This window comes from Piliocolobus tephrosceles, chromosome 12, assembly GCF_002776525.5.
Source record: "Piliocolobus tephrosceles isolate RC106 chromosome 12, ASM277652v3, whole genome shotgun sequence".
Classification (NCBI taxonomy): Eukaryota; Metazoa; Chordata; class Mammalia; order Primates; family Cercopithecidae; genus Piliocolobus; species Piliocolobus tephrosceles.
In genome coordinates this window covers 29114732-29258910 of record NC_045445.1, presented here as the reverse complement: position 1 = coordinate 29258910, position 144179 = coordinate 29114732, and the positions used below count along the sequence as shown (strand labels likewise).

Genomic DNA, 144179 nt, shown 5'->3' with positions numbered 1-144179 from the left:
TATATATTTTGAATATATTCTTATCGGGTGTGTCTTTTGAAAATATTTTCTTCCTATCTATAGTTTGTCTTTTCATTCTCTTGGCTTTGTCTTTTGCAGAGCATAAGTTTTTAATTTTAATGAAGTCTAGCTTATTAATTTTTTGTTTCATGGATCATGCCTTTGATGTTGTATCTAAAAAGTTGTCATCATATCCAAGGTTATCTAGTTTTTCTCATAAGTGATCTTCTAGGAGTTCTAAGCTTTACATTTTACATTTAGCTCTATGATCCATTTGAGTTAAAGTTTGTGAAGGGCACAAGGTCTGGGTCTAAATTCACCTTTTTGCGTATAGATATCCAATTGTTTCATCACCATTTGTTGAAAAGACTGTCTTTTCTTAATTGTATTGCTTTTGCTACTTTTTCAAAAATCAGGTGATTATATTTATGTGGGTCAGTTCCTGAGTTCTTTATTCTGTTCCTTTGATTTATTTGTCCATTCTTTCACTAAGACGACACTGTTTTTATTACTGTAGCTTTATAGTAAGTTTCAAAGTCGGGTAGTGTCAGACCCCTGATTGTTTTCTTCTTCAATATTGGGATTGCTATTCTAAGGTTTATATGGAAAAGCTATCAGAGTATATGACCTCCCAATGTAAACTTTAGAATAAGTTTGTCAATATCCACAAAATATCTTGATGACATTTTGACTCATATAGCATTGAATATATAGATTGAGTTGAAAAGAACTGGCATCTTGACAATATTGAGTCTTCCTACTTATGAAAATAAAATAGCTCTCAATTTTTAAGGTTCTTCTTTTATATCTTTCGTGAGATTTTTGTAGTTTTCTTCTTACAGATCTTGTACATATTTTGTTAGGTTTATATGAAGTATTTCTTTTTTAGGGATGCTAATGTAAGTGGCAATATGTTTTTAATTTCAAATTTCTCTTGTTCATTGTTTGTATGCAGAGAAGTGATTGACTTTTCTGTGTTAACCTCATATCCTGCAGCATTGCTAAAATTGATTATTAGTTCCAGGTTTTTTTATGATTCAGATTTTCTACACAGATGATCATGTTGTCTGTGAACAAAAACAATTTTATTTCTTCCATCACAATTTGTATATATTTTCTTTTCTTTTCTTGTTTTATTGTGTTAGCTATGACTTTCTGCATGATATTGAAAAGCAGTGGTAAGAGAGAAAATCCTTGTCTTATTCATTATCTTAGTTGGAAAGCTTAACGTTTCTCACCAATAAGTACGATGATAGCTGAGGATTTTTGTAGAGGTTGTTTGTAAAGTTGAGTATGTCCCCATTCCCATTTGTAGTTTGTTGAAGGCTTTTATCATTAATGGGCATTGAACTTCGTCAAATGTTTCTTCTGCATCTATACATATGATCATTTTATTTTTCTATTTCAATCTGTTGATGCTGTGTAGTAAGTTAATTGATTTTTAAATGTCAAGCTGACCTTTTATACCTGGGACAAATCCCACTTGTTTGTGGCATATGTAGTTTTACATGTTGTTAGAATCACTTCTTAGTATTTTATTGAGCCTTTCTGTATCTGTGTTTATGAGAGATATTTGTTTATAGTTTTCTTGTAATGTCTTTGTCTGATTTTAGTATTCAGTTAATTTTGACATCATAGAAAAAGGAATATTCCCTCTGCTTTCATCTTTTGAGGTAGATTGCAGAGAATTTATATATATATATATATATATATATATATATATATATATATATATATATATAATTTATATGTGTATGTAAAATGCTTGGTAGAATTCACCAGTGAACTTATCTAGGCCTGGTGCTGTTTCGAATGGTTTTTAATTATCGATTAAATTTCTTTAACAGATATAAGCCTATTCATATTGTCTTTTCTTGTTTGTGTGAGTTTTGGCAGATTGTGTCTTTCAAGGAATTGTTCCACTTTATCTAGGTAATCAAATCATAATACTCCTTTATTATCCTTTTGTTTTTCAGGAGATCTGCAGTAATGTCTCCTCTTTCATTTATAATATTTGTAATTTGTATCTTTTCTCTTAGCCTGGCTATGGGCTTATTGATGTTATTGATCTTTTCAATGAGCCAGTTTTTGATTTTGTTGATTTTCTCTGTTGATTTCCTGTTTTCAATTTCATTAATTTCTGATCTAATTTTTAATTTTTCTTTACTTCTGCATATGTTGGATTTAATTAGCTCTTCTTTTTCTAGTTTCCTATGATGGAAACATAGATGATTGGTTTTATATCTTTCTGTTTTCCTAATATATACATTCAGTGCTATAGATTTATCTATAAACACTGCTTTCACAATATCCTACAAATTTTGGCAAGTTGTATTTCCATTTTCAATTAGTTCAACTATTTTAAAATTTGTTTGAGATTTCTTCTTTGACTCATGTCTTATTTAGAAGTGCATTGTTCAGTCTCCAACATTTTGGAATTTTTCAGCTTTCATTTTGTTACTGATTTGTAATTCCAGTGTGGTCTGAGAACAGACATTACATAATTTCAATTCTTTTAAATTTGTTATGTTTTATGGCCAGAATATGGTCTATCTTGATGAATGTGTCATGTGAGCTTGAGAAGAATTTGTATTATGCTGATGTTAAATGAAGTGATTAATAGATGTCAATTATATCCTGTTCATTGATGGTGTTATTTATCATTATGAAATGCTCCTATTTATCCTTGAAAACTTTCCCTGCTCTAAAGTCTGCTGTGTCCAAAATTAAAATAGTTACCCTCTTGAGACTTGAAAAATGAGAAGAAAAAAACAGCTACTCCCACTTTCTTTTGATTAGTGTTAAAAAGGTATATCTTTCCCTCAAATTTTATTTATTTTTATTTTTTTCTGGGACTTTGTAGGACATTTGATCCCTCTATTTACTTTCTTTTTTTTTTTTTTTTTTTTTTTTGAGACGGAGTCTCGCTCTGTGGCCCAGGCTGGAGTGCAGTGGCCGGATCTCAGCTCACTGCAAGCTCCGCCTCCCGGGTTTACGCCATTCTCCTGCCTCAGCCTCCTGAGTAGCTGGGACTACAGGCACCCGCCACCTCGCCCGGCTAGTTTTTTTTTTTGTATTTTTAGTAGAGATGGGGTTTCACCGTGTTAGCCAGGATGGTCTCGAACTCCTGACCTCGTGATCCACCCGTCTCGGCCTCCCAAAGTGCTGGGATTACAGGCTTGAGCCACCGCGCCCGGCCTCCCTCTATTTACTTTCAATATAAATGTGTCTTTAATATTTAAGGTGGTTTTCTTAGAGATAATGTATAGTTGAATGTTGTTTGTGATCCACTCTGACAATCTCTTTTAATTGGTATATTTAGGCCATTGACAGTTAAGATAATTGTTGATATAGTTGGACTGATATCTGCCATATTTGTTACTGTTTTTTATTTGTTGCCCTTGTTTCCTGTTTTTGTCTTCCATAATGTTTCTGCTTTTGTGTTTTTTATTGAACATGTTATATAATTCTACTTTCTTTCCTGTATTAGCATGTAAATTCCTATGTATTTGTTTTAGTGGTTGCCTAGAGTTTGCAATATACATTTACCACTAATCCAAGTCAAACTTCAAATATCAATATCACAATTCACAGGTAGCAATAGTATCATAATAAAAAATATTTCCAATTCCTCTCTACTGTTCCTTGTGTTATTTTTGTAATTTATTTTACTTACAATAAGCGTATGTAAACATATATATCCTATATATATTGAGTACATTATTTCTATTATTATTTTGGACAAACTATCTGTTAGGTCAATTTAAACAAGGTTATTTAGCCTTCATTTATTTATTCTGTGACATTTTTCTTGCTTTATGTAGATTTGAGTTTCTGACATGTATTTTTTGTCTTTTCTCTGGAGAACTTTTAACATGTTTTGAAAGATAGGTTTACTGGCAAAGTCTCTCAGCTTTTATTTATCAAAGAAGTCTTTATTTCTCTGTCAGTTTTGAAGGATAACTGCACACCATACAAGATTCTAGGTTGATGTTTTTGTCTCTCAACATTTTGAATATTTCACTCCATTCTGATCTTGCTTGCATACTGTATTAGTACTTTCTCACACTGCTATTAAGAAATACTTGAGACTCAGTAATTTATAAAGGAAAGGTTTAATTGACTCACAGTTTTGCATTGCTGGGGAGGCCTCAGGAAACTTACAATCATGGGGTAGGGCAAAGGAGGAAAGAGTGAGTGCAAGCAGGGAAAATGCCAGATGCTCATAAAATGATCAGATTTCATGAGAACTCATTCATTATCATGAGAACTGCATGAGGGAAATCACCCCTATGATTCAGATACCTCTGCCTGGTTCTGCCCTTGACACGTGGGGATTATAGAGTTTACAATTCAAGGTGACATTTGGATGGGGACAAAGAGGCAAACCATATATCCCACCCCTGGACCCTCCCAAATCTCATATTTTGAAATCTGCTGCCTTTCTAACTGTCCCTTAAAGTCTTAATTATTTCAGGATTCACTCAAAAGTTCACAGTCCAAAGTCTCATCCAAAACAAGTCAAGTCCTCTGAAATCTAAGCAGAGGTTCCCAAACCTTGATTCTTGACTCCTGTGAACCCACAGGCCCAACACCATGTGTAATTCACCAAGGCTTGGACCTTGCCTGCTCTAGAAGTAATGGCTTGAACTCTATTTTGGCCCCCTTTAGCAACAGCTGGAATGCAGGACACCAAGTCTTGAGACTGCACAAAGGAGCAAGGCTCTGGGACCTGCCCATGAAACCATTTTTTCATCCTAGGCCTCAGGGCCTGTGATGGGAGGGGCTGCCATGAAGACCTCTGACATGTCCTGGAGACATTTTCCCCATTATCTTGGAAATTAACATTTGACTGTCATTACTTATGCAGGTTTCTGAAGCCTGTTTGAATTTCTCCTCAGTAGATGAGTTTTTTTATCACATCATCAGGCTGCAAATTTTCCAAATTTTTATGCTCTGCTTCCCTTTAAAACATAAGTTCCAATTCCAAGCCATATCTTTGTGAATCCATAAAACTAAATGCTTTTACAAGCACCCAAGCCATATCTTGAATGCTTTGCTGCTTACAAATTTCTTCCACCAGATACCCTAAATCATCTCTCTCAAGTTCAAAGTTCCACAGATCTGTAGGGCATGGACAAAATGCCACCAGCCTCTTTGCTAAAGCACAGCAAGAGTCACCTTTATTCCAGTTCCCAACAAGTTCCTCCTCTCCATCAGAGATGACCTTAGCCTGGACTCCATTGTCAGTATCACTATCAGCATTTTGGTCAAAGCCATTCAACAAGTGTCCAGGAAGTTCCAAACTTTCCCACATCTTCCTGTCTTCTTCTCAGCCTTCCAAACTGTTCCACCTTGGCCTGTTACTCAGTTCCAAATTTGCTTCTATGTTTTCAGGTATTTTTACAGCACCTAAAATTGGTACCACTTCCAATACCAATTTACTGTATTAGTCTGCTGTCACACTGCTGTAAAGAAATACGTGAGACTCAACAATTTATAAAGAAGAGAGGTTTAATTGACTCACACTTTGGCATTGCTGGGGAGGCTTCAGGAAACTTACAATCATGGCAAAAGGCAAAGGAGAAGCAGGGACCTTCTACACAGGGCAGCAAGACTGAGTGAGTGCACTTATAAAACCATCAGATCTTTTGAGAACTCACTATCATTAGAACAGCATGGGGAAAACCACACCCATGATCCAATTATCTCCACTCGATCCTGTCCTTGACACATAGGGATTATGGGGATTACAATCCAAGGTGAGACTTGGGTGAGGACACAGAACCAAACCATATCACATACTTTCTATAAAGAACTCAGGTATAATTCTTGTATCTGCTTCTCTGTAAAGTGTTTTTCCCTCTGACTCCTTTCAAGATTTTTTTTCATGATCTTCTGTACTTTTGAAATTTGGATATAATCTGCCTTGGTATAGTGATTTTTAGTATTTTATCCTGTTTTCTGTTCTCTGAGCTTCCAGCATCTGTGGTTTGATGTCTGACATTAATTTGGGGGAAATTCTCAGTCATTGCTTCAGATATTTCTTCTGTTCCTTTCTCTTTTTCTGGTATTCCTATTATTTGTATGCTATCTCTTTTGTAGTTTCACATAGTTCTTGGATAGCCTGTTGTGTTTTGTTTTTCCCTATGGTTTCGTTTTGTTTTTCAGTTTTAAAAGTTTCTATTATCATATATTCAAGTTCAGAGACTCATTCCTCAGCCACATCCAGTTTACTAATGAGCCCATCAAAACCATTCTTTATTCCTGATACAATGTCTTCATTCTGTATCATTTCTTCTTGATTATTTCATATAGTTTCCACCTCTCTGCTGATATTACTTATCTTTTCTTGCATGTTGTCTACTTTTTGCCCTAAAGCCCTTAGCATATTAATCATAGTTTAAAAAATTTCTGGTCTGATCATTGCAACTTCTCTACCAATCAAATTTTGTTACTGGCTCTGGCTCATCAAACTATTTTTTGTTTGTTTGTCTGTTTGTTTTGTCTTGTTTTGCTGTTTAGTATGTGTATTAGTCTGTTTTCATACTGCTGATAAAGACACACCTGAGACTGGGCAATTTACAAAAGAAAGAGGTTTAATGGATTCACAGTTCCACCTGGCTGGGGAGGCCTCACAATCATGGCAGAATGAAAGGCATGTCTCACATGATGGCAAATAAGGGAAGAATGACAGCCAAGTGAAAGGAGTTTTGCTTTATATAACCATCAGATCTCCTGAGACTTATTCACTACCATGATAACAGTATAACAGAAACTGCCCCCCCATGATTCAATTCTCTCCCACTGGGTCCCTCCCACAACATGAAGGAATTATGAGAGCTGCAAGTCAAGATGAGATTTGGGTGGAGACACAGCCAAACCATATGAATATGCCTTTTAATTTTTTCTTAAAAGGTGGACATGATGTAATGGGTAATAGGGAATTCTATAAATAGACCATTGGTAATGTATTTGTAAGATGTGAAGGGAGGGAAAGTGTTTTATAGTCCTGTTTTTAGGTCTTATTGTTTCAATGTTCCTGTAGCCCTGGGCTGTGAACTTCACCAGTGCTTGTCAGTTTTTCCTTTCTTAAGTGGGATAGGACGACTGGAGGGGGCAGGAGTTGTTTATTTCCCTTCCCCTAGGTGGAAAGCTAGAGGGGGCTAGAGTTTGGTGTTTCCCTTCTCTCAGGTTTGTTAGGGTCTGTTAAAACTCTGGCAGGCTAGCCTCTGGTTAAGTAATTTCTCCTGAGGGCAGGCTTTATTAAGAAGAATCTAATGTATTTCCCTCTGCCTGCTGGAAGCAGGAAGGGATTTTTCTTTGATACACACTGTGAAGATCTAGTAGAGCCCCTGGAGGTGAAACTAACCAAAGTGTGAAGGTCCCTCATGACTGGATCCTGATGAAGTTTTTATCTCTTAGGCTTGTTTACCTGAGCCTCCAGCAATGTTTTCCATTATTGTTTAGAGTTTTCTACCCTGCAGAACTTTCTGCCGTTGGGTTTCTGCTCAGTAAGTTGTGATTCTTGGTATCTACTTGTCCGTGTCTCCAATTTTTGAGGTAACAGTTCTTTGACAGATTTAAGAAGAGTTATTAATTTTTCAGTTTATTTAACTTTTAAATTTTTTTTTTAGGCCATTGTGATTTGGGGGTTTATTTACGACATCAGCTTGCATTGCCTTAACTAATACTGCTATTCAACAAATTTGTTGAAGAAATAAATGAGCTGTATAACTAAATCACCCCAAATACAATGCTATTTAGTACCTAAATATGGATGTATAACAAACCCATTGATCTTATTTCTTTTTTTTATTTATTATACTTTAAGGTCTAGGGTACATGTGCATAGCGTGCAGGTTTGTTACATATGTATACTTGTGCCATGTTGGTGTGCTGCACCCATCAACTCGTCAGCACCCATCAATTCATCATTTATATCAGGTATAACTCCCAATGCAATCATTCCCCCCTCCCCCCTCCCCATGATAGGCCCCGATGTGTGATGTTCCCCTTCCTGAGTCCAAGTGATCTCATTGTTCAGTTCCCACCTATGAGTGAGAACATGCGGTGTTTGGTTTTCTGTTCTTGTGATAGTTTGCTAAGAATGATGGTTTCCAGCTGCATCCATGTCCCTACAAAGGACGCAAACTCATCCTTTTTATTGGCTGCATAGTATTCCATGGTGTATATGTGCCACATTTTCTTAATCCAGTCTGTCACTGATGGACATTTGGGTTGATTCCAAGTCTTTGCTATTGTGAATAGTGCCGCAATAAACATACGTGTGCATGTGTCTTTGTAGTAGCATAATTTATAATCCTTTGGGTATATACCCAGTAGTGGGATGGCTGGGTCATATGGTACATCTAGTTCTAGATCCTTGAGGAATCGCCATACTGTTTTCCATAATGGTTGAACTAGTTTACAATCCCACCAACAGTGTAAAAGTGTTCCTATTTCTCCACATCCTGTCCAACACCTGTTGTTTCCTGACTTTTTCATGATTGCCATTCTAACTGGTGTGAGATGGTATCTCATTGTGATTTTGATTTGCATTTCTCTGATGGCGAGTGATGACGAGCATTTTTTCATGTGTCTGTTGGCTGTATGAATGTCTTCTTTTGAGAAGTGTCTGTTCATATCCTTTGCCCACTTTTTGATGGGGTTGTTTGCTTTTTTCTTGTATATTTGTTTGAGTTCTTTGTAGATTCTGGATATTAGCCCTTTGTCAGATGAGTAGATTGCAAAAATTTTCTCCCATTCTGTAGGTTGCCTGTTCACTCTGATGGTAGTTTCTTTTGCTGTGCAGAAGCTCTTTTAGTTTAATTAGATCCCATTTGTCAATTTTGGCTTTTGCTGCCATTGCTTTTGGTGTTTTAGACATGAAGTCCTTGCCCATGCCTATGTCCTGAATGGTACTACCTAGATTTTCTTCTAGGGTTTTGATGGTATTAGGTCTAACATTTAAGTCTCTAATCCATCTTGAATTAATCTTCATATAAGGAGTAAGGAAAGGATCCAGTTTCAGCTTTCTACTTATGGCTAGCCAATTTTCCCAGCACCATTTATTAAATAGGGAATCCTTTCCCCATTTCTTGTTTTTGTCAGGTTTGTCAAAGATCAGATGGCTTTAAATTTTTTTATTTTTTGAGACTGAGTCTCGCTGTCACCTAGGTTGGAATGCAGTGTCATGATCTTGGCTCACTGCAACTTCTGCCTACTCGGTTCAAACAATTCCCCTGCCTCAGCTTCCTGAGCACCTGGGACTACAGGTGCCTGCCATCATGCCCAGCTAATTTTTGTATTTTCAGTAGAGATGGGGTTTCACCATGTTGGCCAGGCTGGTCTCCAACTCCTGACCTCAAGTAATCGGCCCACCTTGGCCTCTCAAACCGCTGGAATTACAGGCCTGAGCCACTGCGCACAGCCTGTTTAACTTTTTACTTGTTAAAATGGAGTGAAGACTTCCAAATTTCTTACATTTCCAACAGGAAACTGGAAGTCCTGGAGACATCATTTTCATATCTGACATTTGCTTCCAATAGACAAAGCAGAATATCTCCATCAAATTTATCGGAGACAAAATAGGTGCTTCTTGTTGCAAATTCTACTGCCATTATTGCAAGTGTGAGTTAGTTATTCAGGTGGTTGCTAGTTATTATGTGGATTATTTTTAAAGTACATTTGGCCTACTCTTGTTCTCAACCTTTCTTGCCCTTCCACCTTCTGTGATAGGATGATTCAGCAAGAAGGTCTTCACTAAATTCTGGCACCATGTTCTCATACTTCCCAGCCTCCAGAATCATGAATGAGCTTTTATTGCTTATATATGTCTGTGGTATTCTCTTATGGCAGCAAAAAATGAACCAAGACAAAACTGGCATTGAGAAGTAGGGCTTCTGTTATAATAAATATCTGTAAATGTGGAAGCAGCTTTGGAACTAAGTCATGAACAGAGGCTGGAAGAATTTGGGGGAACAGGCTAGAAAATGCATAGGTTGCTGTGAATGGAGTGCTAAGGGCAATTCTGGTGAGAGCTCAGAAGAGAGAGCACTGTAGGAAAGTGTGAAATCTCTTGGAGATTACTTAAGTCGTTGTCATCAGAATATTGCTAGAAATATGAACAGTAATGATCATTCTGATGAGGTATCAGGTGGAAATGAAGAACGAGGTATTGGAAACTGGAGGAAAGGCGATCCTTCTTACAACAGCTTGCCCAAGGGCTTTATAAAAGGTGGAATTTAAGAGTAATGGACTAGAATATCTGGCGGAAGAAATTTTTAAGCAAAATATTTAAAAAGATGTGTGGCCATTTTAACCACATATAGGAAGCTATAAATAGAGAAAAATTACTTAAAGATGAAACTTATAATTAAAAGAGAATTAAAATGAAAAGATTTAGAAAATTCTCAGCCTAGTCATGTAAGAAATGAAAAGACACATTTAGAAGAACAAACCAAGGGTGTGGCCAAGCAACCCTTTGCTAAAGAGACTACTAAAGATAGAAGACAACCAGGTGCTATTTATCAAGACAATGGTAGAAAGACCCTGAAAGCATTTCAGAGATCTTTGTGTAGGCTGCTCCTCCCATTATAGTTTCAGAACAGGGCTGTGAATCAGGGCAAGGTATCCAGAAAGTGGCCCATGGGACTTCAGCATGCACTGCTTAAGACCACCTCATGATTCTGCTCCCCACATTCTGGCACACTGCTTCTTGGTCACCTCACCTGTGGCTAAAGCAGGCCCAGGTGCACCTTGTGTTGTTGCTCTGGAGGGTGAAAGTGGTGTTGATGGCCGTGGCAGCCACTGCCATGATGCTGGCTGCAATTGGGGAGGCACAACTTGGACTGCACACTCCATGGAGCTGGCAGGAGCTAGGAACAGGCAGAAGCCCAGCCCCCTTCCAAGTTGGAGAAGAAGGAGCTTCACCATCCCTGGTGCAGCTGCAGCCTCACAGCAGCAGCTGTGCACTCAGGCCTCTCTGCCTTCTTGGGGGCCCATGAAACCCTGCTGCCCCTGCAGGCTCAGAAGTGCCTGCTCCTGCTGCATGGTCTCTCCCCACTTGTGGAACCCACTTTGATTTCAGAGCAAAGTTGTGGCCAAGCCTGGCTGCTGTCACCACCCAGCTGGGTGTGTGTACACTTGGGGCAGCACTGACATACCAGCCCCCTGCTGCCTTGGCCCTCTTTAGACTTTAGGTGCCAATGAGCACAGTTGGGAGGATGGTGGGGGTGGTAAAGGTGTCTCTGGGCAGGCCTTCAGGCATCCCTCAGCATGAAGAGCCTGGGCACTGTGCACACCATGGACAGCAGGTTAGTGGTGACAGGAAGAAGGCTCCTGGGCAGAAAGGGGTGGGTCCCTAGTGAAACTCCAACTTCAGGCCTGGGACAGCCTAATACCTGGGGGCCAGGTTACCAGTTTTGAGGACTGGAGCGAGAACTTATGGTGCTTTTTCTGGCCAGCCCATGGCTATTCATGGACCAATCAGCACACACTTCTTCCTCTTTGAAGTCCATAAAAACCCTGGACTCAGGCAGACTCAGGCAGATGACAGGACCACCTGCCTGTGGAGAGGAGCTACCCACTGTGGGTTTCCTCTCTGCTGAGAGCTAAACAAACATCTGGATGACCTGCCTGTGCAGAGGCGCTACCAACTGTGGTTCTGTGGTTCTCCTCTCTGCTGAGAGCTGAACACTCTTCAGGATGACCTGCCTGGTGAGAGGAGGTACCTATTGCAGGTCAGCCCTGAGCTGTTTTGTCACTCAGTAAAGCACCTCTTCACCTTGCTCACCCTCCACTTGTCTGCATATCTCATTTTTCCTGGATGCATGACAAGAACTCAGGGCCTGCTGTATAGCAGAGCTGAAAGAGCCGTAACACAAACAGGGCTGAAATTCACCCCTTGCTCACCACGTTGAGGGTGACAAGAAGGAGAGAAGACAGAAGGAGACAAGAGCTGCGGCCCTTCAGGAAGCCCAGACCTAGGAGCTCCCCAAGCCAGGGCTGTGATAGTCTCTTTGGGGATCTGTGGTTCCTGGCATCTCCAAGCTTCTGGGTGCCACTGTGTTCCTTGGTGCCAGCTGTGGAAGCTACTTGCGGTACACCTGATCCAGCTGCAGCCTTGCAGGGAGCTGGTGCCTGTGCCAGCACCTGGAGCTTCCCACCCCACTGTAACTGGCATGCCTTTCTGTGTGAAGTGGCTGGACCCTACGCTCACTCACTCACACACTTCTTGATGCTTTGCTCACCCTTGGCAGGTGTGGGATCCAGGCCGGTGTCATGAACTGAGAGTAGCCTGGCAGGCTGAGTGGGAAGAATGAGCCCAGCATGCCAGAGCAAAACTCAGGCAAAGGCACCACTGGCCACAGAGGTTTCCAGCTAGAAAAGCAACACCCCAAGGATCCCATAACAGTGTGAGCCTTGACAGTGGTCATGTGGTGCTGACTCTGCAGACACAGAATACATGAGCTATGAAGCCATGGTGACCTTCAACTAGATTTCAAAAGGTGTATTGGGCAGCATGGGGGCCCAGGAAGAAACTTGTCACAGGGGCAGAGCCACTCACTACAGAGAGGCCCCACTAAGGCAGTGCCTAGTAAAGCTCTGAAAATGAGGCCACTTCAGAGAGTCCCTACTAAAGTAATGCCTAGTAGAGCTGTTGGAGTAAGTCCACCATCAAGACCCCAGAACCATAGTTACCAGAGTGCAATACCAGCCTGAGAGCTGCTGGCATGCAACTCCAACCCAAGGGATCTGAAGCATGAACTGAGCCCAGAAAAGCCATAGGGGCAGGGCTTCCAGAGACCTTGGGGGCTCAACCTCTACCCCAATGTGCCCAGGATGCTGAACATGGAGTAAAATGAAGTTATTCTCCTGCTTTAAGACCTAATGTTGTTTTCTCTGTTGAGTTTTGGACTTACTTGGGACCAGTTACCCTTTTCTTCTTGCTTATTTCTCCGTTTTGGAATGGGAATGTCTAGCCTATGACAGTCCCACCATTGTGTATTAGAAGCAGATGATCTGTTTTGATTTCATAGAGTCACAACTGGAGAGAAATTTGCCTCAGTGTGAATCATACCTTGTGTTCATGCATATCTTATTTAGATGAGACTCTGGACTTTGAACTTTTGAGTTGATGCTGGAATGAGTTAAGGCTCTTGGGCTATTGGGGTGGAGTTAATGCATTTTCATATGAGAAAGATATGCACTTTAGGGGCCAGAGGTAAAATGCTATGGTCTGATTGTGTCTCCCAATGTTGATGTGTTGGAAACTCAATCCCCAATGCAATAGTTTTAGGAGGTGGGACATTCAAGAGGTAATTAGGTCATGAGGAAATGGGTTTGTTATTGTGAGTGGGCAGTTATACAAATGAGTTTGGCCCTCTCTTATTCTTTCACTCCTACCCTCCCACCTTCTGCCATGAGATGATGAAGCATGAAGGCCTTCACCAGACGTCAGTGTCATACTCTTGGACTTGCTAGTCTCCAGAACCATGAGCCAAATAAACTTCTTTTCCCTATCTTTTTTTAAAGACAGTCTGACTGTTGCCCAGGCTGGAGTGCAGTGGCATAATCATAGCTCACTGCAGCCTTGAACTCCTGGGCTCAAACAATCCTTCCATCTCAGCCTCCTGAGTAACGGAGATTATGGGCACACACCACCATGCCTGAATAATTTATTTATTTTTTACTTTTTTTTGTAGAGATGGGGTCTTACTTTGCTTCTCCAGGCTGGTCTCTCAAACTCCTGGCTTTAAGTAATACCCTTGCTTTGGCCTTCTAAAGTGCTGGGATTTACAGGCATGAGTCATCATGCCTGGTATAAACTTCTAATGTTTATAAATTAGTCAGGCTGTGGAATTCTGTTATAGCAGTACAAAACAGAGCAAGACAAAACCAAAATGAGGGTCGATGTCATATTTCTGAAAGTCTACGCCATGCTCCTCAAAGCATTCATATAATAATTAAATGCTGGTAGCATTTGTCTCTGTAGACAAATATTTTTGGTTCTATTATTAGACAATAACAACTATAAAATCCCATATTTTCAATTTACATTTGAGTCCAAGAAGATGAGCACTAAATTTAGGGCTCAATTGCAACTAAATCAACCTTAAACTCTTAGCAAAATTCAATTTTTACTAAGAAATGGCATTTGATTTTTACATATGCTTTAATATTTGTCAATTTATATAATTTTAATGAATGGTGATACTGTCAATTTAAAATAAGCAAAAATATATATCTTTTAATAATTTCAGATTTTTTATTTTTTTAATTTAAGTACTGGGACACATGTGCAGAATGTGCTGGTTTGCTACATAGGTATACATATGCCATGGTGATTTGCTGCATCCTATCAACCCATCATCTAGATTTTAAGTAAAAATAGTATGCAGATAAGAATGTAGAAAATATAATTAGAATTTGGAAAAATTATAAATGAAAATATAAATGTTTATTTTCAAGTGCTTTTGCTCATATTTAAAAATTCAGTATTTGAAATTTAAAGGTCTCTACTTATTTCAGAGTTATTCCAAAATAACTAGGAATGTTGTGGTTCTAGTAATTTTTTTTTTTTTTTTTTTTTTTGACTAGCAGGACAAATGTCTAAAGAAGGGTTAAGCTTATTTGTTGATGTGGAATTATCAGTAATGTGTTTAGGGTGGAAATGTATTTCAATTTTTTGGTGCCTTTCCTTGAAAACTATGGAGTCTTCAGAGGCGTTTTCCCTAAGGGTCATACCATGTATCTATCTTAACGGGAAAAGAACTTTATAACTAAGTACTTCTGATGCCTAAGGAATTAGTACCCTTATACTAGTACCTTTCTATAAGGTTTAATTTTCCATTTCACAGTAACCAGTTTTCTGTCATATGGGGAACAAATGCAGGGTCATTATTTCTTTTAGATTTGAGACAATTATCTGTACTATTTAAGTAAAAAGTAAACTGTGCTCCAGAGTGACTGTCAATATTGACTAAATTGACAGAACAATTACTCAACTTTATATTTCATTTGCCTTTGTACACATAGCCACAAATCAACTGGCTCAGTTAACTTATTCTGAGGAATTAATTTCCTTTGAAAAGCTAACTTTTTAGCACTGTAAAATTTAATAATAAAGTAGAAATCTTCACAGTGGGCAAACTTTGAAAATAAGTATACAATTAAATCTGGTACTCAGATACTTGATATAAATTATGGTTGTATTCCTTTTAACCATTGCAATGACTCAAGCAGATTTATTCATTCAACAAGCATTCATTGAGACCTAATATGTGCTTTTCACAGTGCTAGATCTGGGGATACAATATAAAATATCATGTGTCAGCCTTCAACAAATTCATAGTCCAGTGGGAAAATCAGACACAGAAAGAGATAATTATACAACAATATGGTAAGTGCAGTGATGAGGTTGCATAAAATAGTGTTTCAAGAAAGTTAATGTAGTGGCACCATGTAAAGTGCACTTGAGTTAAGAATATCACATTAGTAATATAAAGTAAGTATTATTACTATTTCTTTTTTATGTATAAGGAAAGTACAGAGGCTCAGAGAGATTCAGTCATAGCCTGGGATCACTGAGCTTACACATTCATGTGTTTATTCATTGATACATTTGTTCATCAGAAACGATTCTGTAAGCCACGAACAGAGCAGTGATCAAACCAAACTGGATCCTTTCCTTATAGATCTATAAGACATTCAAAAGTGCTCTGAGAATTCAGAGAAGAAGAAGATAATACTACTTATTTGAAATTTTAGAAGGTGCAATTATACATTAAGAGGCAGAGCTAACAGGCTGGGCTCATCCCACTTGTCTGAAAGGTACTTCTTCTATGTTCTGCCAGCCAGGCTATGGAGTATGGGGTGGGCTTTCATGATGTTTATACATATATGGGCCTGCAGCATTTACTGAATTATATTGTCTGAGTGGAATTTAAAATACATCATGGCTGTATAAACAGTGTGATGAATAATATTAAAAAGCTAATTCTAATTAAAATTCTAGGGGTAACTAATTAGCATATGAAATGTCTTTATCTGAAGCAACACTTGGGGCTAATTAGCAGGTGAGGTATCTTAAATGAATACATCAACTTAGGGTTGGCCATTTCGCACAGGAATGTTAAAAATATTTTTTGATTGGAAAAAAATAACAGTGTTTTAGATATGTGATTGTCTGTGAATAGTACAAGAGGACCAACCTCATTGGTATGAATAAGGTGTTGGAAATCTGCAAGCCCAATCAGAAGTCTTGTGTCATAGGTACAAAAGTCCAGGACTGAAACTTACTGGTCTTGCATATTCTCTTCATTGAAAATCTTGCCCCTTGATAAGACGACACGCTTCCACGTTCTGCCATTTAGGTGAAAGAATATAATTGCATTTGTTTTAAAGTAAGCTTTTTATGCAAGGTGGACTTAAGGATAGAAAGAGGGGCCTATTTTATTTATAAACAGGTCGTGAAGAAATGTGAGTACCTTTGTTGAAATTTAATTTGATGATTGTTTTCTCCTCACAGCCAGGTTTTTAGGGTTAAGGACAGGTAGCCTCTATTTGATTTTTAATTACTGGTGAATACTAATTTTTATCAGAAAGACATGACATTCACAGAATCATGAAAATAGCTGAAGCCCGTTTGTTGTGGTGAAGAATTCATTGCCAACTGGGAACCAGAATCCACAATTCCCCAAATATCAAAGAAAAAAACAAACAACCCCATCAAAAAGTGGGCAAAGTATATGAACAGACATTTCTCAAAAGAAGACATTCATACAGACAACAGACACATGAAAAAATGCTCATCATCACTGGCCATCAGAGAAATGCAAATCAAAACCACAATGAGATACCACCTTACACCACTTAGAATGGCAATCATTAAAAAGTCAGGAAACAACAGGTGCTGGAGAGGATGTGGAGAAATAGGAACACTTTTACACTGTTGGTGGGATTGTAAACTAGTTCAACCATTATGGAAAACAGTATGGCGATTCCTCAAGGATCTAGATCTAGATGTACTATATGACCCAGCCATCCCACTACTGGGTATATACCCAAAGGATTATAAATCATGGTGCTATAAAGACACATGCACACGTATGTTTATTGCGGCACTATTCACAATAGCAAAGTCTTGGAATCAACCCAAATGTCCATCTGTGACAGACTGGATTAAGAAAATGTGGCACATATACACCATGGAATATTATGCAGCCATAAAAAAGGATGAGTTTGCGTCCTTTGTAGGGACATGGATGCAGCTGGAAACCATCATTCTTAGCAAACTATCACAAGAAGAGAAAACCAAACACCGCATGTTCTCACTCATAGGTGGGAACTGAACAATGAGCTCACTTGGATTCGGGAAGGGGAACATCACACACTGGGGCCTATCATGGGGAGGGGGGAGGGGGGAGGGGGGAGGGATTGCATTGGGAGTTATACCTGATATAAATGACGAATTGATGGGTGCTGACAAGTTGATGGGTGCAGCACACCAACATGGCACAAGTATACATATGTAACAAACCTGTACGTTATGCACATGTACCCTAGAACTTAAAGTATAACAATAAAAAAAAAAAAAAAAAAAACTATCCATGATAAGAATGTTCGCGGTCAGTGGGAAGGAAGGAATTTATGTTCTTGAGGAAGATTAGTCAGCTAATGGGCATATGGTTTCTATCCTCTAGAGAAAGTTAGGACAGAGCAAGAATACTTTGCCTTTATTCCTGAATGCTTCACAAAGATGGTAAGGGTTCATTATTCCAATCAGTCAATACTTACTCTTTTCTTATTATTCAATCTTGATTACATACTGAAATTGACTTTATAGGGACCCCTGTCTTAGTCCATTTTGTATTGCTATAATAGAATACCTCAAATTAGGTATTTTTTTCATCAATGAAAATATTTTTTAAAACTTTTTATAGAGACATGGTCTCACAATGTTGCCCAGGCTAGTCTTGGACTCCTGACCTCAAGCCATCTTCCTGCCTCAGCCTCCCAAAGTATTTGGATTACAGGCATGAGCTAACTGCACCCAGCCATGTAATTTGTAAATGATAAAAGTGTATTTGACTTGTGGTTCTGGAAGATGGAGAGTCCATGGCACCAACATCTGGTGAGGGCCTTCCTGCTGCATCATCCCATGGTGGAAGGTGGAAGAGCAAGAGAGCATGAGAGCAAAAGAGCAAGAGGGAGCTAAACTCACTTTTGTTATAAGCCCAATCTAGAGATAAAGGAACTCATTTCTATGATAATAACAATCATCCATTTATGAGGGTGGAACCCTTATGACCTAATCACCTCTTATTAGTTCCCACCTCCCACCACTGTTACTTTGGAGATTAAGTTTCCAACATATGAAGTTTGGTGAACACATTCAAACCATACCAGACCTCTAACTTCTAACTGGCTGTAGATCTTGATGAAGACATTTCACAGCATCACACTCAGTTTAACTAGTGGTTCCCAAATTTCTCTCTCCTATTATTTGTTTTGCAATTTAACCTTTTCTTTTTACATCACAGTTCTGGAAGTTGTATAACCCTAGACTCAGGCTAATAAGTAATTGTGACACTGCTTTAACATACATAACCATTATTTCAATCAGGAAGTTACCTTTCCCTTCAGTCTATCTGAGGAATAGCCCTGGCTGCTCATTACTTCCTCCTTATGCTAGTCTCATCACTTTTCGGAGGATTTTATCAAAGAGATTATAAACAGACAACACTTGATGACTAGTTGAATATTGGGAGTCATTTTGAAAGAGCAGTTAAATATAGTGCCTAGGCTTCAAACCTAGGATTCCTGATGCATATTAGTACCATTAATAAAAATGAAACTGGAAATAGGACCTGGCACAGCAGTCATCTAGAGTAAGTGAGACTGTATCTTATAGATATTATTTGCAAGTTACTGGACTAGAAGTGAGAACAAACTTCCTGCAAACATACTGCTTAATGGGTTCAGGAATTAAGGCTGTCAAAATTAACATTACTTTACTATTTCAGGAAATTATTGCCTAGGAAAATAAAGTTGAATAAAGGTTTTTATCTGAACAATAAGCTGATCAGTTAGCTGCCATTCTCAAGGCAAGTAGTTACTCATCAGGGTAAATATCACCATTCTCAGGATGGTAGATCACTCAATGGGCAAACTGCTTGCTAATCAAATGATTACTCATCAGGACAGTTCAAAATTCTTGCTTTGCTGCGTTCACCAATCTAAAAATGTGTGTTACAACTTTTTTTCAATTCCAGGCAGATCCCTTCTTTGAAAGACCTTCCTTAAGACAAAACCCAAAACTGTATAAATATCTGCCCTTTCCCTTCCCCTTCCAAGACACTACTAAAAGTCTATCAAGGTGGTGTTTTCTCTTAATACAACACAGAATACATTCCACTTTGTCAGATCAACAAGATATTTTGGTGGTCTTTTTAGGGGTCAGCAGTCATAGATGTGATAATTAAAGCTATGAAAATAGATTAGTTTTTTAGGAATACATATAGCATGAGAATATAAAATGGCCTAGGAGAATGCACACAAAAAGCGAAAGGAAGAAGATGAGCCAAAGAAGACTATATAAAAAAAGAGAAAAACAGGATATTATTATAATTTAGAGCTAAGAAATGAGAGAGAACTTCTTTATTGGTAGGGTGATCATAATCATCATGCATGAAAGGTTTAGAATAATGAGAATTAAAAGGAGACTACAAAATTTGTTTCAAAGAAGTTTAGGAAACTTCAAAGAGAACAGTTAGGCATGGAGTGGATCTTTGGTTATTAAATGTGGCCAATGGGTCTATACTAAATCTAAAAGAATTTAACTGAGAAAAGAAAGTGAAAATACATTATCATAGTTGAAAGAATCCCCTAAATCAAATTTGGCTTACTGAAGCTTCCATTGGACTGGAGATATTCAAGTAGTAGAGAAATGATGTAATGGTCCAAATGATTTAAACCAGACTTCAGCAAATTTTTTTCTGTAAATGGCCCTTCTGTTTCTGTCACAACTACTCAACTTTGCCATCATAAAGCCAAGGAGGTAGCTAATACATAAATGAGTGTGGGAGGATGTGTTCCAATAGCACTTTATTTAAAAATCAGTTGGCAGACTAGGTTTGACACATGGACTGCAGTTTAAAGACCACTGATTTAGACTAAGAAAGTGTCATGAAACAAAAGAAGTCTTTTGCAATCCAGATAGTCAAGATAGTTGTCGATATTAAATACATTAACTGGACTTGAGCAACTATTCACAGTGTTTATAAAGAATGCCTGAAATTGCAGCTTCTGAAGACAGCTCTTCATTTTTCCCTAAAGAAAAATATTACAGAGCTGAAGCTGGCATATGATCTGTATGCATCTTGATCACCATACTGGATTATCCTACACAGAAATAAATAAGTCTTTGTGTGACGCCACATTTTGCATAAAATTTATGCTTCCTAAATTAATAGCTTTTGTCAACTTAGAATTTTAATCAATGCATGCTACTTTGTTATTCAAATCTCCTGAAAACTAGAATAGAAAAAATTAAGATAGTTAATACAAATTAACAAGATACTTAAGTTAATCCATTGAGTACTTCCACATACACGTTTAGACTTAAATAATATTAGTGCCCTAAAAGAAGTTTGGATAGTGTTATTCTCAATAGGGAAATAAATGAGGGAAAAAAGATATTGCAATAGGTGTGGCTTGGGAAGCTCAACTATAGAAGTTTTAAAAACTTACTTTGTAATGCATTTTAACTTTAATTATCTATGAATCACACACGTTTCATAAACTAGATGCTTGCAAATAATGTGTTTTGGGGGTCAATATTATTGTCAAAGTGGAACTAAATAGTGATATTTAGTAGTAAAGTTATAACAAAGTACCATATGCATTATAAACTAAATAACGAATCTATTTTTAAGATTAAGAAGTCTACAAAAGGTGAGGTGTCTATGTAGCTTTTTTATGTTTATTTAATCATGTTTAATCATGAACATGCACAAACATAGCATTGTATGTGCATTTTATTTACTATAGATTACACTGTTTTGATTATTTAATCACTTTCCCTTTTCTTTAAATTTTATTTTAAATTGATGCATAATAATTATACATATTCAATGGGCACAATGTGATATTTCAATACATGTATACACTGCATAATGATCAAATCAGGATAATTAGCATATCCATAATCTCAAACATTATTTCGACTTAGAATTAAGAAAAAACAAAACTTAAAATGTACTACATTGTAGCATATAGGCCAAGTGCTTTATATTGCAACATTATATTTTGTTTTCACAACAAATCTTATAAATATTATTATTATTGTCATACTACAGGTAAGAAAAGTAAAGCACAAAATGATTATTAAACTTTGTAATAGTAATGGAGTTCATAAACGGCAGAACTGGGACTTGACACAGTTCTATCTGACTTGGGATCCCAATCACTTAACTACCCTAATATTTCATCTCTCAAGAAAACTATTAGAGGTAGTGCTAGGAAGTGCAAAAATATAACTCATTAAGTAGTAAGTGTCTAGTATGTGCCAGGTTCTAGTCCCACACTGGATATGCCAGATTTCCTATGGAAGATGATTTTATTTTTTTTTTGACAGAGTCTCCTTGTGCCACCCAGGTTGGAATGCAGTGACATGAACATGACTCACTGCAGCCTCAACCTCCTGGGTTCGAGCGATCTTCCCATCTCAACCTCCCAAGTAGCTGGGACCACAGGTGCACGCCACCACAGTTTGAGTAATTTTTACATTTTATTATTGTTACTTTTATTTTTTTTTTTCTATTAAATAGAAATGGGGTCTCACTATGTTGCCCAGGCTGATCTTGAACTCCTGGCCTCAAGCGATCCTCCTGCCTCAGCCTCCCAAAGTGCTGGGATTATAGGTGTAAGCCACTGCACCCGGCCTGTATCTTTTTTTTTTTTTTGGGGGGGGGGGGGGGTTTGGAATTATTTTACCATTCAATAAAAGTTAAAATATGATTAAATATATAAACACTGAACATTTCAAGATCCTTTTGTGAATATAAGTTATTAATATAAAGTGCTTTACCTCAAACTTATCACCAGCTGAGTGATTTCAACAGGACAGCATGGGATAGATCAGAAATACCTGAGAAGTCCTTCTTTGTGAACTAGACTGTGAATTCTTTATGAGAAGGAGGACTAGGATGTTCCTCACCTTTGTATCTGTAATGTCAAATGCAAGTCCTATCACAAAACAGAAAATGCTAGATGTCCGGGGGAACCAGTCTCTGTCCAGTCACTTACCATTTTTGTAGCCTTGGGCCAATATATCTTGTTTTATTATTTGTAAATTATGGTTTTCCGCCAGGTAATTGTAAAATCTGAAAAAAATATATATATTTTTTTCTGTTATGAAGCTTTCCATCTAATGTGTGGAAGACAGAAACATAATAATACTTACCCTGTCTTGCTCACAGAATTGGTGTAAAGGTCAAATGACATACTCTACATATATTGTACATCATAAAATTCTCCACAAAAATTAGTATTTTAATTTTGATCATGTATGATAATTTTATCTCAATTATTCTTCAATTATTGCTGTTGGCTATTCAGAGTTTCTATGATATGTTATGAAATGCTCACAAATATAAAGTTGTTGTCATCCATCTATTAGTCTGGATTATATTGGTTGCAAGAGAAATCCAACTCCCACTAGCTTAAGAGGGAGAAGTGAATATATTAAATGCATATAGAGCAGCTCTCCTAATCAAAAAAGGAAAAAAAAAGAAAAAAGCTGTAAGAACAGGGCAGCTATAGGAATCTCAAGTATGCAAAATACGATTTCAATCCCATGGGTCTGTTTTTTTTTTCTCCCTTTCTCCCTCTTCTACCCACTGTTGGTTGCTTTCAGTGTTAGTTTCTTCCTTTCAGTCTTCTCCACTTTGTGGAGAAAATGGCCTCTGACACCCATAGAGTCATATTCTTATAGTTCCTTGACATCCCTACAATTCCATCACCAGAGGGAAGAGAGACACTTCCCTACCACATTCAGCTGAATAATCCTGAGGAAGACCTCAGATCAGTCTGGCTTGTTCATCCGTCGGCCAATCAGTGGGATCACACAGCTGGGTTGCTATGATGGTCTCAGCCTAGGTCACAGGCTCACTTCTTTTTATAAGATATGGGGCTGGGAGAATATCCTGAGCATGACAGAAACAGTAACTACCACAATGCCATAGCTTCATTTGCTTAATGCTATATCTATTACAATACAAATTTATTGATAAGATAGCAAAGATCCTCTCTGTTTCTCTTATTCTATGGTAATATTTGCAAGCTGAGTGGGCTACATAATTTGCAAGGCCTAGTAAAAAATGAAAATATGAGACTCCTTGTTCAAAAAGAAGAAAAATGTGTAGTTTGGGGTATTAAAATATAAATCTTTTTTAAAAAAACATTTCTTTTTTTTTTATTATTATACTTTAAGTTCTAGGGTACATGTGCATAACGTGCAGGTTTGTTACATATGTATACATGTGCCATGTTGGTGTGCTGCACCCATCAACTCGTCAGCACCCATCAATTAAAAAAATATTTCATTACTTATAAACTTAATGGGGTAGATACATGAATAACAAGATGAACTTAATGCAAAGAAAATAATATTTTGGTGTAATAATTTTATATAATATAATAAATAATCTTATTTATTTATTAATTGAGACAGGGTCTTGCTCTGTCACCCAGGCTGGAGTGCAGTGGTCTGATCTCAGCTTACTGCAACCTCTGCCTCCCAGGCTCAAGTGACCCTCCTACCTCAGCAACTTAAGCAGCTGGGACTACAGGTGTGTGCTGCCATGCTGGGCTACTTTTTCTATTTTTTCTAGAGACAGGGTTTCACCACATTGCTCAGGCTGATCTCAAGCTCCTGGGCTTAAGCAATCAGCCCGCCTTGGCCTCCCAAAGTACTGGAATTACAGGTGTGAGCCATCGCGCCCAGGCGGTTGTACTTTATTAATATAACATCTTGATCCATCATAAGATTTTTCTGGCTCACTTTTCTGTATACTTATTTATTAAGTCATCAAAATATATACTTTTAGCCACTTAACTTTCAATTGCTGTAACTGAAAGTGGTATCAGTTGTTCTTGGCAAATACAATAATGCAAATAATTTTTGATAATTTTTAAGTTTTTAGAAGGATCTTTCTGCTGATACAACTGTTAAGATTATTACATAGGCTATAATAATATTGAGATGATTTCTGATAAATTAGGTCTAAATATAAATTTTAGTACATGTAGAATTTATATTTCTTGCAGAACAATTTTTCTAAAAAGATTTAACTCTTCATTCAAATCAGTTTCATTTAAGTCTAAATTTAATTGTAAATATAAATTTATATGATGGAATTTTAATGTTTCTTCTGACATTTTCTGTAATTTGAGAAGGTGGTAGAAGAAACTGAAAGTGGTTACATGATTTATATCCAATTTAAAATGCCTGTTTATGCATTCTATTGCTATATATTTAATTACAAAGAAAAACAATTTTAAATTTTTCTCCCTTATTAATAATTGATTAATGTAAATCCTCTAATAAAAATCGTGTTCTTTAAATGTAATTGCTATTACTAAGTCCGTGGATATTCACTCCTTAATGTTGCAACAGTTTTCAAATTTAGAAATTCCATACACTTTAAAGAATTCTAATAATTTGTTGATATGTTTTATTGCAATGTCCATGTGTTTATTTTTGTTTTGTGATAATTCACTGGCAATGTTTACTGACTAAGCTCTGACAGTTCCCGCCCAGAGTTAGTATTTATACAGATGCTGCAGGGATGGGATGCGAGAACACGCAAGCCTATTTCCCATCTTGAGTCCCAACATTTCCCTTATATGGAACCCCTCCTTTTTCCCAGTGTGCAGCTATTCCTACCACCACTGATATTTCTACTGCTGCTGCAACCACCAGAGCTCCCTATCTGGACTCAGGTCATGGCCTGAGATTACTCCCCTAGGTCCCTGCAGAACCCTAACCTGTCCCAGGCCAGTGTATGTGTCTCAGGCAGCCAAGCTAACTTCTCAGCACTCACTATGCTCCTGGGTCTGAACTTGTGGTGTGTATGCTGCCACAAGGCATACCTTCTCTTCTCATGTGCATATTCCATTGTTCTATTGGAATTCACTTTCAAAAAACAAGGTCAAAGGCCAAATTATTAAGAATTTCATGAGGTGAAAGTAGTGTATGAAGTTAAGTGTGGGGCCCCTCCCAAGATCAGGCCCCATTTTCTCTACAGGTCTCATGCCCATTTTAAAAAAGGAAACTGCATCACAATAAAATTTTAGGAGCTCTACTGAGAGAACACAATGGGGAAGCTGTCATAGGATGGGTATAGACGTAAAGCAAAGAAAACATTTGATTGGTTACAGTTATACAGTTGTTACTATATTTGGTTTATCATGTTGAGAAGTCCCAAGTTGTATAATTATAAATCTGTTGGTTGCTTCTGATTGATTGAGCTTAAGTTTTTCTTTATTATAGGCATTTTAAATGAAGAGCTCAAGTTGAGCTTTTCTTATGTTTTCAAATCCAGCAAGATTGGGGTCACTTATGAAGCCTAACTTGCTTTGTCTACTCAATGATTCTTCAGGTCTCATCTCCATTTAAATTTACTTTAACACTCATAAAGCCTGTCTTGCGTGTGAGATGTGCTCACTTGAAAAACTGGTTCTTGTTTATTTTCTGAAGAACAAGTAGCTTCTCCAAAGTGCTTGAGAAATCCTTGATTTGATTTTGACTTATATAAGCATGTATCACACAAGTACACACACACACACACACACACTCTCTCTCTCTCTCTATCCGCCTACCTGAAAAAAAAAGTTGTGAAAGAATACTTAAACTTACTGCGTGACATGCACTTTTGTTTTTTAAAAATGCTGGTCCTTACCCACTAAAGGAATATATATATACACACACACATATACATACATGTATATATGTATATATTTTTTTTGAGACGGAGTCTCACTTTGTTGCCAGACTGGAGTACAGTGGTACGATCTTGGCTCACTGCAACCTCTGCCTCCCGGGTCAAGCGATTCTCCTGCCTCAGCCTCCTGAGTAGCTGGATCGTGTGCCACCACGCCCAGCTAATTTTTGTCTTTTTAGTAGAGACCAACGCATCCTGGTTTCTCTAGGACTTTCTTGACTTTAGCACCATAAATCCTGTGCCTCAGGAATCCCTTTAGTTCCAGGAAAAGCAGGAGGAGTGGTCACCCTACCTCCATGTCTTTATTCTAACCTTACAAATCCCCTTTTTTGTTTTAACTTCTTTTCAAATTCTGGCTTGAAGGTGTGACTTAAGAAGTCATTCTCCTCCAAGAAAATGTTTCTGACACTTCCAGGTAGAGGTAAGTGCCTTTTCCTCTCTGCTCCATTACAACATTCCGGGTATCATTTTACAGAATTTATCAAATTGTGTTTTAATTGTCTGCTTATTTTGTTGTTTGTCTTATTAGATAAGAGCTCCTTGGGGCAGGAAGTGCGTTTTCTTGTCTGTTTCCTTAGTGCCAAACATAGTGCTGGATATCTAATGAGTAATCAATAACATTTGTTGAAAAGATAACTGAAGCACTGGATTTAAAACTGCTCTTTGTCATGAAGATGGCAAAGGTGAACTAAGCATCAGTGGCCGATTATCCTTCACCTTCTTGGAAAATCAGATCGGATAATGTCAGCTTCCTTCAGAAACAGTAAACAAATTGACTTACTCTGTAAATGTTAAGAGTGAGTTCAACCTGTTCCTTATTTACTAGGTTCTTTATGTCACCCTAACTTTATTTTACTAAACAGGATATATTTTCTTTAAAACGGAAAGTAAAGTCATTACAGACAAAAAATAATGCTGCTTTCTTTCATTTTGATAACAGATTCGGTATCCCTGGACATAGTTGTAGAACTGTAATGTTACTGAAAACTCAACACTATAATGTGCATATAACACACTTAAGACTTTTAAAAAACCATGTTGGTGTCACTGTGAGTTAAGTTTAAAAATGAAGATAGGAGATTAAAGTTTGGTTTTAGACTCAATAAAAGTAAAATAAAGTTTTGTTTCAAAATTACCTATCTAATGCTGACATAAGGCTGATGGATGGAATCAGTTTATCTAGTGTGACAAAAATATCCTGGTTGAAAGGCTTTGATTTTCATGAAGGAAAGGAAATTGTGAAGGTCTTGGTTTACCCCAAGAAATTCAGCTTTGTGCACTGAAATGTATAATTACATAGATTATGAATTTTGTTTCATGACTGACCATAAAATTAGTATTGTAGACTTCAACATTGTTACAAGTTATACTGTTGAAAAATTAAAAAAATATGTTAGGTGAGGAACTATTTGTACAATTCTGATTCATTATGCACATTTGCAGTGACCAACTTCTCTTAAATATTTTCGTTGTTATACCTTAAGTCACTTCCTACTGGACTATTGCAATGACTTCTGATGCTAACTATCTGGAGTTAAGCAAAACCTCACCAGTTAAGGGCATAATCATCAACAAGACTGCTCTTACATCACATATCATTCACCAGCTCAGAGTTTCCCAGGCCACTCATACTCCTAACCAATGGGCTACAAATTCATGGTTTTCTACTATTCCCTCAGTTCCATAATTCACAAGAATGACTCAAAGAACTCAGAAAAGCATTATAATCATAATTACAGTTTTATAATAGCAAAAAGAATACAAATCAAGGCTAACTAAGACCATCTAAAAGAAGAGTAGCAAATATTGAAGTCTGAAAAGGTCCCAACTGTGAAGCTTCCAGTGTCTTCTCCGAGTAAGTCAGGACATATTGATGTGTAACAATATGTACAAAGCATCGCTAACCAGGAAAGTGCATCTGAGCTTCAGTGTCCAGACTTCTTGGAATTTCGTTATATAGGCATGATTGATTGAATTATTGACCACATGGTGACATAATACATTCTCCAACCCTAATCCCTCCCTAGAGGTCACATGGCTCAAAGTTCCAATTGTCTAACCATATGGACAGTCTTTCTGGCAAGGTCAACTCCCATCCTGTACTATCTTCTTTGCTTAAAGTATCTAGGAGTCCATAGTGAGTTCACCTCACTAACATAAACTACTAAGGGTCACCATGAATAATGAAGACACTCTTATCCTTGGGAAATTGCAAGAATTTAGAAACTACCTTCCAGGAACGGAGCACAAAGGTCAGCCAAATTCTTCATTATACTACAACTGTCATTGACAAATTGGAAAGTATTAAGATTTCTTATGTGTGTACAAGGCTAATATTCTTTATCTGTGGAGCACACTCCTTATTTTATATATTTTAAACAGAGTACACCAAGAGGACAACATTTTATTCATACATGGTTGCAACAATATTTTGATCTATTTTCTTGATTTCAGGTCAAGGAATAAAGATTTAGGCCACTAAAGCTTAATTCTGTATTAGTGTCCTTGTTTTATTGGACAACTTTTAGAAAAGCAAAAGCAAAATAGTTCCCTGTGTGCTTCACATTGTTCCATCTTTGTAATACCAAACTCTTGCCATACCTATGGAATATGCAACTGCTGAAATTGGATAGTTTTAGTGTTCTACTTTTTCCCTTTTATTGTCCCACCTTTTCTTCTTGCAAGGGTATTTATTTCCTCTGTTTATTTCATACCTTAATGGTTAATCTCAGATCCTCTGTAGCCAGACTCTCTAGGTTCAAATTCTTGGTCTTCTACTCATTAGTTGCATGACTGGTCAAATTACTTGGCTTTTCTATGTCTCAATTTTTTTCATCTATAAAACAAGGATAATAGTAATATTTACCTCATAGGGTTTTAGTAAAAATCCAATAAATAATACATGTAAAATACACAAAAAAGTTTTTGCAAAGTAGGTACTCAATAAATATTAGCAATTATACATTCAATTTGAGCATAATGGATATTTTGGTATTTTAAGGACAACCACCCCTCTATATAACTAAAAGTTTCATTTGAAACCAGCTAATCTAAACTTTCTTTACTTTCTTCTTTTTATACATTTCCGTCCTTTACTCTTTATATTAGTAATAATGTTTGTATTTTTTTTCTTTCAATTGTGAATGTAGGCAACCAACCTCAGATAGTTTATAAATAAAGAAACTGAAGACCAAGGGAGGCAAAATGACTTGCTTAAGGTCACACAGTGTGTGGCATAATTGAGATTGAGATTGGAATCCTTATTTCATGTTTCCAAGCCCATTGCTCTTTTCACCACATTGTACTGCATCAAGGTGACTGCAGTTTATATTTTCAAAGGTAATATCCCTCAGAATGCTGGGAAAGAAAGACTGAAAAGGCCTCATATGCTGAACAAAACTCAAGCTAGAAGTACTTTCACTGAGAATACCGAAAAGAGCATACCTCAGTTTCTCCAAATGTGAGTTTATGTGCAAAAGTTTGTGAAGAGAGTTTCTGTACATATTTCATGGTGAATATATTTTTATATTTTTATTTATGTTTTGCTTTGTTCCCCAAATTGACTCCTCTTTTCTTAAGAATATTTTCATTTTTTCTTTTGCTTTGGCTGTTGACAGATTTATTTTCAATTCAGTACAGCTCACTGAATTGCAAAGGAAAATAGCTAGTGTGAAAGTGTTACAGTACACCCACATAGACCTTCCACCTGGTTGCCTTATCCTTCCAAACAGGCATCACCACAAAGTAAGCCATGTTGCTCAAAAACAATGATGAAAGAAGAATGGTGACAGTCTGCTGAACTATTCTAATTCAAGTCTATCTTGAATGGTTTTCATGGCTGTTGTGATAAGGGCAAACCTGATCTTGTGATGAACAAGTCAGCACTTTTAAAGTAGATTCTGTGGAATGTAACTCCTTCTTAAATACTAATAAGTATTCCACAAAAATAAGTGGCAATTTTGGGGGGGCAAATACTCTTGGAAAAGCCTGAGTTTAGAAGGCTGTTTTTTTGTTTGCTTTATTTTTTGTTTTTGTTTTGTTTTGTTTCTTGACTTCTCTGAACCTTTAACAGGCTTTGAAACACATCTTCAGGAACGCTTTGGGAAACACTATATTAAGATTTTGTTAGTGCAGGGGTTCTTAACATAGAGTATAAATTTTTTTAACTGCAAAAAATTTCAGTTAAAACATTTTTTACCAAGGTAATTGTAGATTCACATGCAGTTGTAAGATACGTTGAAGTCCTGTGTACCCTTTACTCAGTTTATCCCAATGGTAATATCTTGCAAAACTATAGTACAATATCATAGCCCGGACATTAACATTTGCACAATCTATTATTCCTATTCATCTTTCTCCAGTTTTATACTTATATGAATGTGTCTTTGTGTGTGTGTCTGTATAGGTAAGTTTTATACAATTTTATTATATACATACTTTCACATATCTGGAGTCTATGACTTTTTATGGGGAAGTGGACACCTTTCTATGAAAATCAGTGGAGATTAGGAATAACAATGAGACCTTGGAATCTTAAAGGACGAGTAGCCGAGTGGTGGAGACAGCTTGGCATGGGTATTCCAAGCAAGGAGGGCCTCTGGAGCAAAGGTATTTATATTAATGGTGAGAAAACACAAGTAAAGTTGCTGGAGCATGGAGTGCAAGACAGGAAGTAGCACGAATTTAGATGAAAAAATTTGGTAGACATTATGTTGTCAGGGCTTTGCATACAAATGAAATTCAATTTTATCCTAAAGTCACTGGGGAGGCAGGGATAGGGTTAAAGTAGTGGAATTAACATGCTCGTTTTCATTTGTCTCAAGTCACTGGTGGTGTGGTTTGAAGTGGGTAAAACCAAAGGCAGGGAGATAGAAATAAAGATACAGGAAATTTGTGAAGGTAAGTTAAATAAACTAGGCTTATTTCTTCTGGAGAATGAATGGCTAAGGGATGACTTAGTCACAGTTTTCCAACATAAAGTTTATAATATGAAAGATTTTTTTCTAGTCTCTGATCATCAAAAAAAAAAAAAAAAAAAAAAAAAAAAAAAAAAAAAAAAAAAAAAAGGAAAAGAGGAAAGAAAATGATAAAAATGGAGAAGTTTAAGCTGGTTACCAAGCAAACTCTCCTAATCACTAGGATGATAAGTGGTATATTTAAAATCTTTATCTCCAGAGATTTTCACGAGGAGAATGATAGTGGTTGCATTACCACAGATAGATAACAACTTAACAAATGTCAGAGAGGTATGGATGTAAGGCTGCTGAGATTAATTAGTTAGTTAATTTTCTTTTTAACGTGACAAGATTGTCATGAGAGATAATTTCTTTTAAAAATCTGATGGCTTAACTATTATCATATGAAGGCTAGATTCAGATTGAGGGCTGCCACTTTCCTCAATCTGTGGTTTACTCATTCACTTGGTTTTAGGAAGGGGTCTGAACAAGTTAGGTGCTCCTATGAAACCCAGTTGTGCCTTGTCTTTCTTTGAGAAGGTGATCAACCAAGTAACATATATTTAATGACAATTTACTAAGTGCTGGGTAAAATACAAAGAGATTTAATGTGTAGTTTATGCTCTCTAGGAGTTGACCATTTACTTTAGGAATATAGAACATATGGATAGGTAACTAACAATATAAGAGATAATGTAAATTCAAACATAACTTGCGATTAGTCCATAAACTCCTGTTGAGTTATATTAACTTATAAACTACATTTAAAAATCAGTGTGTTACTGGAAGTTTCCCTAATGATGTCATTTCTGAGAAACTCAGGTCAACAGAAATGAATGCATTTTAGAATGGACAGTTAAACCTGACATACCTAGTTCTGCTATGTTAAAGGGTAAAAGGGTTAGAAATGAATAACAATGCCACAAATTTTATTTGAAAATTGAAGAATTAAATTAACATTTATTCCAAACATTATTCAGTTTGAGCACAAAAGGTTTATAGATTCATCAGAACAAAGATGTTCTAGAATATGTAATACCTACAATGTGTTTACTCTTCTAAAATAAGCATTTATAATTGTTTACATGTATGCGAGCTAAGAGGCAGTGTAGAGTGGTGGAAAGCGTAATGGACTGAGAATTAATCTTTTCCTTTAATTTTACTTCTGCCCCTAATTAGTTCTATGATTCTCCTGATTAAAATGCTGTTGTAGTAATAGCCATCTATTTTTTCCCAAGGCATAACAAACTGGATAAAGTCACCATTACTCTAAGCCTAAGAAAAATATTGAAATTTGCAAGCCAATTAAATGGAAAAAAATGATAAATGCAAAATAACACTGATGAATGGCCTAAAGACAAATGCCTAAATTAAATTCAGCTACCAGAAATGTTTGACATGATAGGTAATATGGCACTTGGAAGAGCATAAGTTTTATTATTATATGACAAATTTGAGGGAGAAGACCATAATAATAGGTAAAATTTTGATTCCCCTTTCGCTCAGGAAGCAGGGCTTTAGCAGTGCGATACATAAACCTCTTAGATATCACAATTTCATAAAAGGCTCAGAAAAAGGAGGAGGAAAGGGAAAGGGATAAAAAACATTTATTGAGTACTTATTATTTGTGGAAACCTTTACAATCCATTTTCACATGTACTATATTCTATGAATAAAATTATATAAACCAGTGTTTCCCAAACTTGTCAGGTCTTTATATTCATTTGAGACAATTGTTAAAAATGCAAATTCTCTGCCCTCAGCCTCTCTCCTGAATGATAGTTTCCAAAGGAGACAGACTGATAATCTATATTTGTTTGCATGTGTCTTAGGGGATTCTCACGATTAGGCAATTTTAGGAAATACTACAGTAGACTCTTAAAAGTAACAAAGTACATATCTAGAGACAGATATTCTCAATATTGCAAATACTACTACAATCACTATAGTTTCCCATGTACAAGTTCTACTTTGCTGGTTAAGAACCATCACTTTCTTGCATCTTCCCACTTTCTTTTCATTGCCATCACAAGCACTAGCAGTCGGATCTTTCGGGGTAATTATTTTTTCCATGAAAAAAACCCATACGTTTTATGACTTCTGAGGGAGGTCCTAAGCACAGGAGGAAAAGGGAACTATGAAGACACACTGATGCTAGGCATGCACTTCTCTGAGTAGACAAGTAACAAAAATGGGCATCTCACAGGTATAAATGCTGAGACTAATCTTATTTTTCATAAATCTATAATATGTTTGCTAAATATATGCTGACTGAAACTAGATGGAAAAATGAGTCTATAATACATCTGCCAAATCTTTAAAGGAGTGAAATGTTAAGTTGAAAGTGGTAAACCAGAGGAAAAGTCATTCTCTGTAAGATTTCTAACTTTCTGTAATGCAAAGAGATGAATTCAATCAGGGACTCTGTGGGACCACTTTTAACATTTCCCTGACTCAAATGAATTGGAAGATGTGTCATACTGATAAAAGAATGTGAGTTTTTAAAGGTGAGTGGGCAGGAAAGTCGTGAGTAAGATTTAGAGTAGGATACAGCATGCATTTGAGGAAAATAATCTCAATTATGCTCATAGGCTAATGGGTCTCTAGTTTATCAGTTTATCTAGCTTACATCTATAAAGAGGAGCTGTGAGTCTATCTAAATTTGCGTCTCTGGGGACCCAAGTACTATATTTCACAGCCACTTGTGATATTTTCTTTATAGCATTTGTCATGCATGCTGTATGCTTTTTGTTTATTATCTATGTCCACCTCTTTCATCTTTAAAACAAGATGCAAACTCCATGAGAGTAGGGACCATGTTTTTGGTTATCTTTGTTTGTTGTACTATATTATTTTTATTTATTAAATATTTAGTGAGTTTCTGATTGCCATAAAGACATCAACTTAGCATGCTACTCTAGTCAAAGGGTCAAAAAGTAATGAGCATAATGGTGGTGTATATTAACGTAAAAAATACAATATTCTACTTTGTATACTAAATTAGGGATTTACTCGCATATCTAGAAGATGTGTTTGAACTGGAGAAGAACTAAACTTAACAAGGAACAAGTGACAAGGATAATTAAGGAGAAAGATCTTCAAGAGTAGACTATAAAGAGCAGGATTGGCAGGGCGTGGTGGTTCACACCTATAATTCCAGCACTTTGGGAGGCAGAGGTGATTGGATCACACAGTCAGTAGATTGAGACCATCCTAGCTAACACGATGAAATCCCATCTGTACTAAAAAATACAAAAAATTAGCTGGGCGTGGTGACACATACCTGTAGTCCTATTTACTCAGGAGGCTGACGCAGGAGAATCACTTGAACCCGGGAGGCGGAAGTTGCGGTGAACCGAGATTGCACCACTGTTGCCTGGGCAACAGAGCAAGACTCCATCTCAAAATAAAATAAAAATAAAAAAAAGTAGGATTATTTTATCTGAGAAGATGGAAAATGAAGGCTAGACATTATAAAAGAGGAAAGAGTTTAGAGTTGTTCATCAAATCTGCATGTAATAACCAGGAGTTACCTTTCATGTTCCTGCATTCAATACACACGCATTGTGTAACAGGTACTGTGCTAAATGCTAGAGATACAAAGAAGAACAAGATAGAATAGACTAGTTTATAGAATAGTAGGAAATGGCCTTATGTGCAGATATCAAGAATGCTTCCTAGGTAAGATGACACCTAAACTGAATATTTAATTATTATTAGAAGTTAGCCAGGTAAAGAGTGTTTGAAACCAGGCAGAGAAGACAGCAGAAACAAAGCCAATTGCATGAGAAACAAGAAGACGTGTGAGGGATTATAAGCAATTTGGCATTCGGTTTGAATGTAGCATTTGATAAGGGAGTAGATAAAAATTAGATTGGTAAGGCCAACAGGGAAAATTGTGAAGTGCTTAAATAAGACATTAAGGGTGTTATAATACTCTAGGCAAATGCTGATAGTTTCTTTGAGTAGTGATAGTACAGCTGTTAAAGTAATAAAAAAAAAAGGAATATAAAGGAGGACATTGCCACTAATTGGATATAGGGACAGGGAAAGAGAGAGAGGAGGCTATATGACTTTAAAATTTCTAGTTTTGGTAATTGGGTGGATGATGGCAACAGACAATGCATCCTTACAGGAACAGGATAGGATGTGATATGGGATGTAAAGATGAATTCAGTTTGTGCCATTAAGGTTCCTGTGAGTCATTTGAGGAATTCAGCATATAGTTTAGTACAAGTCTTAAGCCTGAATGAGAGACATAGGTTAGAGATATAGGTGTAGGAGTTATCAGCATATAGGTAACATTTGAGAACTTGAGCATAAATTTGATCACGTGGAAAAAGGTGTAAAGTGAGACGATCAGAGGAACAACACTGACTCTGGGGAACATCACTATTTATTGAGCAAATATGAGAATGAGGAGCTCATAAAAAAAAAAAAAAAAAAAAAAAAAACCCGAAAAAGAATGGTTGGAGATATGCTATGTTAACTAGAGGAGTTTGATTTCCTGGAGTTCAAAAGTGAAGAAGTTTAAAAAAGAGAGAGTGATTATCAGTACCATATTCAATCAGAAGATCCAGATTGAAAATAATCTCCCTTGGATCTTACAATTAAGAAGCAGTTTGCAACCTTCGTGAGATCAAACAAGGTAGAGCAATGTGTATAGGATCCAGAATCCAGGAAATTGAGGATTGAGTGGGATACTAAGATAATAATATTTAGGATAAATAGAAGGATGTTCTCTCCCTTTCTTTTACAAACAGCAGACAGAGGAGTACAAGAATTTCTAACTTCTAAAACAAGATACAAATTGAAAAAACTCATTTTTTAGATAATTTTGTGAGTTGCAGATCTATAATATTTGTTATTAAAAAGGTTATTTGTGAGAATATTATTAACTTGTGAAATTGATAGATGGCAAAGGAATTTTTTATGTTTTTAATCATAACATATACCTGTAGGACCATTTGTAATGTAGTCTTTGTTGATACCAAATGGATTAATATCACTCATAATTTGTGCTACTGACATACAACTACAGGGGCAGGGATGGCCCCTGTATGCATCTTAATTTTTTGTGTATGCATCTTAATTTTTTGTGTATGCATCTTAATTTTTTGTGTATGCATCTCAATTTTTTGCCAAATTAAAACACAATCTGGGAAGGGTAATCCAATATCTCTAGCTCTCTGACAATTAATAATGAGAGAAAAACAGCAGAACAACAGAAGGGGTGGAATAAAAAAAGCTCTTCTTGGAAATACAACACAGCAAGCTTGCCACTACAAATATTACCGATGATAACTGAAATAGGTGACTCAAAAGCAATAGTATTGTATTACAGTGATTTAAAATTAAGTGTAATGCTCATTACAAATACAAGGTCAGTTCTTGTGGAAGAACATAATGGAGGTGTATTGCTTTAGTAGAATGTTGGCAGTACTACAGCATGTAACCAAACTTTTATTTTTTGTACAATTGCTACCACAGGCATACCTTGTTTTATTGTACTTTACTTTACTGTACTTCACAGATACTGTGAGTTTTTTCTTTTTCTTTTTCATGAATTCAGGATTTGTGGCAACTCTGCATCAAGCAAGTCTATCAGTGTTAGTTTTCAAACATTATGCGTTCACTTAATGTCTCTATGTCACATTTTGGTCATTTTCACAATAGTTCAAAATTTTTCATTATTATTTGATCTGTTATGGTGACCAGTGATCTTTCATGTTACTATTTAGATTGTTTTAAGACACCACAAACTGCACCCACATAAGAAGGCAAACTGAATTGATAAAGGATGTTTGGATTCTGACTGCTCCACTTACTAGCCATTGCTCCTTCTCTTTTCCTCTCCTGAGGTCTCTCTGTTCCGTAATAGAGAGGCCAATTAATAAATGACAATGGTCTCTAGGTGTTTTAGTGAAAGGAATATTTGCACATCTCTCACTTTAAATCAAAAGCTAAAAATGATTAAGCTTAGTGAGGAAGGTATGTCGAAAACTGAGATAGGCTGAAAGCTGGCCTTTTGCACCAAACAGATAGTCAAGTTGAGAATAGAAATGAAAAGTTCTTGAAGGAAATTAAAAGTGTTACTCCAGTGAGCACATGAATGATAAGAAAGCAACACAGCCTCATTATTGATCTGGAGAAAGTTTCAGTGGCATGGATAGAAAATCAAACCAGTCATGACATTCCCCTCAGCCACAGCCTAATCCAGAGCAAGGCCCTAACTTTATTCAATTCCATGAAGGCTGAGAAAGGTGAAGAAGCTGCAGAAGAAGTGTTTGAAGCTAGCAGAGGTTGGTTCATGAGTTTTACGGAAAGAAGTCATCTCCATAACATAAAAGTGCAAGGTGAAGCATAAAGTGTTGATGTAGAAGCTGTAGCAAGTTAGCCAGAAGATGTAGGTAAGATCATTGATGAAAGTGGCCACACTAAACAGATTTTCAATGTAGACAAAATCTTATATTGGAAAAGGATGCCATCTAGGACTTCCATAGCTGGAGAGAAGCAGTCACTGCCTGGCTTTAAAGTTTCAAAGGATAGGCCAACTTTCTTGTTAGGGGCTCATGCAGCTGATGACTTCGAATTGAAGCCAATGCTCATTTACCATTCTGAAAATCCTAGGTCCCTTAATAATTATGCTAAATCTACTCTGCCTATGCTCTATAGATGGAACAACAAAGCTTGAATGGAAGCACATCCGTTTACAACATGTTTTACCAAATATTTTAAGTCCACTGTTGAGATCTACTTCTCAGAAAAAAAGATTCCTTTCAAAATATTACTGCTCCTTGACAATGCACCAGATTATCCAAGGACCCTGATGGAGATGTACAAGGAAGTGAATGTTGTTTTCATGCCCACGGACACAACATCCATTCTGCAGTCCATGGATCAAGGAGTAATTTTTACTTTTACATCTTATTTAAGAAATACATATTGTAAGGCTATAGCTGCCATAGTGATTCCTCTGATGGGTCAGATCTAAGCCAATTGAAAACCTTCTGGAAAGTATTCACAATTCTAGAATTACATTGGTTATTTATGGGAGGAGGTAAAAATACCAACATTATCAGGAGTTTGGTATAAGTGGATTCCAACACTTATGAATGAATTTATGGTGTTCAAGACCTCAGTGGAGGAAGTAACTGCAGATGTGGTGGAAACAGAAGAGAATTAGAATTACAGGTGGACCCTAAAGATGTGACTGAATTGCTGCAATTTCATGATAAGACTTTAATGGATGAAAAACTATTTCTTATGCACGAGCAAAGGAAGTGGTTTCTTGACATGGAAACTACTTGTGAAGAAGTTGTGAACATTGTTGAAATGACAACAAAGGATTTAGAATATTATACAAACTTAGTTGATAAAGCAGCAGCAAGGTTAAAGAGGATTGACTCCAATTTTGAAAGAAATTCTACCGTGGGTAAATGCTATGAAAAATCACTGTATGCTACAGAGAAATCTTTCATGAAAGGAAAAGTCAATTCATGTAGCAAACTTTATTACTGTCTATTTTAAGAAATTTCCCTAGGCACCCCACCCTTCAGCCACCACCACCCTGATCTGTTAGCCACCATCATCAGTGCTGAGGCAATACCATTCACTGGCAAAAAGGGTATTACTCACTGAAGGCTCAGATGATTGTTAGCATTTTATTTTTTAGCAATAAGCATTTTTTATTAGGGTATATACATTGCTTTATACAATGCTATTGCATGCTTAATAGACTACAGCATATTATAAACATAACTTTTATATGCACAGGGCAACAAAAAATTTGTGTAATTTGCTTTATTGTGATATTCACTTTATTTTAGTGGTCTGGAACCAGACCCACAGTATCTCTGAGGTATACTTCTATTTGTAATTTCAGCTATTTTGAAGGGCCTTCAAACAAATGAAAACTGTTACAAATAACATCATATATTTGATCCTCTCTGAAATTATAGTGATTACCTTGATCAGTCTAGGTCAAGGAAGTAAACCTGTGACTTTGTGAATCATGACATAGAGTCGTCTCATAAGGTAGATGTACCTTAGTACGGATACCCCATTCCAAGGTATGCTCCTCAGTTCCATAAGTAAGATGCTCAATTTGGTCAGATACTTAAACAATACCAGTCTCTCAGAGAGTAGCTTACAGCAGTTTAATACAAAAGGGATCAATATATAAATCTGAGTGTTGTCTTGTTTTTCTTTTTCAATAAACATAACTGTCAAAAAGACTGCAGCACGTAGGATAATGATCACTGAGTTTCCTCCATAATTATAAGTTATACTGGAACATACAATTATCAAGAGACATAGGTCAACATGTAATGAGAAAAACTGGGATTTTGCTCGAGTGATTTTCATAGATATTTGTCATGAAATTTTTGTGGCTTAATGCGTCTATCACTACAGGGATAGATCTGGCTAGAGGACTGGAATGTTCTTATCCATTGGCTAGAACATCTTCTATGTTGGAAAGGTTCGTAATATCAGTTTCAATTTGTACTCTCTGATTCCTGTTTTCTATGTTTCAAATTGATCACTCCTCTTCATTTGACTCATTTTTTAGATACATTTGGGCTACCTAACAGGTTATAGGCAAGTTTTGCTCTTTTTGGCTTTGGATTAAAAGACATATTTGTTCAGTATAAGTTTTGCACATGTATTATCATGTCTACAGTATGTTGATTCTGTTAGCTTGAGTCTCAGAGTTATGAGGAAATGTGCCATTCTGGCTGTAGAGTTTAATCTTAAGATCATGGATTTTGATCAGGTTTTAATTCTGGCTTCCTAGAATTAAAACACTAGCTGTGGGTCCTTGTAAATGTTATTTCACTCTCTTAAGCCCCAATTTACTTATTTCAAAAATGGAAGTAATACTGCTACTTAACTCACACGGTTGTGGTGATGATTGCATAAGATGATGCATACAAAATATCCACAGGGCCTAGCACATTGTAAGCGCTAAGAAGGTATTCATTATTTATTACTGTATAAAAAACTCGGAAGAAAAACTTTTTATTAGCACCATTATTATTGCTTATAAGATGAATATGTAAAAGACTACAGAAAAGAATTGGTGAGCAACTTTAGTGTTAGTTTATAGGAAATCATTTCTACCTTCACTTAATATGCAACAATGATTAGCGCCAATTTGAAAATTAGAGCTGGCAATATTGATAACTGCTTATCTTACACCTGAGTGCCTTTTTATATGTCTAGAAAAACAGTTCTGCTCCTTATATTTATTCAACACTTGGCAAGTTGAACCATCCAAGTATGAAAATACTATTTTCAGGGAAAGCTGTTATCTGTTTATCTATATACAGTGATAAATACATTAAGTTTTTAAACATATTTCTGAGTTACATTAAATTTTTCCATTGCTAAACTAAGAAGATATTATTATTATATACAAAATCATTTACCCTCATAATTATGTCCTCCTAATATGAGTTTTAATATTTCTGTATATTCCAAATATAGAAATTATGTTTCATTTCTAATCAGAGGCAGATGATGCTTTCAGTACCGAGAAGCCAACATAGATCCTGGAAATATCACAAATGCCAGCACACACATGGTGTCTACTTGGTACAAATGCCAGCACACACATGGTGTCTACTTGGTGGTGTCAGATGTTTAGCTCTAGCAAAGAGCATCCATGGAAATAGCTGAAAAATAGAAGGCAGGTAGGTGGGGGACCAGATACCAGCTTCTAAAATCATAATGGAATGAAACCACAAGAGGCAGTTGTCCCATGAATTGAGAAATACAGTTCAACTGGATATGGCAGAACAGGGTGACCTGGTACAAATCTTGGCCAACCAGCCAATTGATAAATAATAGAGAAACATCTTTTATCAATTTTAGGTTAATTTTCCTCCTCACTGTCCTCATCTAAATCCTACCCATTGTTCAAACTCCAGTTTAAGTCTCATTTTATTTAATAGTAATATGGGTGATGACGAAAGTAGTATTAACATATATGTTCTTATTTCATCTTTGCAACAACTCTTCAAGGAAGTGGATCCTCAGAAATGTTAAGAAACTTGACAAGCTATTTGTCCAAAGTAGTATTGATGAGTTTAGGACTTGTGGAGAAAACAGTTTTTATGCAAGATTCATGTGAAAGTTTGTAGGAAGTTTTTGGCTAGGTGAGTCTCAAGTTGGAGGGGCAAAGCATGACTATACATAAAATTTTGGAAATCTTTAGAATTAATATGATAGCTTATAACAAGAGAATAGATGAGATCACACAGAGAGAGTCTCTGGAATAAGGGAGGGTGTCTGAGGTCTGAGGGATCTTAGGACAAAAGTCAGGAAGACACCGGTATTTAAAAGGTGAATGAAAGCACAGCAAGCAGCATAAAGAAACTAAGAAGGAGCAGCTAGAGGGGAAAAAAATCAGTAGAGTTTGGTGTCACAGAAGAAAAGAGAGGACTGAATTTCAAAAAGGGATTGGTTAGAAGAGTCAAAGTCTACAGAAAGGTCAAGTTAAAAGAAACTTGTACTACCGGGTGGGGAAAGAAATTTGAACATACTCATACTGTGATGGGAAGGAGCCAGTGAAGAGGAAGAGACTGAAACAGAGAAGAAAATGGAGTGCTATGAATGGATCAAACTCCCTGAGGAGATGGGAGAGGCTGGTATCCAAACCACAGGTAAAGAATTTAGTTTTAAAGTTGAGAAGAGAAAAATCCTTCCTGTTAGAGTGAATGAGGCAGGAACTATGCGGGAGGCTTCAGGACAGTATGGCTACTGAGAGGTATAAGAGAAGGAACTGAACAAACAGCAGCCTTCCTTCCCCCACATCATAACAGAAAATTTCTTCATATGGCTTTTGGTATCCTCTTGAAAGCCCTCAGAAACATCTGAGATCCAACATCTTTACTAGTATTCACTTTTCTCACACATGTTCACACACGTTTTCTCATCATTCATCAGAGCATTCCATTTCAGGATGCTGAGGAAACAAAAATATCTTACAGCCGTCTGAACTAGGTGAAGTATATAGTCCCAGAGAGACATGAGTATGGGACTTTAATCATATCCTCTGTATCCATGTCTGTAGGCACTTATTTAAAGTCATTTTGTTTTTGACAAGTTGTCTTACCCATTATCTTTATGTTTTTAAAATTTGTAACACAAATAATAGTGTATAGTCAATTAACAGTTTATGCTATTTTAAGGTAAATTTTGAATAAATAACTCAAGAACTCTCTTAAAAAGTACTTGTAACTGTCAATTGGGGTATATATATTAGGACAACTTAAATTTATACTCTGACATTACAGTCCTCAAATTTGGCCCAAATAAACTCACTACTTATATTAACTTTGCTTCAGTTTCTTCCTTTTGGGTTGACCAGGCTAAGTTCTGAAATGTCTTCTCCTTTTCACCGAATCAGTTCATGCATCCTAGTAGTGGCCTCCTGTTTTTTGATAGCTCCCTGTCTTCCCAGAACATCTTGGTCTGGCTTCCCTTCCTGCCTTATCCACTCAGCCATGGTAGTGGTGCTTTTTCTACTGTCCCTGGTTAGCCTTCACCAGTGGTTTGACTCTTGTAATCCCTCTAACAGCTGCCAGCCTCTCACTTCACTCATGTACAGGGTATACAACTGAGCCTGGTTCCCACTGTTGGCCCAATAAGGGCATCTACTCCACCAGCTTGTACCCTATTCATTTCCCTGAACTGGGAGCCTTGCAACTTTATTCTCTTCCATCTACACCTACATCCCCCTACTCTTCCAGTCCCCCAACGCCACCCAGAAGGTCTTTGAGTTCCTTTAACCCACCTTCCCTTTCAGAGCAGAAGTGTGTGTGTGTGTGTGTCTGTGTGTGTATGTACGTGTGTGTGTGTTTGGGGGTCCATTCCACTCCGGGTGTGCAAATAGCCACTCTATCATCTCCAGAAAACCTGCCCTACCCTCTCCTTCTCTGGGCGCACTGCAGTTCCCAGCTCAGCCACTTGGCGATTCTCCATTCAAGATGTGCCTTCCCAAAGGAAGCTGGTCCCAGCAGGCCTTGCGGCATGACTCAGCTTTTCTCTGTGACGTGTCGCGGAGTCGCCCATAGGGTTCGGTGTGGTGAGGGGGGCCTGCTTCTCTCTTTGTGAGAACAAGGGAGTGAGGGAGGAAGGAGGCCGAGGAGGAGGCCAGGACTGAGCAAAGACTAAAGTAAGACTGAAAGGGGAGGTGAGGGGCAGACTGGTTGGTGGCAGCAGCCTGTACCGGAAGCGCCGGCGGCAGCGGAGGGGACACACCGTGAGGCAGCTACTTTACTAGGCCGCAGCCGCCATGGCGATGAATTTTGGGGACCATGCCAGTGGTTTCCGCCACAATGATGTGATCAGGTTCATCAACAATGAAGTCCTCAGGAACGGCGGCGGCCCAGCCTTTTACGTGGCCTTCCGCTCGCGGCCGTGGAACGAGGTAGAGGACCAGCTTCGGGCCATTGTGGCCGACCCACGGGTGCCGCACGCCATCAAGAGGGCCTGCACCTGGAGCGCATTGGCTTTGAGCGTGCAAGTGGCCACGAGGCAGCGGGAGCAGCTGCTGTGCCAGGTTCGGCGGCTGCAAGGGCATGTGGAGGAGCGCCAGGCGGCCTCCTGGGCTCTAACCTCCCAGCTGCAGCAGCTGCGCCTGGAGCATGAGGAGGCGGCAACACAGCTGCACCTCACGCAGGCTGCCCTGCAGCAGGCGCTGAATGAGCGTGATGGGTTATGCGGGAGGCTGCACGAAGTTGAGAGATCCATGCAGGTCTATCCGATGCCTCAGGATTTTGTACCTGGTCCAGAAGCTGGCCAGTATGGGCCTGTGGCCGGGACTTTAAATGCAGAACAGAGTGAGGCGGTGGCCACAGAGGCACTGGGAATGCCACATTCGGAAGCCCAGATAGCAGCCCCAACAGCTATGTTTTACACACCTGAACCCCAGAGTGGCTGGGTCCAGGGCATGCAACCCCTTCTGCCAATGCAGGTGCCTCATCCAGTCCCATTCCATGTGCCTTCACCAATGGGACTGCCATACTCAACACCTCTACCACCTCAGGTAGTAATGGAATCAGCAGCAGCAGTTGCACCACAGATGCCTCCTGCGGGAATCTATCCACCTGGTCTTCGGGCCACAGTGGGGTCCCAGGAGGAGACTGCCCCTCTGTGGGACCAGAGGTGCCATGGCCAGGATGGATATCCTGAGAATTTCCAGGGGATATATCACCCAGGGGATAACAGAAGCTGCAGCCAAAAGGAAGGTTCTGAGTGTCCCCAAGGAATGACCTCCCAAGGGGACAGCAGCAGCCACAGCCTGAAGAAAGATCCAGTGATGCAACAGGGCACAGCTCCTCCAGAGTTCAGCAACAGCCACAGCCTGCAGAAAGATCAAGTGATGCCCAAGGAGATATTCCCCCTAGGGGACAGCAACAGCCACAGCCTGAAGAAAGATCCAGTTGTGCCCAAGGAGACAGTCCCCCTGGGGGATAACAACAGCCACAGCATGAAGAAAGATCCAGTGATGCCCCAGAAGATAGTCCCCCTGGGAGATAGCAGCAGCCACCACCTGAAGAAAGATGCAGTGATGCCCCAGAAGATGGTCTCCCTGGAGGACAGCAACAGCCACAGTCTGAAGAAAGGTCCAATGATGTGCCAGGAGATGGTCCCCCAGGGGGACAACAGTCATAGCCTGAAGAAAGATCCAGTGGTGCCCCAGGGCACAGCTCCCCTGACATTTAGCAGGAGGCACAGCCTGAAGAAAGAGCCAGTGATGCCCAAGGAGATGGTCCCCCTGGGAGACAGCAACAGCCATAGCCTGAAGAAAGATCCAGTGGTGCCCCAGGGCACAGCTCCCCTGATCTTAAGCAGGAGACACAGCCTGAAGAAAGAGCCAGTGATGCTCAAGGAGATGGTCTCCCTGGGGGGCAGCAACAACCAAAGCCTGAAGAAAGATTCAGTGGTGCCCCAGGGGACAGCCTCCCTGGGGTTTAGCAGGAGCCACAGCCTGAAGAAAGACTTAGTGATGTCCATGGAGATGGTCCCCCTGGGGGACAGCAACAACCATAGCCTGAAGAAAGATCCAGTGATGCCCAAGGAGATGGTCCCCCTAGGGGACAGCAACAGTCACAGCCTGAAGAAAGATCCAGTGGTGCACCAGGAGATGGTCCCCTTGGGGGACAGCAAGAGCCACAGCCTGAAGAATGATATAGTGACACCCAAGGAGATGGTCCCCCTAGGGCACAGCGACAGCCACAGCCTGAAGAAAGATCCAGTGGTGCACCAGGAGATGGTCCCCTTGGGGGACAGCAACAGCCGCAGCCTGAAGAAAGATCCAGTGGTACACCAGGAGATGGTCCCCCTGGGGGACAGCAACAGCCACAGCCTGAAGAAACATTCAGTGATTCCCCAGGGCACAGCCTTGCTGAGATTTAGCAAGAGCCACAGCCAGATGGAAGATCAGGAGATGCCCCAGGCAACCCCTCTGGAGGATAGCAAGAGCCATGGTGTGAAAAGTAGCCCATGGAAACACCAGCCTCAGGGGCAGAAGGTCAAGCAACGAAAAAGGAAAAAGGCCTCAGAATCCCAGCAACAGAAGCCTGCCTCCTGCTCCAGCCCAGTGAATTGGGCCTGCCCATGGTGTAATGCCTTGAATTTTCCACGGCACAAGGCCTGCTATAAATGCAAGAGAGTCCGTATGCCAGTTGAGAATGGCATTGACCCAGTGTAAACTCATTGATTTCAGGAAGGTAAGTAAGATAGAAGCACTCCAAAGAGAAATCAATTTCCCAGGACCCCATTCTGATAAAAAAAAAAAAAAAAAAAAAGTAACTGATTTACTTAACAGAAAATTTGAAACCAAAATTGTAGAGAAAATTAGATAAAATAATCCATTATTCTATTACCCAAATTAAGTAGTTTTTATCATTGTGAGTATACATACATATAAATATGTATGTATTTATTTTCTTATTTTATTCATTTATTTGAATAAAGAGAGACTACTTCTGAGTATAACATTCAGTCTTTAATTAGGGGATTTCTCCTAATTGCAGTCAACTTTTTCAGGTGGTAGATTCTGGTTGGCTGATACTAATTGACACCCTGGAGAAGCTGAAGTTATAAAGCCTATTTTAAATCAACCATTTTCTGTTTTTTTTTTTTTTTTCCTTAACCTCCTTTTCCTGAAAATGCTATGTATTTGGCTGGGAGCAGCCATGTGATTTTAGAGTTACAGGCTGTGTTGTATTTTAGAAACACCGCTTTTCCTTGCAAGTGCTGTCATTCCTTTTGAAACTCCTGCAGTGTTGATTTTTGCTTCTTTTTGTTGTATTAGTTTTACAGGTGAAGTCCTGTTTTTGTGTCTTAGCCCCACCAAAGTTGCTTGTTTCTGAAGAAGCTGAACCTGTGACATTAGAAGATCTGCCAAAGCCAAAAGAAGTAACACCTCAATTCTGATGGACCCACACCTCACTGAGACCCCAACTGGCTGCAGCCAAGAAGGGTGAAAGGAAGTCAGGGAAGAAGAGATAATTTGACACTCGTTAAGGGAAAAAGGAAGAAAAAAATCGTTTTTGTAGAGCTGAATTTTTTCATTGGTATGGGAATTAACTTAGAAAAGTTTGGGGAGTTGTAGTGTTAAATTCTATAGATGATAGCAACTTTGATGAATTTCACTTAATTCATTAAATGAAAGTTTAGGAAAAGAGTTTAGGGGGTTGTAGTGTTAAATTCTGTAGGTGATAGCAACTTTAATTAATTTAATTTAATTCATTAAAGAAATAGTTATTGTCTAGTACATTTTGGGAGCTAGACTTATATGTTATTATCTGGTACACACAGCATAATCTTTTATTATGAGTTTTGTTAGAAGATAGGAAAGAGCATAATTTGGCATACAAATTAGATCAGGGATGTCTTCTTTGCCTTGCATATAGCGTGACCTTGGATAAAACCAATTGAAGTAACATCCAGATCCATTTCTGTGGTTCTGGGGCCAATGCAAAAGAGACTCATGAAATGTTTTTTGTTTTGTTTTTGTTTTTTATTTTTTTTGAGAGATGAGGTCTCATTTTGTCGCCCAGGCTGGAGAGCAGTGGCATGATCATCATAGCTCACTGCAGCCTCAAACTCCTAGGCTCAAGTGATCCTCTGCTTCAACCTCCCAAGTGGCTGTGAGCCACCATGTCCAGCCCTTACGAAAGGTCTTGAGTAACCAAACTGCTCGTCTCATTGGTCTCAGGTGAGATAAATGAGCAGTGACAAAGTTTGGGAAAGTGTCCTCACGGAAATGCAGGGAGAGCTTTTCTGATTTCCTCTGCTGACTTCTTCCTTTGAGAGGGATAGTTATTTTCCTGGTTGCCTACCAGCCTGCCTGAAAGACCTGGGGTGTCTTGAAGAAAAACAGTGCTTTGGGGAGTGTTGACTACACACGCTAGCTTTCAGCCTCAGGCTGCCCCCATCCCAAGTCCCTTTACAGTCAACAGTGGATGAAGAACAAAATGGATTCCAAGGACAAACATTGGGGGTACCAGGTTATGGATGGTGTTTCTCTTGAGTTAAAAATAGAGTTAGACTGGGGCAAGCACTCTTGGGAACACCCCAGGACCCCCTCCTCTCCCTCTTTGGTGTGTTCTCTGCAGGCTTGCCCAAGGCAACTGCTGCAAGGCAAGGAAGGAGCCAGGGTGGAACCCAGGGGTGGTTGGTTAGATCTGCCTTCAGTCCAAGCTGAAGATGTCCTTGAGTTTCCCAATGAAATCCCACCCAGCTCACCAAAATCAATGTTTGTCAGGGACTTTCTGGTCCTAACTAGTAATAAAGAATGTTCATTTGACTGTTGTGCCTTCTGTGTAGTGTGTATCTCAGGGCAGGTTTGCTCAGAGGTGGCAGCTTAAATCTGCATCTGCCCTTCATCCCACTGAAGTGAAGAAAAGTTCAATCTCATTCACTATTGGAGGGCCCCTCCTCTTCTAAGGAGTTACCCAAGAATGGGGGCAAGGTACTGTGTGGACTTAGACAATGAGTTCCCCCTACACTCATTGTCTAAGTCCACATAGTACCTTGAAGGTGGGCATTTCTGCTGCTCTGGGGCCAGTGGGAGATGGAAATGTCTGCTGATGGTGGAAGCCTTGATGCCTAGGGTCCAGCCTCCTTACGTGCACCATGTAGCCATTCTCCTGTGGGTCCCTGCCTTTTTTCTGGGGTCTTTGCATAGAGTAAGGGGTGCTTAGGTATCATGAGCAGAAATCTCCTTTTCTTTCTGTTTTCTAAGTCACTCTTCTGTCAGCATAATTCTGTCAAGATGTCCAGGATTAAAGAAAACCAAATACAGGCTGAAAGCATAAACCTCCCCTAAGATAAGGCAGGGGAAAGGTCTGGACATCTTCTTGGAATGAGTATGGTGAGATAAGGGGTGAGCAACAAAAATAATCTTACCATACCAGAATTTTTTCTCGGAGATGTGACAAACAGTAAGGACTTGGTTTACCTGGGACAAGAGTACAAGAAAAGAAGGGGGTTGTCGGGGAGCAAACACCTTAACTTTTGCTGGGGAGAGGGACAGATGTTATAATATTTTGTATATCCTAATGGCCCCTGTATGTTTGGAAATATGGGTATGTCCAGGTCTTTTTTTTCCTACTGGGTCTAAATTTAGAGCTGGTATGATAGAGGAGGAAGAGTAGAAATTGTAGTGGTGGAGGAAGAGGGGAAGGATTCCAGGTGCTGCCAGTAGTGATGGTCGGAGTGGGCCTGGTGTCACGGCCTTGCAAGTACTTATGGAGGTGGTGGTGATAGATGAGGAACATGGGTATTGCTCTGAGCAAGGGAATGCAGGGGAAGTGGGAAGAGGCCTATTAGAATCTTTGAAGGCCTCAGAACAAGAGAAGCAATATTTCCTCTTACTGCTCACCCATTCCTTCACTTCTTCATACCCCGCTAGTGGAGCCTAGGCAGGAGCAGCATTGCCTTCACACTCCCATTTCCATTTCTACCCTTTAATATAAAAGCAGAATCAAAAGAAGCAGCTCGAATAAGGACATGTCCTGTGGGACATCGGTTGGCAGGGTTGAATGTGGAAAAAGCTTCTCCGCCCGCCTCGGACTCCCAAAGTGCTGGGATTACAGGTAAGAGCCACCGTGGACAGCCTAAAAAGCACTTTTTAAGGGATCTTGGAGTTTTTCCTCAAATGGCTCAACCCTGCAAGCCGGACTGTTCCTGGCACCCCTACCAGACAGCTACAGTCAATACTAGGGGTCTAAGTTCCCCTGGCTAGACTCCCCCGACCTTCCGCCTGGAAGAGGGGTGGGACCAGCAGGGAATTCTGGGGTTGACACTCATGGTCCAGGAGACTTCTGGTGCCCAGAGGGTAGAGTGGAAGTTCTGGGGGCACTCAGCCCCGCTGTGTCCTGGACAGGCTGGTCCCCATGGAAGCTCAGAAGGAAAGAGTGCAAGAGCAGATCAGGAAGGGAAACCAAGTCAGGAATGGGCCCCAGCCAGGGCTAGTGGTCCCCTCACTGCCCAACACCCAGTGGCGCTCTCAGCAGCACCCAGCAGCACTCTGTTTCATGTGGCACTGCTTGCAGAAGAGACGGTTGTCCAGGGGGTAGCAGCCTTTGTCCCTGGACTCCACAGACAGGAGGATCCTACAGTCCTCACACCTGTAGCAATTTTCATGGAAGTTTGTTCCCATGCACTTGATTTTGAAGGCATCTTTCCCATCCCAAGGAATAATGGGATTCTCACAGATGCTGCATACGGGGGCAAATCTCTTATAGAAGTCGTCCAGGCAGTACACCTCGTTTTGGCTGCCCAGGGCAAAGCTCTCATCTTCGATGCACCGGGCGCAGGTCACACACATGAAGCAGGAGGGGTGGAAGGCCTGGCCCAGGGCCCTGATGATGTGCTCCCAGACCGTCTCGCCACACTTGTCGCACTTCTCCAGCGTGTCCTGGTAGCAGGGTTCGCAGAGGGGTCGCCCATCCTGGTAGAAGTTCTGCCCAGCCAGCTGGCGGAAGCAGGTGTGCCACGTGAAGCACTGGGCATGGTACGGCCTCTTCATGGCCTCCACAGTCAGCTCCTAGGGGGACACATTTTGTGGCAGAAGGCACAGATGTCTGTGGACGACTATCTCTCAACAGGCTCTGCTGGGGGAGGCGAAAGCTCTTCCTCCCCAGGCCTGAGGGGACGGTGTCCAGGCTGGAGTGAAGGTCCTTCTGCCGGGGCCTGGGGTCGGAGTGGGGGCAGGGGCAGGTGCAGTTGCTCTAAGTCTGCAATGAGTGAGGCCCCCATTGGAACAGGAGTCTCTTCTTCAGAAGGCAGGAGCACCAGAGGGGGCGGTGGTGGGGGTGGGACGAGGTCCAGGTCAGGAGGAGGGAGTGAGCATCCTTTATTGGAGAGCTGCAGAGGTGCAGCTGGCACTGTGACTGCAGCCCTGCCAGGGGGTGCCCAGGGGCTGGGCTTCCCTTGTAAACCAGCTCTGGGTGCCTTCATGGGAACAGGAGCCTCCCAGGGGAGGCCACACCAGGCCTCACAAACCATCTGCCTCCCTTCGTCAACCACAGCTACATCACGGTGCGGGGGTGCCATGGTGATAAAGACAGACGATGCCACACTCTTCTCAGGCTTTGAGGCTATGGCTTCAGCTCCTGGTGTGGCTGGGATCCAACTCTCCTGGAAGGCCCAAAGGTCCGGAAGTTCAGGCCAGCTCCTCTTGTCAGCCCGCGCCCCGGTGGCTGTGATCCCGTACTCCCATCCATAGGATTCGACCACCTTGACTTGGTAACTGGAGGTTGCTTACTTGAACCACTGCCTCATGTGCTTCGATACAGTAATTCATGAAACCACCAACTGAAATAAAACTTAAAAATTCACTAGAAAACAATGCAGGCTCAGCATTTGACAGTCAGATAAGAGTCTTCTCAGAGAAATTCCCCTATTTCTATTACCATCTAGAAGAAAGTAATACTCGTCATATTAGTTTGCTAGGCTACCTTAACAAAGTACCACAGACTGGATGGCTTAAACAACAGAAATTTAGCCTCACAGTTCTGAAGGCTAGAAGCCCGAAAGAAAGATATTGGCAGGGTTGGTTCTTTCTGAGGGCTATGGGGCAATAATCTGTTCTAGGTCTTTCTCCTGGGCATGTGGATAGCTGTCTTGTCCCTGTGTCTCTTCACATTGTATCCTCTCTGTGTGTGTCTGCCTTTGTCCAAATTTCTGCTGTTTATAAAAAGAGCAATCATATTGGATTAGGGGCCTCCCTAGTGAGCTCATTTTAACTAATTAAATAAGGTCACATTCAGAAGTACTGGAGTTTAGATATTCAACATATGAATTTTTTTGGGGGGGGGGACACAATTCAATCCATAACACTAATAAATATAGTTTTTCTACTTAGACATCTGAATTTTAGAACAATTGAGACTATTAAAACTCTTGGAACTCTTGTGTAGTATAGGGGATAAACAGAATTTGAATCCTAGCACCGGCAATTGCTAGCTATGTGATATTAAGCAAGTTGCTTATTCTTTCTCTGCCTCAATTTCCCCATCTATAAAATGGGAATAATTATACCTACTGAATAGGGATGTTAATTCATATAAGAAAACATGCTTAGCATGTACTAGTTTCAATTTATAAAACCATTTGTATGATTATTCTTCATTACTCGGAAGTAACAGTGAAACCCAACTGATTGGCATTAAACAGGCAGTCTCTCTGAATAGTTAACAAAAAATACATACATAGGGACATATACAAATTTATAGCTTCTCACTAGTGAATGGCAAAGCTTGTTAATATCCATGATTAATTTAAAAAAACAGTATTCATTTGGCAGAGAGGAACATAGTGCTAAAGAGTCTTGAGTTTCTGTTCTATCTAGGGCAATTAACTCCATCATTATTTCCATGGTTTAACCAATTAAGTGAGTCAGTTACAGATCAGTAGGTATACATATCACCCATTGAATATACCAAAAAGCACTGCAAGATAAATCAGCTTTTTAGTTTTTATGGTAATTTCATCTCTTGGTGCTCCCTGTTTTATAAAGAAGAGAAAACGTCCTTGATTTTGGAGGAAGTGAGAATGTAGCAACACATTAATTTGATTCCAGCAGCTAAAATTTCTGTTGAATGCACTATAATTTCTTTATAATTATAAGCATTGTTGTGTGGCTAGGTTACCATGCCTTTTTTTCTGACTGATCATCTTCCTACGCTGTAATCATATTCTGAGGATCAGTCTGAAGCTAAAATAAGAGTGATTCTTATTGTTGATTTCATATAATTACTATGTGAGGGTAGTACATTGGAGCTTTTCATTATAAACACTATGGTAATTGATCATTCCAACTATTGGTTTGAATAACTTAAATGTAACCTGTAATTTCCACAACCTGAAATCAATAAGGTACATTTATTTTTAATTAAATGGATGCAAAAATAAAACCTAGGTAAAATGTGCAAATAAAAACAATAATTTAGCTTTAAGTACTGTATTGGTTATCTATTGCTGTGTAACAAATTACCAGAATTTAGCAGTTAAAGTAATGCACATTTATTATCTCATAGTTTCTGTGGGTCAGGAATCTGGGTACAGCTCAGCTGGGACCTCTGCTTTAGGGTCTCTCACAAAGCTGCACTAAAGTCGTAAGCCAGTGCTGGGAGCTCATCTGAAGTCACCACTGTGAAAGGATCCATTTCCAAGCTCACCCATGTAGTTATTGGCAGGTGTGGTAGGCAGAATAATGGTCACTGAAGATGTACGTGTCCTAATCCCTAGAAAACATGAATATGTTATTTCACATGGCAAAGAAGAATTAAGATTGCTAATCAACTAACCTTAAAATAGGGAGATTATCCTGGATAATCTGTGTTGGTGCAATGTCATCATAAGGCATATAAAAGGTGGAAGTGAGAGGCAGAAGAGCAGTGTGAGAGTCATGCGATGTGAGAAAGATATTCATACACGTATGAATGTTCTGTACTCATTTTGATAGGGGCATTGAGTTCTTAACTTACTTTGTGTCGACTGCAGGTCACATCCTGTGTTCAGTGACCCACATACCCTAACATTTTTCACTGCAGAATTAAATTGATCACAGATTTCATAGGAAAAGTAACTAAAGGACTTAAAACAAATTATAAAGATTATTACAAAATACAGAAATCTCTCCTAACCTCTTATCAGAGACACAGAAACAGAACTTTAAATTAAATAAGCTGATTCTTGAAAACCATGTACATAAAGGTCTTACATGCGTCTAAGGCCTTCAGCTCTTTTTCGTGGAGTTTATCATGACCCTGAATAGCTCAATATTTGGACATGTAGAAACAAGTCTCAACTGAGAAAAGCCACTTCTCCCCTAATTTGTTATAAGTAAAAGATTGATTTTGAGCACTGAAAGTGAAGATTATGTAATGCGATTTCTCCTCAAAAATGACAACTTGACAATGATTCAAACTGGGCATCCTTTTGTCTTTATAAGAAAAACAGCATGAATATGTTGATTTAATTTCCTCATCATAATAACGAATTACATGACCAGCTAAAACACTGTTAAAGAATTCACATATTATCATATTCCACCCCTAGGAATACTTGAATGCTTTATAGAGCTACTTTGAGCTAAGATAATATTTAAAGAACCCACAAGCATATTTTTATTTCGAAAAAAACTCACTCTATGGCCCTTTGTTATATTCCTCACTTTTCAAAGAAAGATATGACATTCTTTCCCAGATTGAAATGAGTAATTCACCTTTTGTTTTTCCTACAGTTTGCTTTTACAGGTTAAATGCTTTATGTTTGATTAAAATAATTTATGAATGTGTTTACATGTGCCTGTGTGTGCATAGGGTCTCTCATATGTGTAAAATGGAAGACAGACCAACTTTTCTGTGAAGCTTAAGGCCCTAGCTTCTCCTGGCCAGAGAAAAGGTGACCAAGTAAACGAATGAATAGTTGCTGTGGCATTTTACAAATGCACATAACATTCATTTTCTCTTCATCCTTGTTTGCACTTGTGATATTCTGTGATACATTATATGATCAAAATAGAACTAATACTGTCCACTAATAATGATGAGAAAGTGACTGAAGGAATATTTGAAAATATGATTGTCTTCTATAGCATAACAGACAACATATGATGTTGCAGGATCATTATTATTATTATTATTATTATTATTATTTTTTGAGGCAGAGTCTCGCTCCCTCACCCAGGCTGGAGTGCAGTGAGGCGATCTCGGCTCACTTCAAGCTCCGCCTCCCGGGTTCACACCATTCTCCTGCCTCAGCCTCCTGAGTAGCTGGGACTACAGGCGCCCGCCACCATGCCCTGCGAATTTTTTTGTATTTTTAGTAGAGACGAGGTTTCACCGTGTTAGCCAGGATGGCCTCGATATCCTGACCTCGTGATCCACCCATCTCGGCCTCCTGAAGTGCTGGGATTATAGGGGTGAGCCACCGCGCCTGGCCAGATTATCTCTTTTTACCTTAAAAAAATTATTTAAACGCAAATGTGCATGAAATTACCAAAATAAAAGCAATATATTGGGGCATTTGTGTTCACTTATTGCTACCATTTTCTGTTGCCTTTTGATATTTATAGCTGTGACTTTTAAACTGCACCAAACACATAGCTTCTGGAAATCATTAATTCATGCATCTGTATGTACACCATTGTGGATAAACATTTTATTCTGACGACCTAATATTTTAAAGATTAATGTTTCATGATGATTGGATGTTACGCTAGGGTTTGGTGTGCCAAACTGTGCTATGATACATTAAAGGATCCCTTACTGCCTAGATACTATATAGTCGCTTTCCCAGAAGCAGTGATAAAGGTGGTTAGAAATGTAAGAATGAACAATACTGTTGAGGACGTGATTAGTGGAACCAGTCATTTTATTTGGGATGCTTTTTTAGACTCTCTGTTTTGATAAGTGGCCTGCCAAAGCAAACAAATGACAAGAAAGAGCCTGTTCACAGGGGAATTTGTAAATAAATGACAAAAATTCAGCAGTGCTTTGGTAATTCAACTTTTTGGTGATTTACATATTGTTTTTGTTGTTTTAATGATGTATAATCTAAAGACCATCATCTTATTAGGGGTGGTCCTAATGGGATTTTTCTTTGTAATCAACAAACCAGTCTGCCAAAGTGGGCAGTATTTGAAGTAAAAGGGCTGTTTGCCAGCCACCAAACAAATAGAACATCTGGATATCTGCAGCCATCTCAAATTTGCTCCCAGTAGATCAGTCTGAAGTTGAGGATTCAGGTTGCATTTAGCCAAAACCAAAATAAAAAGTGAAAAAATAATCTGCCATACCTTTAGTTTTGTATACGTGTGAAAAAAACTCTACAGATATTTTGAAAATACTCATACTGAATTTTGTCCCTTTAAATCTCTTAGGGATCAGAGACATATTAGTATTGATGTGAGTACTTGACGTTTATCTTGGGGTTTGTTATACTTATTCCTTTAAAATACACATTTATACTACTATGAGTTTTAAGTTTGCTTGATGCCAAAACAGTGCCAACTAATATATATAATTTAAAATGTTTAATGTAAGGATTTGTAATCCTGTGGAGTTTTCACATTCTCCCTTAAAAAAAATTTAAGGACAATCCTAAAGTCACAAAACGATGTATAGTATATACAGTAATTATTTTTAAAATTATTTACTTTGAAGGTTGAAAAGGATCTTGAAGGTCATTGTACAGTAAAACATTCCGACACTTTAATCCAATTTGCGACATTCGTGCAAAGTGATTGTTTGGATTCCAAGTGAATACTTCACCCTTTCTTTTTACCCAAGAACTTACAACCTCCAGAGACAGCAAAACTTTTCCCTATATTTGGTAACCTTCACCAAGGTGAAAGCTGACATGTGGCAACTTGCACCCAACAGCTCCAATTTCTTCTTTGGGAGTTTAACATAAGGAATTTAAGTATTCATCCATTAGCTCCTCTTTTTCAGATTGAACATTTCTAGTTCCTTTACCAGTTCTTCATATAAAATGGTTTCAAATTCTTTCACCAGTTGACTGCTTTCATGTAAACAAACTTCTAAGTTAAGGCTCACAGAACTGAGTACTATACTCAGTTATGGTCTGTGAAAGATTGTCAGCTCCTTTATTTAAAATACTATAGTTGTAATTAACATAAACTATAACCCAGTATTAATTATAACCTAATTATAATTCAAATTTTAAGTGTGGACTCATTTTGAATTCATTTTAAGCTAAAATATTCAAGTCTTTTTCTTTTCTTTTTTTCACTTTTTCTTTTTTCCTTTTTTAAACATATGCATTGTTGCTAAGTCATGTCTTTCACTTGCTGTATTTGTATAGTTGGCTTTTTGGATCCAAATACCAGACCTTATACTTATCCCTATTATAATTTATCTTGTTAAATTTCACTTGTCATTTACCAGTCTGTGATAATTCATAGGGATTCTGATTGTATCATTTAAAACATTTTCTCCCAGTATTAGTCTGTATTCACACTGCTATAACAATACTACCTGAGACTGGGTAATTTATAAAGAAAGGAAGTTTAATTGACCCACAGTTCCATATGGCTGGGGAGGCATCAGGAGACTTACAACCATGGAGGAAGGTGAAGGGGAAGCAAAGCACATCTTACATGGCAGCAGAAAAGAGAGAGGATACAGGGGAAACTGCTACTTTTAAAACACATCAGATCTCATGAGAACTCCTTTACTGTCACAAGAACAGCATGGGGAACTGCCCCCTTTATCCAATGACCTCCCACCAGGACCCCTCCTTGACATGTGGGGATTACAATTCTAGATGATATTTGGGTGGGGACACAAAGCCAAACCATCACCCCCCAACCCAGATTTGTGGTATCTACCAACTTGCTATTTATATTCATTCATACTGGCATGTCGCTGGAGATCTCCTTTTAGGTTAACATTACTCCATTTCAAGTTGACATTATCCCATTAAATAGCATTTTTTTGTTGTTTTAGTCATTCACATTCTAGTCATTCGAATGTAGTCATTACATCCTTTATTTTAGTTATGTATACTATCATCTGGGTCACATTTCTCTATCCTGTTAAAATCTGATATCTAGGCTGCACATGACGGCTTATGCCTGTAATCCCAACACTTTGGGAGGACGAGGCCTGTGGATTGCATGAGCTCAAGTGTTTGAGACCAGTGTGGGCAACACGATGAAACCCAGTCTCTACAAAAAAATAGAAAAAAATTAGCCAGGTGTGGTGGTGCATGCCTGTGGTCTCAACTATGTGGGAGGCTGAGGTGGGAGTATCACCTGAGCCCAGGGAGGTCAAGGCTGCAGTAAGCCATGATCACACCACTGTACTCCAGCCTCGGAGACAGAGTGAGAACCTGTCTCAAAAAAATATCTGATATCTACAGGCACTATTTTGGGTTATATCCCTGGTCTACCAATTATTAACCCTTCTAGAAGAGAAAATGAAAATTAAAATGAGGATTGTTTTTTTCAAAATCTGTTAAGCCAGCATATAAGTTTTTCTGCAGGTGGTAGGACATGGTTCTGAAGGCATCAGAGTGGTGTTTCACCTGTTATTATACTACTTCCTGAAATAAAATAAAACTTTATTTATTGACGGTCTACTTTATTTAGAATATTGTCATAGGAAAGTAGAGCACCAAAAATAAATATATGATCCTTTTCACTGAAACACTTACATTGTGTTTTATGCTCACAGACTGCCCTACTCCAATGTTGCCTAGTCACCCTAGAATTTGATGGCAGTGATCACAAAGGGGACTGATTGGGTAAGACATTATGAGTAGCATATTGTGAATACATCCTGTTAGAAATAAAAACCAAATCCTAAAATCCAAATATAATGTAGTGTTTTTCGAAATTTTTCTACCACAAAAGAAGTGAATTTTACATTATGGCTTTACAAACACACACACACACACACACACACACTATGTATACATATGTAGATACATGTATATGTGTGTATGTATGCATATGTATATACAAGTTGAGTATCCCTTATTTAAAATGCTTGGAACAGAAGTGTTCAAATTTAAGACTGTCCCAGAGTTTGGAATATTTGCATTATACTTAAAGGTTCAGTATCCCTAATCCAGAAATCTGAAATCTGAAATGCTCCAAAGAGCATTTGCTTTAAGTGTTACGTGAGCACGCAAAAAGTTTTGGATTTGGGATTTTCAGATTCAGAGTGCTCAACCTGTAATTGTATCTGTATATGTGTGTACATAATACAGAAAACAAAATCAGATATTTCACAATAATATGTTTTCCCCATTGCCAAATTTTCTAAACCTGTTTATGCTATTTAAAATTTTTGTTTGTAACCACTACATTGCTTTTCCAATCTTCATTCTGTGACTGTTCTAAGGTGAAATCTCTAATGATTGTCAGTTTACCACATCATCCTTATACTTAATATAGGGAGACATATACTCAAAGGTAGCAGAGATATTTTCCCAGTCTACGTACAATGAGGATTTGCAGCCCTCTGTATTATCTAGGTCACCATCTCCCCTGTGTGATCTATTATGATTTTTTTTTGTAGAGTATGGCACTCTAGAAAACAATATTTATTTGTCTAGTCTCCCTTTGAACAGGATAGATGTGGGTAAACGGTTGGAGACAAGAACGGAAGTGAACATTTATCAAGTGCCTATCATGTACCACACATTGATTAAGGTATTTTTAAAATTTGGTTAGTTTGACCTTCAAAAAATATGAGGACCAGAGACTAGAGTAATCTGCCCAAGGTCACCACACTCCTTTATCCAAGAAATCTGGACTGAGGCCCAAAGTCTTTCTGACTTCAAAACCCATGTATATTCATGACAATCAAAAATATCTCCAGATGTGATGCTTAATATTGAGTGTCAACTAGGTTGAATTGAAGAAGGCAAAGTGTTGTTCCTGGGTGTGTATGTGAGGGTGTTGCCAAAGGAAGTAAACATTTGAGTCAGTGGACTGGGAAAGGCAGACTCACCCTCAATCTACGTGGGCACCATCTAATCAGCTGCCAGCATGGCTACAGTAAAGCAGGCAGAAGAAGATGGAAGAGCAGACTTGCTGAGTGTTCCAGCCTTCATCTTTCTCCCATGCTGGATGCTTCCTGCTCTCAAATATCGGAATCCAAGTTCTTCAGCTTTTGGACTCTTAGACCTACACCAGTGGTTTGCCAAAGGCTCTCGGGTCTTAGATCACAGACTAAAGTGTGCACTGTCGGCTTCCCTACTTTTGAGGTTTTGGGATTCAGACGGACTTCCTTGCTCCTCAGCTTGCAGATGGTCTATTGTGGGACTTCACCTTGTGAGTATGTGAGTCAATACTCCTTCATAAGCTCACTTTCATACATACATCTGTCCTATTAGTTCTGTCCCTCTAGAGAACCCTGACGAATACACATGATAATGCCAAATATACTCGTAGCCCCACTGAGGAGTCAGGCAAGGTACAAAATTACCCCATTAAAAACCACTGCTTTAGGTCATAAGCTTGTAAGTGGGGAGCTAGTATTCAAATTTGAAGGAAGTTAAAACATTTTACCCCCAGATATTTTTTTTGACATATTTTGAAATGGCTGCCAATTGGCCAGCAAACAGAAGTGGCCTTAGAAAGCTGTTTTCTGGTGGGAAAAATTTGCATTTGTAGAGCGTTTCCATTAATGAAGCCATACCCCTGCTTTCCACATCTTTCCTAGATCCAGGAAGGACTGAGAGTCTCACACCTTAAGAAACCTGAAAAGAAACATTTACTATCTATTCCCTCTGAGAGAGACTTCATCTTCATCTAGCCAAGCCTCTTCATTTCTTCCTCCTATAACCTGCCTTGCCACTAAAATCTGTTTTTTGACATACTTTTAGTTTACACTCTTTCTGTAATTTCAAGATGGTATACAAGTTTCTGTTACTTATTGGAAAGTTGGGTCTTCATTCTGAAGGCTCTCATGTCTACACATTAAATACATTTACATTTCTTTTCTCCTATTAACATGCCTCATGCAAATGTGAACCCCGAAAATCTGAGAAAGGTCTCAGTTAATTTAGAAAGTTTATTTTACCAAGGTTGAGGACACGTGCCTGTGACACAGCCACAGGAGGTCTTGAGAACATGTGCCCAAGGAGGTCAGAATACAGTTTGTTTTTATGCATTTTAGGGAGACATGAGACATCGATCAACACATGTAAGATGAACATTGGTTCGGTCTGGAAAGGCAGGACAACTCAAAGCAAGGAGGAGGCTTCCAGGTCATAGGCAGATAACAGGCAAATGGTTGCATTCTTGTGAGTTTCTGACTAGCCTCTCCAAAGGAGGCAATCAGATATGCATTTATGGCAGTGAGCAGAGGGGTAATTTTGAATAGAATGGGAGGCAGGGTTGCCCTAAGCAGTTTCCAGCCTGACTTTTCTCTTTAGCTTAGTGATTTTGGAGCCCCAAGATATTTTCCTTTCACACAAGTGACTTTTTAGTAAACTTTTAGGGGTCCAAGAGCCTATGGCCTCCACTAACTGAAGTATTTGATTCTAAATGCCATGATTTTCAACATTATGTGACACTGGAGAATGTGCCATAGATAAGGCACAAAAAAATAAGGTAAGCAGAAAAAAAGGGTACCTGCTATGGGAACTTAGGTCTGGATGCCAAACTTGACCTAATTCACATGTTTTTAACGGGAAAACTCACCATAATTGGCTCCTTGTATTAGAGTTCCATAATACTAAGGGGAATGAATAAGTGTGAGGGCTCCAGGCCCTTTTCTGAAGTTAGTTATAAGAACTTCCTGGTCAGGGACACACATGTGCAGGTGGTAGTAAGAACTGCAGGACATCAGGCCCTTTAGCATTTTCTCAAAATACTCAAAGCAATAGAAGTAATTCTGCAAAGCTCTGACATGAACCAAGATATGTGGATATACTCAAACTACTTTTTGTTGGCCCACGAAAGTGAAGGTACTGGAGGAGCAGAGTAGACATCTTCAAATTCATTTAAAAATGGTAGAAATCTGAGATTCTCGTTACTGTGCTTAGTTCTCAGAGACAGTTATATTCTGAACCTCCTTTCAGTTCAAGAGAAATACTAAGGAACAAAATGAAAACCAAAAGAAGGCAAATTTTGGACCCTGGAACTCTGCATCTAGGCACCTTCCACATGATTTACTGTTCATGGTGCAGAATACAAATAATGGCCATGCCAGCATGTGAAAGCTTAAAATACATTCTAATGAAGATCACATTGTGAACATTGCCAAGGCAGAATAAAATGCCATCAGGATTTAAATGTGTCTAAAATAATAGCTCCTTGGATTCAAGCACACTGATTAATGTCAGAGACACTTATGAAATGCTGTTGCCTGGTCATCAGTGTTATTTTTCTTGTGGAACATTTCGTACAAGAAGCAATAAATGAGGGGTAATAAACTAAGAAAAGAATACCTCATTCTATAAAATTAACATGACTCAGGTGAAATGCTTTAGTTACAGGTGATCTGTGTTCCAAGATTGACATGTTATCAGCATAACTTACTTTGAAATACGCATACTACAAATATTTCTGAAATATTCACCTTTCACAGCGGATTCTCTTGCTTTCCTCATATCTGCATATAAATGTAAATTTTGTGCTTACCGTGTAGTCAGCTTTTTTTTTTTTTTTTTAATTTGAGGAGCTGAAATTAGCTTTAAAGATAACTATCATATTGTAACCAAGTATCTTAGCTTCAAAATGAATTTTAAAACTTCTTTTTCTTTTTGAAACTCTTTTTTTCCCTCCCTTCCCACCGGACACTCCTTTCACTGTGCTGCTTTATCTAATTATGTGCTAGCTTAGAAATTCCAGGGGCTAATCTTCAAATGAACCAGGCATAGAGACTCAACTATGGAATCCTCCCCATCTACAGATTACCTCAAAGCAGTAAATCTATGACTCAATCATTGTTGAAATGGCACCAGTTCGCACTCCAACTGGACAATAACTCAAGACAGCCATTGGAATGAGACATGTAGTCCCTGTATCCCTTACTCCTCAAGTATATTTCTCATACCAAGTTTCTTTTCTTAAACTCCTTACCAAGGCTAAGATTTGAAATGGCCTTTTGGAGGCATGCACCTAGGCATTTCTCAACAGCTAGTGTTTAATCAATAAAGCTGCTTTCCTTTCACCACACCTCACCTCTTGTGTGATTGGCTTCTCAGGAAGTGAGCAGCTGGACTTGCATTTGGTTATAATATCATTTGAGGAAGAAAATGTGCTTAAATCCTAAAAAGAACATCAGAGTAACCTGAAAGCATTTCCCACTTCAATTTTATAACCTGAGATAGTAGTTAAACACATGTTTACAAAGGCTGACATGTTTAAAAGACTGGGTCATAAGAGTTAGTGATAAAAGTACATGGTAAATGCTCTCTATTACTCTTCTTTGTCTGAAAAACAAAACAACAATGAACATAAAGAAATAGGCTCACAGTGTGCATCTCTCATACCTCATACATGCTCTCTCTTTCTTGTGAGGATAAAGTTGTTACAGAGCACAATACTCATAAAAACAACCTAAAGAAATTATCACCCATTGCTAAGAATGAATTAAAATTGATAAAATTGTTCACTGTTACTCTTTTCAAATAACACTTTGATTTAGTAAGGAAAAATGCTGGTCATTATAAAATTTCAGCATTGCAATGTAGCGTTAACTATACATCTATCAACTATAGCTCTATCCCCACTATCACCATTATGTAGCACAGAGAGGAAGGGTTTGGGAATGGACACCTATATGCTAGTCCTGGTTTTATTTCTGTTTACATTTTTAGTCTCTTTCCATCATCTGTAACACAAGGTTTTTGATAAAGACAAAATGAGGAATGTATGAAAAGCAAATGCAACATTGTTGGAGCAAGACAATTGATAGATCCTATTTATAAAATTATTAGCACAAATGCTAGATTTGGCCTGTTATGGTAGAGTAGGAAAACTATTTGACAACCAAGAAACCTGGATCCTAGTTGAGTACTGTCACTAGTTAACTATGTTACTGTAAACAAATTGTTTAGGTTGTCTGTGACTCAATTTCTTCATTTTTAAAATGAAACATTAAATCAGATGATGTAGCCCTGTAATTCTTTCCCCTCCAACAATTTACATTTCAGTGATGTTGCCTCATATGGAAAAAACAGATCTTGGCCGTAGCTACCTGGGAACTGCCTTATTATCATTCATTGTGAAATTATTACTAGAGTTTAAGAGAGTTGCTTAAGAATTAGTGCAACAGACTTAAAGTATAAACGATTCAGTATGATGCTCATTGGTAAAGAGCTAAGCATAGCAGTTCATGCAACATGGCATATTGAACTAATGCATATGCTTTTTAAAAACTTGTTACATAAATGAGCCTAAGATGTCCTCTGTATATTGGCCCCTACGTTGTTTATTTCTTCACAGCAGGCTGAGACTCGTTAGCTCAAATGCTCTCTGGCACCACACTCAAATTTTTACACATCCCATTGTTTTAAACATACCCCAAATAAGCAGATTTTTAGCCATTTAGAGTCTGCCTGCTTTGCATATCCTGTGAAACTGCACATCTGTTAGCCCTAGATAAGATAAATCCTGTGGCTATACAGGCCCCAAGCCACTGCTGCCCTTCAAAATTCTCTGACCCAGTGATTCCCCAAAGTGCTGCTGAGTGACATCACCCCGTCACATGAACCCCATCTTTAATTCTCCTCTCCCCTGGGAGTCCTTGTGTCCTATTCCTCTTCTGGATGGTGGTCCTGTACCATAGCCTTGGGCAATATCATGCTGTGAGGGACTTCCCTCGCATGCAAACCTGTCAACCAATGTGTCACCCAAATAAAGCCTATGTGTGCAACTGCTGTATGTGGGAATTAAAAACACCTATAGGAACACATTTTTTTAAAAAATAATGATCTAAATTAGAAACCATAATGGAGATTATTAAATACTTATAACTGAAGAACAGTAAAACCACTATAAACCAAAACCTGTAGAATGAAGAAAAAGTAGTATTTAGAAGGACCTATAGCCTAAGATGAATGTATTTGGAAAAAAGAAAGATTGAAAATTACTGAGGCAAGTATTCACTTTGAAAAGTTAGACAAATAACATTAGTATAAACTTAAAAAAAAAAGAAAAAACATAAAGAGAAGAGCAGACACTAATTCAAAGAAAAGACAAAGAAACAATAGAGAGGATTTCAAAACCTGAAATACTAAGATATAGAAATTTCTGGCAATGTTGTCGAATAAATAGAAGGCACAATCAAATAGTATTAGTATTAGTGTAAAAAGGGGATCATAGTATTGCTTTGGTGGGAACTTTTAAATTTATAACAACATATTATGAACAACTTGATGCCACTAAATGGGAAAACCAAAATGAAATGGGAAATTTTTAAGGTAAATATGGATTAATAAAACTGGATTAGGGCTTACTCAATTGCTCAAAATAGTCTTACAAACATTACATATATTGGATTAATATAAAACTATTTCTTTCTAAATGTACGAGGTCCATAAGGTGTCATTAGGTGTGCTTTGCAAAGCCTCCAGGAATAGATAACTCCTGTCTTTATTCAAACACTTTCAGAGAGCACAAAATGAAGGTGTTTCTTCTGCTTATTTTATAAGACAACAATAGGCCAACTTCAGAAACATAGGTCTAAAACACTCAATATTATATTACCTAACATAATCCAGCAATGTATTTTTAAAATGTAACACAAGGATGATTTATCCTAAAAATTGTTTAATATTAGAAAATTTACTAAAAAATTAAAGGAGATAAAGAAAATAAGATAATATTCTCTGCATCTACTAGATGCAGAAAAATCTTTTAATAAAATGTGCATATATAATTCTAACAACTATAAACTTCTTTAACTCTATCAATGGTATCTATCAAAATCTTACATGAACACAACCCTTAATAGTAAAATACTAGCTGCATTATTTAAAGCCAGCAAGCAGATACAGATGGTCATTCTCATACCTTTTCAACATTGCAATAAAAGTTTCTACCTAGTATAAAAGAAGAAAAAGAATAGGGATCAGAAAGGAACAAAAAATGTCTAATCAAAGATGATTTAAGTTTCTAAATATATAACCTAAGCAAATATTCAGACCACAGTGTGTGTGTGTGTGTGTGTGTGTGTGTGTGTGTAATTAGAAAACAATTAAAATTTAAAATATTATTTTCTCAGAAAACCCATAAGGTAACTAGTAGTAAGTCTAACTACTGTGTGAGATCTATTTGAAGAAATTTCTATTTATATCTTTATTATCTGTCAAAAGATAGTGTAAAATAAACATGTACATAATGGTGGCATGCAAGGATTCAATATGGTTCAGATGTCAATTCTTATCAAATTTTCTTTTAAATTAAGTGGAATTTCACTTCAAATAACAACAGGATTTTTAGCGGATCCATGGAAATATGATGAAGAACAATCAAAACAATTTTTCAAAGGGTCCATTTTAGCCATTAGTTTTCAAAACACTTTATAAAGATACAAACAAAAACTATGTAATATTGGAGGGGAGGGCATGTCTGTACGTGTGTGTGTGTGAGAGAGAGGGAGAAAGAGAGAGAGAGAGAGAGGAGAGAGAGAAGAAAATAGTGTAACAGAAGAAAACTACATTAAATGAGAAATTAGTATGTGACAGAAGTGGCATGTATATTGGAAGAAAGGAGGGATTAAACAATAAATTCTTCAAGGAAACAAAGGATTAGGAAATGTTAGTATTTCAACATACCAGAATCTCTGGGACACATTTTAAGCAGTGTGTAGAGGGAAATTTATAGCACTAAATGCCCACAAGCGAAAGCAGGAAAGATCTGAAATTGACATCCTAACATCACAATTAAAAGAACTAGAGAAGCAAGAGCAAACACATTCAAAAGCTAGCAGAAGGCAAGAAATAACTAAGATCAGAGCAAAGCTGAAGGAGATAGAGGCACAAAAAACCCTTCAAAAAATCAATGAATCAGGAGCTGGTTTTTTGAAAAGATCACCAAAATTGATAGACCGCTAGCAAGACTAATAAAGAAGAAAAGAGAGAAGAATCAAATAGACACAATAAAAATGATAAAGGGGATATCACCACCGATCTCACAGAAATACAAACTACCATCAGAGAATACTATAAACACCTCAACACAAATAAACTAGAAAATCTAGAAGAAATGGATAAATTCCAGGACACATACACCCTCACAAGACTAAACCAGGAAGAAGTTGAATCCCTGAATAGACCAATGATAGGTTCTGAAATTGAGGCAATAATTAATAGCCTACCAACCAAAAAAAAAAGTCCAGGACCAGACGGATTCACAGCCGAATTCTACCAGGGGTACAAAGAGGAGCTGGTACCATTCCTTCTGAAACTATTTCAATCAATAGAAAAAGAGGGAATCCTCCCTAACTCATTTTATGAGGCCAGCATCATCCTGATACCAAAGACTGGCAGAGACACACACACACAAAAAGAGAATTTTAGACCAATATCCCTGATGAACATTGATGCAAAAATCCTCAATAAAATACTGGCAAACCAAATCCAGCAGCACATCAAAAAGCTTATCCACCATGATCAAGCGGGCTTCATCCCTGGGATACAAGGCTGGTTCAACATATGCAAATCAATAAATGTAATACATCATATAAACAGAATCAAAGACAAAAACCACATGTTTATCTCAATAGATGCAGAAAAGGCCTTTGACAAAATTCAACAGCCCTTCATGCTAAAAACTCTCAATAAATTCGGTATTGATAGGACATATCTCAAAATAATAAGAGCTATTTATGACAAACCCACAGCCAATATCATACTGAATAGGCAAAAACCGGAAGCATTCCCTTTGAAAACCGGCACAAGACAGGGATGTGGTTGGGTGCAGTGACTCATGCCTGTAATCCCAGCACTTTGGGAGGCCGAGGTGGGCGGATCTCCTGAGTTCAGGAGTTCAAGACCAGCCTGACCAACATGGAGAGACCCTGTCTTTACTAAAAATACAAAATTGGCTGGGCGTGGTAGCACATATCTATAATCCCAGCTACTAGGGAGGCTGAGGCAGGAGAATCACTTGAACCTGGGAGGCAGAGGTTGCGGTGAGCCTACATCGTGCTATTGAACTCCAGCCTGTGCAACAAGAGTGAAACTCCGTCTCAAAACAAAACAAAACAAAACAAAACAAAAAAACCACAAGGATGCCCTCTCTCACCACTCCTATTCAACATAGTGTTGGAAGTTCTGGCCAGGGCAATCAGGCAGGGGAAAGAGTTTTAAATTTTATCTTAAATTAATGAGATATGACTCCATATCTTGCATCCAGGGCACACTCAAAGCCCAGGCAGCCCTGTCCCCATCGTTTTGCTGGTCATAACCCATATGGCTGCCCTCACAGTTGAAATCTAATGACTGTGGGTTTTCCAGGCTGAGGGTGCACACGTAATCGACCACCTGATGAGTTCATCTTGCCTGCTTCCTAGGAAAGCCAATGAACTGAGAACAGCAGTTTTTTGCAGAAAAGTTTAATAATCATAGTGCTGGTGAAGTGGATGGACAGGAGTAATTACTCAAATAAGCTACCCCAGGAACCCAAGGGCTAGGGTTTTTATGGATACTTTAACAGGTTGAGTGCTAGGGAATGGGTTCTGCTGATTGGTTGGGAATGAAACTATAGGAATGTGAAAACAATCCTTGTGCACTACATCAGCCTCTGTTTTGGGGCCACAGAATGAGTTAAATTATTTGTTAAGGGTCCAGGTGGAGTCAATCAGTTGCCAGAATGCAGAAGTATGAAAATAATCTCAAAAGACCAATCTTATGTGATGTCACCTATTATCTATAGGAGTAACTGAAGAAGTTACAAATCTTGTGACCTCTGGCTTTATGACTTTTAAGCAGTAACAGATTATAGAAAGGCAACTAAGAAACAGTGACTGGTTATCATTTAACTATGCCTACATTTTAGCAGAATTCAAGGCCCTCCTATAATCCTGTGACCTTTCATTAGTCTTATGAAGGCAGTTTAAGCCCCTGAACAAGGAAGGAGTCAGTTTTAGAGCGAGACTGTCATCATCCTTGCTTCAAAGCTAAACTATAAATTCTTCCCATGGCTAGCTTCGTCTATGCCCAGGAATGAGCGAGGGCTATTAGCCTGTGAGGCTAGAAACAAGGAGTCAGCCATGCTAGGTTTATCTCACTACTATAATGTTTGCAAAAGCGCTTTCACATGCTGCTCGTGGCTCTACCATTCTGGGGTCTGAAGGGCTGTGGCCCCATTCCCAGTTCCCACAACTCCACTAGACAGTGTCCCAATGGGGACTTTCCATGGGGACTCCAATCCCACATTTTCACTTGGCATTGCCTTAGTAAAATTTTTCTGCAAGGGCTCCACCCCTGCAACAGGCTTCTTCCTGAGCACCCAGATTTTCCCATACGTCTTCTGAAATCTAGGTAGAAGCTACCAAACCTCCATCACTCTTGCATTCTGCCTATCTGTACCCTTATCACCATGTGGAAGCCGCCACTTGTACCCTCTGGACTGGAGCTGGAGCAGCCGGGATACATTGAACAGCATCCTGGGCCTGGACCCTGAAACCATTCTGTCTTCTTAGGCCCCTGGGCCTATGAAAAGAATGGTGGCCTTGAAGAAGTTTTCTGAAATGTCTGGGACCATTTTGCAATTGTCTTGAGTATTACCAACCATCTCCCTTTTAGTCATGCTGATCTCCCTAGTAATTGATTGATCCATAGCACACTCAGATTACTGACATGGGAATGCTTTTTTCCTCTCTATCTCATGGCCTGGCTACAAATTTTCCAAAATTTTGCACTCTGTTCCCCTTTTAATTATAGAGTCCAACTTTAGGTGATTCCTTTGCCCCCATATTTAATTATAGGCCATTAGAAGCACCCGCACCTATTATTGAGCTTTGTGCTGCTTAGAAATTTGTTCTGCCCAATACTCTAGGCCATCACTCTTAAGTTTGGCTTTCCACAAAGCACAGCCACAATGCAGCCAAAGTCTTTGCTAAGTCATTACAAGGGTGATCTTTGCTCCAGTTCCCAATAACTTCCTTATTTTCATTTGAGACTTCATCAGCCTGGCCTTCACTTTTGTCTTTTTTTAAAAAATTTTTTCTTTGAGATAGGCTCTCACTTTGTCACACAGGCTAGATTGCAGTGGCACAGCCATGGCTTATTGCAGCCTCAACCTCCCAAGTACAAATGAATCTCCTGCCTCAGCCTTCTGAGTAGCTGGGGCTACAGGTGTTTACCATTGAATCCAGCTAATTTTTTTGGGGGGGGGAGGGGGACAAGGTCTTACTATGTTGTCCAGGCTGGCCTTGACTTCCTGGGCTCAGGTGATCCTTCCAACTTGGCCTCCCAAAGAGTTGGGATTACAGGTGTGAGCCACCACACCCAGCCTACTGTTCATATTTGTATAAGCATTTTAGACACAACCACTTAACCAGACTTTAGTAAGTTCTGAACTTTCCCTCATTTTTCTGTCTTCTTTTGAGCCCTCTAAACTCTTCCAACCTATTCTCATTAGTTCCAAAGCTGCTTCTACATTTTCCCATATCTTTATAGCAATGCTCCACTTCTCAGTATCAATTTTCTGTCTTAATTCATTTACATGCTATAAAGTAATACCTGAGGCTGGGTAATTTATGGCGAAAAAGTTTATTTGGTTCACACTTCTGCAGGCTGTAAAAGAAGCATGACATCAACATCTGCTTCTGGGTATTTCCACTCATGATGGAAGGTGAAGGGGAGCTGGCATCACATGGTGAGAGAGGAAAGAAGAGAGAGAGAGAAGGAGGGTCCAGGTTCCTTGTAACAATCAGTTCTCACAGGAACTAATGGAGTGAGAACTCACTCATTACCCCAAGGATGGCACTAAACCATTCATGAGGGATTCACACCCATGACCCAAACACCTGCCTTTAGGCCCCACTTCTACCATTGGGGATCAAATTTCAACATGAGATTTGGAGGAGACAAATACCCAATCTATATCAGATGGCTATAATCTTTTTTTAAAAAAAGGAAAATAAGAAGTCTTGATAAAGATGTTATGAAATTTGAGCCATCATACATTGTGGATGAAGATGCAAAATGGTACAGGTGCTGTGGGAAAAGTCTGACAGTTACTCATATGGTTGAACATATACTAACACACTATGATCTATAAATTCCACTACCAGGTATATAGCCAAGAGAAATGGAAGCATATGTTCACACAAAAAGTTGTACATAAATATTTTAGCAATATTATTCATAATAGCTAAAATGTGAAGCCAATCCAAATATTCATCAATTGAAGAATGAATAAACACAACTGGGTATAGTCATATAATGGAATATTAGTTAGCCATAAATAAATGGAGTATTAATACATGTTACAACATGGATAAAGCTTGAAAACATAATGCAAAGTGAAAGAAGACAAATACAAAAGATATATAGTGTGCTATTCCATTTATATAGTATTTCAAGAATAGGCAATGCATAAATACAAAAAGTATGTTTGTTGCCATGATATTGAAGAAGAGGAGAATTGGAAGTCACTTCTAACAGGTATAAGGTTTAGGATGATGAAAGTGTCTGGAATTTGTGGTCATGGTCACACAACATTGTGAATAAACTAAAAAATCCCTGAAGTGTATACTTTAAAATGGTGAATTTCATGTTATTTGAATTATGTCTCAATAAAAATGCAATTAACAAATAGTCAATGCAATTTCAATGAAATATCAATAGACTGTGCTGTTGGAACTTGATAAGCTAATTCTAAAACTTACGTTGAAACACAAAAAGCCAAGAATAGTATAAAACAATGTTGAAGATATAGTTCAGAGGACTTGGTTTACTGGATATAAAGGTCCGTTGTAAAGCTACAACAATAAAGGGAATGTACTATTGACACTGGATCAGATGAATAAGCAAAAGGGACAGAATAGAGTGAAAAAAATAGACTTGCACATATATGGACAAAAGAGACACTGCAGAGCAGTGAGGAAAAGACAATCTCTTCCATAACTGTTGCTGGGTCAGTGGACAGTATATGGGAAATAAAGTAAACTTAGATCCCCTCACCATATGCAAACTCAAATTCCACATCTAAAAATCAAAGGCAAGTCAATAACGTGTCTACGGGATAACATGGAAAACTATCTGCATGAACTAAGGAAATTCAAATAGAAAAATATTCATTAAAAAGGAATGAAAAGCATGAATTTAAAATAAATGCTTGAAAGATAGACACCATTAAAACCCACTTACACCCAGTGTTCCATTATTGGAACTCTAAGCATGTGGGAGTTATTTACATCCTACTGCTCAAGGTCATCACCAAGGTCTGACTGCAAAAATTCAAAAAAATTCAACCCCAGGCATTAATAGGTTAATATAGTGAACACCCAAGGCATGGCACGGCAAAAATTATTTGTAACACAAATAACTGACAAAGGGCTTATATACAGAAAATGTAAAAACTTGCACAAATGAACAATAAAGTTAGACAACCTAATAAAAACTGCTGGAGATTTAAATGGACACTTCACTATAAGAGGGCATTCAAATGACCAGTAAGCATATGTAAAGTTGCTCTTCCACCTTAGGAAGTAGGAAAGTGAAAATTAAAACGATAATAAAATTTTACCGCAGAATGACTATGATGAAAAAGATGAAAAATACCAAATATTGGCAAGAATATGGAGCAACTAACACTCTGCTGATTAAACTGTAAATTGATACACACTCTTTAAAATATAGTTGACACTGAATTTGTACGTACCCATGTGACTTAAGATTTTTACTTTTATATACATACCTTATAGAAATATATACATACCTTATAGAAATTTGCACTGAGACATGTATAAGAATGTTCATAGAAGCATCATTTGAAATATCTCTAAACTCAAAACAATTCAAATATCCATCAAGAATAGAATTGATTTGAAACTGTGCACTATATTTATACAATAGATAGTATATTGTAATTAAAGCGAATGAATTACAGCTACTTATGCAATCAATCATAGGGGTGAATTTTACGAATACATGTGTGAATGAAATATGCCAGGCACAAAAAAACTACATTTTGATTGAGTCAATTTATAAAATGTCCCTAAATATGCAAACTTAACTATAATGTTTAGAAATGTAAATAGTGGTTGAATACGGAGAAGAGGGAAGGGGTGGTAGTTGGGAAGGAGTAGGAGTTGGAGAGCCTTCTGGATAATAACTTGTTACATGAATATTTAATTTGTAAAATTCATTTGAGTTATTCATTTCTATTTTTGCACTCAAGGTATGCTACACTTCACACACACACACACAAATGAAAATACAGCAATGCTACTTCTGGTTATATAACCAAGATAACTGAAAACAGAATCTAGAAGAGATGCTTGCTGTACACTCACATTCATAGCAGCATTTTTCGCAAGAGCCAAAAGGCAGAAGCAACCCAAATATCCATCAACAGAAAAATGAATAAACGAAATATAATATATACATACAATAGAATGTCATTCAGCCTTATAAAGGACAGAGGGTGAAGCAAGATAGTAGAATAGAAGGTTCCACTGATAGCACCACCCACAAGGATGACAAGTTAACAACTATCTACACAGAAAAAACACCTTCATAAGAACCAAAAATCAGGTGAGCACTCATAGTACCTGATTTAAACTTCATATCACTGAAACAGGCACTGAAGAGATAAAAAACAGTCTGAATCACTGATGCCATTCCTCCCATACACCCATCAGCAGCACCATGGTGCAGAGAGTATCGAGCAGAAAAGAAAACCAGACCAAACTGTGCTAATGCCTGCACAAAGTGGGAGCATTTAGTCCAGCCCTAGCTAGAGGAGAAGTGCCAATCCCAGCCATCCAAAGTTGAGTTCCCACAAACCTTGCCATCATGGGCTGAAGTGCTCTGGGTCTCTAAGATAAAGTTGAAAGGCAGTCTAGGCCATAAGAACTGCAATTCTTAGGTGAGCCCTTGTGCTGAATTAGGCCCAGAGACAGTGGATTGGGGGCCATGTGACATATTTAGACAGCAGCTGGGACAGCCAAGGGATTCACCCCTCCCCTAACCCCACGCTGCACAGCTCATGACTCTAAAGGAGACCCCTTATCTCCACTTGAGGAGAGGAGAGGAGAGGGAAGAGTGGGGAGGGCTTTGTTTTGCCTCTAGGATACCAGCCCAGCTGCAGCAAGATGGGGCACTGATCAGAGTTGTGAGACCCCAGTTCCAGGCCCTGGCTCCCAGACGACACTTCTAGACACACCCTGGGCCAGAAGGGAATGTGCTTCTCTGAAGGGAAAAACCCAGTCCCGGCAGCATATAGTACCTGCTAACTGAAGAGCCCCTGGGCCCTGAATAACAAGCAGTGCTACCCAGGTACTACATCGAGGGCCTTAAGCGAACCACTGAGACTTGCTGGCTTCAGGTACCAGCATGGCCACAGTAGAGTGGAGCACAGTGTAGGCTCTTGGGGGTCCCTGATTCCAGGACTTTACTCTTGGATGATATTTCTGGACCTGCCCTGGGCCAGAGGGGAGCCCGCTGCCCTGAAGGGTGAGTCCCAGACCAGTCAGCATTCACCACAAGCTGACCTAAGAGATCTTGAGCCCTCAGGCAGCATTAGTGGCAGTCTGGCAGTTCTCGTGGCCTGGGGTGGTGGTGGCTACTTGATGAGGCTCCCCTCCATTTAGAAAGGAGAGGAAAGCATGGAAAGGATTGCATCGTATGGTTCGAGTACCAGCTCAGCCACAATATGATAGAATACCAGGTATACTTCTAAGGATTTTTATTTTAGTCTCTGACTACCAGACAGTACTTCTGGACCCACCTGGGTTTTGAGGGACCTCGCTTTCCTGAAGGGAAGGATACAGGCCAGGCTGTCTTTGCCACCTGCTAATTGTAGAGCCCCAGAGCCTTGAGTGAACATAGGCAGTAGCCAGGGATCTGTTACAGCATGCCTTGAGTGAGACGCAGCACTGGGCTGGCTTCAAGTCTAATTCAGCACACTCATAGTGGTGGTGGCCACAAGGGTGCTTCTGCCACTCTGCTCATTGCTTTAGAGTACTTAAAACAGAGAGAGAGAGAGAGAAGGAGAGAGCGACAGAGAGAGAGAGAGAGACTCTGTATGTTTGGGGGAGAGAGAGAGAGAGAGAGAGAGACTCTGCATGTTTGGGAGAAAGTGAGGGAAGAGAACAACTGTCTCTGCTTGGTAACTCAGAGAATTCTCCCAGACACCTAAGAAGTACTTATATGAGTCTGCAAGAAGCACAGTGTTACTGGGCTTGTGGTGTCCTTAAAGTAAATACAGGTTAGATCACAACATCTAAGTTCTTTCAAATATCTGAAAAGTCTTCCCTAGAAGGACAGCTACAAATAAACCGAGATAGCAAAGACTACAATAGATACCTAAGCCTTTAATGCCCAGACACTGTACAACATCTACTAGCATCAACACCATACAGGAAACACCAAATGAACTAAATAAGGCGCCAGGGACCAATTCTGCAGAAAAAGAAATATGTGACCTTTCAGACAGATAATTCTGGAGGAATTTTGGAAACTATACAAATAAATGGAAATTAAATAATATACTCCTGAATGACCAGTAGGTCAATGAATAAATTCAGAGGGATTGAAAAATCTCTTGAAACAAATGATAATAGAAACACAATATGCCAAAATCTATGGGATACAGCAAAAGAAATACTCAGAGGGAAGTTTATAAGTGCCTACATGAAAAAAGAGGAAAATCTTGAAAAAGAAAAAAGTCTAATAATGTATCTTAAAGAACAAGAAAAGCAAGAGGAAAGCAAACCTGAAATGAGTAGAAGAAAAGAAATAATAAAAATCAGAGTGAAATAAATGAAATTGAAGTGGGAAAAACAGTATGGAATTAATGCAATCAAAGGTTGTGCTATTTTTTTTTTTGAAATTAAAAAGAATTGATGAAAAGAACTGACCTTTAGCCAGGCTAAGGAAAAAAGAGAGAAGATCCATATAAATGAAATCGGAGATAAAAAGGGAAGACGTTACTACTGATTCTGCAGAAATTCAAAGGATTATTAGTGGCTAATATGAGCAACTATATGCCAACAAATTGGAAAATATAGAAGAAATGGATAAATTCCTAGTTACATACAACCTACCAAGGTTGAATCAAGAAGAAATCCAAAATCTGAACAGACTAATAACAAGTAAAGAGATTGGAGCTGTAATAAAATGTTTCCCAGTAAAGAAAAGCTCACATTTCCTTTGGCCATTTCAATATTTTTGTCCAAAAATCAACACAAGGCTTCATATTCTATTGTATTCCCATAATAGATTTAATACAGAAATTTGTGTCATTTTTAAGGAAATATTTCTAATGCTGTAATGTGATGTGCTGGGATATTTCCTCCTGTCAATGTTTCAAGCCTTTCTTCAATGCAAAAAAACACTGTGTTTTCCCTGACATTGATAATGCTTTGTTACTAAGTTGAAAATCTAAAAAACTTTTGTTAAAAAAAGGCATAATAAGAGGCAGAGATATTCATATCTTCAACTATCTAAAATTATTAATTGGCTCTTAATCACTTGTCAAATAATAGAATAGCTTTCTGTTTATTACCTTTAAAGGAACTTATATAATATCTACTACAATTATATTAGGCATTTTTCAGCAAGATCAAAAAGCATATAAGTGTTTATTTTGATATTATGTAATATATATGTGTGTATATATATTTATATTGACATACACACAAACACACGTGTATATAGTGTTTAATTCCCTCTCTTTCCTCCTAAAATGAGACGAAGTTGCAGTGGATATATAATACTTTTAATAAATAATCTTGTTTATGTATAATATTGTCATTGTATTTTATTTATACTTTACAAATTATATATATTTAGTTAGTTATGATAATTATTTATAATATTTCTAATAAAATATCAAATTATTTATAATAATTTCATTAAATGTAATTTAATAGTTATAGATGCTTCTCTTTAAAGTCTCTATATAATTGACTTTATACAATGATGTGATATTTATCCCTTACATCAATTTCGATTCAGTTTATTTTAGATTAAAATTAGTTATACTTAACATGGGTAGGCATTTTTACTGCTAGAATTTTAGCTATTTAGTTATTCAAATAAGATAATAGATGAATCTTAAATATGTCTGCAACACATTATCTTTGCATAAATCTCAGCTTTGGTTTCTCCTAGTTTTCACCAACCAGAATGCTTATTAAAAGGTAAATACTTAATAATGGATCATTGAATTATGACCCTGAAATAATGCAAAATAAAAGAGTTCTTTTGAATTGTGAAAGAAAAAGTAGCTATATTGTCTTATATTTAGCATTAAGCATACTTGACTGAAGTCAAAGTCTTTGAAGATTGGGCACCTCATATGGCATATATGGTAACATTATATTGGTTGAAATAATTAATTTTAATATTCAATTCTTAGTCATTCCAAAAAATTACAGGTAAAATTTATCATAATTGCATACTTCTGTATCTGCTTCCCAGAAAAATCTCAGAATAATGCTATCTATCTTTGGATCCTTGGCACTTAAGAACAGTTTGTGTTATATGGTAATAGTAGTAGTAATTAGTAGTGGCAGCGGCAGTAACAATAGTAATTAACATTTATATTATAGGACAAAATGGTAAAATCTAAAGTCTGTAGTTTAGCTAATAGATTGTACCAAAGTCAATTTCTTAGTTTTGATAATTACACTATGGCTTTGTCAGGTGTTAAAAACTAGGTGAAGGCATTAAAACAGAACTCTGTATTGATTTTGCAACATTTCTATAAAGCTAAAATTATTCCAAAATAAAAAGTAAAAAAAAATGAAAATATGTAGTTAGGGAATTCCATGCCAAATTGGGGGAAATGTCTGAACTTAGAGAGCTAGATAGAATATCTGAGCACCAAAATGTCTTTTCCATTATGGGTTTTGTCTATTTTCCTTACAAAATGACCAAGTGTTTAAAGATCCCAAAATACCCCAATGTAACAGGCAATCTAAATATCCTATTCCCATGTATGGGAGTGCTTACTATATGCCAGACCCTGTTATAGTGTTACTCATTTAATCCTCACAACCCACATATATATGCACTATTAATATTGCCATCTAACTGAGGCACAGAGAAGTTACATAATTGTAATTTGAGATAACCCAGCTTGTAAGTCACAGAGTCAAGATTCAAAGCCAGGTGATCTGGGTCTAAAGCTTATGCTCCCTCTATTTTACAGTTTCTTTTAAAGGAAATTACATACAGTAATTCTGTAAACTCCATTAATGCATTCCAGTATTACTCGAATGCATCAACTTACTTCAATTTTATTATTTGTCTTTTGAACTCATTTATTATTAATTCAACAATTACTAAAATGTCTACTATGTAACCATTGTGCCAGATATAAGACATACGTAGTCACAGCTCTCATGAAACATAAGTGCTGTTGAAGGAAACAGATGTTAAATGTCTGTTTCTGTAATCATTTAGTTATAATTATAATCAAATATGGATCATCCTTAAAGCTACCTATTTCATAAAATGTGTCTGAATTGCTCAGTCAGATGCCCTCTCTTCCTTCTCTGAATCCCTCTAGCACCCTGTACCACTCAAATGATAGGTAGTATGGTTTACCTTATATTGCAGCTATTTGGAAATTTACTTTCTATCATTTTCTAAAGGTTAAGTTCACTGATATCAGGGATTGCTTTTTACTTATCTATGACCAATGCAATATCTTTTACATAGTAGACAGAATAGTTTCTCAATATTTATCAATTGGTAAAATTAAATTACGGCAAATTAAGTCTGGTTTGATTGTTAGAAGAAGGAAGAAGATGAGAGAACCACTTTAAAAATAAGTCAGCTTGTGCTTTACACTCATATCAATTACTTAAGCAGCTTCAATAGGCTCAAGTTGGGACTAACTCTTATACTTTCTATCAGAATTAATGAAACAATGAAAACAGAGTAGGCACTAAATTAATGGATTGCTACTGACAGCCTTTGTTCTCACCATGAGAATCATTGCTAAAGCACACAGAATCTTTAACACAGAAACACTTCTTTTTAAAATAAGATTCCAACAGTCAATTGAATCTACTCTGTTAGTTTGCTTGATAAACTTAAGAAAGTGAAGATTGGAAGAATCCAGTCTTATTTAAGCAAAAGGTATCAAATATATGTGATCATGTTATGGTACATAATTCGGAGTTTTAAAACTTTAAAAAGAGAACCTCTTTGTAGTAGCACATATCTAGAGGTGGATTGGTGTGTCAGTAATATATCATCAAAGAAGCTTTTACTCTTAAAACATAAAGTATATGTTTCAAAATTTGCAACATAAAATATGTTGTAAAGTATATGTTTTATACTTCAAGGAAAACATAAAGTATATTTTATAAATTTATCGTTAAAAACCTCATGTTCTATGTTCTGGAAATGAGACATCCAGACAAGTATATGTCAAAAGCTGAGACTGTTCATCATGACTATTACTTTTAGATGATGGAATACTTATCTTTGATTTGGAATACTAATTATATTTTTTTCAGTGGTGGACGTGAAGTCATTCTATGAGCTAATTGCTCAGAAATCAAAATGAGAAGCTGATTAGCTTTGTTACCAGAAAGTTGAACTTTTGTTTTTGTAAACCTGTAATGACGTGTAATTTCTCAGAAATACTGAATTCAGTTCCCCCTGACCTGTTTCTAACTACAGAACCAGAAAATATATACAGAAACATGTCAAATCATTTCTAACAAAGTAGTTGCTGAACAGCATCTTGTTTGGTTATTGAAATTCTCTCTCCTATTTAAAATACACACATGACTAAATAAAATGTGTTTTATTACTCATAAAGAGCTCTTTATTTAAAATGATGGCATTTTTGAAAATTATAAAAACATAATACAGCTACAGGAAGATTTCTGAAGATTTTTAAGGAAAATAACAAAATAATATAACTATTGGAAACAGAGTTCAGGTGTTGCAGTTATTCATAAAAAACAATGTATAAACTATGCTATATTCTGCATAAACATATTTTAAGTAGAAGCAAAACTGGCACTTACTATAGAACAACCTGTTATATAAAAAATACAAGCTTAAAAAAACAGAGCAAGAAATTAGGAAATAATCATTATTAGGATTTACATGAACATCAAGTATTCCACCATCTAAAAGTAAATGAAAAAATAAATAAAAATGAATATGCAAACTACTCATCAAACTAATACTGAGAATATGTAAGTAACTCATACAACTCAACAACAAAACCATCCAAATAATCCCATTAAAAAGTGGGGAAAGTATCTGAAGACATAAAAATGACTAAAAGGTATATAAAAAATGCTCAAAACCACAATGAGATATCATCTTAGCCCAGTCTATTATTAAAAAGAAACGTGAGAATGCAGAGAAAAAGGTACTCTTATATACTGTTGATGGTGAGGCAGCCATGTGGCAAGGGCTTCCTGGCAGATCCTCTGACCGACCTGCACACTGGGAGGAATGAATGCTGGGGTGGAGTCTTGGGAAGTTCATGCCATTTGCAGTGGGGAAGAGCCTGGCCCCTCCTCTTCCTGGGTGGTAACTGGGATCAATCTGCAAGGTGGGATGTGCACTCACAGGACTCTGTCTTTGTGGAGGTCTCTGTTCCCCATTGTTTCCCTTTTTGCCAAATAAATTCCATTTTCTCTCACCCTTCAAAGTGTCTGTGAGCCAAATCTCTCACTGACATATGACAAGAACCCAGCTCTTAGCTGAACTAAGGAAAAAGTCCTGCAACAATGGGAATGTAAATTAGTACAGCCATTATGAAAAACGGTATGAAGGTTTCTCTAAAAACTAAAATAGGGCTACCATATGGTCCAGCAATTTCACTACTGAGTATATAACCAAAGGAAAGGAAATCAATATATTGAATAGATATTTGCACCCCCATGTTTACTGTAGCACTATTCACAACAGCCAAGATATGAAATCAACCTAAATGTCCATCAACAGATGAATGGATAAGGAAAATGTGGTACATATACACACTGGAATACTATTCTACTGTAATTAGCCCCACGACTTTGCTGAGTATTACCCTAGTAGGAACTTTCTACAGTGGCCTCACCCCTGTAGCAGTTTTCTACCTGGGCCCCACAGCTCTCTGGGACATCCTTTGAAATCTAGGCGTAGGCAGTCACACTCTCAAAGCTTTGCTGAGTGTAGTGTTTTATGTAGACACACCTGCTGAGGCTGAGAAGCATGGTGAAAGAGTGCAGGGAGCAGACCCTGCCTGCGACAGTGCTGGGCAACAGTGGCCTCTCTTTGAACTTGCATCTTGTACTCTAGTCCTATGGTTGGAGGGTAGACATGATAATTTCTAAAATTCTTTAGGGTTGTTCTTCCATTGTCTTGGACAATAGGTCCTAGCTTCTGTTTAGAAGATTGACTAATCTTCCCATTGTCTTGATGAATAGCTCCTAGTTTCTGTTGAGATGGCAGATTCATATTAATTTATCAGATGGTCATTTGGCCATATACTTGGAATTCTGTCTGAATCATGCTTTCTCATTCTTTATCACACGGATGGAATGAGAATTTTTCAAATCTTTAAGTTCTGCTTCCATTTTGGTGAACAGTTTTGTCTTTAAATCAGTTCTCTCTTTTCTCATTTTCCCACAAGCAGTCAAAGGGAATCAAGCCATACAGTTTACACTTTGCTTAAAAATAGCTTCAGCTAAATAGGTAATGATATTGTTTGGCTGTGTCCCCACCCAAATCTCATCTTGAATTGTAACTCCCACAATTCCCATGCATTGTGTGAGGAACCTGGTGGGAGGTGATTCAACTATGGGGGCGGTTCCTTCCTGGACTGTTCTTATGGCAGTGAATGAGTTTCATGAGATCTGATGGTTGTAAAAATGGCAATTTCCCTGCACAAGCTCTCTCTCTCTGCCTGATGCCATCCATGTAAGACATGACTTGCTCCTCCTTGCCTTCCATCATGATTGTGACGCTTCCACAGCCACGTGGAACTGTAAGTCTGTTAAATCTCTTTCCTTTGTAAATTGCCCAGTCTCAGGTATGTTTTTATCAGCAGCATGAAAATGGACTAATACAGTAAATTGGTACCGAGAGTGGGGTGCTGCTGAAAAGACAGCCAAAAATGTGAAAGCGTCCTTGGAACTGGGTAACAGGCAGAGGTTGGAACAGTTTGGAGGGCTCAGAAGAAGATAGGAAAACGTGGGAAAGTTTGGAACTCTCTAGAGACTTGTTGAATGGCTTTGACCAAAATGCTGATAATAGTATGGACAATGAAGTCCAGGCTGAGGTGGTCTCAGATGGATATGAGGAACTTGGTGGGAACTGGAGCAAAGGTGATTCTTGTTATGTTTTAGCAAAGAGATAGGGAATTTTTCCCCTGCCCTAGACATTTGTGGAACTTCAAACTTGAGAGAGATGATTCAGGGTATCAGGAGGAAGAAATTTCTAAGCAGCAAAGAATTCAAGAGGTGACTTGTGTGCTGTTAAAAGCATTCCATTTCATAAGGGAAAGAGCATAAAAGTTTGGAAATTTTGCAGCCTGACTATGCAATAGAAAAGAAAAATCCCATTTTCTAAGGAGAAATTCAAACCGGCTGTAGAAATTTGCATAAGTGAAAAGGAGCCAAATGTTAATCCCCAAGATAATGGGGAAAAATATCTCCAGGGCATGTCAGAGGTCTTCATGGCAGCCCCTCCCATCACAGGCCCAGAGGCCTAGGAAGAAAAAGTGGTTTCATGGGCTGGGTCCAGTGTCCCCATGCTGTGTGCAGCCTAGGGACTTGTTGCCCTGTGTCCCAGCTGCTCCAGCCATGGCTGAAGTGGGGCAACATAGAGCTTGGGCCATGGCTTCAGAGGATGTAAGCCTCAAGCTTCGGTAGCTTCCATATGGTGTTGAGCCTGCCAGTGCACAGAAGTCAAGAATTGGTGTTTGGGAACCTCCGCCTAGATTTCAGAAGATATATAGAAATGCTTGGATGTCCAGGCAGTAGTTTGCTGTAGGGGCAGGGTTCTCCTCCTGGAGAACCTCTCCTAGGGCAATGTTGAAGGGAAATGTGAGTTTGGAGCCCCCATACAGAAGCCCTACTGAGGCACTGCCTAGTAAAGCTGTGAGAAGAGGGCCATTGTCCTCCAGATCCCAGAATGGTAGATTCACTGACAGCTTGCACCATGCACCTGGAAAAGCTTCAGACACTCAATCCCAGCCTGTGAAAGCAGCTAGGAGGGAAGCTGTATCCACAAAGCCACAGGAGCAGAGCCGCCCAAGATCATAGGAACCCACCTCTTGCATCCGTCACTAGCATGACCTGGATGTGAGACATCGAGTCAAAGGAGATCAGGTTGGAGCTTCAAGATTTGACTGCCTTGCTGAATTTTGGACTTGCATGGGGTCAGTAGCCCCTTTCTTTTGGCCAATTTTTCCCATTTGGAATGTATTTATCAAATGCCTATACCACCATTGTATCTAGGAAGTAATTAACTTGCTTTTGATTTTACAGGCTCATAGGTGGAAGGGACATGTCTTGTCTCAGATGAGACTTTGGACTGTGGGCTTTTGAGTTAATGCTAAAATGAGGTAAGGCACACTGGAAAGGCATGATTGGTTTTGAAATGTGAGAACATGAGATTTGAGAGAGGCCAGGGTTGGAATGATATAGTTTGGCTATGTCCCCACCCAAATCTCATCTTGAATTGTAACTCTCACAATTCTTATGTGTCATGGAAGGAACCCAGTAGGAGGTGTTTGAATAATGGGGATGGGTCCTTATTGCTCTGTTATCAAGATAGTCTCAGGAGATCTGGTGGTTTTAAAAGTGGGAGTTTCCTGGTACAAGTTATCTCTCTTTGCCTGCTGCCATCCATGTTAAAACGTGACTTGCTCCTCCTTGCCTTCTGCCATGACTGTGAGACTACCCCAGCTGCATGCAACTGTAAGTCCATGAAACCTCTTTCTTTTGTAAATTGCCCAGTCTCAGGTATGTCTTTATCAGCAGTGTGAAAATGGACTAATACACTAATATATGTAATATATATGTAAAAGTGGAATGGTCATACTTATATCAGACAAAATAGACTTTAAGTCCAAACTGTCACAAGAGACAAAGAAGGACATTATATTAAATATAACAATAAATGGGTTATGCTATGGTTTGAATGTATCCCCCAAAGTTCATGTTTTGGAAACTTGATCCCTAATATGATTATATTAAGAAGTGGGGCCTTTAAGAATTGAACAGGCCATGAGGCCTCTGCCCTGATGAATAGATTAAAGTCATTATCTTGGGAGTGAGTTTATTACTGTGAGAGTGACTTCCTATAAAATAACAATTTCAGCCCCCTTTCTTTTACCCTCTTTTGCCCTTCTGCCTACTGCCATGGAGGATGCAGCAAAAAGGTTGTCACCAGGGGTCAGTCCCTTGATCTTGGACTTCCAGCCTCCAGCACTGTGAGCCAATAAATTTCTGTTTGTTAAAAATTACTCAGCCTGTGGTATTGTTAAAGCAACACAAAACAGACTAACAAGTCAACTCATCAGAAAACTATAGTAATTATAAATATACATATACTCAACATCAGAACACAAGTGGTATTGGGGAAACTGGATATCCATATACAGAAAAACAAAATTTGACCCTTACATACAAAAATAAACTCAAAATGGATTAAAAATTTTAATGAAATATCTGAAATTGTAAAATTCATAGAAGGAAACAAATGCATAGAAAGCTTCATGACATTGGTTTTAGCAATTATTTCTTGGATATAACACTAAATACTTCTGGTATTTATTCAAAATAACTGAAATCAGGACTGTGAAGATACATTTGCACTTTCATATTTATTGCAGTTTTATTTACAATAGCTAAGAGTTGGAAAAAACCTAAATGTTCACCAGTGGATGAACAGATAAAGAAAATGTGGCATACACATGCAATGAAATATTATATGACCAAAAAATGAAGGAAATTGTTATATTCTACAACATGTATGAACATTGAGGAAATTACACTAAGTGAAATAAGCCATTCACAGAAGGACAAATACTGCCTGCATTTGTATGCGGTATCTACAGTAGTCACATTCATGGGAACACAAAGTAGAATAGTGGTTTCTAGGGCTTAGGAGGAAGAGGCAAAAGTTCAATTAGTTCAATTAGTATAAAGTTTTGGTTATGCAAGATAAAAATGTTCTAGAGATCTGCTGTACAACAACGTGCATACTGTTGGCAATGCTCTACTGTACACTTACAACTTTGTTAAGAGGGTAGATCCCATGTCATGTGGGGTTTTTTTGCCACAGTAGAAAAACATTAGGTTTGCATGGATTAATTCCTGAGATGGAGCATTATTTCTTGCTGACTCTTCAAAAAGGAGAATAATGTTTTGTCATTTGAATGTTCTTGGAATACCAACAAGCAAGATTTGAAAAGGAACACATTTCCTTAAAACAAAGAAGGCTGAACATTCTACTCTTCATTCTCTTTCTCCCCCTCCTCTCTCTTCTCTCTCTGACTAACTGAACCATTAATATCCACAGCTGCAGAGAATAGCACATTCATCAGAATTGTCTCTTTGGGAAAGAAATAGAAATCTTTGTAGTGTATACTATTTTAAATATGCTATTTTAAATTTTCATAAATATTTTTTGAATTTTGAAAATCAAACTTGATTATGGTAACGTCATACTTCACCATTCAGTATTGCACACGTGATAAGCTTGGCATTTTAAAATCAAATTGTTTTGAATCATTTAGCAGCGAGAAAAGCATATAAATAATTTCTGAGTGACTAGAATATGTATTTTAGGTCAAATTCACTACAAAATAGTGACACATTTTCCCCAGAACTTTCTAAAATAAAATGGGCAGTTAAGCTAAGAACCATGAAAACTTTTACCTTCAGAAACCTCTCTGTGAGAAATAAAATACTTAAAATTATGTGCTTATAGTCTAATTGCCTTTTTAGCCTTAATTACAGCATTCACAGTGACACTTTATTTTCTGACATGACACATATTTAAATGTGTTTTTACAGTAATTCTCTTATAATCAGACTCTTGAGTTATTTAAGAAGCAACTATGATAAGAAATGTTCTGAAATTAAGGACTGACAGCAAAACCTGAAGGTAGTGAGAATGACAAACAACCGTTTTCACCATTAGATACTGATCTTTACTTATGCAACTTTTTAGCTTTAAGAGTGTATGCTATGATCATTATCTATATTGTTTGAAAATGATCTTAATGAAAATGTGTGCATGTTATATGTCCCTAAGAGAGATAGTCTCCTCTCGATGTTTATTCACTCATTCAATAACATGTTACTGTGAACCTGTGAGCCAGGCCCCCCTGTATTAGACACACAGAGGTGAAATATGAAGTTACAACCCTCAAGGCATTCACAGTCTAGAGGCATTATACTTCATGTATGAGCTAGGGGATAACATCCAAATATGAACAGGTAAAATATGAAGAACAATTGTATAGTAGTTACTAACTACTGATAGACATTCATGGAACAAACATGAATGATATTTAAAGTACTAGAAAGAATGAGTGAATATATGATATAGTCGCTGTCTTCAGGGAGTCTAATGTAGTGGAGGTCAGGAAGGAGACACATGTATAAAAAACTAAGTATAATGAAAGATGGAATAAAATAAGTTGAAATAAGTTTTTTAATAACGGTACAAAAAGCTGATGTAGAATAAAGAGGAAGGAATGATTAATACAAAATGAATGAGAAAAGTTTTTTGGGGGAGGTGAAATTTCATTGAGTCATGAAGATTGCCTTTATTTACATCTCTCTCTCTCTCGCTCTCTCTTTTCTATATATATGTATATATGTGTGTGTGTATATATACATATATGTGTGTGTGTGTATATATATATATTCTCTATTCTGTTATATTAATCTATGTGTCTGTTCATGTACCAGTACCATAATATTTTGATTACTGTAGCCTTATAGTATACTTTGAAGTCAGGTAACCAGATGCCTCCAGCTTTGCTCTTTTTGCTTAGGATTGTCTTGGTTATACAGCCTCCTTTTTGGTTCCACATGAAATTTACAGTAAATTTTTCTAATTATGTGAAGAATGTCAATTGTGGTTTAATGGGAATAGCATTGAATCTGTAAATTACTTTGGGCAGTGTGGTCATTTTCCCAATATTGATTCTTCCTGTCTATGAACATGGAATGTTTTTCATTTTGTTTGTGTCCTCTCTCATGTCTTTGAGGAATGGTTTGTGGTTCTCCTTGAAGAGGTCCTTTACTTACCTAGTTAGCTGTATTCCCATATATTTTATTCTGTTTGTAGCAATTGTGAATGAGAGTTCATTCATGATTTGGCTCTCTGCTTGCCTATCCGTGTATAGAAATGCTAGCGATTTTTACCCATTGATTTTGTATCCTGAACCATTGCTGAAGTTGCTTATCAGTTTAAGAAGTTTTTGAGATGAGACTATGGGGTTTTCTAGATATAGGATCATGTCTGCAAACAAAGATAATTTGACTTCCTCTCTTCCTATTTGAATATGCGTTATTTCTTTCTCTTGACTGATTCCCCTGGCCAGAACTTCCAATAGTATGCTGAATAGTAATGGTGAGAGAGGGCATCCTTGTCTTGTGCCAGTTTTCAAAGGGAATGATTCCATCTTTTGCACATTTAGTATGATATTGGCTGTAGGTTTGTCATAAATGATTTATATTATCTTGAGGTATGTTCCTTCAATACCTAGTTTATTGAGAGTGTTTAATATGAAGGGATGTTGAATTTTATTGAAGGCCTTTTTTTTTTTTTTGCATCTATTGAGATAATCATGTGGTTTTTGTCTTTAATTCTGTTCACATGATGAGTCACCTGTATTGATTTGCATATGTTGAGCCAAGTTTGCATCCAGGGGATGAAGCCAACTTGATTGTGGTGGATATGCTTTTTGATGTGCTGCTGGATTCAGTTTGCCAGTATTTTATTGAGAATTTTTGCATTAATGTTCATCAGGCATATTGGCCCAAAATTCTCTTTCTGTTGTTGTGTCTCTGCCAGATTTGGGTATCAGGATGATGCTGGCCTCATAGAATGACTTAGGGAGGAGTTCCTTGTTTTCAATGTTTTGGAATAGTTTCAATATGAGTAATACCAGCTCTTCTTTTTACCTCTGGTAGAATTCAGCTGTGAATCGTCTGGATCTGGGTGTTTTTCTGGTTGGTAGGCTATTTATTAGTGCCTCAATTTCAGAACTTGCCTAAATACTATTGATAGAAAGTTTGGATTTTATCTTGTAGGCAAAGTGATGATGCATAGGTGACATAGGAGGACAACAGTGAAGGCTTTTGAGTAGTTTCCAAAAATGTTTTTTCCACATTTTTATTGGTCATTTAATAGTTATAGTCTTCTATGGACTAAGTTTTCTGAAAGTTCTACAACACTTTTATATACCAAATGCTTCTTTTATCTCTTTCATCCCTTCTTTGCACTACACATCAACTTTCCTTACTTCTATTATCATATTTATTGAATCGTGTCTTTCATTATACTTAATTTTTTCTTATGCATATGTCTTCCCGATGCTAGATTTTAAGTTCCCTGAAAGTAGAGATCATGTTATTTTCAATTTATCATTTTTGTGTAATATGCAGTTAATAACAGTACCAACTTCCATGGGTTACTCTGATGATTAAACAAAATAACACACTTGAGGCACTGATATAGTGATTAAAAGTTCTAACTCGGGGACTGAAATGCCTCAATTTTAATCCCAGTTCTGTCACTAGCTGTGAAAGCTTGAACAAATTATCTTTTCTAAAAAATGACTTCATTGAAGTATAATTGACACCATACAAGTCACTCATTTAAAGTGTGCAATTCAATTATTTTTAGTATATTCACATATATATGCAAACCTTACCACAGAACATTTTCATTGCCACAAAAAGTAAGCTCTATATCCTTCAGCTATCTAGCTATTTAGTTATCTACCCTCCCCTACTTCCCCAGCCCTAAGCAACCACTGATTTACTTTCTATCACTGTAAATTTCCCTGTTCGGGACATTTTAGACCAATTGAATTATACAGTAAGTATTTTTCTGTGACTGGTTTCTTTCATTTAGCATAATATTTTCAAGACTCATCCATATTTTAGCATGAATAAAACTTTATTTATATGGCCAAATAATATTCAATTACATGGATATACTACATTTTATTTATCTATTTGTTAGCTGATAAGCATTTGGGTATCCATCTTTTGACTATTATGAATAATGCTGCTATAAACATTTGTGTACAAGTTTTTGTGTGGCCATAGGTTTTCATTTCTCTTGGATATATAACCATAAGTGGAATTGCTGGGCTATAGGGTAACTGTATGTTTAATCACTTGAGAAACTAATAGACTGTTTTTCAAAGCAGCTGCAACATTTCACATTCCCACCTGAAGAGCAGGAAAGTTGCAACTCGCCACATCCTTCTCCAATATTTGTTATTATCTGATGTTTTATTAATTCTAGCCACCCTAATGTGTGTGGAGTGATACTTTTTGTGGTTTTGATTTGTATTTATGTGCTGACTAATGATGTCAAGCATTTCTTCATGTGCTTATTGGCCATTTGTGTATCTTCTTGACAGAAATGTCTATTGAAGATCTTTTCCCATTTTTAATTGAGTTATCTTTTTATTATTGAATTGTAAGTGTTTTCATATATTTCAGGTAAAAGGTCCTTGTCAGATATATGATTTACAAATAATATCTCCCATTTTCTGGGTTATCCTTTCAATTTTTTATGGCGTCTTTTGAAGACCAATTCTGATGAAGTTGAATTAACTGATTTTCTTGTTGCTCATGGTTTTGGTGTCATGTATGACTTAATCTTGATGTGTCTCAATTTCCTCATCTGTAAAATTATGATGATTTAGAGTTGGTTAGGGATATCTCATACGACTGTCAGAATTAAATTAATACATGTAAAGTAAGTTGTATTTGACATATAGTAAGCACTCAATAAATGTTTTCTGTCACCATTAATGTTATTGTTATTACGTAAAACACTTAAAACAACATCTGGCACATTACAGGGACTCAGTAACGTTAGTTTCTTATGCAGCAGTAATTTCCTGTATCTGGTAAATAACAAAATATGGAGTAAGCAAAAATAAATATAAATATTTAGGGAGAAAAGATTTTTAGGGATATGAGGTCTTCAGGTAGGCATTGTAGGCTCATTTTATTTAAAAGAAGATTAAAAGAAGACTACAATCCTAAATACTTCATTTAAAGTTGGTTATATTAAAAAATCAAACTGGGACAATGATGAATGGTTTTAAATTTTCCTTTCATATGGTGTCTTTTATTTTGTCTTTACTTCTGACTTGGATAATCATCAGTGATAATTTGGATTTTATGGTAATGGAGGAAATCAGCAAGTCACTTGTGAAATATTATGGCAATAATGGTTTTGTACTAAAGATAAACCCTTTATCTTCTCCAAAGTAATATGATGTGTCAATAAATGTAAATAAGAATCACATATATATTTGTTTAGCCAGTAACCTTTAAAGAAGCTTGCCATACATGTTAATAAAGGAGTTCAAATAATTTTCATTTTAGTCAAAGAAGTTGAAAAAGATATCAAAATTAATTTCTGTTTTTCTTCAGTGTTCTAAGCATGTGTGCTATATGCATAAACACTCATTCAAATGAAAATATAATTGTGTCAATATGAAAAAATATTCACCATGAGCAGAAATGTGCAGGTAAATTATATACACTGGAGAGAAAGATGAAAATAGAAGATATATAGCTAAAGAAGAACTTGGAGTTCTCATTAAAGATGGAGCAGTTAACTCATTGGTTGACCATGTTTGTGTTTATTTTCCTTTTGTCCACCACAATTCTTGCTTGCCCATCACAGATATCCTTATTTATTAGAACCATTAATGGCTACCAGTGACAGACAGTGTTTCTGAAGTTTACAATTATGTGAAAATTACACATTTGGTTGGTACATCTGCAAGCCACATCTGGACTTTTCTCAAATTAAAGTAATCAGAATGATCTTGAGTCTTCCTGAGCTAAGGAGTGACTGTTTTCTCTCTCTTTAATAATAATCTAAAACAAGGGCTTTGGTATCAAGCATAGCTGAATCAATGGATTCAGTATCTTTGTGAAGAGAGGGGTCTGCTTGTTACAGGTTTGATGTTGCTGACTAGACTGGGAAATATCTATGATTGTCTTTAACCGGGTGGAAATCTAATATGAAAACATTTGATCAAGGTTCTGACGGAAAGGAGTCTCTGCTCTTGGTTATGTCAAAATGATCTTGTCTGTTCTTCAAGCAAGGAGAACTGAGGTGAAAATGAGATTTTTTTCACCTTAGTTGGTAGGACACTTGTTAGTGTTTTATTTGCTTTAATTTTTAAAATAAAATCAAAAGGCCTTGCTGATTTCTTCACATCTTTCCTTACCATAGCAGAATTAATGTTATCATATTGGAATTAATGATACCATTTAGTTACTGTATTATTTGCTACATATATTTTCATTTATAGAAGTTTTCCAGCTTTTTAACTCATGGTTTCTTTTCGAATGGGGAAAGGAAGTGTTAACACAAGGGCAAAGCTCTAAAGGAGGCCTCTTTTCCTATGGTTCTCTCTACACCTGTTCCAAATGGGAGAAACTGACCAAAACAAAGGGGTTACAGGACCCATGCAAGTCCAAAATTCTATAGGGCAGTGATTAAATTTTAAAGTTCCAAAATCAAATCTTTTGACTCTATGTTTCATATCCAAGTCACATTGATGCAAGAGGAGGTGGACTCCCAAGGTCTTGGGCAGCTCTACCCCTTTGGCTTTGCAGGGTACAGCCCCTTGCCTGCCTGCTTTCACAGGGTGGTGCTGAGTGTCTGGTTTGTCCAGGCACAAAGTGCAAGCTGTCGGTGGATCTACCATTCTGGGGTCTGGAGGATGGTGGCACTCTGCTCACAGCTCCACTAGGCAGTGCCCTAGTGGGGACTCTGTGTGGGGGCTCCAACCCCACATTTCCCTTCCACCCTGTCCTAGCAGAGGTTCTTCATGAGGGTCCCGCACCTGTGGCAAACTTCTATCTGAATATCCAGGCATTTCCATACATTCTCTGAAATCTAGGCAGAGGTTTCCAAACCTCGATTCTTGACTTCTGTGTACCCACAGGCTCAACACCACGTGGAAGTTGTGGAAGTTGCCAAGGCCTTGGGGTTTGCACCCTCTGAAGCCACAGTCCCAGTTGTACCTTGGCATCTTTTAGCCATGGCTGGACCCCAAGTCCATAGGCTGCACACAGAAGGGGGGCCCTGGACCCAGCCCAGGAAACCAATTTTCCCTCCAAGGCCTCCCTGCTTGTAATGGAAGAGGTTGCACAAAGATCTCTGACATGCCCTGGAGACATTTTTCCTTTTGTCTTGGTGATTGGCCTTTGACTCTTCATTACTTATGGAAATTTCTGTAGCCAGCTTGAATTTCTCCCCAGAAAATGGGTTTTTCTTTTCTACTATATCATCAGGCAGCACATTCTCCAAACTTTTATGCTCGGTCACCTCTTGAATGCTTTGCTGCTTAGAAATTTTTCCTGCCAGACACCCTAAGTCATCTCTCTTAAGTTCAAAGCTCCACAGATCTCTAGGGTGGGGGCAAAATGCCACCAGTCTCTTTACTCCAGTTCTCAACCAGTTCCTGATCTCCTTCTGAGACCACCTCATCCTGGATATCATCCATATCACTATCAGCATTTTGGTCAAAGCCATTCACCAAGTTTCTAGGAAGTTCCAGGCTTTCCTACATCGTTCTGTCTTCTTCTGAGCCTTCTAAACTATTTCAACCTGTGCCTGTTACCCAGTTCCAAAGTCACTTTCACATTTTAGGGTATCTTTAGAGCAGCACCCCACTACCTAGTACCAATTTACTGTATTAATATCCATTCTCATGCTGCTAATCAAGACATACTCTAGACTGGGTAATTTATGAAAGAAAGAGGTTTAATTGACTCACAGTTCAGCGTGATGGGGGAGGCTTCAGGAAACATAATCATGGCAGAAGGGAAAGCAAACCCATTTTTCTTCACACGGCAGCAACAAGGAGAAGTGCAAACAAAATGGGAGAAAGTTCCTTATAAAATCATCAGCTGTCATGAGAACTCACTCGCTATCACAAGAAGAGCAGCATGGGGATAACCGCCCCCATGATCCAATTACTTCCCACTGGGTCTCTCCCATGACACGTGAGGATTATGGGAACTACAAATCAAGATGATATTTATCAAGGGACTCAGCCAAACCATATCAAGCCCTTTGCCTAAAATCACATGCCTTGACAACTTTGTGAAGCTGGAGGCTAAAATATTCAAATAAGTGGAACTACCAAATTTAACTCAGAACTGCTAAAATATTATACTATTATTTTCATAAAAATTAATTAAGATCATTTATTCGTTCATCAAACATATAGACCAAATAAGTAATTTTATCTACTATTAAAGGCTTTTTTTCTCTTATGAGGAGATACAATGGATGATCTAAGTGCTATGTTAGGAATATGTGCAGATATAGTGGGGCACAGAGAAGGAAGTGGGGACTATCATCTAGGTAATGGATAGAGGCAGCAGGCAAAAATTTCCAAGTAGCATGCTTTCCCCCTCATTTTGAAACGCTATCTTGTTATTTATCTATATGGCAAATTTCCATTACTGCTTTTACAGTCAACTGATATTTTTCTTTATTTTGTTAGTCTGGCTAGTGGTTTATCTATTTTGTTAATCTTTTCAAAAACAAGCTCCTGGATTCATTGATTTTTTGAAGGGTTTTTCGTATCTCTACCTGTTTCAGTTCTGGTCTGATGTTAATTATTCCTTGTCTTCTGGTAGCTTTTGAATTTGTTTGCTCTTGCTTCTCTAGTTCTTTTAATTGTGAGGGTAGGGTGTCAGTGTCAGATCTTTCCCACTTTCTGATGTGGACATTTAGGGCTATAAATTCCCCTCTAAACACTGCTTTAGCTTTGTCCCAGAGATTCTGGTGCATTGTATCTTTGTTCTCATTGGTTTCAAAGAACTTCTTTCTTTCTGGCTTAGTTTTGTTATTTACCCAGTAGTCATTCAGGAGCAGGTTGTTCGGTTTCCATGTAGTTGTGCGGTTTTGAGTGAGTTTCTTAATTCTGAATTCTAATTTGATTGCACTGTGGTCTGAGAGACTGTTATGATTTTTGTTCTTTTGCATTTGCTGAGAAGTGTTTTACTTCCATTTACGTAGTCGATTTTAGAATAAGTCCTATGTGGTGGTGAGAACGTATATTCTGTTGATTTGGGGTGGAAAGTTCTGTAGATGCCTATTAGGTCTGTTTGGCCCACAGCTGAGTTCAATTCCTGAATATCCCTGTGAATTTTCTGTCTCATTCATCTGTCTAATATTGACAGTGGGGTGTTAAAGTCTCCCACTATTATTGTGTGGGAGTCTAAGTCTCTGTAAGTCTCTAAGAACTTGCTTTATGAATCTGGGTGCTCCTGTATTGGGTGCATATATATTTAGGATAGTTAGTTCTTCTTGTTGCATTGATCCCTTTACCATTATGTAATGCTGTTCTTTTTTTTTTTTTTTTTTTTTTTTGATCTTTGTTGGTTTAAAGTCTGTTTTATCAGAAACAAGGATTGCAACCCATGCTCTTTTTTGCTTTCCATTTGCTTGGTAAATATTCCTCCATCCCTTTATTTTGAGCCTATGTCCGTCTTTGCATGTGAGAAGGGTCTCCTGAATAGAGCACACCGATGGGTCTTGACTCTATCCAATTTGCCAGTCTGTGTCTTTTAATTGGGACACTTACCTATTTACATTTCAGGTTAATATTGTTATGTGTGAATTTGAGCCTGTCATAATGATACTAGCTGTTTATTTTGCACATTAGTTGATGCAGTTTCTTCATAGTATCATTGGTCTTTATATTTTGGTATGTTTTTGCAGTGGCTGGACTGACTTTTCCTTTCCTTATTTAATGCTTCCTTCAGGAGCTCTTGTAAGGCAGGCCTGGTGGTGACAAAATCCCTCAGCATTCACTTGACTGTAGAAGATTTTATTTCTTCTTCACTTGTGAAGCTTAGTTTGGTTGATATGAAATTCTGGGTTAAAAATTATTTTCTTCAAGAATGTTGAATATTGACCTCCACTCTCTTCTGGCTTGTAGGGTTTCTGCGGAGAGATCTGCTGTTAGTCTGATGGGCTCCCCTTGTGGATAACCCAACATTTCTCTCTGGCTGCCCTTAACATTTTTCCCTTAATTTCAACTTTGATGAATCTGATGATTATGTGTCTTGGGGTTTCTCTTTTTGAGGAGTATCTTTGTGGTGTTCTCTCTATTTCCTGAATTTGAATGTTGGCCTGTCTTGCTAGGTTGTGGAAGTTCTCCTGGATAATATCTTCAACTGTGTTTCCCAACTTGATTCCATTCTCCCCATCACTTTCAGGTACACCAATCAAACATAGGTTTGCTCTTTTCACATAGTCCCATATTTCTTGGAGGCTTTGTTCATTCCTTTTCATTCTTTTTTCTCTACTCTTGTCTTCACACTTTATTTCATTAAGTTGATCTTCAGTCTCTGATATCCTCTCTTCTGCTGCATTGATTCAGCTATTGATACTTGTGTATGCTTCATGAAGTTCTCATACTGTGTTTTTCAGCTCCATCAGGTCATTTATCTTCTTCTCTAAACTGGTTATTCTAGGTAGCAATTCCTCTAACCTTTTACCAAGGTACTTAACTTGCTTGCATTGGGTTAGAACATGCTCCTTTAGCTTGGCGTTTGTTATTACTCACCTTCTGAAGCCTACTTCTGTCAATTTGTCAAACTCATTCTCCATCCAATTTTGTTCCCTTGCTGGCAAGGAGTTATGATCTTTTGGAGGAGAAGAGACATTCTGGTATTTTGAATTTTCAGCCTTTTCATGCTTTTTTCCCCTTATCTTTGTGGATTTATCTACCTTTGGTCTTTGCTGTGGGTGACCTTCAAATGAAGTTTTTGTGTGGTCATGCCTTTTGTTGATGTTGATGCTATTGCTTTCTGTTAGTTTTCCTTCAAACAGGCCCCTCTTCTGCAGGTCTTCTGGAGTTTGCTGGGGGCCCACTCCAGACCCTGTTTGCCTAGGTATCACAAGCAGGGTCTGCAGAACAGCAAAGATTGCTGTCTGCTCCTTCCTCTCAAAGTTTTGTCCCAGAGGGGCACCCACCAGATGCCAGCTGGAGCTCTCCTGTATGAGACATCTGTCAATCCCTGCTGGGAAGTGCCTTCCCATCAGGAAGCAGGGCGGGTGAGGGACCCACTTGAGAAAGCAGTCTTTCCCTTAGCAGAGCTTGAGTGTTGTGCTGGGAGATCCACTGCTCTCTTCAGAGCCAGCAGGCAGGAACGTTGAAGTCTGCTGAAGCTGCACCCACAGCCGCCCCTTCTCCCAGGTCCCCTGTCCCAGAGAGATGGGAGTTTTATCTATAAGGCCCTGACTGGGGTGGCTGCCTTTCTTTCGGAGATGCCCTGCCCAGAGAGGAGGAATCTAGAGAGGCAGTCTGGCCACAGCAGCTTTGTGGCACTATGGTTGGCTCTGCCCAGTTCGAATTTCTGGTGGCTTTGTTTACACTGTGAGGGGAAAAACTGCCTACTCAAGCCTCAGCAATGACAGATGCCCCTCCCCTCACCAAGCTCAAGCATCTCAGATCAACTTCAGACTACTGTGCTGACAGCGAGAATTTTAAGCTGGTGGATCTTAGCTTGCTGGACTCCAAGGGAGTGGGATCTGCTGATCTAGACCACTTGACTCCCTTGCTTCAGGCCCCTTTCCAGGGCAGTGAATGGTTCTGTCTCACTGGCATTCCAGGAGCCACTGGGGCATGAAAAACAAATCCCCTGCAGCTAGCTCGGTATCTGCCTAAACAGTCACCAAGTTTTGTACTTGAAACCCAGGGCCCTTGTGGTATAGGCACGAGAGAGAATCTCCTGCTCTGTGGGTTGTGAAGACCATGGGAGAAGTATAGTATCTGGGTGGGATGGCACAGTCCCTCATGGCCTCCCTTGGCTAGAGGAGGGAGCTCTCCAACCCCTCGTGCTTTCTGCGTGAGGTGACACTCCACCCTACTTCTGCTTGCCTGTGGTGGGTGGCACCCACAGTCTAACCAGTCCCAATCAGATGAATCGGGTATGTCAGTTGGAAAGGCAGAACTCACCTGCCTTCTGTGTTGGTCTAGCTGGGATCTGCAGACCAGAGCTATTCCTACTTGGCCATCTTGCCTGGGAAAAAAAAACTACTAGAAGTTTTATGGTTTTAATATTTACTTTGGGGCTATGGCCCAAAGTAAAAATACCTTTTTATGTGTGATGAGAAGTAGAGGTTAAAAAAAATTTTTCCCATAAAAATATTTAGTTGTTATAGCCTCATTTATTGAGAAAATTCTCTTTTCCCCATTAGATTGCTTTGGTTCCCTTGTCAAACATCAATAGTTCATGGTCTGTTGATCTATTGACCTAATAGAGGTCTATACTAGGATCCCTATTTTGTTCCCTTGACCTATTTGTCTATTTTTAAGCCAGTACCATGTTGTCTTGATTCCTACAGCTTTACAGTAAGCCTTAAAATCAGGTAATATAAATCTTTCAACTTTGTTCTTCTTTTGCAAGGTTGTTTTAGATATTCCAGGTCATTTGCAATTTCACATACATTTTAGAATCAATTTATTCATGTTCACAAATAGACCTGGTATTATCTGTCTATCTATCTTTGGTGGTATTAGCATCTTAAGCATACATTGTCTTTAAAATCCATGAATATGGTATATCTTTCTATATAGGAAACCTTTAATTTCTCTAAGCAATGCTCAGTAGTATGCTGTACCGAGATTTTGCTTACTAGTTTTCTTTGGTTGCTTTCAAGGTTTTCTTTTTATGTCTAGTTTTTAGTAAGAGGACATGTTGTGCATATGTGTAGTTTTCCTTGTATTAATTTGCTTGGGGTTTGCTGAATTTTTAGTCTCCACATTTTTGTTTTACACCAAATATGAGAACATTTCACTAATTTTTCTCTTAGAATATTTTGTTTATTCTGACCCATTTTCTCTTCTCTTCCTTTTCTGGTATTTCATTAACATGCATTTTATTTTATTTTAACTTTTAAGTTCAGGGGTACATGTGCAGGTTTGTTACATAGGAAAACTTGTGTCATGGGGGTTTGTTATACAGATTATTTTATCGCCTAGGTATTATGCCTAGTGTCCATTAGTTATTTTTCCCGATCCTCTCCCTCCTCCCAACCTCCATCCTCCAGTAGGCCCCAGTGTGTGTTGTTACCCTCTATGTGTCCATGTGTTCCCATTATTTAGCTCCCACACTTAAGTGAGGACATGCAGTATTTGGTTTTCTTTTCCTGTGATAGTTTGCTAAGGATAATCGCCTCCAGCTCCATTCATGTCCCTGCAAAGGATATTATATTGTCCCTTTTTTATGGCTGTGTAGTATTCCATGGTGTATACATACCACATTTTCTGTATCCAATCTATCATTAATGGGCATTTAGGTTGATTCCATGTATTTGCTATTGTGAATAGTGCTGCAATGAGCATACATATATGCATGTATCTTTACAATAGAAAGATTTATATTCCTTTGGGTATATACACAGTAATGGGATTGCTGGATCAAATGGTATTTCCATCTTTAGGTTTGGAGGAATATCCACACTGTCTTCCACAGTGGTTGAACTAATTTACACTCCCACCAACAGTGTATAAGCATTCTTTTTCTCCACAACCTTGCCAGCATCTGTTATTTTTTGACCTCTTAATAGTAGCCATTTTGACTGGTGTGAGATGGTAGCTCATTGTGATTTTGATTTGCATTTATTTAATAATCAGTGATGCTTGACTTTTTTCATATGCTTGTTGGCTGCATATATTCTTTCTCTTGGGAAGTGTCTGTTCATGTCCTTTACCCACTTACTAATGTGGTTGTTTCTTTTCCTCTTGCAAATTTGTTTAAGTTCCTTATAGATGCTGGATATTAAAGCCTTTGACAGATGGATAGATTGCAAAAATTTTCTCTCATTCCATAGGTTGTCTGTTTACTCTGTTGATAGTTTATTTTGTTGTGCAGAAGCTCTTTAGTTTAATTAGATGCCACGTGTCAATTTTTGCTTTGGTTGCAATTACTTTTGATGTCTTTGTCATGAAATATTTGTCTGTGCCTATGTCCTGAATGGTATTGCCTAGGTTGTCTTCCAAGGTTTTTATAATTTTGGGTTTTACATTTAAGTCTTTAATCCACCTTGAGTTAATTTTTGTATATTGTGTAAAGAAGGAGTCCAGTTTCAATTTTCTGCATATGGCTAGCCAGTTATCCCAGCACGGTTTTTTGAATAGGGAATCCTTTACCTATTTCTTGTTTTTGTCAGCTTTGTCAAAGATCAGCTAGTTGTAAGTGTGCGGTCTTATTTCTAGGTTCTCTAATTCCGTTGGTTTATGTTTCTGTTTTTTCACCAGTACCATGCTGTTTTGGTTACAGTAGCCCTGTGGTAGAGTTTGAAGTCAGGTAGCATGATGCCTCTGGCTTTGATGTTTTTGCTTAGGATTGCCACGACTATTCAGGCTCTTTTTGGTTCCATATGAGTTTTAAAACAGTTTCTTCTAGTTCTGTGAAGAATGTCAATGGTAGTTTAATAGGAGTAGCATTGAATTTATAAATCACTTTGTGCAGTATGGCCATTTTTACAATATTGATTCTTCCAGTATTATTAGTATGTATTTTAACCTTTTGATATTATTCCTCAGGTTGCTAAGACTGGAAATTTATTTTTCATAATGTTTTTTTCTCTTCTTCAGATTGGATAATTTCTATCGTTAACCAAGTTTAGCCTAAAGATGCCTCCTTACATATTTAAGTTCAGCCTAAAAGTGTTTCTGCACATCTTGAACTATAACAAGTGGAAGTGTAAACTGACCATAGACTACACCTGTGCCAATCACTGAGTTTTGGCCAATCACATGTAGCCAACTGTTTGAACCATCTTCAAATAAGGCAAATGCCAACCTGTAACCAATTCAGCTGTTACCTCCCTTCTGATTTCTCTACATCTTTTCCTTTCATTTTTTTTTTTTTTTTTTGTCTGTAAAATATATTCTACTATGTGGCTGCACTGGAGTCTCTCTGAATCTGCTGTGATTCTAGGGGGTGCCTGATTTGCAAATTGTTCATTGCTTAATTAACCTTAATTCAGCTGAAGTTTGTCTTTTAACACTCTTTATCTACCTTTATGATCACTGACTTTTTCCTCTGTCATCTCCCATCTAATATTAAGTTTATCCAGCAAATTTCTTTCTCAGAAGTGAGAAAGAAATTTCTCAAATTTTCAACTGGGGCCAGGAACAGTGGCTCAAATCTGTAATCCCAGCATTTTGGAAGGCTGAAACATGAGGATAACTTGAGCCCAGGAATTCAATTGCCTAGCCTGCGCAATGCAGTGAGACTCTGTCTCTGCAAAAAATACAAAAATTAGCCAGGCATGGTGGCATGCACCTAAAGTCCCAGCTATTTGGGAGGCTGAGGTGAGAGGATCACTTGGGCCCAGGAAGTTGAGGCTGTAATGAGCTATGATCACAGCACTGTACTCTAGCCTGGGCAACAGAGTGAGACCCTGTCTCCAAACAAACAGACAGACAAACAAACAAACAAACAAACAAAATCCATTTGGCTCTTTTTTATAGTTTCTGTTTCTTTGCTGATATTTTCTATTATGCAATTTTGCAAGCATATTTTTATTTATGTTTTTGAGCATGGTTATAATAGCTATCTTAAAGTCCTCTTCTGTTAATTGCCACATCTCAGTGATCTTGATATAGTATCAATATATTGCTTTTTAATTTGAATATCCATTGCATTGTCCTGTTTTATTATGTATCAGTGTGTTTTGAAGTAAATCCTGGACATTATAAAAAAATATAATACAAAAATTCTGAATTCTGTGTACTGATTTTTGTTGTTATTTTTATTATGGCAGTTAGTTAACTGGGCTGGACTCATGTTCCCATGTCTCCCCTGTAGTGGTGAGGAGTTGAAATTTGTTTAGTTCTTTTAGCTTTAACTCGGATACTTACAGCCTGTCTCACACATGTGTAATTCAGGGGTCAGGTACATATACAGGAAGATATTACACACTGATCTTAGGGGACCCCTCCATAGTTCTCTTTTTTTTTTAAATGGGATACTGCCTTTACTTTCTAGCTGCTGCCTTTGCCCCTAAGTCCGTTATCCGTTTCTTCAAATCATTATAGTTTTGGGTTTTCTATTCAATTTTATCTACTTCAGGTAGCACAGATTAGGGCCTACTTCTAGGCAAAAGCACTAACATATGGAAACCCAACAAGTGCCCTTTACTCTTTTACTTCTTCCAAGTACAGTTACTCTGAAGTATCTTCCTGCTTCTGCTTGCTGTCTCACACCTTCATACGTTTTCCCCAGAGTTGTTATCTGTGGGGTTGCTAGTCTGCTAAGAGTTAATGCTTCATTTTCAGACAGGGAACATTTAAACTATGTGATTTTATGATATATAAATTAGATAAGATCGTGAATGGTACATATTTTGTTGGCTGTTGTACAAATATAACCTTGTATCAGACAGTATAGCGCAAATTACATATATATATGCAAATTACATATATATATACACACGTCACGTTAACAACTTCTAATTTCTTTTTTTTTTTTTTTTTTTTTTTTTTGAGGCGGAGTCTCGCTCTGTCGCCCGGACTGGAGTTCAGTGGCCGGATCTCAGCTCACTGCAAGCTCTGCCTCTCGGGTTTTACGCCATTCTCCTGCCTCAGCCTCCGGAGTAGCTGGGACTACAGGCGCCCGCCACCTCGCCCGGCTAGTTTTTTGTATTTTTAGTAGAGACGGGGTTTCACCGTGTTAGCCAGGATGGTCTCGATCTCCTGACCTCGTGATCCGCCCGTCTCGGCCTCCCAAAGTGCTGGGAACAACTTCTAATTTCTTGTATTTCTTCCTTTTTTGTTGTGAATTTTGCAGAAAGAGCAATTAAGTATAGTATTTTAACTTGTCTCATTTTCTTTTGGTGACTTTGGCATTTTAAAATTTGCTTATTTTTTTTTTATTAGAGAGTTTTCCTACTAACACAAGGATAAATTTAGATTCGTAAATAACTATAATTTTAAGTGCGAAAATGCATATGACCAAAAGTGATATGTCTGCTATTAATGAAAGATTTAAGTCAAAATGAACAAAACCCGTCTCCCTTAATAAAGTAAAATGGCAAATTTAAACAATTTGACTTTTCACATTGTGTGTATTGTCAAATAGGTTTTAAAAAACAGATTATATATTTAGTACATTTTGCTACAGTTCATATTTCAAGTGTAAGTTCATGGAATGGAGAGTGTGATTCTTAAAATAATCTCAAATGCACTGTAAATTATAAACTTCCAGTACACGATAAACAGGATGCATTGTTTACAACTGTTTAGATCCACTAAATATTTGTAGATTTGCTTCCTCAGCTAGAGCAGGAACATACTGGCTATAACTCCCTGCCTTATTCAATAACTTCCAGTAATTATCAGGAATAAAAAGCAATAAATTTATGTAATAGACTGCCCCTTTGCTATAATATACAATCAGAGGCGATCAATGCTTCTTACAATAAGGAGAAGAATTACAACTGTGTTTTATTTTATAGCTTTGGTAATACAGCTTTGAAAACCACCAGAGGGAGTAGAGTTAAACTTCAGTGGTCAAATTCCATTGCCATAAAACATAGCCTCAGGCTGACATTTTACAAAGTAGCAACACAATAAAGGGCTGTGTACTTCTTAACAGACTATTTTATTTGTTCACTCATCTAGGTAGTCAGACTTCCACGTTTTGCTGCTCTTTTAGTTCATATGCCTGGAATGATGATAATCTCTCTGAACATAATAAATATAATCAAATTTAACCTTTGACCACATCATTGGAAGAGGGGAGGGTTAGAGCTAGTTGATAATGAGACCTCCAGTGTTGCAGTAACCCACACTGACTTGTTCATTACAAAGTTATATTTGTCACACTTTTAAAAATACATTTTCATTGTGGTTTAAATCAAAGGGCATTTTTGAGCCCTGCCTAGTTATGCTTAAAGTATAATTACACGCTACATATCTTGGTAAGTAAATGAAAGACTTTTCTTGGTTATTTGTTATAAATTTCTATTTTGCCTGTAGCTAAGTGAAGGCCAGGCCTCTAAAGTGTTTCAAGTATAATGCACAGTGAATATAAAACAGTCCATTAATTGGGATAATAGGTCCCAGCATGTAATTGCATTTCTTAGGTACTATGGATAGCAACTGAGTGAAGTGGTATTTATTCAAGGTTGTTAGTCACCCGTGGATAACTTTATTTGTCCACTGATGCTTAAATAAATGCATCATCCATCAGTAAGAATATTTATGAAGAAATTTATAACAAAAATCATTATTGCGTCTCAAATTATGAAAGGAAACAGTATATAAAAGTTACTGAAGAATACCACAATAAAATCTTGCCAGTGCCTCAGGTTACTTGCTTTTATGTTGGTGGACAGTAAAATATTGTGGAAACTCAAGAATAAGTGTGAACCAAACACCTTTACTGTACTTTTTTTATGTGCTACCCAACAAAATATCTGTAAGACATGAGGCAAATTCCATCAGCATTTTTCAGCCCCATGAACGTGCAGGTTTAAGAAAAAAAGAGTTTGCCAACAGACAACCCGTCAATGTACCACAAACCTTTACAATCTCAAATAATGTATGCGTGAGACTTTGTTTACCATTGTAAAAACATTTGCTTTGGTTTTCACTTAAGAGGCTATTGGCTCTTTCTAAGATGCTAAAAAACACATGTTCTATTTTATCATGTGGAAGCCTCCACAACTCATTCAAAAATAATCAAGGAGTCCCAGAGCTCTGTGAGCTCAAGCCGATTACCTTCTTTCTCAGAAATTATTGGCAAGGCTGAAGGGAAGAACTCAGAATTTTGATCCATCACCCTTCCCAACTCCTCAATATTCCAACTTCACCTTCATTATGTGCTTTGAGGCCATCTCAATAAATCTTATAAAGGTCATTTGTTCTGTTTACATCAGTCCCTGAAAGAAGTCCAGTATTCCTAGTATCCTGGATCATCCTATTCCTGACTGCAATCCCCATGAAGCTCTATGGACTGTGAGGCAATACCTCCATCTTATCCTCCAAATGACTTCCTATTTCTTTGCCTTATCCTTCCTGTTTATTTGTTTTGTTTCTTTACTATCCACCAACTTTTTATTTTTAAAATAATTTATTTATTTTCTGTCATAGTAGATGCACTCAAAGTTTTTTTTTAATGGCTGACTGAATGACTAAATGAGTTTTTTCCCTTTCTTTGGTGTAAAATAAACATTTCTAGAATTAAAATGGAGAGAATATATATTGAAAGAGCACTTTGTGAAGCTTCAAAGGAGAATGTATAACATCTTGTTCGCTATTGAGCAACCCTTGGGAAACAGAAATGTTTCTCCTACCTGTACTAGAAATTTTTTGTACTTGTTGTGTTATTGATCACATCATGCCCATAAATATGAGAACCATCTTGTTTATTGATGTGAGAAGCCTTGCTTCTTCTGGTGTTTCTGCTAGACTATAATAGTTCACACTGTCTAGGTTTTCCTCATCCTGTGTTTATGTGTAATCTTTCACATAGGTTAGGATGTGAATAATATATCACAAGTAAGGATTACTTGGCCCACAAAATTTTAAAATTTAAATTGATATAGCAACTTGATTCAGATCAAAATTTAAGTTATCCCCCTTTTCTCAATTGTATTAAGAATTTAGAATATTGATACGAGATCATAAAGCTATTGGGTAAAGAAATGAAATTTGAGGAAACAATCTGTTAAGGGTTATGCCAATTTCATTGGCTAATTTACTCTTAGATACAAATGATCCAATGTCTAAGAGTCATGGCATTTTCCTTTCAACTATAAAATAAATATTAGACACAGATTAGGTACTTTATCCTTAAAAGATTGCAGATGCATTTCATTTTAGAAAAAGAGAGATGGACTTATTCTCCAGGTTTTGCTTTTTCTAAAGAAAAAGAGTACATAAATGTTCTATTATAACACTGGATAGCAAAACAAATAGAAGATTTAACAACTTAGAGGACAGAAATTTCTAATTTTAAAATTACATTTCATTTCTAATCTAGCATAATATCACCCTTAATTAAGGTTGATAGGTGTTTAATAGGTTTCATGTTTCTGTATATTTTCCACCACAAGTGAGGAGGAAGAGGCATTATGTTTATGATATGATATTCTTAAACCTTTTGGTGAACTGTCACATTTCTGGAAAATATAATAAGATACACTGTCTCTTGGACTCTTATTTGGCATAATCATTAAAATTAGAATTACTGTGACAGGACGCGGTGGCTCATGCCTGTAATCCCAGCACTTTGGGAGGCTGAGGGGTTGGATCACGAGGTCAGGAGATCGAGACCATCCTGGCTAATACAGTGAAACCCCGTCTCTACTAAAAATACAAAAATTAGCCAGCATGGTGGCACACATCTGTAGTCCCAGCTACTCGGGAGGCTGAGGGAGAATTGCTTGAACCCCGGAGGCGGAGCTTGCAGTGAGCTGAGATCACACCACTGCACTCCAGCCTGGGCAACAGAGACAGACTGTGTCTCAAAAAAAAAAAAAAAAAAAAAAATTAGAATAACTATGTGTTTTTCAGGGATTCAAATGCATTATGTGTTCTTAATACTATCTTAAAACTATGGAGGGTTACACTAATGTATAGTTTAATTGTTGTTTTATTTATGAATTAAACAATAAAAGTAAGATACCATTAAGTCTTCTAATGTGACATACCTAAGGAAGATTTCAATGAGAAAACTCCATCTGTTCTGTCCCCAGAACATCCTTGAGAGAAAACAGGCAGTCAAAGCTGTCATTAAATAATACACTGATAACCCTGTCTTAGGACAGCTCTTTCTCTGCAGAGCTTCCTTCCATTGTCAAGTTTCTTTATTTTCATTAGAAACATAAGTTGAATTAAAACCTAATTTCTTAAGAAATACCAGTGAAAGAATTTGAAGTTACATTGTCTTTTATAATGTATATTCCTTTTAATGTCTGTGCATCAACTTAAAGTTTGTATTATACATCTCTCTTCAGAATGCTATTTGCATGTGGAACACTGCCAGCCATATTAACATGTACATAATGCAGACTACAAATTTTACTTATGGTAGACTCAAAGATGTGTCATTCAAGGCCTTCAAAGAAGAATATTGTATTAATCTGTTTTGCATTGCTATAAATAAATACCTGAGCCTTGGTAATTTACAAGGAAAAGAGGTTTAACTGGTTCACTGATCTGAAGGCAATACAAGAAGCATGATGTTGGTATCTCCTTCTGGTTAGGGTCTCAAGGAGCTTACAATCATGGCAGAAGGCAAATGGGGAGGCAGCATATCACATGGCAAGAGGGAGCAAGAAAGAGAGGAGAAGGGATTGCTACACTCTGAAACAACCAGACATCCTGTGAACTGAGTGAGAACTCACTCATCACAACGGGGATGGTACTAAGCCATCGATGAGAGATCCACCCCCATGATCCAACCATTCCCACCAGACCCCACCTCCAACACTGGGGATCACATTTCAACATGAGATTTGGAAGGGACACACATCCAAACTATGTCACCCTTATTGCCCTAGCTGTCAACTCCTCTAGGTGGTGCCTCAACCACAGGGAATAATCCTGTCTGAGGTCAGATGCTTCCAGGGGAATATGCAGTGACTGAAGTCGGGTGTAAAGTTCCAATCATTCTGGTCCACGCTGGGCCAAACATGAGGGGCCATATATGCTACATAACTCCTGGTGGGATTGAACAAAACTTTGTGGTGTCTGCACCACAGTTTGAATTCACCCTATGTGAATTCTCCATCCTTTTCCTCCCTTCCAAATCTTAGCACCTGGTTCCAGAGACCCTCAATCGAAAGCAATACTTTTTATACCTCTAGATTCTCATCCAAATCTAACTCGACTTTTGATCTTTTTGTATGTATAGATTCACTAGCAAAAATCACACTTTCCTCTTGAGCCTTCATTGTTAATATAAAAAAAAGATGACTTTACCTTCAAAAATATGAACTATCATGAGAGTCACGTGTGGCAAACTTCTTTATGTATTCACCATATGAAAATGCTCCATAAGTGCTAAAATGGTGTACAAGAAAAAGTAAGTCATATCATCTCTGAACATTCCTTGTGCTCTCCCTCCAGATCATATCTTGTCATCCATCAGCTACTCGCACAAAAAGATCAGAGAGTTAAAGTGGTGGAGGAGAGAGCTCCAAGGACTCATATCCTCAATGAAACTCAGAAAAAATTGAGCAAGAACTGTGAAAATCAACATTTTTGGAACTCTTAAAAATAAGCAAAGGTTTACAGCAACCAAGTAACTACTGAGTTAAGAAAAAGACCTCATATAAAAGTGAGATCATACAGCATTTGTCTGGGTCTGGCTTGTTTCACTTAGTATAACGTCCTCCAGGTTCATCCCCACATTGTCACTAATGGAAAGATTTCCTTCTATTTTATGGCTGAATAATATTTCATTCTGTATATCTATCTATTTACCACATTTATACATATTATATGTATTACGCATATATACATATTATTGCAAGTACAAACACATATCATATTTTCATCTGTTGATTGACACTTAGTTTGGATCTTATTTATTGTGAAGAATGATACAATGAATATAAGAGCACAGATATACAGATTTCATGTCCTTTAGATACACACCCAATGGTGGAATTGCTGAATCATATGGTAGTTCTACTTTTAGTTTTATGAGAAACCTGTATACTATTTTTTAATAATGGCTATGTCAGTTTCTATTTCCACCAAGAGTTTACAAGAGTTTGCTTTCCTTCAAATACTTGTGAATACTTGTTATCTTTTGTCTTTTTATTCATACAAAAACTTGTACAACTTGTCCTGGCCTGTGCTTTTTCTGCTTCCCGGTGCTTAGTTCTGACAGGGAAAACACAAAGGAAAAAAAGAAAGAAAAAAGAAAAAAATCCAACAACTTGTACAAAGATATTTATAAGAGCAGTATTCACAATAGTCAAAAAGTGAATGTCCATTAATTTATAAATGGATAGACAAAAATAAGGTTTATCTATTTTATAAAATATCATTTGGTCTTAAAAAGAAATGAAGTGGATCAGGCACAGTGGCTCACATCTGTAATCCCAGCACTTTGGGAGGCCGAGGTGGGTGGATCACCTGAGGTTAAGAGTTCAAGACCAGGCTGATCAACATGGTGAAACTCCACCTCTACTAAAAATATAAAATTAGCTGGGCATGGAGGTGAATGCTTGTAATCCCAGCTACTTGGGAGGCTGAGGCAGGAGAATTGTTTGACACCGGGAGGCGGAGGTTGCAGTGAACCGAGATTGCACCACTGCACTCCAGCCTGGGCAACAAGAGCAAAACTCTGTCTAAAAAAAAAGAAAAAAAAAAAGTGCTGAAATGTGGATGAACTTCAGAAACATGCTAAGTGAAAAAAGCTAGACAAAAAAGGCTGCATTTTGTTCGATTTCCTTTGCACGATATTTTCTGAATAGTGGGGCAAATGGTATTTTGGGAGTTCCTTTGGAGGGCGATGGAAATATTTTGAATCTAGATGGGGGTGATGATTACACAACACTGTAAATGTACTAAATGTCACTGAATTCTATACTTTAAAATGGTTAAAATGGTGAGTTTAGGTTATGTAAACTTTTTACTTAAATTTTCATAAATTTTACGTAAATTTACGTACATTTTCCTACAATCAAAAAAGGCAGAAGAGGCTGGGCACAGTGTCTCATACCTGTAATCCCAGCACTTTGGGAGCCTGAGGTGGGAGGGTCATGAGGTCAGGAGTTCAAGACCAGCCTGGTCAACATGGTGAAACACTGTCTGTATTAAAAATACAAAAATTAGCTGGGCGCGGTGGTGGGCTCCTGTAATCCTAGCTACTTGGGAGGCTGAGGGAGGAGAATTGCTTGAATTCGGGAGGCAGAGGTTGCAGTGAGCCAAGATCGTGCCACTACACTCCAATCTTGACAGAGCAAGATTCCATCTCAGAAAAAAAAAAAAAAAAAAAAAGGCAGAAGAAAGGTTTTAAGGAATAACATAATAGAATTCAGTATTATAAAATCTTTCACATAGTAGTGTTTAAGTTTAGCCAAAAACCACCTCTTTACATATTTTAAAGGTTTCTCCATACATAGTGAACTATAACCTAACTGATGTGTAAACAGATTGTGACCTACCCTTGTGCCAGTTCCTGAGTTTTAGCCAATCAAAAGCAGCCAATGGTTCAAACCATGTTCAAATAAGACAAACACCAAGCTGTAGCCAATCTGGCTGTTTCTGTACCTCACTTCCATTTCTGTACTTCACTTTCCTTTTTCTGTCCACAAATCTTCTTCCACCATAAGGCAGGCTGGATCCTCTCTGAACCTATTTTGGTTCAGAGACTTCCCAATTCAAGAATCATTCTTTGCTCAATTAAACTCTGCTAAATTTAATTTGTCTAAGGTTTTTCTTTTAACAGTAGATTCAATAAATTTTGCTTAATACAGTGAGTTGCTCTCTTCATGGTAAAGTCCTGGTTATTCACAAGCTTGCATTTCTTCTCCTAAGTACTCTAAAAACATGAAGAGAATGGAATATTTACTACTACTTTAAATAATGGTAACATTTGTGTGGCAATTTATAATATACAAAGCTTTTTAAAATCAATTATTTTATCTAATTTGTTAAATGCCCCAAGTATGCAGGCAAAGGACAATTATTATCATTATACTAATATTATTATTATTTTATAAATACTAATATTACAGATACTGTATTTTATATTTTTCATATTTTTATTAAAATGACAGGTTCACATAAATTACACATCTCACAATTTTAAACAAATTACAGGTACTGCCATTGTGAATCAATCTGCAGTGTTCTGTCTGAAATCCTTGGCTCTTAAAACAAGGGCAAGCAAAAGATGGGAGTTGAAACACAGTCCAAGAAATTGTTACTTGGAAATATTACCTGACCTTGGGTTGCTTCATATGAACTGTATTTCTTTGTAGTTTCTGTATCTGGATAAGTTATGACGGAACATGTGGAATGCCTCAACTCCGCTGAAGAAGGTTGAAATTAAAATTAATCTTATCTTGTTAACTTGCGGTTTTACACATAGCTAAAAAAAACCAAAATATTTTCATGTCATAGTTACTGATCTCTCTACTAGGTATGTAATCTTTCAACATAGTCACTTAATATATTTTGTTAGTTTGCACAGTGTACTTCCTACAGGATTCTTATACAGAAAAATGCAGGGCATTTTGATGAAAGGTTTTTCCAAGTGTTGTTTGCTAAGACAACAGTTCCATTTCACCAACAAACAAGTAAATAGTTTAAACTTGGGAAGAATATAGATACAATATCCAAATGCAAAAACTCAGAGCAGTTAAATTATGTGCACTGACAAAAAGAGTCAAATTCTGTACAATATTTGAGGAGATTTATTCTGAGCCAAATATGAGTGACCAATGGCCCGTGACACAGCCCTCAGGAGAGCCTGAGAAGCTGTGCCCAAGGTGGTCGGGCTACATTTTAGGGAGACATAATACATCAATCAATATATGTAAGATGTACATTGGTTTTATCAGAGGCATTTGAACCAGAGTGATTCCATCTTGAATAGAAGTTGGGTAAAATGAAGTTGAGACCCACTGGGCCACAGTCCCAGGAGGTTAGGCATTCTTAGTCACAGTAAGGAAGGAGACCACCCCTCATATCATCTTATGCCCAATTTCTACCTCCAAAGAAAGAAGAAATAAAAACTAAAAGGCAGAAATGAAATCCACAGGCAGACAGCCCGGCGCTGCACCCTGGGCCTGGTAGTTAAAGATCAACTCCTGACCTAATCAGTTATGTTATCTATAGATTACAGACATTGTATAGAAGTGCACTGTGAAAATCCTTATCCTGTTTTGTTCCAATCTAATTACTAGTGCATGCAGCCCCCAGTGACGTATCCCCTGCTTGCTCAATCAATCATGACCCCCTCACATGCACCCCCTTAGAGTCGTGAGCCCTTAACAGGGAAAGGAATTGCTCACTCGGGGAGCTCGGCTCTTGAGACAGGAGTCTTGCCGATGCCCCTGGCCGAATGAACCCCTTCCTTCTTTAATTCAGTGTCTGAGGAGTTTTTTCTGTGGCTTGTCCTGCTACATTTCTTGGTTCCCTGACCGGGAAGCAAGGTGATTGGCAGATGGTTGAGGCAGCTCCTTAGGCGGCTTAAGTCTGCTCTGTGGAAAATCCCTGTGGGGGAGTCTGACCAGCCCGAGCGATGTGGATCCTGAGAGTGCTCCTGGGCAGGCATTTGCCCTGGTGGGATGCCTCGCCACAGCAGTGTGTGGCAGGCCCCTGTGGAGGATCAACGCAGTGGCTGAACACTGACTGGTACTTGGAGTCTGGACGTCGGAAACTTGGTAAGACTAGTCTTGAGAACTTGCCCACTCCATTTGAGTGGAAGCATGGCCTGATCACCCACAGTGTGCCTTTATCGGCACTTTGATTTGGTTTTGGGTTTGGTTTTGATTTGGTTTGAATTGCTTGACAGGATGGGTCTTGGGAGCTTGCCCACTCCATTTGAGTGGAAGCCTGGCCTGATCCCCTACCGGTGTGCCATTATCGGCACTTTAGTTTTGGTTTTGACTTGGTTTAAATTGTTTGACAGGACTGGTCTTAAGAACTTGTCTACTCCATTTGAGTGGAAACATGGCCTGATCACCCACGGTGTGCCTGTACCGGCACTTTGGTTTTTGTTTTTGACTTGACTTGGATTGCTTGATACTTTGGTATCCTTTTTATCCATTCTTTGTTTTGTGGTGTGCGTGTGGCGTGAGCATGGTGTTTTGTCTCGAGGAAACATGGGTCAGGCACAAAGTAAGCCCACCCCACTAGGAACTATGTTGAAAATTTTCAAAAAAGGATTGAAGGGAGACTATGGAGTCACCACAACACCAGGAAAACTTAGAACTTTGTGTAAGATAGACTAGTCAGCATTAGAGGTAGGTTGGCCATCAGAAGGAAGCCTAGACAAGTCCCTTGTCTTAAAGGTATGGCAGAAGGTAACCCATAAGTCAGGGTACCCAGATCAGTTCCCATATATAGATTCTTGGTAACAGCTAGCTTTGGACCCCCCACAGTGGTTAAGAGGACAGGCAGCAGCAGTACTAGTAGCAAAAGGACAGTTAGTTAAGGAAAGTCCTCACTCCACCCACTGAGGGAAGTCGGCACCAAAAGTCCTATCTGACTCAACACCAGAAGAATCATGGCAGAAACTGGTACCAGCAATATCCCCTCCTTATCGGGAGGAAGGGGTCCTCACCACTGAGCCCACAGCACCTCCACCTCCACCAGATGACCACACCCCTAGACTACCCAGAGTAGACAAGAGAGGAAGTGAAGCTGCACGAGAAACTCCTCACTTGGCAGCTCGCTTACAGCCCAAGACTGGAATCCAAATGCCCCTGAGAGAACAGCGATATACTGAGGTAGATGAGGACGGACACATGGTGGAAAGGCATGCCTATGTGTATCAACCTTTCACCTCTGCTGACCTCCTCAATTAGAAAAATAATACTCCATCTTACACTGAAAAGCCTCAAGCTTTAATTGACTTACTCCAAACTATTATACAGACTCATAATCCTACCTGGGCTGATTGCCGCCAGCTGCTCATGTACCTCTTTAATACAGATGAAAGACGAAAAGTGCTTCAGATGGCAACTAAGTGGCTAGAGGAGCATGTTCCAGCTGATTACCAAAACCACCAAGAATAGATAAGAATTCAACTGCCAGGAACAGACCCCCAGTGGGACCCGAACAAGAGACCAGACATGGAGAGGCTAAGATGGTACCGTGAAACATTAATAGAAGGTCTAAAGAAAAGGGCTCAAAAGGCTATAAATGTAAAGTCTCTGAGGTCATCCAAGGAAAAGAGGAGAGTCCAGCACAATTCTATGAAAGACTGTGTGAGGCTTACCGTATGTACACTCCTTTTGATCCAGATAGCCCTGAAAATCGGCGCATGATTAACATGGCCTTAGTTAGTCAAAGTGCAGAAGATATCAGGAGAAAATTGCAGAAACAGGCTAGGTTTGTGAGTATGAATACCTCACAGTTACTGGAAATAGCCAATCAAGTGTTTGTGAATAGAGATGCAACAAGCCTCAGAGAAAACCTTAAGGAAGGTGAGCACCAGACTAGGTGAAACGCCGACTTACTGGCCATGGTCATTAAAGGAATTCCCCAAAAGGAGAGGGAAATGGAGGTTCATGGGAAGAATACCCAGTTTAATCGCCCACGCTTGCAACGTAACCATTGCGCCTATTGTAAGGAAATAGGACATTGGAAAGGTAAGTGTCCCCAGCTGAAGGAAAAGCAAGGTAGTTCGGAACAAAAGACCTCAGATAAAGACGAGGGAGCTTTGTTCAATCTGGCTGAAGGGCTACTGGGCTGAAGGGGACAATTAGGGGCAAGTTTTTGGTCAATACTAGTGCTGAACATTCAGTAGTGACCACCCCGGTTGCCCCCTTATCCAAGAAAATCATTGATATCATCGGAGCAATGGGAGTTTCCACTAAGCAGGCTTTCTGTCTACCACAGACCTGCTTGGTGGCGGGACATGAGATAGTTCACCAGTTCTTGTACATGCCTGGCTGTCCCTTGCCCTTGCTGGGAAGAGACTTGCTTAGCAAGCTGAGAGCCACCATCTCCTTTACAAAACAGGGCTCTTTACAGCTAAAGTTACCAGGAACAGGAGTTATCATGGCCTTTATGGTCCTCCGGGAAGAAGAATAGAGACTTTTTCTAATTAAGCCAGGCCAAGAGATAAAACCAGCTCTAGCTAAGCAATGACTCAGAGTATGGGCAGAGGATAATCCTCCGGGACTGGCGGTCAACCAAGCCCCTATACTCATAGAAGTTAAGCCTGAGGCCCAACCAGTTAGACAAGAGCAGTATCTGGTTCCCAGAGAAACTCTTGCAGGAATCCAGGTTCATCTCAGGCACTTGAAAGCCTATAGAATTATAGTTCTTTGCCAGTCTTCATGGAACACCTCCTCCTGCCTGTCCCTAAGCCAGGGACCAAGGACTACTGACCAGTACAGGACTTGCGCTTGGTCAACCAAGCTACAGTGACTCTGCACCCAACAGTTCCTAACTCTTACACATTGTTAAGGCTGCTACCAGCTGAGGACAACTAGTTTACCTGTCTGTACTTAAAATATGCCTTCTTTAGCATCAGAATAGCTCCTGAGAGCCAGAAGCTGTTTGCCTTTCAGTACGAAGATCTGGAGTCAGGTGTCACTACTCAGTACACTTGGACCTGGCTTCCTCAAAGGTTCAAGAACTCCCCTACTATCTTGGGGAGACCCTGGCTCGAGACCTGCAAAAGTTTCCTGCTAAAGACCTAGGCTGCTTCTTGCTCCTGTACGTGGACGACCTTCTGCTAGGACACTCCACGGCAGTCGGGTGCGCAAAAAGGACTGATGCCCTGCTTCAGCACCTGAAGGACTGTAGGTATAAGGTGTCCAAGAAGAAAGCTCAGATCTGCAGACAGCAGGTACACTACCCAGGATTCACTATTTGGAAAGAGGAGTGCAGTCTAAGGTCAGAAAGAAAGCAGGTCATCTGCAGCCTACCTGAACCTAAAACCAGAAGGCAAGTAAAAGAATTCCTAGGAGCTGTGAGGTTTTGCAGATTATTTATTCCAAACTTTGCAGTACTAGCCAAACCTTTTTACGGGGTTACAAAAGGGGGTGACCAGGAGCCTTTTGAATGGGGGCCTCTACAACAGCAAACCTTTTGTAAGTTAAAAGAAAAACTTATGTTTTTCTAGGCCCCAGCCCTAGGACTACCAAATTTGACAAAGCCCTTTACACTCTATGTGTCAGAAAAAGAAAAAATGGCAGTTGGAGTTTTTACCCAGACTGTAAGGCCCTGGCCAAGGCCAGTGGCCTATCTCTCAAAACAACTAGATGAGGTTTACAAACACTGACCACCATGTCTAAGGGCCCTGGCAGCAGCAGCCCTGTTAGCATAAGAAGCAAAACCTGAATATAAAGGCCCCCCATGCTGCAGTAATTTTGATGAATACCAAAGGACATCATTGGCTAACAAATGATAGATTAACCAAGTACCAAAGTTTGCTATGTGAAAATCTCCGCATAGCTATTGAAGTCTGTAACACCCTAAATCCTGCCACCCTGCTCCCAGTATCAGAAAGCCCGGTTGAGCATAACTGTGTAGAGGTATTGGACTCAGTTTATTCTAGCAGACCTGACCTTCAGGACCAGCCATGGGCATCAGTAGACTGGGAGTTATACGTGGATGGGAGCAGCATCATCAACCCACAAGGAGAAAGATGTGCAGGATATGCTGTGGTAACTTTGGATGCTGTCATTGAAGCCAAACCGTGGCCACAGGGCACTTCAGCCCAGAAGGCTGAGCTCATTGCTTTAACTCAGGCTCTAGAACTCAGGGAAGGTAATACTGTAAACATCTGCCCTGACTCTTGATATTCCTTTCTAACCCTCCAAGTTCATGGAGCATTATATAAGGAAAAGGGTCTGTTAAACTCTGGGGGAAAGGACATAAAATATCAACAAGAAATTCTATAATTATCAGAGGCAGTGTGGAAACCTCAGAGGGTGGCAGTCATGCACTGCAGGGGACACCAGCGAGCCTCCACCTCAGGGGCCTTAGGAAACTCTCGATCTGATTGAGAAGCTCGAAAAGCAACCTCTACCCCTTACCCGGCATCGGTAGTAGCCCCCTTACTCCCTCAAACACCTGACCGGGTACCTACCTATTCTAGGGAAGAAAAAGACTTCTTCCACGCAGAAGGGGGGGCAAGTAATAAAAGGAGGATGGATCAGACTGCCAGATAAGAGGGTAGCTGTGCTGCAGTTGCTAGGAGACACAATCGTATTGACAGTGCACGAAACCACTCATCTAGGTCAAGAGTCACTTGAAAAATTGTTAGGCTGGTACTTCTACGTCTCACACTTGCCAGCCCTTGCCAAAGCAGTAGCACAATGGTGCGTTACTTGCTGACAGCATAATGCGAGGCAAGGCCCCACTGTTCTACCTGGCTTACAAGCTTATGGAGTGGCTCCTTTTGGGGTTCTTCAAGTGGATTTCACAGAAGTGCCGAAATGTGGAGGTAACAAGTATTCGCTAGTTCTTGTGTGTACTTACTCTGGGTGATTGGAGGCTTATCCAACACAAACTGAAAAGGCCTACGAGGTAACTCGTGTGCTTCTCCAAGATCTTATTCCTAGGTTTGGACTGCCCTTAAGAATCAGCTCAGATAAAGGGCTGGCGTTTGTGGCTGACTTGGTACAGAAGACAGCAAAGGCATTAGGAATCACTTGGAGGTTACATTCCACCTACCGACCTCAGAGTTCTGGAAAGGTGGAATGAATAAATTGGACTGACAAAAATAGTTTGATGAAAGTATGTCAGGAAACAGGATTAAAGTGGATACAGGCCCTTCCTAAAGTATTGTTTAAAATTAGATGCACTCCTTCTAAGAAAACAGGATACTTCCCTTATGAAATACTGTATCATAGGCCTCCTCCTATACTACAGGAACTTCCAGGCACTCCCCAAGAGTTAGGTGAAATTGAATTACAGCGACAGCTACAGGCTTTAGGAAAAATAACGCAAACAGTCTCAACTTGGGTAAAGGAGAGGTGTCCCATCAGCTTTTTCTCCCCAGTTCACCCTTTCTCTCCAGGTGATCGCATGTGGATCAAAGACTGTAATGTAGCCCCCTTGTGGCCATGGTGGAAAGGACCTCAGACCGTCATCCTGACCACCCCCACGGCTGTAAAGGTAGAAGGAATCCCAGCCTGGATCCACCACAGCCGTGTGAAACCTGCAGCTGATGAAACCTAGGAAGCAAAACCAAGCCCAGACAACCCCTGCAAAGTGACTCTGAGGAGGACGACAAGCCCTGCTCCAGTCACACCCGGAAGCTGACTGGTCTACATATGAACAAAGCATGAGGAGAATCATCATAGGACTCATTTTCCTTATAATTTGGACTTGTATTATAGTAAAAACTTCCCCTGATTTTCCCCACATGGAAGACTGCTCTCAGTGTATACATCAGGTTACCCAGGTAACGCAACAAGTTAAAACAATCTTTCTGTTCTATAGTTACTATGAATGCCTAGGAACTTTAAAAGAAACACGTCTATATAATGACACTCAGTACAAGGTATGTAGCCCAGGAAACAACTGACCAGATGCGTGTTATGACCCCTCTGAACCTCCCATGTCCACAGTTTTTGAAATAAGATTAAGGACTGAAGACTGGTGAGGACTCATAAATGATACAAGTAAAGTGTTAGCCAGAACAGAAGAAAAAGGGGTGCCCAAACGCCTAATCTTAAAATTTGATGCCTGTGCCATCATTAATAGCAATAAGTAAGGAAAAGGATGTGGCTCTTTTAGTTAGGAAAAAGGCTATATGACTGAAAATGAGTACATTTGTCATGAATTAGGACTGTGTGGAAATGAATGTGGATACTGGTCTTGTGTCATTTAAGCCAAAAAGAAAAAAATGGCCCTTCCTGCACTAAAGGACAATGTAACCCCTTAGAGCTAGTAATAACCAATCCCCTTGATCCTTGCTAGAAAAACGGGGAGCATGTGACCTTAAGAATTGATGGGGCCAGACTGGATCCTTGAATAAATATCTTAGTTTGAGGAGAAGTTTACAAATGTTATCCTGAGCCAGTGTTTCAAACTTTCTATGATGAACTAAATGTACCAGTACCAGAAATTCCAGGGAAAACAAGAAATTTGTTTTTGCAATTAGCCGAGCATGTAGCCCAGTCTCTCAATGTCACTTCATGTTATGTATGTGGAGGAACTGTAATAGGAGATCAATGGCCATTAGAAGCCCAAGAATCAGTACCTACAGACCCAGTTCCTGATGAATTCCCAGCTCAAAAGAATCACCCTGAAAATTTCTAGGTCCTAAAAGCCTCAATTATTGGACAATATTGCATAACTAGGGAAGGAAAAGAATTCACTCACCCGGTAGGACAAATTAGTTGTCTAGGACAGAAACTGTATAATGGTACCACAAAAACAGTCACTTGGTGGAGTTCAAATCAAACAGAGAGGGATCCATTTAGCAAATTCCCAAAGTGGCAAACCATGTGGACCCACCCAGAGTCCCGTCGGTACTGGACAGCCCCCACTGGATTATATTAGGTATGTAGGCATAGAGCTTATGCCAAATTTTCTGACCAGTGGGCATGTAGTTGTGTTATTAGCACTATTAAATCATCTTTCTTCCTACTGCCCATAAAAACAGGTGAACTCCCCTGTCTATGCTTCCTGCAAAAAGAGAAGCATCGCTATAGGAAATTGAAAAGATGATGAATGGCCCCCTGAGAGAATCATACAATATTATAGGCCTGCTACTTAAGCACAAGATGGCTCGTGAGGATACCAGCCCCCCATTCACATGATCAACTGAATCATACGGTTACAAGCTGTCTTAGAAATAATCATTAATAAAACCAGCAGAGCCTTGACTATTCTGGCTGGGCAAGAAACTCAGATGAGAAATGCTATCTATCAAAATAGATTAGCTCTCGACTACTTGCAAGCAGCCGAAAGAGAAGTCTGTAAGAAATTTAACCTTACTAATTGCTATCTACGCATAGATGATCAAGGGTGAGTAGTTGAAGACATAGAGATATGACAAAACTTGCACATGTGCCCATGCAAGTGTGGCATGGATTTGATCCTGAGACCATATTTAGAAAATAGTTCCCAGTGCTAGGAGGATTTAAACCTCTTATAATAGGAGTTATAATAATAATAGGAACCTGCCTACTGCTCCCTTGTTTGCTACCTGTACTTCTTCAAATGATAAAAAGCTTCATCGCTACCTTAGTTCACAATAATGTACAAGTGTACTGTATGAATCACTATTGATCTGTCTTGCAAGAAGACATAGGTAGTGAAAATGAAAGTGAGAACTCCCACTAACAAAATGAGTGAGAGTCTCAAAAGGGGGGAATAAGGGAGGAGACCACCCCTCATATCGTCTTATGTCCAATTTCTACCTCCAAAGAAAGAAGAAGTAAAAACTAAAAGACAGAAATGAAATCCACAGGCAGACAGCCCGGTGCCACACCCTGGGCCTGGTAGTTAAAGATTGACCCCTGACGTAAAGGGTTATGTTATCTATAGATTACAGACATTGTATAGAAATGCACTGTGAAAATCCCTATCCTGTTTTGTTCCAATCTAATTACCAGTGCATGCAAATCCCAGTCACGTACCCCCTGCTTGCTCAATCAATCACGATCCCCTCACATACATCCCCTTAGAGCTGTGAGCCCTTAAAAGGGACAGGAATTGCTTACTTGGGGGCTTGGCTCTTGAGACAGGAGTCTTACCGATGCCCCCGGCCAAATGAACCTCTTCCTTCTTTAACTTGGTGTCTGAGGAGTTTTGTCTGTGGCTCGTCCTGCTATAACAGGATATTCATAGTTAAGAAAACAAGTTAACAATGTTTATAAAATAGACCCAAAACTTAACAGACCCAGGACATAGGAAATGTCCTGATGTTGTGATATCTTAAGAACAAAAGCATCCTTACTTTAAGAATAAGTTTCACTTTAATGATAATAAAATGTATTCATGCAGAAGACAGTAGTTACACAAAGATTAACAATCCTTTGACACATCCCCTGTAGTAAAGCACATCTCTCCCATGATTTTTTGCTTTGTTTCCTTATAAATAAGCATTGTACCTAAGATGGGCGTGTCCCTCCTCCTGCTTTTGGAAATGCCCTGCTCTCTCTATGGAGTAGCTATTCTTCCATTCCTTTACTTTCTTAATAAACTTGCTTTCACTTTACTCTGTGGAATTACCCCAAATTCTTTGTTGTGAAAGATCCAAGAGTCATCTCTTGAAATCTGTATCAGGACCCTTTTCCAGCAACAGTTCAGTCCAGAAAGGTGGGACAACCAAGAGCAATGGGGGACTTCCAGGTCACGAGTAGGTTCAAAGATTTTCTGATTGGCAATTTGTTGAAAGAGTTGAGTTATTGTCTAAAGATCCAGAATCAATAGAAGGGGGTGTCTGGGTTAAGACAACGGATTGTGGAGACCAAGGTTCCTGTTACGTAGAGGAAGCCTCCAGGTAGCAAGCTTCAGAGAAAATAGATTGCAAATGCTTCTTATCAGAGTTGATTCTCTCATGGACAAGGAAAACGTCCTGGAAAAGGAAGATGATTCTTTTCAGAACGTATATTTTCCCCTCAAGAGACAGCTTTGCAGGACTATTTCAAGATATGACAAAGAAACATATTTAGGGTAAAACATTTTGACTTATTTCAGGGTCTGGTATCTTTCATGTGATGCTATACTAGAGTCAGACTGGAATTTGGTGTCTTATTCCTACAAAGAGTCTGCTTTGTCAGTCTTAAGATCTGTTTTAATGTTAACACTGGTCAGCTGTGCCTGAATTCCAAAAGGGAGGAGGGAATAATGAGGCATGTCCAACCCTGGCTTCCCATCATGGCCTGACCTAGTTTTTCAGGTTAACTTTGGAATTCCCTTGGCCAAGAGGAGAGGTCAATTCAGATGGTTGAGGGGCTTAGAATTTTAGTTTTGGTTTACAGCAACCAAGTTAAAAGTAAGTATGTGCTCCAGTGAGAAATAGGCCACAAAAATATCAGAAGTCTATCTCAATGTGTACAATTGAGGCAGAAGAATAGGGTCTGGAGACAGGGAACTTAGGGCCAATTTGTGCTAACTTCCTAAAAGAAAAACACCAAGGTCTGGGGGCAGGAAATCTAAGGCCAATTAACACAAACTTCTTAAAGCTAAACCAAAAACAGAAAAAACCCATTTCCCCATGCCTAGTAACAAAGGATCAAAGGCTACTCTTCCTAAAATACTTTCCCTTCCACCACATCTCAGATGGAAAGAGAGAGTGCCTTAGATTGGCCGCAGGCCAAGCCTTGACTATCCCTTTATCTGCACAGGGCACCAATTCACTTAGGCCTTTAGCCACAGACCAAATCCTTCATTCAGATAAGGGGTAACCGATAAGAACCTCAAAGGGGGTGCTTAAAGCCTGGAAAAGATTGTAACTGGGCTCTTGAGCCACTTGCTCGGGCCCACTGCCACCTTGCAGAGTGCTTTCTCACTTTCATAAATTCCTCTTTCACTGCTTCATTCCCACGTTTCATGCCTCTACTACTTTGTGCATTTTGTTCAATTATTTGTTCAAAATACGAAGGACATGGACAACTTGTAGTCAAGACCCTCCACTGGCAACACAATAAATAAACTGTGAGTATTTAGGATATTTCTATTCTTTCACAAAGGTTTTTTTTTTTTTTTAAATTATAATGAATTGTCCTGCAATAGGTGGTTAATCAATATTCAGTAACTGAACAATGTTGGGGCCAAGGGAAAACTTTTTCACCCTCTGAAAGTTCTCTGAAAATATCTGACAAAAGGCAGATTACTAGGAGAAAAGACATACAAATGTATTTAACATGTACATGGGAGCCTTCAAAATGAAGACCCACGCCCAATGGGGTGCAGAAATTTACATACCATCTTGAGGTTACCGAAAGAAGAGGGGCTTGGATTCTGGCAAAGCAGGTTATGGGAGTGGGAGAAAAATTCTGTTGGTGGAGGCAATAAATGATTACTAGGGAGAATGAATGAATTGAGGAACAGAGATTAACTTGTAAGTAGTTCTTTTTGGAATTTAAATTATTCTGAGAGACAGACATTACCTTGTGAAGGGATATTTTCAGGTGTGGTTACATTCTTGGTGTTTTTTTTTTCTGCATTGATAATGAGATAACAGGGAAGTAAACAAAAGACAATTGTTCACCTTAGAAGTTTCAGTCTTTAGTCAGATAAAGGAACTTCAGAGAACAACTTCATTCTAGTCTAGTCTAAGGCATGGGGTTAAGAGGTCAGGGTGATCAGAAAGACCTTGAGGATTCTTTTTCAGTTCAGCATGTACAAACTGCCATATTTTGGGGTATTGATTTCTGAGCCCCAACACCTTACCAACTATGTAAGAATAAAAATCTGTCTTGTATATTGTCCAGCCATTGCCAATTACTTTGTAAGTCCACAACAGGGAATATTTTGTAGCTTTGTTAGGCATAAATTTGAATTATATTTGTCCTTCATTGTATGTATGAGGGAGTAAGTAACTTAGTGAGTGAGCCTGGTTATACCTACACACAGATATTACAGTGAGATGTTATTTTCAATTTGCACCTTGCTCTTCATAAGTCTTTTTGTTGTTTTGAATTTGGAGATTGTCAAGAATGTCACTGGTCTGCTCTATAGTAGCATACTTGTAACATGAAAACCTGCTGACTCAGTATGTACTTTTTGATCTTAAATATTTAAGTGCATTAGAGTGAGTCATGATAATACTAGAGATGATGTGGGTTGAGTGGATATTGATACTGTTTTGGGATTTTTGGGGGCATTGATCGATCTGCCAAAAGTTTTAATAAGTCCTCAATGTCAACAAAAAGAGTCAACTGTAAAATATTTGAAGAGATTTATTCTGAGCCAAATATGAGTGACCATGGCCCATGACATAGCCCTCAGATGGTCCTGAGAACATGTTCCCAAGGTGGTCAGGGTGCAGCTTGGTTTTATACATTTTAGGGAGGCATGAGACATCAATCAAATATATTTAAGAAATACATTAGTTTGGTCCAGAAAGGTGGGACAATTCGAAACTGGAGTTGGTGTGTGTTGGGGGGAAGTGTGGAGTGGGGGAGCTATTTACTAAGCTATAGGTAAATTTAAACTTTCTCTGGTTCACAACTCGTTGAGTTTATCTATAGACCTGGGATCATAGAAAGGAAATATTCAAGTTAAGAGAAAAGATTGTGGAAACCAAGGTTCTTTTGAAGTCTTATAGTGGTTACCCTTAGAGATAATAGATGACAAATGCTTTCTATTCAGTTATTTAAAAGGTGCTAGACTTTTAATCTCTTTGGGATTGGGAGTGTCTACAAGAAAAAAAATGTAGCTATGTTAATAGAGATTCTTTACAGATGCAAATTTTCCTTCACAAAGGACAGCCTTGCAGGGCCATTACAAGATATAGCAAAGAGACATGTTTTGGGGTAAAATATTTTTATTTTCTTCCTTGTTTCATAATGTTATGCCAGAGTCAGGTTGGAAAGTAAGTCATGATATATAGGGTTAAATAAAACCCATCTGATGAGAATGTATTATTTGTAGGGCATGACTCCCCAGACTTCTTAGATAGGAATTTGTACAAGATAAGAATATCATAGTTTAGTCCTCATCAGAAAGCCTTCACTTAACCTTTCAAGCTCTTTCTCATGCAAGCAGAACATAATAGATACAAATGAGCAATCACTTGAAACATTCTGGTTATGTTAACTTTTCAGTAGTCTTAACTTGAATAATATATGAATTAATCTCAGCAGGAAAACTTAAATGTGATTTTAGATACTCAGTGTGGACCAGTTGAAAAAAAAAAAAAAAAAAGGAGGAATTCAAAACCCATTGAAATTCTAATAACACATTATTCCCTGTTTGATTTTCTTTACCTAAAATGACTTACAAGGCATTTGTTTATTACAAAAATTATTGTACTTGTTTTAGAAATTTTGGAAATACAAAAATCTATAAAGAGAAAACTACAAGTTAGCCATGATCTCACTTTATTTTCCTATGTTCTTATTCTTTTACAGAATTGACATTGAACTCCATATGAAATGTTGTGTCTTGTTTTTCTATATGTTAATTTTTTAAAAAATGATAGAGATCAAATAAATTGCTAGCATTTAGAGAATTTTGTTATTAAACTACATGGGATATTGCAATGTAAGGGAGGAAACTCATAAAGCAAGAGCATGGATGAGGAAATAAGATGTCAGAGCTTTGGATTTAGAACTTATTTTAGGAGTTTAGAAAACATGCAATTGTTTTATATTTCAATGTCAGAGGAGCTACAGGATTAGAAGAGAACCTGAGTTTATCTAGACCAAAGTGTCTACATTTTTCTTATAAATAAAGACCCTTATTTTTAAATTCTATTTCATTGTATTTGATTCTATTCTATTTGTAGAGCAAATCATTAGAATTTGCCTCTGGCTTCATAGATGGCTTATAATAACTTCTCAGTTGCCTAGAAATCTACATTCCTCAGCCCTGGGCCCAACACAAACACATTCCTCCATATATCTCAACTTCCTGGGCCCAACACAAACACATTCCTCCATATATCTCAACTTCCTGGGCCTAACACAAACACATTCCTCAGCTCAGAGACAACCATATATCTCAACTTTGGAAAAACACCACCTGGAGAGTCCCCCGATAAGGTCACAACCGTTTGTGGTTTTACTGAAAGCACGGGAACCAATAGAAAACTGCTAAATGTATAACTTAAAATGTTAACCAATTGTAATGCTGAAACCAAAAGAATTCCCTTGTTTCTCTGTAACCTTACATATCCTGTTTACATCAGGCTATAAAAAGCGAGCACACGCCTCGTTCGGGGCCCTCTTGTATGCTGTGGAACGGAGGGACCAAGTTCGAACTTGCAGTAAAGATCCTTGCCGCTTAGCTTTGACTCTGGACTCTGGTGGTCTTCTTTGGGGAACAAACGGTCTGGGCATAACACAGGTTTGGAACCAAATGTCTAGGAGTTTCTCCCTGTACTAGCAAGCAGAAGTGCCCTTTATGTAACCTACAAAAAAAGGCAAGTAAATAGACATTATTAATATTATTAAGGAAAAAATTCAGGCTAAATTATGAAGTGATCTATTTTCCAGCATCATTAGGTTGGTCTTTCTGATTAGGTACGGATCTCACTGAACAACAAATATGGAACAAAAGCTCTATGAATAGGGAGCAGTTTGTTCAGTTGTCTATTTGCACATTTAGAAGACAAAGTAACCACTAGAAATTTGTTAATTTTTATGCATTTACTATATGCTTATAACTCTTCTAGATGCTACATGAGAAGAAAAAAAAAAACAAAGATAACGTTGTTCATTTATTGACTTCTTAACTCTAAATCCCTAAATCAATTAAAGTAACATTACTCATTTTGCAAAAAGAGATAATAGTGCCCTGCATACATTTACTTTTTTTTTTTTTTTTTGAAAATGCCAAACTGCACCTGTCCTAAGGTAAAGTAAAATGCAAAGTGGATCTATCCTAGATATGGCCAATCAAGGGAAATCTTATTCAGGGGCAGAAGGTCAGAAGGACATTTCTTTGTAATCACCATATCCCCTAGTTGCTATATAAGGGACACTAAGAAATGGATGTCATTAAATCACAAATGCTTCCAGGGGAAGAGCCACAGTGATTCTCATATTTGTTTGTTTAGATTTTATTTTTCAATGTTGGTTTCATAAAGGGAATGAAGACTTTGATTTCCAGAGCTGGAGATACTCATCTGCTTTGGAAGTATACTGTTACCATTGAAGTTATAGCTAATGCTTCCTGAAACTTCCTGGAAATAGCTGCAGGGACTGATCACATTTTCCAAAATTTAATTTTGCTTTTACTTTTGGCTGGTAGGTTTCAAACTGACAGAGGAAGCCCAGCCACGAGACTAATTTTTAAAAAGAAATCCTAGTTTTCCAATACATCATCTGTAAGAATATATTATTTTTTAAATTAAAATGTTAAGTGAAGAGTTTTTCTTATTCAAAGCAGTTAATTATTCCAAGGTAAAATGCATCAATTACAATATTGTGGTAGAGAAAATAACAAAACAATCCTGAATTTATAAATTGAGGTAGGGATTAATAGATTGGATGATTATTTCTAACACCTATTATTGAGTTTTTGTATTCATTGCAGGGACCCATTGCTCATTAGAGTCTGTGAGAATGTATACTAAATAGACAAAGAGATGGTTCCTGCCATCTATAACAGATTTTTTCTCACTTGATCTCATTCTTACAAATGCACATTTTCCTATATCTAAATAAAACGCTGATTTCTATTTAAATCAGTGTTTGTACATTATCCACCTGCTATCTTGCTCTTTCAAGCCTGTCTCACAGGCTCCTTAGGAACATTTTGGGAAGTGGTATTTAAACTCCCCTTTCGTGCTCTCTTTTTACTTTACTACTTTTAATTTGCACAACTCACAACTTTAGTCTTGGAAGAAGAAGATAATGTAGCCTTTGAATCTGACTCATTTGACCATCATTTCATCCCATAATCCATATTTACTCTGACGTAGCTTGTACTTCTTCCAAATGAAATGCATCTCTTGCCCTCTCCTGTTTTCCATGCCTGGCAGAGGACAGGCTTTCCTGAAGGGACAGCTGGTTGGCATTCATCAGTGTTTATTGGCCACCTAATGAAAGGTTCTATTTAGTTATCTATTTACCAGGTTGATGAGGGAGGGATCCTTGTCCTAGGTTTATGAGTATGCACAAATACACTGCACCCAACACTGAAACAATGAGATTGACAGCAGTTATTAGTCACATATACTCAAAGCCTAGGGAAGGAGGACACTGCACACCACAGGGCCACACAGGCGTTGTGCTCAAGAATAGAGTGAACAACCATGGGTTGTGGAAATCAGGTTTTGTAGTATTAAGAGGGAGGATCCTCCCACAGGAGGATGTTCTTGGCTTATTTGAATAACTTTGCAGGCTGACAGGGAACCGAAAACACACTACTCAGGGATAAGAGGAACAGTGCCTAGTTTCCTTGATAAGGGGGAAGGAGTTGATTGGTTAAAGGACCTTATCTGAGAAAACAGAGTGGAAAGAGGAATATGTGGTTAAGCATATGAGGCCCTCCCAGTTTTGCCAGATGTCAAAGCAGCACATAATATTGAGCCATAATTTTAGGCCTTATACCACAATTGACCCCTTGATGACTTGACATCAATTTAAACCTTAGTAATGACTGGGACCCCTAGGGAGTAGGGCAAATGTCTTCTGAGGAAGTAAAGTAGGCCCTTGACAAAGAGGTAGAAGTGGTAGTAAAAACCTTGAATCTTATTGGTGTATTCTTTAGCAGACACTAAAGGCAATTGAGGAAGCTGTGGCATTGGTGTAGGGAGTGCATGTTCCCATGTATTTAGGCTAATCAATGCCTGTGGCAAGAGTGACACCCAGAAGTGGATACACATTTGCCACTTTGTAGCTTGAATAAGAGTTGTTTGAGAAGCTGATTATTCCTCAGTTAAGCCAGTTTCCTGGGGTCTATAGGGAAGGTAGACGTTCCATTGAATGCGTTTTTCCAGATCCTAGCATGTGTGTTATAAGAAGTAAAATGAGTGCCTTGGTAACTATTAGCAATGTCTGGAGCTCTGATGTATATATGGAGTTTTCTGGTAAGGCCTTGCAGTGTGGCCTTAGTATATGTAGAGATATCAATTATCTTGACTTATATTTTGGGAATCTGTGAGGCAAGAGCTTCTTTATTCCAAAGGGGAAAATTCTTAGGCAATGACCCAAGAGTTTACAAAAAATTACAGGTGGGCCCATTTGCTGAACAGAGCATCCAGTGCTAAGGTGACTGAAGTGTGGCCAATTGTGCTGATCACTGGGTTTGGTCCTTCATCAGAAATGTCCTGGTTAAGAGATGAAAAGGCGAAAACTCTCTATTAAGATCTGTCATCTATATGGTAGCAATATTGTCCGTAAAGTGTATGAACTTCCATTGTTGTTCACTCCGTTGATCCCAAGGGAGTCTCCAAGCTGTAAAGAAGCTTGGGAGAGAGATGACCTCTTTTAGCACCATGACATTTGGCAATGGACTTATCAGTCCCCCTGCGGCAGAGGTCACCTTCTCCTGCAAGTGGGACATACCATAGGGCCCAGGTTTTGTTCCATTCTGTAGCACGGAGGCCTTGGTAACCAAGTTAAGCTTTCATGATATTGCTTTTATAGCCCAAGGTATATGGGCTTAGTATGGGACAGCTTAGTATGAAGGTTCATAAGTTCAGGGTCTGTGAAAGTCTCTGTTTCTAAAAGAGATCAGCAGGGGTCCAGCAATTGCTTTTATTAGTAATGACTTTTCAGAGAAACAAAACCAATATATATAATCTCCTATTATGTATCTATAAGTAGATTGATTATAAGACATTGCCTGATGAAATTATAGGCTCTGAAAAGTCCCACAATATGCTGTCTTCAAACTGAAGGCCTAGGAAAGCCAGTGGTGTAGTTAGAAGGCCTGAGAGCCAGACAAACAATGGTGTAGATTCCAGTTAAGATCTGCAAACCAGAGAACCAGGAGTGCCAAGGGCAGCAGAAAATCAATGTTCAACTCATGCAATCAGAGATGGGGTGAGGTATTTTTTTTTTTTTTTTTTTTTCTGTTCAAGTCCGTGACAGTTTGGATGATGTCCACCCATATTGGAGAGAGCCATCTGCTTTACTCAGTCCACTAATTCTAATACTAATCTCTTCCAGAAACGTCCTTACACCTAGAAATAATGGGCTGGGCACCGTGGGTCACGCCTGTAGTCCCAGCACTTTGTGAGGCTGAGGGGGGTGGATCACCTGAGATCGGGAGTTCGAGACCAGCCTGACCAACATGGAGAAACCCCATCTCTATTAAAAATAAAACATTAGCCGGGTGTGGTGGCAAATGCCTGTAATCCCAGCTACTCGGGAGGCTGAGGCAGGAGAATTGCTTGAACCTGGGAGGTGGAGGTTGCAGTGAGCCAAGATCACACCATTGCACTCCAGCCTGGGCAACAAGACCGAAACTCTGTCTCAAAAAAAAAAAAAAAAAAATTAATTATCACACTGTTTTAGTGTAGTGTGTGGTCATGGAGGGCAATTTCTTGCATCAGAAGTCTATGGGCAACTTATGATTATCATGGTTGGTCCAGAGACTTTAGAAGACACGAGAAGAGGCTGTTAAAGCCTCTAAAGTGAGAGAATCACAGGGCCATTAATAGAAATGCCTGTTGTATGGGAATTTGGACAGATTCTAGAGTCTTTATTGGAGAGGGTGTCATTCACATTGGGCTGATATGCAGGTAACAGCATAAGTGAGATTAAATGCAATTTTAAAATGAGGGATATGTTGCCTGCAGAACCTCAAAGGCCTAAAAAATGTTGGTCTTGTTTTATCATTGAGGGTATTGAAATAGGTCAATAGTTGTTTCCTGACAGTGGTCAGGGATGGAGCAGCCCTTGGTTTAACAAATAGTGCTTAGTTATTTAACAAAGGCAGTGTGGCCCTTGCACTATGTACAGAACAATGGCCCATCTCTTTTTTGTGGACTTATTTGTAAGCCCTGAATAAGTGTATCAAATACATTTTTTCTTCAGAGGATGTTATGTATGTAATGTTATACCTGTGACACTGGAGGAAGGTGTATGTAGTTAAGATATTGCCTGTAAAGGTGACGGTAAAGTTACTGAGGTATCCCATGGACATTTAAGTATCATTTCCATTTGGACATGAAGGCAAATTATGACCAAAAGACTTTTGAAAGAAGTACTAATCAGAACATATTGGCCAAATATAATCACAAAATACATACCACTTGCTGACTGGATGGATTTAGTAATTTTGGTAATATTAAATATTACATATGGAGGCATTACTGGATGTGACCACAGTTTGAAGGTTTTGGTAATCCATTGTAAAGAACCACTCATTTTAAGTTTAAGAATAGGCAATTGGGAAGTTAAGGAGAGAAGCAGTTGGGATAATCATTCTTTCACTAAATACAATATGTCTTGTATAGTAGGTTTTGATCCTTGAAGGCCCTGTTATGATTTATATTGGGCCATATTAACTATTGTAATTGAAGATATGGTCCATGGAGTCCCATTTTTTTTAGCCAATTTGTACCAAAGCCTTAATTTAGTTTTAATTTATTACTCATTGTGTCAGAGTATCTGTGCCCACTATGAATTTGCCCTAAAATGAGGCTAATGGGTGCTATGATGATGGGGAATTTAGGCAAATCACTAGCTTCAAAGGTTAAGGAGAAGTGTATCTATTTGTCTTCTGTTTTATATTCCATAATTTCCCTAAGATTATGGGTGGGGTGGCATATTCAAATTTAATGAGATCTATGGGTATAACTAATCTGAACCCCAGTATTGATTAAGGCCATTAAGCCTTGGCAATTGATATACTTCAGCAGATATTACAGTTAATTCAGAACCTATGTTGCATAGGTGTAAAAGTCAATTAGCACTCCTATTTTCATTGTATAAATTTTTGTAGTAAATTTTGAACTTCTAATTGGGTCAATTTGTGGACTTTTATTTCAGTTCTATATTTTCTCCTCTGTATTCTGGTTTCTTTCTTTATTTCCTATTCCTTGCATCATCCCTTCACCCTCATCCCGCACCACATATACACATTGATTATACTTCAGGAAATGTCTCCTCTATTCTGCCTTTATTTATAAATTTCTTTCTCCAGAGAGCCTCAAATCAATGTTGTCAGGGTTAGGGGTCTTCCCCATGTCAATAGTTGCTTTATGGGGTTTAAGAAGCTCACGCTTGAGTCAGGTTTAAGTTAAACTCTTTATTCAAACCTGACTCAAGCTTGGGATATTTAAATCCCATAAAGCAACTATTGACATGGGGAAGGTTTGAGTTAAGCTCTTTACTTTACAATGGCACAGTGGGTATTTTCTCCTATAAACCCTGAGTATCAGGAACCTTGTTGTTATAGAGCCATAGGTGGTAGCAACAGAGGTATTTAAAGATCCTGGTGAATTGTCTGCTATTAAGAGTGTGGACTTCAGCATACTATTTTACTTCCTTTTCTGTCTGTAAAAATTTCCTCAGAATGTTTTGGATTTTTAGCCACATGAATTGACAGCTTTCAGTTTCTGTCTCCATCTAATCACACATAGTGCAGACTTTCTGGTTGGTTACAGGGAAAAGTTTGAGTGCAGTGGCTCATGTCATAGGCTGCCTCCTCCTTCTCCTTCAGGGAGTGTCTGTCAATCTTCCCAAGGTGAGGGTCCACATCCAGTAAAGTAATTTTATCTATGGCCTAGGAGGAAGTCATACAGCCTCATGATCACAATATTAACCCTTTGGCATGCTGGTAAGCAGCAGTACTAAGCAAAGTCCAGCCATATTGGCTAGGAGTTTTTCATTGGGAGAGTAATTAAGTTACCTTGCTTAGTGTTTTTGAAGGCGCTGGTGGCAAATACTTCCCCTTTACTTTTGTCATAACTGCCATGAATGTTCACTTTGATATCTTTGAGGGTCAGGAGAGCAGCAAGAGAAGCAGCAGCGCAGGAGATGGGTAAGGCTGCCTCTTTGCTTCAGCAACAAAAACTGTTGTTAGGCAACTGGGATGCCATAATTAATTGTACCCTGCGATGGTAGTCTTCTTGTTTTTCACAAACCTCACAAAGGGCCATTCTCAGGTCCATTGTAAGAATGCGCAATCACAAACAATGTCTATATAGTGATGGTCATGGGGCTAGACACAGTGCTCCAACAGCTCTAACCTGTCTATTGGTAAGCAGGACTCAAGCACTGACTGGTTGAGACATGGAGCTGTCAATGATTTTACATGCAAGGGCCTCAGAGACCATGTGCCAAACACAGGCTAAATCCCTTAACATGTCATGTTGGGATATAGTCGACTAATAGTAATTCTTATCTTGGGGACACAAGAGCATTGTAGGGTAGAAAGAGAGAGCAACATCCAACAAATACAATGAAGTGCTGCTTATGCAAAAGTGCAAGCCCACCAGCAGTTGGTAGTTTCATCCCAGGTGATCTTTACCATATCATGGAGCCAGTTAGTTAAAAAAACTTTGGTAAAGCTGATCAGGTATCTCTGGTCATAGTTGGGCCATTCTGTTGATGATGACAATTATTTCAGTTGTTTTCTATTAATCCCTTTGATGACAGAGGACTTCTTGCCTTATAGTTTAGAGAACTGCCAAACACATAACCACAGATGCAGGGCAGATGATATTAACAGCATTTTAATAATGACATATACACACTGCCCCAGGAAGAAGGGCATAGCATGCCATGCAGGATTACAGTGGGGGTTGCATTTAGGAGGAGTGAAAAAGTATGGGCTATGGGAAGCAGGTTTTATATAATAGTATCAAGATTGTGACATGATCCCTAGTACCTTCAGGAAAATGTGTAATTGAATAGTTATACAAGCTGTCAGTGAACTGAAACTGACTATTCAGAGATAAGTAGAAACTTTACCCAGTGCATTTGATAAGGAGGGTTGTTTAGCTTGGAGGCCTTAATTGTGGGAGAAGATTTGGGAAAGAAGTTGCAGTTGGGTCACTTGAAGCTGTCCAAGTTTCACCAGATGTCAAGGCAGCACATAATATCAGGCCTTAGTGTTAGGCCTTACACCACGTGGTGTAAGCAATGAAAGTTTGCAATGGAAAGAGAAAAGGTGAACTAAGGAACTGTGAAAGGAGACTATTGACCCGAGAATTAACTTAGTGGCCAGTTAAAGGCCTGTGCTCAACAATACTCTTGTGGGTATTAACTAAACTTCATTTGTCCTATCCAGGCAGGAATTTGGGTTGGTTGTGGAGTTAGATACAACTGTCCTCCTTTCACTGGACCAACTGTGGGCATTAAATTAAGTGGGCTCAGAAATACAGCATTCAGTCATGAAATTGAAATTGATAGCCCAGCACCTAATCTAACAGGGACACTGAATTAAACGAGTTGGTCTTTTAAGGAATTAAGTTTTGGTACCCATCCATTTGGGTACCCCCTTTTTTTGCAACTTGCTCTCCCTGGCGTAATGTCCATACTCTGTAACCCATATCTAAACTGAATAAGGGGTAAGTGGAGTTTATCATATCTACCAGCTTTAGATATGAGTTACTCTTTAGATGTGAGTTACTCTGTAATATTAAAGCTGGTAGATATGATGAACTCCACTTACTCCTTATTCGGTGTTACAGTCCCATCTCTTTTCTCCTCTGAGCAGTCTCTCTGGGCCTCCTGAAGTGACAATTAGCTAAATTTAGGAGCTAATTTGGGCTGATGTGCTAATAAGAAAAGGCAATAGGTCCTATCTCCCTTCCCAAAGAGCATATGTGCATATGTAAATGGTGCTAGGAAGAGCACTTTAACTCTGCTAATTAGATAATAAATGAGTTCTACTAAGTGGTTAAATATCCAGACTATGATCTTAAGCTATTGGATTAAGATCTGGATCTATAATTGCTCTTATGACCTTAGACATGCTACTTACTCCTTTGTGTGCTCTGGTTTGCACATATGCAATGAGAGTAATAATAGCTAACATTTATTAAGCACTTGGTATGTGCAGAGGCTATACATGTATAATCTCATTTAATCCTCACAACACTTCTATGAGATAGGTATCCTTATTTTCACATATGAGAAAACTGTTATTATTTTATATATTCTGAAGACCTCATAGTTAGAATAATTATACCTAGCATTTATTTATTTTTTATTTTACCCAGATCTTGGAGATTTATTTGTTTATTATTTATTTATTTATTTTTGTTTTAGATTCAAGGGTACATGTGAAGGTTTGTTACATAGATAAACTCATGTCATGGGGGTTTGGTGTACAGATTATTTCACCACCCAAGTTAAGCTCCCAACAGCTATTTTTTCTAATCCTCTCCATCCTTCCACTCTCTACCCTCAAGTAGACTTCAGTGTCTTTTGTTCCCTTCTTTGTGTTCATGAGTTCTCATCATTCAGCTCTCACTTATAAGTGAGAACCTGTGATACTTGTTTTTTCTGTTCCTGTGTTAGTTTGTTAAGGATAATAGCCTCTAACTCCATCCATGTTCCTTCAAAATCCACTAAGTAGCATTTATTAAACACTTACTATGTTCTAAGAATTATGCTAAGTGCTTTATACACATCTCATTTAATCTTCGTAACTGCTGAATACATTTTCTGAATTATATAGTGAGTGAATTATTCTAGTCTCAGTTTCTCCATTAGCAGATCAGGGATAATAATAGTACTCACCTTACAAAGTTGGGATAGAAATTTTACAACCTCGAAAAGCTGTTGTGAAGGTAACACGAGGTAATATGGGTAAAGTATAGCTTAAGCACATAGTATGTGCTGCATAAATAGTAGTTACTATTTTAATTCTATGCTTTACTTTCTCAGGGCATCTTAGTTTAAGTTGCTGTAACAGAATACCATATACTGGGCGGCTTATAAACAACGAACATTTATTTTTCACAGTTCTGGAGGCTGGGAAGACCAAGATAAACGCACCAGCAAATTTGGTGTCTGATGAGGGCCCACGTCCTCATCCATTGCTATTTTCTAACTGTAACCTTACATAAGAAAGAGCAAGGGAACTCTTTTGCACCATTTTAATAATGGCACTAATCCCACACAAGAGGGCTCCACCCTCAAGGCCTAATCACTTCCTAAAGGTGCCATCTCCTAACACCATCACCTTGGGGTTTAAGATTTCAACATATGAATTTTGAAGGGACACAAACATTCAGAATGTAGCATTGAGTGCGAACTGAATGTGACAATGATTACTTACTCACCTCCACTTCTTGCACAGGACATTTTATTTTTCCACTGCCTATCTCTGTACAGGCAAGCATTCCTCTGGCATGCTTATTAATCTGGAAGAGGTGCTACACCTCACAACATCCACATGAACCCTTCGCTTGTACAGTAGTTGCTGCATTTTCAGTAATGGATGCAATTTTTATGTAGTAGTAAACTTCATGTAAAATAACTGAAAGTAAATACATCTTTTGAGTATTCTAAGAATGAGTTATGGCCCTAGTACAATGTTGATGTAAACATTTATTGGACCTACTGTAAGATATTACTCATGGAGTCAAATATGCTTGCTGTGTGTCAGATACCACAGTAAGATGTTGGACATAATAAGATGTATTTCTCTTCTATTCCTTTCACCCATCCTTTGAACTAGGTATTCACTTTCTACTTTACAGAGCATAAAATGTAGACTTAGCTAGATTAAGTCACTTGCCTGATGTCATGAAGTTTGTAAGTGGCTAGTAATTATACCAGACTCAAAAGCTCAAGTGGCCACTTTTATTCCTGTCCTTCCAGTCTTTACCTGATTTCAATCTACTTTCCCATATATAGCACGTGCCAGTATAAATTCATAAATAAAATAAAACTTTTAACTTCTTTACAAAAGAAAGGTAGTAAAGGGTTTCATTCTCAAACATCGACAGAGAATACTATCAGAATTCATTTTCAGGACTATGAATTATGTATCACAAAATAACAGATTTTTGTTGTTATTCTATAATATTAAGATTTAATTTACTATGTCTTAAAGAGTGTTCTAAGTGACCCTTAGGCTTATGAAATAATCTCTGAAAAGATAGTTTTATGTTTAAGTATGTTTGGAAAATTCTTCATACTATATTCCTTACGGAAGTTTAATAGTATATATTAATGTTTTACAATATTTAAGAAATCTTTCAGCAAAAAAATGTGTTTTACTCTATGTGATTTGAAATATACTTAGACATGGAAACTTTTTTTCACATAATACCTTTAATATCCCAAAGAATCTGTGTTGTGAATAACATATTTTGGAAAGGATTTACTTAATATCATAGCATTTCCTTTTCATTTCTTTTGCTATATGTATTTTTTTACTTATTTTTTTAATTTTGAAAGTTTTTTTTAAAATCGGCAAATTAGTGTATTCCTACTCTGTTCCCCACTGCTACTCTGATTTGGTTTTCTATTCCCTCCCATGTCTGCTACACCTATGTCACAGAGAGAAAGACAGAAGTTCTTCATTCCAGGTTGGGCCATGACAAAACTTGCAACATTTCCCACAACTTGGTTTGCAGTTGGACAAGTGTTGATATTAACCCATCTGTGGTCATCCATATATTCAAAGTATTCAACAAGGACAGGATACTTCCCAATCTCCAGCTTTTCTAACACTGTCAGTTACTTTACCACATACTTGATGACCAGCTCTGAGATGTGGTTGCTGGAGATGACCACTTGGCTAAGGTGGAAGCAGTGGCATAGGGTAGGCAAGAGGCTACTGAAGGGGCGGTCCTTTAGTTGGAAGTGGTTCAGGTCCAGGTGCTTCAGCATTCCTGAGACCTCCACCAGCAGGCTGTCTAAAGGCACAGGGACAGGTTGTTGCCACTCGGATCCAACTTCTTTGCCCAGGTGGCATGAAGTCTCTGAGACCTCTGGGACAAGTAGGTAATTTTGATGTCTATAACTCCACATCTTAGGGTCTTCAATGGTCCCTGTATACCAAGAGAGACTTGCTGCAGGTACACATTAGAGTCTTTCTGGGATTAAGATATCCCAGACATTAGCCTAAGCTTAAGGCATCAGACACCAGGTGAGCATGAATGAAAGTATCTCTTTTACTATATTTTTAGCTAGTTTTTTAAATCAGCTGCCTTATAGATTAAAATTAATGTTAATATTTAACAACGTATTTCACATTAATACCAACTTAATGTCAATAGTATATAAAAAGTTTGCTCCTATTTTCTAACCCCTCCTTTGTGCTTTTATTGTCATACAAATTAAATGTATATATTTTGTACCTGTTAAGCATATATATAATTACTGCTTCATGCAGTTGTCTTTTCAATTAGATAGGAGAAGTAAAAAGATACAAACAAAAGGGCATTTATACTGTCTTTTACAATTATTCAGAGAGTTAACTTTACCGATGCTCTTTATTCCTTCATATTGATTTATGCTTTTCTCTTATGTCTTTTCATTTTAGCTAGCATGATAATAAATTCTAACAGAATTTTTTTTTTTTGTAGGGAAGGTTTGTTAACAAGTTCTCACAGCTTTTGTTTATCTGACAATGTCTTAGTTTTTCCGTCATCTTTGAAGAGTAATTTTGCTGGATGTGGAATTTTTGGTTTACAGTCTTTTTATTTTATCACAGTAAATATATCATTTTACTGCCTTTTGGCCTCTGTTGTATCCAGTGATAAACTGGGTGTTAACATGAATGAGTATCCTTTGTATGTGATAAGCTGGTTCAATATTGCTACTTTCAAGATATATTTTCATTTTCTTCTGACAGCTTTATTTTGATATACACAGGTGTGGATCTTTTGGAGATTATTCTATTTGGAATTTGTTGAGCTTTTCAGATTTCAGATTAGCATTTTTTAAATCAGTTTTGGGAAGTTTTATGTCATTGCCTCTTCAAAAGTTTTCCTGCTACTTGTGTTTCTCCTTTCCTTCTGGAAATCTCCTTCCTCATGCATATTTTGGTACTCTTGATGGTATCCCACATGTCGCTTAGGTTGTGTTAATTTTTTTAATTATTTTTTTCTTCTCCTCAGACTGCATAATTTAAATTGACCTATCTTTAAATATGTTAATTCTTTCTTCTGTCTTCTCAAATCTGATGTCGAGCCCTGTATTAGACCATTCTTGCACTTCCATAAAGAACTACTTGAGACTGGGTAATTTATAAAGAAAAGAGATTTAATTGGCTCATGGTTCTGCAGGCTGTACAACAAGCATGGCTGGGGAGGCCTCAGGAAATTTGCAATCATGGCAGAAGGTGAAGGGGAAATGGGCATGTTCTACATGGCTGGAGCAGGAGGAAGAGAGTAAGAGGGGAGGTGCTATACACTTTTAAACAACCAGATTTCTTGAGATCTCACTCACTATCATGAGAACAGCAAGGGGGAAGTCCAACCCCATGATACAATCACCTTTCACCAGACCCCTCGTCCAACATTGAGGATTACAATTCGACATGAGATTTGGGTGCGGACACAAATCCAAACCATATCAAATGCTCTAGTGAAATTTTCATTTCAGTTATTTTATTTACAAGCCCATAATTACCATTTTGTTCCTTTTTACGATATATATTTGTTTATATAAGTTCTTTCTTTGGTGAGACATCATTCTCATAGTTTAGTTCACTAGACGTGGTTACATTTAATTCTTTGAATATATTTTAAAAGGTTGGTTTAGAATCATTGTCCAATAAGTCCAATGTCTGGGCTTCCTCAATAACAGTTTCTATTGAATGCTTTTTTTCATATGCCTGAGTCATATTTTCTTGTTTCTTTGCATGTCATTTTAAAAATCAAAACTAGAAATTTGAAATAATATAATGTAGCAGCTCCGGATATCAGATTTTCCACAGTTCCCAGGTTTTCTACTTTTTGCTGTTAGTCATTGTTCTTTGCTTGCTTAGCTACTTTTCTGAACTAATTTTCAAAAGTCTACATCCTTTGTTGTATGTGGCCACTAAAGTCTCTGCCCAGTTAGATTAGTAATCAGTTAATTATTGTACCAAGAGCTTCTTAAATGCCTGCAACATATACCTTTCTCAGTCTTTGCCAAGGAGCTCTGTATGTTTGTTGAGTCATGCCTTCAACACTCAGCTAAGCAGTTAAAAAGTCTGCTTTAGTCTCCATTTCCTACTTGTACAGAGCCTCAACATCAGCCAGTGGTGAGAAATAAGGTCTTTTCAGATGTTTCTTGAGTATGCGCACAGGCCTGAGCATGCACAAAATCCTATACACACGGATGTCTAGAGTCTCAGAAACATGTCATAACTTTTCAAATTTCCTATGCACATCTCATTCAAAAGATTTTTGTTTTAACCTTTTTGGATAATCTATTATTTACCCCAACTGTTATACTCTGTTCTTGACAACCCCAATGTTAAACAATTTCTGTAATTGTTTTTGACCAAGTCACCTAAGGAAATTGATTTCATATTTTGTAAGCTCCCCAAAAGAAGACATCTTTTGAGTAGGAACTTTGAAAGATTAACCAACAGGTAGAATAATGATAAGTCTCTTGGAATGGGGCTTAAAATGATCTCCAATTCCATGTATCTCTTCCAGTGCCTGCCAAGCTTCTGGGTTTTACAATGATTATGAGGTGGTGGTTTTCAATAGTAGTGCTGATCTGGGAAGGGGCAGATTAGACTAGAATAAGTTAAAATACCATGAAACTTGCTGTTCTTACTGTTTTATTGAATATGTGACAAGAATTGCTATAAGCTGTTGGTTAATTCCCAGAGTTGTGAAAAAGTTTATTTGACAACATTTTGTCAATGTTCTCATTTCTTTATGGAGGAGATTTCTTTGGAGGTTTGTGCACTGTAATTTTCATTAATATCACCAGACTATATGATATTTACCTCTTAGACCTGTTAGTATATGCAACTGAGATAACTGGCAATACATTGTATGAGAATGTTTTGTGGCCTTTTAAATTTGCCTAAAATTCATATGACATGAGTAAGAGATGTAGAATTGTCATTGGGCAGTTTGTTAACTCTAGAAGGTCTTTTATAAATTAGAATTAAAATGACAGAATTTTCATTAGAATAATATCATAAGGCTAGGTTCTCAAGAATAGATAGCTACATCTGCAGAATTTATATTTCTAAGGCTTATAACATGAAATTACAAGAACTAATTTGGAGAACATTATGCTGTAATTACCTCAAGATGATTTATTAGGAGTTAGCAATGCCCACATATAGTATCTATAAATGAACAGATAATTGATTGGTAAAAATATGTTCTATATTTGTAATCTATAAAAGGGAAGGAGAAGTTTTCTTGTTTACATTACAATACAAAACAATCTTGGCATCACTCCTACACTGGTAACTTTATTATAAATTCAACTATGATTTTATGAATTATCAGAAAAAAATAAATAAGATAAAATTCTATAGTTGGATGCTATTATTGAAAATATTGAATTTGAATGTGAATAAGAAAAACAATTTTAGAGATGTTAATAATTGCTTGTATGTGAAGGAACTAATGGATCAGATCTCTCTCGTAGAGAGTAAAACAAAAAAAAAATCATAGGTAGTCAGAAGTCTAGAATTTACTTAGAGTAAATAATCGGACTTGACACCTCATCTTATTTGATGTGCACAGTAAAACAAAGGCATTGTTCTCCAGTGAAACTGATACTTAAGCTATATATACAATTTTTTAAAAGAATAGACCATTATTGTTTACAAAAAGCAATGTCATTAAAAATGAATACAACCTTAAAAGAGAAGTGGCCATATTTCTTACCTAGCTGAAGACTTAAAGAAACAAAAGCTTACCATCAATATTTTTTTTCCTGTTGTAACACCACACAATGCCATGTTACAAATAGGATTAAAGTATCCTGTATTGATTGCTTTTGTTTTCGAGGCAGATGTTTAGTGAATGATATACAGGTTACCCATTCCTTCCATTATGCGCCTGGAATCAAATAAAGTGAGTATATGAGTTATGAAAGTAAAACTATGTAAATAAAAAATGAGTAAATGCATGAGAGTTGTGGTAATTATCTATATGTCAAAATTGGAGTTTTAACAATATAAAGGAAAAAATCCCCTTTATTAGAGAAGTTTGTAAAGAAACATTCACATTTATTCTTAAATAATCAGTACTGATAAGTATTGTGCAGTCCGTAAAAGTTTTTTTTTCCCCCCTGTAGGCCAACAGTCTCCTTTCTAAATCCCTTCATCTCCCTGTTATCTATTGCTCCAGGATGTTCAAATGGATTCCTCATTCTTTCTGATAGAGAAAAATAAATAGATGAATATTCTTACCTCTAAGGCATTGGGAAATTTTAGTTCTCCCTTCCCAGGATGCTTCATCTTAAACTTACGGATATTTAACAGTGGGACGTCTGGTATTAGCAGCCAACAAGCAGAGGAAAATGATTTCTTCAGGTGGTTTCTTTCCCAATGTCTTCAAATCTCAGTGCATAGTTTATCACCTCCTACCCCAATTTATAAGAATCTACAGGTTTCAAAGAGAATATCTTTTACAAAAGATATATGGATATGGCCCCAGGAAATTATGGAATGCATGTTGAACTAAAATAGACAAATTTGTGGGAAGTCATTTCTAAAGTCTGAGAATTGTAAATAAAATAATGTGTTCTAACAACATGAGCAGAGTTTATCCCCAGAATATTCTGGAAGAGATTTCAAAACCAATTAATAGTTTGTGACATTTGTCAAATAATTTTCCAAAACAGGAGAAAAAGTATATTAAAAATAATCACTTGCCTTTAGGACTAGTATTAAATATTATAGTTTTAGCTTTTAAGCAAAGGAATAAATATAATATTTATGATTTTATGATAAATGTGATTAACCCAAAACATTGTAATAAAAATGTGAATACTATTTCTACTTAAACAGTTGACAGTGTCTTTTGCTTAGAAGAATGCTTTGTAAACTCTTGTCCATATACTAGAATATTTCCCAGAAAGTAGTTTTTCTAAGTTCTGTCAGAGAGCTAATTCAAATTGCCACAATTTATACATTTTTACACTTTCTACTTTGTTAAAGTTAGATTTATTAAAGTATGATTTACTTGCAGTAAAAGACTACCCATTTAAATGTATAATTCAATTTGTTTGAGTAACAGGTAGCCATGCTTGTTGGTCATGTAACCATGATCATCATGTAACCACCACTGAAATTAAGTTATAGAATATTTTCATCACTCTAAAAGTTTTTCTTATCCCCCTTTGAAAATAATAACCTCACCTACTTCAGTCCCGATCTGATTTCTGTCCCTATAATTTTACATCTTCCAGAATGTAGTATCAATGGAATGATACCTTGTGTAGATTTTTGTTTCTGGCTTCTTTCTTTTAGCATAACGCTTTTGAGATTCATCATTATTGCATGAATCAGTAGTTTGTTTGATTTTTTTGAGAAGTACTATTCTGTTTTATTAATGCACCACAGTTTGTGCATCCATTCAACAACTGAACAACACTGGGTTATTCCCAGTTCTTAAGAGGCTATATAAAGATTCAAACATAAGTCTTTGTGTGGGCATATGGATAAATACACAGGACAAGGATTGCTGGGCAGTATGATGAATATGACTATGTTTTACTTTGTAAGAATATTCCAAGTTCTTTTCCAAAATATTTTTACTATCACATATTTCCACCAACAATACATGAGAGTTCCAACTGCTCTACATTCTCACCAGCACTTGGTATTGTCAGTTTTTATAAAAATAAGCCAATATGTTATTGAAGTTTCTATTTGTATTTATCCAGTGACTAATGATGGTGAGCATGTTTTCATATGGATTTTGGCCATCTACATATTTTCTTCGATGAAGTGTCTATTCAAATATTTTTCCTATTTTTATTGGGCTTTTTGAAAATAATTGAAGTGCACAAATTATTAATCTGTTTCAGACCACATCCTTTATCAGAAATGTATTTTCACGTATTTTATCCCAGTATGTGGCTTGTCATTTTGCTTTTTATTGTCATCTTTCAAAGAGTAGATGTTTAAAATTCAACAAATATTTCTTCCAACAATTACACTTTTTGTGACTATTCTGAGAGATCTTTACCAACTTAAGGTCACAAAGATTTTCTTCTATGTTTACACTAAAGGTTTTAGTTTTTGGTCTCATATTTAGGTTTATGAACCATATTGAGTTAAATTTCATAGATGGTACAAAGTAAGGAAATGAGGGCTGAGGGTTTTTTTAAAATCAATACGAATATTCAGTTCTTCTAGAATAATTTGTTCATAAGCCTATCCATTCTTCATTGAATATTTTGTCACCTTTATTGACAAGCAATTGACCATATATATGTGAGTCTATTTCTGGACTTTATTCTATTCTATTGATTTATATGTGTGTCATGCCGACACCACACTATCTTGATTACTATACTTTCACAGGAAGTTTTAAATCAGGTATTATGAGACCTGCACTTTGTTTTTCTTTATAATTTCTGTTTTGTCTATTCTAGGTTCTTTACTTTTCCATATAAATTTTAGAATCAGTTTTTTCATTTCTACCAAAGAAGCCTACTGAGATTTTGTTAGGGATTGCATTAGATATATACATCATTTGGGGAAGAATTGACACCTTAAACATATTGAATTTTAATATATATTAACATGATATATATCTCCATTTATATAGATCTTTAATTCTTTCGCCTATATTTTCTAGTTTTCAGCATGAAAATATTTCACATATTTCTTACATATATCTTTCCTAAAGTATAACATAAGTTTATTTCATAAAACATGAAGTTTTTCATGTTTTTAATGTTATTGTAAAAGGTACTTCTTATTTCATAAATTTATATTATTTATTTTCCATCGTTTGTATACAGAAATACAGTACTTTTTGTGTATTGATCCTGTCTTATGATCTTACTATTATATTATCTTTAGTTTCTTTAATGTATATTCTTTGATCTTTCCTATTTATGCAATTATGCCATCTTCAAATAAAGAGATTCTTATTGTTTTCTTCTCAATCTACATGTGTTTCATCTATTTTCCTTGCCTATTGCAGTGGCTAGGCCTCATAATATAATATTGAATAAGAGTGGTGAGAATGTACATCCTTGACTTGTTCCCACATTTATGGGGAAAACATTAAGTCTATGAAGGATGATTTCAGCTGTTAAGTAATATCTCTTGGCAAATATGTGAAACTATCATAGCTCTCATTCATTGTTGGCCAGAGTGTAAAATTGTGCAAACCTTTGGAAAAGCATCTGGCAGTTTCTTAGAAAGCCAAACTTACAGCCCAGCAATCCTACTCCTAGATATTTACATAAGAGAAATGAAAGAAGCATGTCCACAGAAAGACTTAGATAAGAATATTCATATACACTTTATTCATAATGACTCTAACTAAATTAGAAACACTCCAAATGTCTGCCAATAAGTGAATGGATAAACAAACTATGGCATAGTTATATAATGGAATGCTACTCAAAAACAGAAAGAATGAACTTCTAATATAAGCAACAACATGGATGATTCCGTATACATAAAATTCAAGAACAAGCAATCTAATAGTTGTCTTTTGGTTTTGGGGTTAAGAACTGAGTGGTAAGGGTTATTAGGAAATGTTACAATATGTTTTTATAGGGGTTTGAGTTATGCAACTGTATGCATTTTTCAAAACTCAGAAAATATGCGTTTAATATTTGTGCATGTCATTGCTTGTAAATTTTACTTTATAGGAAATAAAATACAGTTGATGCTTGTGCAATATTCATTAGAACTGTGGAGATCCACTTATACATGGATTTTTTTCCCTCCTCTGCCACCCCTGAGACAACACGATCAACTTCTCCTTTTCCTCCTCCTTCTCTTCCTTATGTGAAGAAGATGAGGATGAGGACCTTTATAATGATCCACTTGCACTTAAAGAATAGTAAATATATTTTCTCTTTCTTATGATTTTCTTAATAACATATTGATGTTTTAAATTTAACTTTAAATATCTAAATACATAAGATGGATTTATGATTGATTAGAGGGATAGATATGTAATACAACAAGCATAATTAAATGTTAATGGTAAAATCTGAGTGGATGATATACAGTACAATTTTTTCAACCCTTTGGTATGTTGGGAAATTTACATAATAAAACATTTTACAAACCAAGAAAAATAGGTATTTAAAACAACATAGAAAATATCTTGCCAGAATTTAAATTGTGGCACATCTGCACCTGGAATCCTGTGTTATATTCTGATTACTCCATATTCATTAGGATATTTGGAACTAGAAAAGGTCAATGAGAGTGATGCTAAAATGGTGTGAATTGATGTGGACTGCCGTATGAATAAATAGCAAACCAAGACTATCCAACCTGGAGCAGCAAAAGAAGAAATGATATGTAGTTCACAGCTATAAAATAATGAATATATGGATGAAGTTAATACAAATATTGATGTGCTAACATATTTTAACAAATAAATTTGGAAAAATATAATTAATCCACAGATAATAGGTAAATACATGTAATACACCAAGAATTAACACAATAAGAAATAGTGTACTCAAACAC

At 38.0% G+C, this 144179-nt stretch overlaps 2 protein-coding genes across 2 annotated transcripts; one reads left to right on the top strand and one right to left on the bottom strand.

Moving 5' to 3' along the window:
• The first annotated feature begins 43016 nt into the window (after positions 1-43016).
• On the top strand, positions 43017-45689 carry TEX13C (TEX13 family member C). The gene has a single exon (XM_023198820.1). It carries the CDS (start codon positions 43269-43271, stop codon positions 45687-45689), a length of 2421 nt encoding a protein of 806 aa, XP_023054588.1. The 5' UTR covers positions 43017-43268.
• Positions 45690-49496: 3807 nt separating this feature from the next.
• LOC111531544 (filamin-binding LIM protein 1-like) lies at positions 49497-135568 on the bottom strand. The gene is given in 4 exon segments (XM_026451816.1): positions 49497-50050; positions 50053-50691; positions 130485-130633; positions 135291-135568. Coding segments are annotated over 4 exon segments (1620 nt in total).
• Positions 135569-144179: the final 8611 nt, after the last annotated feature.

Excerpts from the sequence above, each read along its gene's own strand:
- TEX13C (XM_023198820.1), top strand. The coding sequence starts at position 43,269 with ATGGCGATGAATTTTGGGGACCATGCCAGTGGTTTCCGCCACAATGAT.